This window comes from Micropterus salmoides, unplaced genomic scaffold (genome assembly GCF_014851395.1).
Source record: "Micropterus salmoides isolate LMB-PRFRI ecotype aquatic unplaced genomic scaffold, ASM1485139v1 Ms_hic_scaffold_12, whole genome shotgun sequence".
NCBI classification, from domain to species: Eukaryota; Metazoa; Chordata; class Actinopteri; order Centrarchiformes; family Centrarchidae; genus Micropterus; species Micropterus salmoides.
In genome coordinates, this window is record NW_024040263.1 from 11,364,454 (window position 1) to 11,508,632 (window position 144,179).

Here is a 144,179-nt window from a genome sequence, read left to right on the forward strand (position 1 = left end):
CATCAACCACACATTGTCAGATATTTCCCACACATCACCTGTGTAATATGTGCAGTGTTAACTTCAAGTCCTGCTCTGTAGACATCTACATGCCAAGCTTCTATTACGATGATAACACCACCTACTATTCAACGGCTGTGCTTAACTCCCTTGCGGAAGTGACAGAACGCAATATACACACAAAGGTTAGGAAGGAAGTCATACCACGCGACAGTTGCGCGGGTGCGGCACACCCCGACGAGCGGGAGGTGTTCGGGCCCGCTTATCGCTGCTTGCGGCTTTAATTAATATAGTAATCACTGTAATGTATGTTAATGTAGCAAACAAACAGATTCTATGGGTCATCTGTTAAAGTCTTGCATAATTGACATATTGTTTCATTACAGTAATGAACTCTCTCAGGCTTAAATAAATACACAAACCTTTGGGGGCAAAAGCGCTTGGACCAAAATAATGTTGATAAGACTGAGCACAATTTCACCTCCGTGCCCAGTGTTAATTTAAATTACCACAGAGCTGGCTAATGCATCTGCATAGTGTGTATGCTCGGTGGACAATACATGCAAGCTTTGCCTCAGCTCTAAGCACCACAGTGCACTAAATATAGAACACATGGTGTTGAAATCAGTGCTGAAGTTGCTTTCAAATGCAAAACCACTTCCCTGGCTTGAAAAATGTCACTGCACAAATAAATGTAGGATTTGGAGGGGAACACAGAAAGAAAGAAATGTTTGTCGAGAAAGAAATGAAGAAATGTCACAGTTTATGTATTGTGTTTCACAGCAGAACAAAACAGATTAATTTGTAATAAAGTTAAACGTAATGCATATTATAATTAACTCACATACAGGTCTATATGTTTGTTTTGCAGTGGGTAACTGTTGTGACTATGCATATAGTTAAAGTGTATTTGTTTACTCTGTTGAAGTGAATGTGAATCTGCACTCTATAGTTACAACTATGTGGTGTGTGTGTGTGTGTGTGTGTGGGGGGGTGTTCTTGTGCTTGAAATCCTCACATCAGCATTCACCTACAAAGCGCTTATGTGGCAGAAACAGTGCCGTGAGCGAGCCTCCGGAGTGACAGAAGGTGAATTAGAGAGTGATTAGAGGTGAATTCTAATTCACACTCCCATGTGTCTGCCTGTCATTTGTAGGACAGGGCATTTGCAGTCTAACTAGACGAGTGTCAGACAGGTTGCCGCATATCACACACACACAGCTCGACAACAGCTACCCAGCACATGGATGCACAAACACATGGTTGTGCAAGTGGCTGGTAGGGAGTAGGCATTTTTTTAAGTGAGACTTTCTTTGCTTTATGCGAAAGACTGCTGGTCTGAGCGACATTAGAGACTGAGAGAGAAATACTGAAGTAAATGCCAATGTCTTCAAGACGGTGTTTGACCTTTGTCTCTATGCTACCAGGCATCACACAAACAGATGCATACAAATATAGCTCTGTCACAAATCCAATGGTTCATCTCACATTTTTGTTTAAGATTTTACAATTAATCTCACATTCATTTAAAGTTGATTAAGCTTCATGCCTAATTTAGATGAACACAGATCTAGTAAAACAAATCTGAACAATATTAACTCTATTGAATGGCAGCAATCAAAAAGAAACCACAATCAGTCGGACACAGTTTGTAGAGGCGAATTTTATTAACTTGTGTAACCTAAAGTATATTTTGATAATGAAACCAATGATTTGGAAAAGAAAAGAGCATCTGATACCATTATATTGTCCATCTGAAGGTAAACGGGTTCACACTCAGTAAAAGAAACGTCTTTTGAAGTTTACATTTGCTGCGTCTTTTATCTTTTTTAATGGTAAGTGGTGTCAAGGAGACACCTGAATTAGGGCACAGCAAATACGAACTTCAAAAGGTTTTTCAAAATGTTGCAGGTTTATATGCACCAGGTAAACAAGGGTGGGCATTGTAATTCGTCTCTATATCGAACTGTTGCCCTGTCTATAAAGGGTTAGTCTTTTGATAACATATACAGTATTATTTATACATTACGTCTCTTGACAGAATTTAAATTGATTTATTAAAATAAAAGTCTGTATAAGATTAGACAACATCATAATAATGACATTTGTTTATTTATCATGTTTGAATAAACTGTTTCTGGCCAACTTTCTCTTTAATCTTACCACCTATGCAATTTTCTTCTTGTCATAAAGTTACTAGTCTGACAGGCCTGGTACATCCATCCATCTATCGTCAACCGCTTATCCTGTGTACAGGGTCGCAGGGGGCTGGAGCCAATCCCAGATGACATCGGGCAAAAGGAGGGGTACACCCTGGACAGGTCGCCAATTCATCGCAGGGCCTGACAGGCCTTGTTAGTCATTCAATTGATATGCATGACCACTCGATCTCAATCACTGCTTTGCAAGGACATAATTGATGGACATATTTGTTTACATGTCAATTTTCCGATAATATTAATGACACCAACTGATGCATGTCTTTGGTTAGTAGAGCTTGGCAACACAAGGACAATACTGAATAAGTGGTTGGGAAGATGTAGCCCCATTTAAAAGAAGATGTGTTGTTCTGTGTGATGGATCCTAGTGTGGTAACTGAGTAGCTAATAACACAACTAGAGGTAGCTTCATTCATTATTTACCTTTACAATTTGTAAGTCTCATCTAAATCATTGACTATTCCAGGAGGGGTTGGGTAGAGTGCAAGTAAGTTATATAGTATATGCAGTGACCACATGCACAATTTACATAAATACAAGAGTAAGAAGAAGACAGTGAAAGTAACTGCAATGAGCCAAGCTATTAGAAAGTTAGACAGACAAACCACAGACAGACAAGTTTTCCTCCACTCCAAAGTCCCAACATCATACATTTGACTTACCTTACCTTGCATTCGCTATAAAGTAGTGGGTGGTGGTCACGAGGATGACTCATAAAGTTAGATGTGTTCAAGTGACAAAGCCCTCTATGGTCATAGTAATTACAATGGGAGCAAAGGTAAGGTAAATTGACATTATTATTACAGAGCGTAAATGTTCGTGTAGGCTGGAGGCCTGGGTGGATGGACAGGTCAACAAAACAGCAGATTTTAGTACAGGAGACAGCTGTCTGTTTTGGTTTATTAACCGACAGTTAACATTGGTTGACTTTTTAAGCATGACTTACACCATAAAACAGATGTATTATTCACCATTGAATTGTAGTGGTTTTAGAAGGCACTGATAAATCACATTGTCCTGACCTGCCAATAGAGTGGTCAGATCAGAAAGCATTTTTATGTGTTATTGTAGAAGGCATAAATGTTGTTTAATTTGGAGCACATAGGTGAGAAATTGCACCTCAAAGTTGTGTGAGGTTGTTCAGAAAGCTTGTCCGTTACAAATTTTGTCCACCAGAGAGCACTGACTGGGTCATTTTTCAACTCCTAAATAGGGACGCAACGATTACAGATATTGTTGGTACGATTATTGTCATAGAAATAATCACGGTTTCATGATTATTATAATTATTATGCATTAATTAATTTCACAACATTAGTAATGACTTAAGTTGATTTTTAACATTTAATGACATTAACAATTATATTTCTATAACATGTAAGTATTATTAATGTATGTGGAATATTAACTTTTATCCCCCAGGGGAAATTGTTACAAAGGAGAATAAACTGAACTGTTACTGTCATCAACGCTCATCCATACATACGTTTTAGTGAAAATGAAAGAAAGAAATTGAGTGCAGTGTTAACTGAAATGCAGTTAATTGGTAGTAGTGGTAATTGATAGTCCTGAAAGTCTATAAGCTCCTGATGTATGTTAGTGTTTTACACCTGGCAACATTTTCTCACGTTAAATGTTCAGTGACTGAAGGTCTTGAGAGGACTACGTTCTGTCTTCCATAAAGGCCTTTTCAGAAAATAAGCAATTTGCACTGCGTGGAAGCTGCTCAGCACTCAAGTTCTACTGCTTTGACCGCGGCATGCGCGCAAGCTCGCCATGCCGTGCACGTTGCTTGACACAGCAACAAACCAAACCAATGAAAATAATGGGCTTCATAGCGCAGCGGGGCTGTCGTTGCGGTATGTCTGAAAGTGTACACCAGCTTTGTTTGTTTACGTTGCACTGAAAGCTCGACACTCACCGCTAGGGCATCGATTGTAAGTGACATGTTTATATATAATTCTGTACCAACTTGCTACGTTATTCAATATAATGTATTAGGCCTACCTTTACTTGGGAGTGCAAAGCTGGGTGGTGATCCCGCAGGTGCTGCATCAAGTTTAATGTAGTTATTCGCTCCTTTAGCAGGAGCCTTTTAACGGCAAGTTTTTGAACAGGTGATCCGTCATCTTCAGTAACACCCTGGTCAGTCTTATAGTGATGGCAAGTTCGAGTCTTTTGACAAACTCGTTCATTCAAATCTCGTTCATTAAAATGAACAATCTTTTTTTGAGTCATTTCGTTCATTTTAATTAGGCTGGTTATTGTGGCGCTGCAGCCCTCTAGTGGGCGATTAAAAAACAGCTTGCTTTATTTGAGAAAGTATAATGCACAAATTCACCTCTTGATTACTGTATATTATCATTATATAAACCCCCCTGGGCCCACAACCAAATTCAAACCATGTAAAAACCACAGAAACCACTACTCCGGCTAAATCCTTCCATTTTTACAATCTTTCCCGAGTATACAACCAGACCAGCAACATAAAGGCTTATGTATATAATTACTATCATTATCTCTGAAGTGCTCATTCATACAGCAGCCTAATGTCCCTATCCAAGACTAAAATATTAATATCAGATTTGCAGTAAATATATTGTATATATTGAAGTAATAAGCTTGATAAACTATATGAATAAACGCACTCATTAAAATTCAACCAATCAACCAATTCAACCAATCAACCAGAGAGAGGAACAAAGAAATAAACACATATAAACGCAGCAGTTTGGCAGGTCTGGACGCAGAATGGGCCACATCAGGTTCTGATTCTGCAGACAGAGAAACACACATGAGCACATCGCTCTCAAACACTGCAGGTTGTTCACCAGCCAAGAGCTGTGAAACAACAGCACGGCTCTGTTGGTAAATAAAAAGGAAAAGTTACGTTGCGTTCCCTGGTGGACCCGGATCAGCTGTTAGCTGTTTACAGGGCTAACGCTAACGTTGCTACGTGGCTGTGTTTTAATGTTTTAATGACCGGGTCTGTTTGTTTTGGAGAGGAGACGACCTCTGAGGTAATTCGGCTCCAGGTAGAACTCTGCCAGGGCTCTGAAGTGTAGCAGACCCGCAACAACTCTCATCAGCTGTAATGTTAAACACTAGCAGGACTAAAGTTACGGTGCGGCTGTGTTAAAACAATAATTTAGCACAACATAACTGCGCTTTAATAATGTTATGCTTTATAAAATTTCACAAAATAGGTATCAGATATATGTCAGTCCAGTAACTGTTAACTGACAGCCGACCTGCCTCTCATTCTCCGGCGCTGGCATTCACTTAGCCTGCAGAATGAACGAAAGACTGAGGAGGACCCATGTGAGCGGTGAACGAGTAGTTCATTCCTGCTCCACAGTAGGAGCTGTCACGTGACAAATGAACGACTCAGACCTAGAGACCCACAGTTAAGAGTCGTGAACTAATCAATTCTGTTTCCTGTGCTGACGGAGCCTATGCAGCTGCCGTGAGACGAGTGAACATAAGAGTCCAAGATCCTTCACGCATACGTGAAAATAAACAAATCACTCACTCAGACAACCCGTTCCTCCCAAGTCATACACGATTAGGTCTTATGAACGAAACGTTCTTTGAACGACACAACACTACAGTCTTAGTGTAGCCTACCCGAAATGCTCCCACACTGCCGACTTAGGCCGTTTCTCTGATGGAAATAAAGCTTCACAGTTTGGCCCCTCTGCCATAGTTTAGCCAGTGTGCAGTAGCCTCTGATAAGCACGACACTTACGCTGGTGCACCGCTACTGTAACTTTGTTTTTGTTTTATGCAAGTTGCCACAGTTTTTGTTCCGTGCAACAGAAACACTCGGAGCCTTTACGATTAATTAACCGTGACGTTTTAAAGTGCGGTGAATAGTGAAATCCGGTAATCGCTGCATCACTACTCCTAAATGCCTAGATTGATACACATACTGTATTTGTCACAGTTCCTCGTTAACTAAATGTTTAGGGAAGAAAGTTTTTTCATGTTATGTGTTTAATGAAACCTATATGAGCACTAAAATTTGACAATATAGTTAATCTTTCAGTTCCAAAGAATCTTGGAAATGCACTACCCTGAAGCTGCCTTTTGTAGTTTCAGACTCAAACTCTGCAGTCTTTCTGCAGGTTTGCTGTTACCTTGAATCTCTTATCACTTCTCAGTCACTATTTTATGAGGATCTTTTGCCTCCAAAGGCTTTTTTATAGTTGTATGTATTTTACATTTTAACTTGTGTTTAAGTTGTTCATCCTCCACCTAATTTGAGCTGTTGATACCTTAATTGTTTTACCTCAGTATAATTATTATTACTGTTGTTGGTGGTGGTGTCTTTGCCATTATTATCCCTCATTGTTTCAATGTTTAGCAGAATATCATTGGCCACTTCGCTGTGCACAGTAAAGATAAAGATGAGAAATGTAGTCTTTGGCGATTAGACCACATTGTGACATCATCAGATTTCATAGTGAAAAAATTAAATAAATTGAATAAATTGAGCTACTTGCAGGTTTGTTGGCTGCACCATCTCTCTTCCATCACCTTCAGGTCTCCAGAGACCGATGTGTGGTGAGAGGCAGCAAGGACGTTCAAACTGAGCTGGCTTTCATAAAAAAAAAACTTAAAATATGAGAGCATTAAAACACTGCACTTAATATGTCCATTCAAATTAGCTCCATTAATCACAATTAATTCACTACATTATATTTCCCTACTTAATTACATGTGCTACAAAGGAATAATTGCCTTGAAGGATGCATATTGTGATCCATCATCTCTCCAAAGCGGTGTAGAATTTTCTCTGTTAATTAGCAAAGGTGAGCTTGTCTGGGAGGTGTTGACAAGCATAGGGCACGAGGATGAAATTACAAGATGCTTTTTAAAAAATTTTTTATGAATAATTGGAAGTGTGATATTTAGCAAAACAAATACTTTCTATGGAGGTTGACTAATTTTTCTATATGACGTAGGTAATGGGATGCACTTTTGTTCTAAGCACTAATACAGTTTGATATATTGCGATTTTTGAGTGGGATAAAATAGTAATGAGAATATACAGTATTAGTTACCTATCCTTGGTCCTGCGATGGACTAGCAACCTGTCCAGTGTGTACCCTTCCTTTCGCCTGATATTAGCTGGGATTGGCTTCAGCTCCTCCGAAACCCTATACACAGGATAAGCGGTTGACGATGGATGGATGGATAGACATATCCTTGGTGCATTTTCAACAGCATAAGTCTATTTTCAGAGGATGAGACTGTCAGGTTGGCTCATTTTGCTCACTGATTCTGGTTGGAATGTAAACAGGACAATATGGGAAATGAACTATTCACCAGCATTGTTGACAATATAATCACGTTTTTTTCCAAAGTTTACAGCGAACACATAGAGGAGTTTAGAGAAAATGGAGGGAGGGGAACGCTTGCAAGGATCAAAGTATATCAAAAGAGATGATTTGCAAGCAGGTGACAGTCATTTGCTTTTGGATTAGAATTATTGCTGTGATACCCACAGTGTGTCGGTTAGAGCTGTCACTGTGAAAGTCAGGTTGAAGTGATGAAAACAAATTTAACAAATTAAGTAATCTGAACAAAACCCATGCAGACTAATCATAAACTACGTTGTAGAACTGATGTTTTGTGTCAACTCATTGAATGACAAGATGACAGGTAACTTTGGATTTGTTGTGGTAATGTTACTGTAAGGCAGCAAACAGCCTTACCTTGACCTTTATTTTTTTCCATACTACTAATTTGGATACATAAAAAAGGTTATTGTATTCTAGGGCTGTCCCCGACTAAGGATTTATATAGTGGAATCAGAATTGTCAAGTCTTGCATATAGTCGAATCATGTGTTTGTGCGGCGGAGACACAGCTGATGGTCTCTCTCCCTCGTCTGCCACACACACACCCGCTGAAGCACACCCACACCCTCTACCTTAATCATTAGGTAAAATTTTGGATTTATGGCTCAACCTATCGAAGCATCAAATCTTCGACTGTTCGGGGTCAGTTCTACTGTATTCCCTTAAAGTTACAAAAAAAGATGTTATCAGATTAGGGATACATTTATTTAAAATCGGGGTTATTAACAGGATTACAATCTAAAATTGAATTTTTAAAATAACAAAACAAAAATGCCTTTATTCGGTGGAAATTCAAAACCAATTTTGCTTTTAAATCAGCTTGCCAGCTGTAAACTTTTTGTTACTATCCAAGGTCTCGATGTCTAATTTAAAGAAACATTTACGGGTAAGACCAGCACGGCTACACAGAAATCCAGTAGGGTATTATTAATGTTAGTTAGCTAACGTCACCTAACCTAAAAGCTATCTTATTGATATTTCTTATCTATTTATTTGCATATTTGGCATTGAGGTAAGCCAAAAGTAATTGCAAGTAATCAGGTTACATTCATTTTGTGATACTCAGAACAGGTTACTAAATACATACAGGAAATTAGTAATTGTATCGGAGCACATTTTTTAAATATCCCTCCCAATCCTAGCACTGTCGCCTTACAGCAAGAAGGTTGTGGGTTCAAACCCCGGTTGCCCCGGCCTTTTTGTGTGGAGTTTGCATGTTCTCCCCGTGTCCGCGTGGGTTCTCTCCGGGTGCTCCGGCTTCCTCCCACCCTCCAAGGCATGCAGACTAGGTTAATTGGTGTTTCCAAAATTGTCCTTAGGTGTGAATGTGAGTGTGAGTGGTTGTTTGTCTATGTGTGGCCCTGCGATGGACTGGCGACCTGTCCAGGGTGTACCCCACCTTTCGCCTGATGTCAGCTGGGATTGGCTCCAGCCCCCCGCGATGCTGTATGCAGGATAAGTGGTTGACGATGGATGGACACATGCCTTTTTGCGTTTTTACTGTTAATCCTAAAAATTGCTAATCTGCTTTGCCTTACTTTATCATAAATCTTTATCATAAATAGCTCTTAGCACTAGAACCGCCAGGATTCCTTGTATACCTATAACCGCCATAGCGGTCATAGGTATACGCCATAGCACCTTGGCTGTGCATTTTTTATAAACATCATCCCCACATTTCAGGCATTTACAGAATGTTTATTCTATTTTATTCATCGTCTTCACCGTGGAGGTTGATCGCTTGTGCTGCAGGTTGATCACACGCGGCGGCACTTTTGATGTCAACTGCTCGCCGCTGTTATAGATGTTATAGCCTAGTTATATTCTATACACAGCTTGAATTTAAATGCAGCATACAATTTATAAAAACTACTGACTGTTGTAGTGTTTTATAGGCGGTAATAATAGCCTCATAACGTCGGCTAGTTCTTACTGTTCTGCTTGTTTTTTCGGACTCCATGGGACTCACATTTTTTAACAATGGGGGGTGCTACATAACACACTTTTAGGAAAAGTCAGAGACTGGGGGACTTGAATATTATATTGAAACAAAGATACATACAATCAAAAAACAGCCGCGGGTAAATTTGAACTGTTGGCATTTCAAGTGTTAAAGAGGGAGATGATGTTAAAAACGAAAGTGATATAAAAGGGTTCTTATGGCCATAAACTTTCCTTACATGGTCACGGTCAGCCATGCTGATGTGAAACCATCAATCTTGTCCCACCTTAATAACCCATCAATTTAGCTGCTGCACTTGTTTTGAAATGAAAGGGACAATGTCAGAGTCTTATGCACAGAGTTCTCTATCAAACAGCCAACTCAAAATGATAAATCAATTAACTTATTGGCCTTTATTAACCTGTTGACGTGTAATTGATCTTCACATCAATAACAATAAAATGTGTCCTTGCGGTGCTTGGAACACAGCCTATTCAACCTTTGTATTCAAGGAAACTAAAGTGTCCGTCAACCCATTATCCAAGATATTACACCATAACTGTTCAGCTATTAGAATATAACTTTTTTCTCTTAAGTCTTTGTTACTAACTCTGGCCAGGAAAGTAGCCTGCTGTGGTATTACAGTATTATGAAGCCTTACCTCAGCAACAGGGTAATCAGGCATGCTGATTAAATTAGGACAGTCACAATTTATACGCATTTGTCCTAGGATCCAGACTAGGATGCTCCTTGTCCCAATAATTAGATATAATGTACATTTTAATTTATGCAGACACCAACAGTGTGCCTTAAAGTAACAAGGAGGGATTATGGTGTTTTGTGTTCTTCACACTAAAGACAATGTCCTCCAGTTTGATGGTAGTAAATTGGCAATATTGGGTGATAACTAAGCACATTGTTGTATCTGAGTTTCGCACAGGCACAGAGCAAACACTAATACTAAGAATATGATAAAAAAAAACAACAACATAAATTTGCTGTTTACAACTTTATGTGTAAGAAATGATTAAAGAAAACAATTATGGATAAAGTTTGCAAAAAATATTGGACCCCACACAAGAATCACTAGCAAAAATGATTAATTCTAAATGGCACATAGAAATGATTCAAAAGACTTATGGTCCAAATGTTTTGTATTTAAAATCCTTTTGTTAAGCAAAAATGAAATTCACAGACCACGCCTTTTGCAAAAGTCATGCACAGATATTGAATGAAGAAAGAAAAAAATAAAAATAATAAATAAAGACAGCATTCTGTAGGAGCACACTGGAAAATGTGTGCTATGTCAGTGTTACTTTATTGATTAACATTCATAAGGTTATGTCAAATAAAATAAAATACATGTTTTCAGCATCTTACCATTAGTGTTGGCTTGCAAATTATAATATACTCAAACAGCTCAGACTCATGTTTTATACTATGAGGTGAACATCCTGCAGTTTCAATGCCTGACACGGTGTAATAAAACATATTAAATGTATCCTCTCATGACTACCTTACATTTCAAGGACTGCTTTACTTTATCAAAACATTTTCAAAACATGATGTGAAATCATTCCTTTTTACTTCTGTCATGGTGCAGCCCTGTGATTACACTGTGTTGACAGCTGTAGTAATATTTTCTCATTCCTTCTTGGGTTCGCTATCAACACCACTGAAACTTCTAAATAGTCTGTTTTTGCCTGCTGATTAGAGAAAGAAAGACAAACTCTGTTTTGTGAAGTTCTTTTCACTCTTTGACATTTATCAAGACATTCATTACAAGTTTTTGCAGTGAAGAGGGTTTGCTAAATCGGACTTCCAACCATGGACTGTATATAAAAATGAACATAGAGTCCGTGACTTCACCCGCTGGTTTCTAAAGAGCAGTTTTGAAGCCCAAATTGGGTGGAGGTGATTGGGTGGAGGTGGCCGTCGCCATGTCACTCCCATATAAACAACAATGGGCAAAGAGGCGGGTCGTGGGTGGAGCTGAGGTGACATGTTGCTGAAACCACGCCCGCCTAGCTTGATGTGACCGAGTTAGCTCAGGTAATGGAGCTAATGCTATATGCTACTCTGCTTTAGCAGCGGTAGCGTCTCGGTGAACCCCTGGGGGCTGTATGGTTGTGTTGTTACCAGCTTACTTTCGTGGTATGTTACCTAAAACTATACAACATCATTTAATATAACTATTTATTGACAATATACTACACAAGGTATAAAATGCTTCAACGATTTTTAATATATAAATGCGGTAACATTAATTTGTTGAGACTAACGTTAACAGTCACTATGAATCAGTTATTAATAACATTATATCTCAAACAAACAATTTGAAGCAAATCAATTAACCCTTTTATATAATTATAACATTAGTTACCAGTCGTTTTTGGATGTCACTTGATTATATGTTGTCATAAACCTAATAAGCTTGCGGTACATTCCTTGGTTATATTTGATGGTAGTTATATAGCTTGTAAAACCTTAGCCGTGGCTGTTATTGCTGCTTTAGTTAGAGTATTAACAGATTATGTTGTAATTTCCCACACCGCTGTTTTGAGTAACGTTGCTGCTGTCGGCAGCGCTGTGCGAGATTATTGTCTTGCCAAGAGATGATGCCTCCACATCTGCTACACACAGCTTAAACTGTAAGTACTAACGTTAGTCTTGGCTACTAGATATTTGACAGCTGATATCGCATTGTATGTCTTAAAAACAACACAAAGCATCTATATTTTGAGGCATTGTGCTATTGTTCCATTTTCTCCGATGTATGTGACATAATAGTACTGTCAAGCAAACTGAGGCATCTTTTATAGTTAACTTTATATTCTACATTAACTACCCGCAACATTTATTACTCCTTTATTTTTCTTCCATAGTCACAGTGTGGACCATATGTCCCACCTGGTGCCAGAGAGCTGCAGAGACCTGTGATGCATCCTCAGTGGGCTGGACATCTGTATCTGATGGCATGGACTGACATGGAAATGTCTTCTCTCCTTCTGTTTACTTTTACATTTAGTTTGAAATATTGTCCATATGTGTTTTTTATGCACACAAAATATATAAATTATGTTTCGCATAGAAATAAATTCTCTATATATGTGTACTAATTTTGTATTTGTTACTGACTGAAAATATTAGATTTCAGATTATGTCTGTCAATTCCAAGGACAAGTTAATCTTACAACACAGATATAATATCAAACATTAAAGCTGAACTCTTGCTAAGGGAGATACAGTAAGTCTAGTAGAAGTTGAAAAGTGAAAATGCTCAAAGAAATGTTTCATGGTTCACATGAAATGTTGAAAAGTAACTATGCAGTGTACTTCTGTGTGTGCAGGAGTATTTTCACTTTAAGATAAATAAGGAGTCTTACACTCAGTACCAGAGCTTGAATAGTTTTTTGATGAGTGCCTTGTTTGCTGCTCTGTTTAAAGTCTAGTTTAAACACAGAATGTTGTGCACAAATCCAAACCAACCTGTAGGTAAGTGATGAAACAAAGAATGAACTGCACAGAATAACAATCAATCCCACTAGGTGTTATTATTAATTGTGGCGATGCAAACTCTGAGGTTTCAGAGCTGATCAAATGCACCTGTGATAAATAGGTGCACAGCTACAGTGTAAGCCTCCTAAAACTTGTGCCCACAACACCTTTTACAGGGCTTCAAAACTATTCAATGTGCAGATAATTCTTTAGTTTTCACAATAGAGTAACTTCTCAGTGAATGTCACAAATATATTCTAGTAGTTTTACCCCTCTATTGTTAGTTTTTTACTAAAGAAACAACAGGATTTCTGTTAGTTGCCCAGATTCTCTCACATATACAAGAGCTCACAGATGATTTGGGCACCAGCAGTGTCCTTCTGCAGTTTTTATTCGCATTCTAAAAATGGGAAAGGGATCCTAACATCTCAGTTTCTCCTCTGTGTGACTAATATCTTTGATCAAGCCAATAACTTAATGCTTTGATGAACCTTAGAGCACAGAGCAATTACTATCTGCTGAGGTGGCTTATTTTATAACTGAGGTGAGAACAGCAATTCCAGTCACCCAACTACCTGCCATCAATCAGCAGAGGTGAAATGTTTGAACTTCCCCCGTGAAACTGCATGACGACAGTTAAATGAAGGCCAAGATGATGGCGGCTATGTGTAATTGAATTTCTCCTTCAGACTAGGCCAGCACTGTGTCACGGACCACAAGAAGTGATCTTGTCACATTTTCATATTTAACTGATAGAAATTGAAACAAGCCCAAAGTTTCAAGAAGCACTTAGATGCATGTATATAATCTATTGTTTTTCTTCTCCATTGTCTTTTTTCCATTATTCCTAATAGATGGACATTAAAGAGTAACTTCACCCAGTCTAATAATCTGGCATGCTCTTTCTACAGCATGTGCTGCAGTCATGTAGTGCTCTTAAGAAATAAATTGAAAGGTCACCTAACTCTGCCTCTTCCTGCTAGCTCAAACAAGCTCAACTAGCAAGTCTTCCCTGGCACAAAAAATAGATTTTGAAAATGAATGAAGCCCGTCCATGGCATTGCTTACTTCAATCTAAGAGGTGCCAAGCCTGCCAGCCCTGCGCAACTCGCAATTTGCATATTGAGATCTAATCACATTGCCAGCAGAATCACAATTCATCAGGAGGTACCTAACTTCATAATATGTTATGGGTTTTTGGACCAAACTGTTCTGGAGACTCCCTGAAAGGAACTACTCACTGGGGATGCCATCCTCTCTAAGAACTGCATACCTTTTTTTCCCTGTTCGCATTTGCACCGCCATAGGAACGCTGAAGTTTGGACAAATGTGGAAGCGATGTTGCTGTTCCAACCGCAGCCGGCCGACCATATCACTTCCGCATTTGTCCGCATTTTGTACGATATACATGCTGTTGTTTACATCACTGAACTTTGAAAAGAACTTTGAAAAAGTATATGTTGTGGTGGCAGCCCGGCTGACGGTGAGTGTCCTGTTTATTTCTACCTTTTTTTTGCTTGTGATTCTGTTTTCCCCTGGTGTTTTGGCCTGCCTGTTTTGGCCTGCCTGTGTGTGCTCTCTCTCTCTCTCCCTCCGCTCCTGAGCACCTGGATCTCGTCAGCCACCTCCTCTGCCTGCCACACCTGCCAGCAATCAACCGCATCTCTGACAGCACTTCTACCCCGGTTCTCCAGTCAACCCCTGCTTCATCGTCGTTGCTCCTAACCCGGTGCCACTTGATCACTCAAGCTCTCGTATAACCTGCATGATCTCTTTCTCCCTCTTCTTGGTTTTCCCTGAGTCACCAACCCTGTTTGTCTGTCTGTCTCTCTCCAGGTTCACTCACCCTTGTCCTGTCAAGTCAGCTGGGCTCACTCACCTGCCCTCTCCCCTCGGACTTCCCCCACGGCGTCCTCCCGGCTCTCCCTCGTGCTTCCCCAGTCAGCCTGCTGCCACACTCCTCCACCAACGCCCTGAACAGTTCTTCCGTGCCTCCTCTCTACCTCGGCCCCTAGTGTCCCTCGGCTCTCTGGTCTCAGTCTCCTCGGTTCTCCGTGCCTGCGTTTCCCCGGCATCTACCTCTCCCTCAACTCCAGTCCCTCAACCCCTTCTTTCCCCTAATAAAACCTGTTAATCTTGAGCGTTGCATTTGGGTCCACTCTGTCCACGCCACAACAGTATAGCACAGATTCAGTACTTGTCATGGCCTCTAGATGCTAAAATAAGCACTATTCCTGTATAGAAATACTTGAAGTGAGAAGACTTTAAATGAAACTGTATATTACAAAGAAAATTCTTTGTTCTTGAGTTAAAATATAACCATTATCATCCTCACTATACCCGCAGGGATGTTTGCACATATCTTTTCTTTAAAGTGAAACCATAGACTACCATTCTCTCTTTTAGTGATCATGCCTGACCTCCCTGCACCATCCTGAGCCTTGCTACCACATCTTCTTTCATATATTGTCCCTCAGCTCACATCGCAGTAATAATTTCCTCCCTGCAATTAATTCCTCAACTGACCTCCCACCCCCTCTCCTCCCTTCTCCCCCTCTCATCACTGTGGCCCTGTCTCCTTGGGCTCCAGGACTTGATGAAAATGAAAACTGTTTCCAACAATTATTCTTCGCCCGCCTCTTTGGTTGTATTCTCTGCTCCACTCCCCTGTCCTTCCCTTCCGCAAACCTCAACAATTAATGGAGCTCTTCATCAAGCTTGTGAAAAGCTCCTCACCATGACAAATTATGACACACTTGGGGGTAAGCACATTATCAAAACCCAACGTTTGTTTACATAAAAAACACAGAGTGCATAATTTGAAAGGAGTGAAGGTTTCTCCAGGTTTGCGAAATACAGATTTAATTTGAATTTAGCCAACTCATCTCTATGCTGTTGTGATAAAACATGACATGTTTCCCCTACAGAGCTGTTTAGTGTGGCCATTTGAAACTGGCAATGTGGAAATTAATTTCAGGTGCACTGTTACTGCACAAATGATTGTTGGAAAATTGTAAAATTTTAATGAGAATATCTGTTTTGAAACTGGAATGGTTTTTAATTTGTTTTGGGGAAATCGATGTAGATCACCTTTTCCCATTACTTTTTTTTTTATCCCGCTCTTTTTATGTCACAGGTTATTCATTTTCTTGTGACTGTCAAGTGTGAGGGTTGTAATGATGATACACTTGTTAATGGAAAAAGCAGGAGAATTGTACAAGCATGGCCTCTTGATGCTAAAATAATCACTATTCCTATGTAGAAAGACTTAAAATGATAAAATGTATACTACAAAGAAAATTGTTTGTTCTTGAGTTAATATGTAACCATTATCATCTTCACCAAACTGGAATGGACTTGAATATATGAAGCAAGTTAACATCTGGAGCAGGTTTGTTTACAGATGATATTTGCCATGTAAAACCTGCTAAAATGTTATATACAGTTGTTTACTCCTGTTTATTTATTCTTTATTCCTTGTGTGTCACACAATATTAGAACTACAGTATCTTATATGAGTGTTTATGCTGCTTTCAAGCGATGTGTGGCACTTAATGGCTTCTCAACTTTAAAATGTCATGGAAGTGAGAGAAGGTGTTTTTCTGATCTGCTCTGCTAATGTCTGTAGTTTTTATTTTTTTTCCATAGATAAGCAAATCAGTAAGTGTATAATAGGTCATGTTTAGTAAAAAGTCTGAGTGTATGGCTATGCCAGCAACTTTGAGAGGTGAGCACTAACATCTTCACAATGACAGTGCTAACATATTGATGTTAAGGAGGTAAAATGTTTAGCATGCTAACATTTGCTAACTAGCACTAAACACAAAGTACAGCTGAGGGAATGTCATTAGTTTTGCAGGTATTTGGTGCAAGTATTTGAGCAATTAAAATGTTGACGATGGCTGCAGAGAAAAAGTAAAGTGATCACCAGTCAAGTTAGTAAGATTTATCATCTGGGGATCACAAATAACTGTACTAAATTTCAAGGCTATCCATCTAATAGTTGTAGAGACATTTGATAGAAAATCACATATGTGAACCAAACCATCTAGTAGATGTTGAGGTATTCTAAAAAAGTAATGGCGATCCAACTATACTTTAGTCTGAACCAAAGTGGTTGACCGACTGACATTGCCATCCCTAGGGCCATGCCGTTGGCAAGCCTAAACATGTCTTATACATCTTACAACTAACATTATGGGTATTTGGGGTTATTTTTGGGGCACCATCCTGGGTCTTAAAATAAAGCTAATAATACAGACTTTCATTTGCACTGTTATTCTGTTAGTAAGTTACTTTTGGCCAAACATGGTGTTTTTCATTCTATTCTCAGTAAAGGTACATGAATCTTGTCGTCTAATATAGTTAATAGTGTGTGTGTGTGTGTGTGTGTGTGTGTGTGTGTGTGTGTGTGTGTGTGTGTGAGAAAAGATAAACTTCAGGAGCGTGTTGAAATGAAAATTACTGTTCTCCACTTATAGTGTATGTTCTTCACACACATCCACACATAGACACACACTCACACACACACATTGACATTCACATACACATATACACACCCTCAGTTTTTATACAGCTTAATAACATGGTTGTGGTCACTTAGAAACTGAATCTTTGATTTTCTGTTTCCTTGTTCTAATTGTGAACTGACTTTACATCAAACTACTGAAATAAACCACCTACACACACAAATTATATATATATATACTACTGTACCTGAACAGGAATAAATCACATTCATGTACCATGTCATTTTTCCACCAGTGTGTTTGTGAGAGGCACAAATACAGTTATCCAGTACTCTGCTATTTATACTTGGGGCTGGCATGAGAAATAGACCTTCACCTAGTGTCTTGCCTATTTTGTTACAGTAAGGGAAGGGGGAAAAAATTCATCTGACACGTACAAGCTCATTTTGAACAGAAAAGGTTGACAACAATGGGTATAGAAAATCACTTGTTACATCATATGCCAACAATAATCTACATGATTACATGTAAAAACACACAGAAACAGTGATACGTAACAGTGCGTTAATAAGTTAATAGTGCTTGGGCTACATTTACAGGCATTTAGTGCCTCAGTTTTTGGCTATATTCCAATTAAGGGAATGTTTGGATTAGGGTGTTTATGTGCACCTTTTCTACTCTGTGATTGTATATTTTTATAGATTCCATTAATAAATCAAATAACATTTTCCCCACCAAATGTGTTTAAACTACTCCTATTACAGTATATGTATTTCTGCCCACAAAATATATGAGGTGCAGATTTACGTAGCATATACATAGCACTTTCTTTGTGCATAAGAACATGGATGACTTGTCACCAATTATGTGTAGATTACAAGGTTTCCTGCATGCCTTTAGGGAAGGCGTGTACTGATTGAAAAGCCTACCTGGCTTTGCAGAGAATTCCTCCAAATTGAATGCATGGGTGGCTGGAGAAATGAATAGAGTTTTGAGGCATACTAAGTATGCCTAAGCTCATGAAAATTACAAAATGTATCCTATGGAATCCCAAGCAAATTATTTTCAAAGTGTGATTAATGGTGCCTGTCAAACACACCCTCTCACACTCACACACACACACACACACACACACACACACACACACACACACACACACACACACACACACAAAAAGAAAAATCAATTCTTGGCCACAGGGCAAATGCTTTACACAATAGAAGGTGGAAGGTTAATATCCAGAAATGAGTCATAAACTAGACTCCATATTTAACATTGGCTCAAAACAGGATCTTCTTCAACTATAACAATGACTACTACAATGAATATTTGTTTAGCTTTCATTAAGGATTATATCCAAATGCCTTATGGGTAAGGCTGAATTATTATAGATTTTTTATATCAAAATCACAATTTCATATTGAAAGAGCTGCCATTTTAACTATAACTTACATAACTGAAGCCATTGACTGTTGATTTCACCCCCTATAATAACACATGTCACCTGCAGATTTACTTAGCTATAGCTAAATAATGTTAATCTTGTTAACAGCCATGTTTAATGTGATATGAACGGGCTGTATATTTTTGCTGTTAATGAAAGACCAACAGAGTGGCAAATGGCTTCAAGTCAATTACAGACCTGTTAGCAGGTAGGTCGACAGACTGACAGAGAGTAAAATGCAGCAAGCTTGTAAACTGGGTTGTTCGCTCTCTGTTAAACCTTTACAACAATTGTTTTGAATCACCTTTAAGTTTTGAGTTGAGACATCCAAGATTCAGGATAGTTTGTTCTGTTAGTCTGTGAAGCTAATGCTAATGTTAGCTCAAGAAGAGATATTTTCACATTATGTTATCTGATTATACTGTATTCATGTACAGTAGAAACAAGTTTGCTTTGCACTCAATTTTCCTAAAATTGTCCAGCCCTATGACAACAAGACTATGAAGGGCATATAAAGGCCATTGTAGATAAAAAAAAAATAAAATTACAGAACCAGATGAGAGGGTTAATATTCCAAGAAAAAACTGGGAGTCAGTGCAGACGTAAGAGAAGAGGTGGAGCTTTCAGAAAGTGTGGAGCTTTCAGAAAGTGTGGCAGATATGAAAGACTGCAACAAAGCCATTTGAAAGCATGTGTCACATCTTAGTCATAAATGTCTGCATTACTTACCTACTTGTTTATGCTATGACTTTGAACAGAAAGATTTATGTAAGCAGCTTATTTGTGACGGCTATTAACATCTGCATACCCTGCTTTTAATACAGAGCTTTTAATAACAAAAGCACACATGGACAATAGTATTTTCTGGGTTTTTTGTAATGTATGACTTTATAGTGTCAGAGACTATTTGAGGGGTTTTTTTCTTGTAAATTTGTGATTTTTGCCTTGTAAATGTACCACTTTAAACAATATCCAAGTATTTTTTTTATAAATGTACAACTTAAATCTCAGAAATTCAGACTTTTTCTGAGAATATTACCCTGCTCCCCCAACTCCGTAATTTATTTTTTACCCACAATAACTCTATTATTGCCGTCATAGAAGACAGCTTTTCCAAGTGCAGGTTTTTGCCAAAGCCACATTTCTTAAGGTAAGGCAATGTTAAAGGTCCCTTTGAAAGTATATGCGACTCCAATTGCACTTTTTGGTGAATCAGGAGTTACATAATTCATATTCCAGAACATGAATTGCAAGTTTAAGAGGGAGGATTCTTTGATAACTTTGAGCAAAGTGGATGTATATGGACCTGATTAAGGAAATCACAAGAAGACACCTTGTCCTCAACCTCTGTCATACTCCTTCGATTCCATTGTCCAATTAATGACCGTTTGATGCTCCTCAATTTGATTGTAGCTGATGTGTTGTCACTTCTAACCAGATGCTGTCAAAGCTGGGATTTATATATTTGTCTCCTGCTTGCTCCAGACATGAAGTCCCCAGACTCCACAGTACTGAGATTTGGAGTGAGAGCCTTCTTTTTTTTTTTTCTTCTACCATTGTTATTGGCCCACCAGAGCCATTTTAGCCAAATTGGAAATTCACTTGAGTTACTGCAGTGTATCACTGAAGGCACGTCTTGTGCTTTACTGAAAATGGATGGATGGAGCAGTTAAAGGCAGGAATAGGGAAATGTTAAATTGGCTGTTATTGATTTGTAAAACCAAATTTCATTGACACCGTTCTTCTCGACAGTTCTTCTGCATGTTTCTGATGCTATTTATTCTCCATCACAGAAGAACCCATCTGAATGCTGAAATTCTTGCAAAGGCAATGCAGAGAGGCTTACAGAAGCATTTCTTTACAACCAAGACATTTACTGTAGCCGGTGTTCTTTTACCGAAGGACTTCAATCTTTGTGCAGCCAGGGATTTCAATGTCTTGCTCTAGGACAATTTGACAGCCCAAGTGACTGTGGTTTTGACCTTTTACCTTTCCATTATAGGACTGTCACTCTAAATACTGGGTCAACCTGCTTTCAATTAACTGATACTCTTTACAGCACTACTCACATGTGTGTATCCTTTTGATGCATTTAAGTGGTAGTGATTTGTTATCTTGCTACTCTTTGTTCCCCATTTAACAGTAGGGCATGCCTTAGTCTATCATGCACTCGGCTCCACCTCAGTCATCTTTATCTTGTTTAAATATTCAGAGGAAATAATTCTAACAAATACATGACATAAGTAATATTCAGTATAAATATTTTACTTAAATTTGTGGTCATGGTGTAGTTGCTTATTTAATACTTGAAAATGACTTTAAAGCCCCCCTCTGGTGTGCCAAATATTTTTTCTTTTGAAGAAGTTTTATTTATATAGCGCCTTTCCAGAACTCAAGGTCGCTTTACATGGTACATTTACACACAGCTTATACTGACAAAGCTTAATTTTGTGCTCAAAGTTGCAAAAATTGCTTAGTTGTTAAAATGGGGTTGTGACGTATGACTATAGTAATTCCATAAGTCATATGTCATTCTCCAAGCTTGCGCAGGTGCACTGTCATGCCTCTTTAAAAAACTATCACGCCTCGTTAAGTCAGAGCATCAAACAGATAAACATCATTGTGAGCAATCTAACCAATTTATCATGTAATTTACTTAGAACTTACAGTAGGTATGTCTCTCTGTGTCCGATTGTTGGTTTGTCTTTCTACTTTAGTTAGCTAAGTTAACTAAGTTGTAGTTAGCCAGGTGTAGTTAGTTAGCATAGTTATTGCAGAAAGTTAGCTAACAGAGGGTCTTCATTTTATTTTTTAGTTTCCTCCTCTTGGTTTTGTGTGCTGTTCATTTTCATTATGGTATTTGTGCGTGCGGTGTTGGATGACAGATGACAGAAAATGTGTCGCACTTTCACCTGCCACCGTCTTATAGACAGTCTGCAACATGCATTTTACTGACGGACGTCTTACCAATGCATCGGCGAAGCACCCCCCACACCCCCGTGGTAAAGTAAGCGCACCATAAAACGTAGTGGGAGCACTCCAGCCGGTCACTTTTTGGTTGTCATGGTAATGTATTACGTCTGACTATTAACCACACCCCCATTCTCTGTTTGAGAAAGAACGTTCACCAAAAACGGCAGTTAAAACTGGCTGGAGGGGGCTTTAAATAGATGACTGCTCAGGACTGATGACACCTGATTCCAAATGATGATACAGTTAGTAACAGCTGTCTTGTAGTCTTTTGTATTATTCATTGATTCTATTTTGAAACATGCTGTTATAAAAACTTTGTCGAACACTACCTCTTGCAAATATTAGCTGGTGATTATTCGCTTCTCATGCTGCCAAAGTCACAACCAGCACATTTTCATAAAATATGACCCTTGTGAAACTGCTGAGTTTTGGCAGACACCTAAGCTTCCTCCCATTAAATTACCACTTTGAAGCAGTTTGGCTTTATATGAAGGAGCTGTTCTATGTATTCCCAGTAAATGGCTACAGTAATACTTACTATTAAAGCATCCACATAAGCACATAAGCATAGATAGTGCACAACCACACAACGTCATTAGTTTGTTTCAAACGAAAAATAATGTATTAACTGGAAATGCACAAAAAATACACAAAATATGAACTAATTAAAAGCCATTCAGAAGAAGCTTTAACAATGATAGCTAAGAGGACAGTGAAATTGTTTGATGGATCTCTAATGCAAGGCTACTCCAGAGCTTAGGAGAAATGATGACAAAAGCCCAACTGCCCTCTTATTTCCAGTTTGGCCCTTTTGACAGACTTCCAGCTATGGACACTAGAGCATACAGAGAGAGGTAAATGTAGGAAGAGGCCCGACCCACTTATGCCTCAAATGCCAAAAACAGCGGTATGGAAGTGAGATGAGAGTGACCCAAAACAGTAAAGTTGGTGGCAGAAGAAAGAATTGGCTCAAACTTGCTATAAAGTTCTGTAAAGCGGTTAGCTGGAGATTCAGGTGATAATTCTCTATAGGTTCATCACTACAAACAACCACTCTCAGATTGTCACACCGCTTTCTCATTATCATTTGATACATTATGGAAATGTCGATTATGGCTGCTTTAAAGACCTTTTGGAGTGAAGTTTTCATGTCACGGTGGGTTGAAAATCTTCCCACTGACTTTTTTTTGAAGAGAGCCTATGGAATAAGCAAGTGAGCTACAATGCTCACTGATTGTGCTGTTAATGGAAACAATAATTTGCATTTTCTTTGACAGGTATTGACAAGATCTTTCAGGTTGACAACTATTAAAGGTTCAGAAGGGAAACTGTTGAAATTGTTTGAAAAATTCAGTACAGTTAGACTGCTTGACAAACACACCAACATTGCTGTGCCTACAACAGGCACTGTTATACTGTTCTAGGGCGCAAAAGCATTTATATAAGTAGTTAACGTGTCAAAAACATGGAGCACTAGACATGATGTTGAATTAATACAATTCATTCTTCAAGATCTTGTATTCTTTAAGCTCTGGCTGGAAGATCTGTAGACCTTTCTTAAGTGTTGCTTATGCAAAGTCAACAGTGTTTTTTTAAAGAATTTGTTGAATCCTTGTGGCAAAGATTTAGAGAAACAGCACCAACTTCAACTTTAGCTCTTGTTCAAATCGTAATGACAGTAAATGACTGACTTGTGACTGACAGATGTAAGTTGGCCATTCTAGATATCTTAGAACTTAATTCCCAGTTTCATGTTTCAGTAAAATGCCAGAATCTGCTTCCTAAATGTTCACTCTGATAAATGGCACACACCAGCAGTTGTTCTGTATGTCCATCTCATATATATATATCTTGCCTCAGGGGCCATTGTGTAGTGTGATTTCATTTCAGAGATAATGACATTTGTATCATATCATTCAGGGATGTGGTAAGTGGTACAAGACGGAGGTTGATACTTTTGCATAAAGAGGTCTCAGTGATTGAAAAGGGTCAGTTTTGGCTTGAATGTTTCATCACATCTTTACTATTATGGTGATAATAGTGACAATACCCCACTCATTCAGTTATTTAATGTATGTTTGTAGCATTTATCTTTCCCATTAAAGGCAAAGGTTATAGTAACTTCTAAGAAGTGTTGCTATGCAACGCTATCCTTTGTATGCAACTGTAATTATTTAATGAACTTTTTAAACTTTTTTTAATTATTTATTTTTATTTAGTTTTTACACAAGTATCATGCCTATTTCCCCCCCAGTTTTCCACATGGCAAAAATATACAATTTTAAATTCTAAATTACAATCATTTTGATATTTGCATACACGTACATCGGGAGCAATTTGACATTCACTGCCTTGCTGAGTGATTCTTGGACATGTAGATGTGAGGAAATGGACATTGAACCACCTGAGCTACAGCCATCCTTTTTACAAAACACCCAGGCATCACATGTCAGACCAATAAAGTTGAAAATATTTTTGTAATAAAAGTTCTCTTGATTATCAATGTTTATTCTTGACACTGGAAACTGTTCTGGAGCTTTAAACTTTATTACATTGACCTTCATCAGCAAAGGAAGTTAGGACAGTTGCAATGGAAATGTTGATCAATTTCATTTAAAATGTTTTTAAAGCCCTTTAAGGTCTTTGTATCCATATCGATCTAAAAGTTGAGTTCCAATGTTCATTCTTGAAACCAGTAGTTAAAGTATAACTAAACCCCCTAATTCTGCTAGCTCCCTCCATCCATACATCATATTTAAAAGATGTAGCAGAGGACTGCACAGGACAACCACTGTAGGGAGAGTGGCCTTGTGGGTACATAGTGTGTGATGCAGGAGGTGAGCAGAAACTAACCAGAGCGACCGACAGTGTGACGGACTGACCAATGCTCAGCATAGCAGGAACAGCGAGCTGGTAGTCAGAGCTAACCAGCCATGAGCAGCTGCTGTCAGACTCTCACACTAGAAACCCAGAGAGCCCGCTGGAGCTTTGACAGTCAATAGAAGCACATTTATTGCCTTTTGAAACAGTTTCTGCGTGGCACATGTGTTGAACTAGAGGCTGAGTGTGTGTGTGTGTGTGTGTGTGTGTGTGTGTCTAACAACCTAACAAATAAAATCTAATACAGCTAAATACTGTAAAGACACAACTATAAAATGTACTCTTGAATCAACACTAACAGTACAATCAAACTACTCACTAATTCAAGCAATTCACTCTAGGCCAACTCCTGCTGCGAGAGCTTCAGAAATACTGCTAAATGGACCTTAGGCGAGAATGTTTTGGTTGATCGTTGTCAACCAAAGTACTCCTGATTCTAATAGATTGCTTGTTTAGCCTACTGCTGGTTACTAGTGCTTACACTAATAATGATATTGACTCCCCTTTTAATTGGTGACTTTTCTTGTGCCATGCCTGACATCCTGGTTTCGCTCCCTCTCAAGTTTATTATTTATTATTATTATTATTATTATTATTATATGTTTTTTCAATCTGGGAATTAAATTGCATGTTGTCCAGTGCACTTGTCTTGTTTCTGTACATCAGTGCTGGCCTGGTCACTCTGTCTGTCTTAATTGATTTCTATTGCTTTCGTCTGCAATGAGTCAGAAAAGAATAAATAATTTATTACAGCCGTCTGAAGGGCATCCAGTGTGACCTCCGAATGATGAATATCCATGAGTTTCAAGAATTTAAAAAGGCTTTAAACTTTCAAGTTGTAATCGTGTAATAATTTTTTCCTTAGACCGATTCCGTCAGTACTTATACAGAGAAGATGATGCACCAGGGTACTGAAACAGTGATAAATGACCACTGAAGTTGAATTTATTATCAATTTGCTTGCCATGATCCATTAACTTGGCTGTGGTGTTTAAAGTCCCTTTTTACTGTGACTTTTGTCACTCACCGGAAAGAAGTAGCACCATTTTCAAGCCACACATTTTAGTGTAGGCTTTATATATGGACTTATGTATGGTGGTACATGTATTGTATTTACCATAATGTTTGAATGTAATTTTGCGAATAACTGGATTGCTACTTTATCCATACGGTAAGATTATCAAAGGAGGATGGGTCAGTTTTATCACAAACAAAAGTTCACTCAGAGGTTACATATAGAAAGCCTAGTCTTAAAGTAAAACGTGTATTGTAGGAAAAATGAAAAAAGAAAAAGACAACACTCACTCCTGTGGCAGAGCACTACGTTGGAAAACATTCAGCTTGTGTTTCGACTTACTGAAAACATATTGTCCTTTGACAGATCTGTTCCACTCATTTCAACCCAATTATGAACGCTTTCACCCAGAGTCCCCATTCTCCTCTCATAATTTCAGCTTTGTACTTCTACCATACGTGTTTGCAAAGCAGATATGGATTCTGCAATGACATTTCAAATGTTACAATAAATTGTAATGGTTTTGAATGGGGGATTACATATTGCAGCATTAATATTTGGTTTTGTGGACCAATCTAATCCCATTACATATACATCTCAGTAACTAGTGTTATCTTAACTCTTGCTTTTGCTCTACACAGTATTTGTTTAATTATTTTTGTTCCCTAGGTTTTCCAGATGGAAAAAGCAGAATGAAAGGTTTAAGCCTTTCCTGGCTGATTTTTAATGGTCTCAGAGGGTAAACTATAAAGTGAAGTTTTTACGACAAATGTTTGGGGACAATTGGCGACATGGTGATTTTTTTTGTCTGTGTATAATAATAAACCTGTTGAGCAAGTTGTTTTCTTAGTTTGCTATGAGTAGACAGGCTAATGACTATCCAATGAAAAAACAGCTAGCCTAACAATATTCAATGCAAAGCTAACTTCCCTCTTGTTTTCATGTGTAGTGCAAATAGCTTTAATTTCAATTTTGTGTTATTAATACTGTTGGTGGTTGAGAAAACTGGTGTCTCTTCAACCCTGAATTTCTGACTGCTGAGACCAAATATTGAAAAAAGAGAAATGATACAGCGATGGTCCTTTTCAGTCTAAGCAGCTTTCCAGCAAATTCTCATCTTAACATTACAGAGTGGAGGTCCTTTCACTGACCTGGTAGAGAAGGTTACATGATGACACAAAACAGCTCTACTGCAATGCATCATGCCACGGCAATGCTACAATAAGCCAAATAAATATCCAATGTCGTGCACTAAATAGCTCATTCTGTCTCTCTGCATTTTATTAAGTTACCAGGTGCTGAGTTGGGTCTGTAGTTACAAGGTAGAAAATTCAAGATCCATGATGTTTGAAATTTTCTTCCTTAAGAATGAATAAAAATTTGTGCAAAGTCCAAAATTACTGCCCTCCAATACCAAACTGTACAATTTGTATTTGCTCTATGTACGGGCAATGGAAGCACATTGACAGAAAAAGAGATAGATATAGTAACAATATATATATAATGATATAATAATAATAATATAAAATTCCAATGATAAATGATTTTGAGACGCTTTTTCCTTAGACTTAAAGAGATAGTAAGCGACCAATTCACTTTTGTGTGTGCTATGAAAAAAACTGTTTTTCCTTCACAACCCTGGCTCTGTATATGGAAAGAAAGTGGCGTGGACTTTGACTGGAATAAAGTTGTGTAGAAATCAGCAACAGGTGGCGTTAGTGCTCATGCACACGATGGGAGGGGGGAGGGGGGCAGTGGCAGAGAGAGTTCAATACCAGTACATTGGAATGTGCTGAACTCCAGGCACTGTGAAGAAGGAGAGATGGCTGAGAAACAGCCAAAGAGGAAAAGGTCTGAAGAGTATAAACAGAGATGAAAGTTTTATGACTGGGCAAGGCGAAGGCCAGGAGATATTTGGAGCTTCTGAGGGACCACTGAAGGGAGGGGTGTATTTTTTGGCAGTTGAGTTCAAATATCAGCAATCCTTCTGCAGAATCACTTACTTTCCGTACTGTATGGGAAGCCAAACATTTGTATAACACCTGAAACAAACAATTTGTGTTTCAATATGGGGAAAAAAGTAACTTTCCTTTCCTCCAGAATAAAGGCATGACAACACTTAAGTGGAGACCACATGGCAGCAGTTACAGAGGATCTATTTGATAAGCACACAAGACAAGGTGTTCCGTAGCATCCTGAATCAATCAGATTTCTCTCACATCTGAATTTGAGAGAGATGTGTGGCGCGTGTGAGAGAGAGAGAGAGAGAGAGAGAGAGAGAGAGAGAGAGCTAGGTGATGTGTGCCTCCACTGGAAAGATAAATTTAGTAATATCCTGGAGTCTGAGATGTACCGTTGTTTTCTAATCTTGTAGTTTGAGTGAGGTTCATAATTAAAGAGCAGATAATCTGTTATGTTTCTCTTTGTGTAATGCAGACATATTTCAATATTTGTGAGTGAAAACAATGCCTTAATCAGAGCCTTGCTTTAGTCAACCCATAGCCCTTTGATTTGACTGATTGAGACAATTGAGAGCGATTCACTAAATCAGGGGTTTGTAGAAGGCATAGATGCAATGTGTATCAGCTTTGTCATATGCAATCAAGGCTCCCCATGTGACTGAGGATATCTGACAAGTACTTGTGAGAGAGTACAGTCTATCTTTGCTTTTGTTTACTTGCAGTGTTGTGATGTGGGCAGCTAACAATACATGATAGTCACAATGTTTTGATTAAAACCAGAAGTACTGTCACTATGGAAATTAAAGAATACTGTTGTTCTCTCTGCAGGGAATTTTCCATTTCTGTTCTGGCACAGTGTACAAAGGAATTGTGTTGTTACAATAGTATTAATAGTTCATCAAACCGCTCCACACATAGCATTATCAGTACTGTAATCATGTCTAAAGCTCACAAACCTGTCTCTTAATCGCTGTATGAAGAATGGTTTCACGTTTGATTTGTTTGTGGTTAGTTCAGCAAATAATTTTATTTGTTTGCTAAATGATGGCAGCGATATATTTTAACAGTGTGAAAAAAAATTCAGAAAATCAAAATATGTGGCACTTAAGGCAAAACAAAAGCCAACCTGTCTGTCTTGTGTTCACTAAGGGTGGGTTCACATCAACGTGGTTTACTCCGGTAAACCAAACCCTGGAGCGTTTACCTCCATGGTGCTTTATTAGGGTTGGTGTGAATGCCAGACTCAAACTCCAAGCCTTTCCTCCACAGAAAAACTACCATGCAGGTAATTTTAGCCACACAAAATTTACGACTCATGGTTATGTTTCTTGTGGCAGCGACCTCCAGTGGCTGTACAATGCAAACACATGACAAAGATGGTCACGTATTAGAAACAGCCATAAAGTTGTACTCCGGTGGTGGTGGGTTGGGTGGAAGGTTAGCAACTTAGCCGCCTTTCACCTGGGAAACCAGCATTCGGTTCACTGTGAAAAAAGATTGATTTGATTTGATTGATTAAAATAAAGTTAAATAGGGTTAGCTATGTTAGCTTTGTAGCATTAGCTAGCTGGCTAACTTTAGTAGTTTTAAGGCGTTGGCAGCCCCCCGTAGTCCCTTACCCCTACTCTAACCATCACAGGGGTGTGTGCCTAAACCTAAGTCAGTGTTTGTCTGCGTGTCGACCGTGTTGCTGCTAGCAGATCGATCACGAGTTGTATTTGGAACGCCACCGGTAGGAACACTATTTTAGTATAAGCTGAGACATATTTATCACAGTATGAGATAAAGTTTTGTCCCATTGTTTATTATAAAAGTAATAAATAACTAACGTTACATTGCGATGCAGAGTTGCAGTGAAAAGACAGATGCATGTTGTGTTTAAGCAGTGAGTGGGTAAGGGGAGAGCGACTGATTTAAAAGCCGTCACTATCTAGAGTGTCACTTCGGGCATGTTCACTGGTGTAACTGGGACACTGGGCTGCATGTCATCATAGAAACAGATCATCAGATTGTGATGTTTATTGTGGCTTCAGTAATATTGGCTGCCTTCCCTTCGACACACGCCAGGGATAAAAATAAGTCAGCAGTGGCAGGGATACAGGTGAAACTCGAAAAATTAGCATATCGTGCAAAAGTTAATTTATTTCAGTAATTCAACTTAAAAGGTGAAACTAATATATTATATAGACTCATTACATGCAAAGTGAGATATTTCAAGCCTTTATTTGAGATAATTTCGATGATTACGGCTTACAGCTTATGAAAACCCCAAATTCAAAATCTCAGAAAATTAGAATATTGTGAAAAGGTTCAGTATTGTAGGCTCAAAGTGTTACACTCTAATCAGCGAATTAATCCAAAACACCTGCAAAGGGTTCCTGAGCCTTTAATTGGTCTCTCCATCTGGTTCAGTGGAATTCACAATCATGGGGAAGACTGCTGACCTGACAATTGTGCAGAAAACCATCATTGACACCCTCCACAAGGAGGGAAAGCCTCAAAAGGTAACTGCAAAAGAAGTTGGATGTTCTCAAAGTGCTGTATCAAGGCACATTAATAGAAAGTTAAGTGGAAGGGAAAAGTATGGAAGAAAAAGGTGCACAAGCAGCAGGGATGACCGTAGCCTGGAGAGGACTGTCAGGTAAAGGCCATTCAAATGTGTGGGGGAGCTTCACAAGGAGTGGACTGAGGCTGGAGTTACTGCATCAAGAGCCACCACACACAGACAGGCCCTGGACATGGGCTTCAAATGTCGTATTCCTCTTGTCAAGCCTCTCCTGAACAACAAACAACGTCAGAAGCGTCTTACCTGGGCTAAAGAAAAAAAAGAACTGGTCTGTTTCTCAGTGGTGCAAAGTCCTCTTTTCTGATGAGAGCAAATTTTGCATCTCATTTGGAAACCAAGGTCCCAGAGTCTGGAGGAAGAATGGAGAGGCACACAATCCAAGATGCTTGAAGTCCAGTGTGAATTTTTCACAGTCTGTGTTGGTTTGGAGAGCCATGTCATCTGCTGGTGTTGGTCCACTGTGCTTTATTAAGTCCAGAGTCAGCGCAGCCGTCTACCAGGACATTTTAGAGCACTTTATGCTTCCTTCAGCAGACGAGCTTTATGGAGATGCTGACTTCATTTTCCAGCAGGACTTGGCACCTGCCCACACTGCCAAAAGTACCAAAACCTGGTTCAATGACCATGGGATTACTGTGCTTGATTGGCCAGCAAACTTGCCTGACCTGAACCCCATAGAGAATCGATGGGGCATCGCCAAGAGAAAGATGAAAGACATGAGACCGAACAATGCAGAAGAGCTGAAGGCCGCTATTGAAGCATCCTGGTCTTCCATAACACCTCAGCAGTGCCACAGGCTGATAGCATCCATGCCACGTCGCATTGAGGCAGTAATTCATGCAAAAGGGGCCCAAACCAAGTACTGAGTACATATGCATTGTGGTGTCCGAACAATAATGCTGCGATGATGTGTTGAGAAGAAATCCGCTTGACACTGTTCTTGATCATAAAAGTTTATTACATCAAGGAGTTCAGCATCAATTACAAGCTCTGCAGCAGCTTGGAGAGTGACCCAGCCCGATGACCACTCTGTCTTTCTGTACATCAAACATCGCTTATATAGGGTGTGTTTAGGTCTATGTTAGATACCATAGAAGGGTTCAGTACTATTCTGAGGTAACAAAACAAGAGGTCACGAAAAAAAAGGTTAGAGGTCAAATTCTATAGAAGGGTTCACTCCCTACATAACCACCAATCACTACTTAACCCTTAGGTCACTGACCCTCTGTCCAGCTGCTACAGTGCTATTTTAAACTGTTATGCATCAAATGCACATATATTATACATTACATATTTTCCCCCTGCGAGACTTACAGCATTATTATACTTTTCAGAGGGCTGACATGTCTGTATTTAAAATCCCTTTTTTTATTGATTTCATGTAATATTCTAATTTTATGAGATTTTAAATTTGATGTTTTAATAAGCTGTACGCAATAATCATTGAAATTATATCAAATAAAGGCTTGAAATATCTCACTTTGCATGTAATGAGTCTATATATAAGATATTAGTTTGACCTTTTAAGTTGAATTACTGAAATAAATTAACTTTTGCACAATATGCTAGTTTTTCGAGCACCTGTATATAAACCTTAAAGGGGGAAATCCCACGCATTTGCAAATCGCACCCTGGTTAAAACCTATGTTGTTGTTTAGGTTGGAGGACTTGTTGCAAACTCCGGTGCAAACAACCACACTCTGGTCTGCCTTCAGAGCAGTGTGGTCTCGGACCACTGTCAAGTTAACTCTGGAGCGGTTCATTTCTGGTGTGAACACCATTTAAACCAATCACAGGAAGCTATCATTGAATGTTTCATTTAAAATAGAACTTAAATAAAATAAAATAAAGAAATATTATTACTGCACTATTTAATGTATTATTGGTGTTCTTTATAATATTTCATAGTTCTCAGAATACATTTTATTACCAAGTAGGTTCTCAATGTTTGGCAATTTGCCATGGCGTTTGGTACAAGCTCTTATACATACACATACAATATTAACAGCATAATTCTTCTTTATTCTTGATGAAAGGTCAGCACCTTTTCATATATTGAACTTTTTAAGTATGTAGCATGTGAGGCCATATCTGCATTAATTCATTCATTCAAGGAGATACATAGGGATTCTGTAAACATAAGCTGCTTTTATGATATTTGCATGGACCAACTATTTTTTGCATGTTTGCAAGTGTGGCCCACTTACTGCACTCCATCCATTCAGGAACCACACGTTTAGGTGTGAACCAGCTCTGAGTAAAAATGTAATTTGCGTGATTAGAGTGCACCTCTTTCTCTTTTTGGTTTGGATTTCTGCATAAGCTTTTACTTACACGTTCTCACATAACTAAAAGACAGGCATATTAGAGCACAATAGCAATATCTATGGGCTGGGCTGCACATGGGAATCTGATCAGAAATTTAAATGCTTTTTTGAATTACGTACATAGAGAAGAATAAACCCAGCGCTTTTAAACACGGTATCTTTGCAGCAAAGATCTATTGCACAGTGAAGGCTACTTAAGGGTTGCTAGGCTGTATATGTGCGTGCATGTAGTGAAGCAGTCTTTAGTGGTCTCTCTCTCAAAACACATCAAAGTGAAGCAGAGGTAATGGTAAGGTCTCTGCATCATGCCCGATAAGAGGAAGTTTCCATTAAGTCGCTTTGCCTCACAGGGATTAAAGAAAAATCTCTCCCTTCCTCTTCTTAAAATGGTTTCCAAACGCTTCCCTCTATACCATTCTTCCGCTCGTGCTGGTACTCACTCTTTTACACCGTTTATTGGTGTGGTGACACCTCTTTTTCCGCCTTCCTAACTTTAAACTCCAGGTCTTTATTCATTTGTTGCCATGATTTGCAGCATGGAAGATATGTCTGAATGTCACATTTGTGTGAAAGAGGTTTTAACCATTGCACAACATCTGACTGACCCAGTCCAGATATTTACATGGCTTAAACAAAGATTCAAAAGATTCACTCACATGCACTCCTGGGCCCTTATTTTAGTTTTTGTAGGCAGCAAAGTAACGAAAACAATAACATGGTGCAGGATGAGAAGTGTTCTCGCATGCAAAGTACATGTCATTTAAGATCTAGCGAGGGACTACTTTGTAAGGTACCAAGAATGAGGACAGAAGCAGGAAAGAGGAGTCTCTCTTACTATGGCCCATCGTCCTGGAATGAACTCCAGTCTTGGCATGCCAATTTCTTTAGCTGCTTTTTAAAAAAAGAATATCAGACATTCCAATGGACATATGCACTTATTTTTAATTAACGGTAGTTAGATCTCTACATTTAGTCTTTTTAATTTTCGTTTGTTTACATACAGTATTTAATTGCATTCTTGTCTATGTATATGTTTGTAAATTTTTTGTAAATCTGTATTGTATTTTAACCCCTTGACACCTTGACAATTTTTTTACAAAAAAAAAAAAAAACTATGTGTTTTCATTTGCTTTCAATGCAATGTTAAATTAAGTGAAGATTGTTAATTTGTCTATAGAACATAGAAAAGATATAAATTCAGGTATGATGCAAATTTTTTTCAAAAAATAATAATGTCCTCTCAGATAATGGACTTTGTAGAGACAGAAATGTCTTTATATCTCAGAAATGTCTTTACACGGGAAAAATGGTTGCAAACTTGTACAGTGTAGCGTACCGTCCATGGGAGTTTTGTTGACTTGATTTTTTATCAACTTGGATTACACATCATTTTAGACAAAAGCGTCTGCCAAATGACTAGCTGAGGAGGATACAGCAATGTTATGGCTTGTTTCTACTTTTCATATTTGGCCTGGTCCAGGAAGGAAGGGATGATGGCTATTAACCATTGCTATGCTGACATTGCTTAGGTTGTAGCAGTAGCTACACCTTAAAGGGTGGTGTGAACACAGATTTTAACACATTAGAAGGAAATAAAAAGAAAGGCAAAGTACTCCAACTGTTAAGAACAGAAGGTGGGGAGTAGACTGGGGCAGAGTTATTGTTTGCAGTAATACCATCCAAACAATGAAACCTATCTACTAGTTTGGTTAAGCGTAACACAGTTTTTTAAATATTCTTCACATATACACTATATTTTGATAATTAATGCGTATTAAAAAGCTCATCTCTCTCTCCTATCTCTTATTAAATGAATGCTTATGTACCTGTATACCTCAGCCTTAAAAAAACAAATCATACCAAAATGTAAGCATGTGATTTATTTACATTGTAACAATATTTCTTAACAAATAGGCAGCATATGAAATCCAGAGTAATCGATCGAAAATTATTCCCCACTGTTTGTCATCCAGCCTCTTTGCCACTCGTTGATATGATTCTGTTTTCCATAGCATCGAACGCAATGAGCCAAAACTATATGTGAATCTGGGACGTTGTTGCCAAATGAGGGATTGGCAGTTCTTTCATTACTGGTGGTTGTTTCTCATCCATTGTTTGCAAAACTTTTGAAGCCATGCGCTGAAGATATTGAGCTTGACTGAGTGAGAACGTGCGGCTCTGATTGGATGAACTGTAACAGGAACTGTCTTAGAGTGAAAAAGTAGTGGAAATATGGTCAAACAGTAATTGATTCCACTATGTCTTACATCAGATACTGATTATTGTGAGACATTCACAGCTCAGTCAAATGAAACACAAATAAACTGTTTCATTGTCCCAGTTAATAAACTCTGTGCCTGCAGTACACATATTGTTTTTTTTTTGTTTGTTTCATTTAATATTTATCTGAAGACACTCACAGCTCAATACATGTCAACGTATTTTAGTCTTGTGATCTCTCCCCATCCATTTAACTTCCTGTTGTTATGCACCATGGAAACGCAATTATGTTACCTGTAAATGGAGGAAAATGTTGCTGTAGAACGTTATAATAAAACCCTTTGATTCATAGGGTATCATCGAAACACCATATGTTGGCATAAGTGTGTCTATTAGGTTCCTGTGATAAATTGGATGTGCTGCAGGTCATGGAATTACAGTGTATAAGTCAGTCATGTAACTCCAAACCATAGAGGTGTAACCTGTGTACAAATAAATCTAGCTTAATTTTCCTTTCCTCACAAAAGGTTTGTTAGAGTAGTGTTAAACTCTCCTCAGAATGCTTGACTGTGCGAAAAATGAAACCCTTCTTCTAGCTGTCATTCTTCTCAGCCTTACTACTGCCAATCTCTTTTTTTTTCTGAGCACGCAGCATTTCAGAGCTCCAAGCTATTTGTTTTAGGTGTCCATGCTGATGTAGCTAAAGGTTATACTTGACCCCCTCCCCACACACACACACACATACCCTTTTTTTCTGAGAGGTCCAGGATCGATGATGCAGTGCTGAGTTATAGTTAAAATAGCGGTCCGAGTGCTTTGTCAAATAATCCTTATAATCCATGGCAGTTTCTTTTGGGGGGGTTAAGACACCCATTTATGTATCCGTGGTCACTACAATCTGTGCTATAGCAGAATATCCGGTCTTAGCCCTCTTGTCATGACAAACTAGCAAACGATGCTCGAGAGATAAAAGGGTGGATGGGAGAGGAGGATTTTGATCCCACTGTTTGCATCCGGGGAAGAGAGCAGCTCAGAAGTGATTCTGAAAAATAAACACTTAAAGGATGAGGCTGGCATCAGTCCATATTTTTCTTATTAACAGCAAATCTCAAGAAGAGATCAAAACCATTATTGTGATAGTCTGTCTCTCAATAGGTTGTATCTTCCCTATCCTAACTGTGGGACTCAGTAATGAATGAGGCGGCCCGGCGGCTTCACTCATGGGGTTCACAGCGTGATCTGTCGGAGGATTTCGGGACGGCTGAGGCTTTTTCCCGAACTTCATCCGCTGGCTCCGACGCTTCCTTTCCTCGTTCGGGAGCCCGTTTCTCGGCTTCTCCCGCTTGCGGTTTGGATCCGGAGACGCTGCAGCAATCCGACTCCGAGGAGGCAGACGTGCTCAGCGTAGTGGACGATGACTTCAGGGTGTCGGGGCGGTGTCATCAGGAGGTGGTAAGTCATACATGGCAGTGGGTCATGCCATCTATGGCAGTCCTGCGCACTGCCATAGATGGGTTTCGACTACAGTTCAAAACCCGCCCTCCAAAATTCATTAGGGTGGTTTGGACTGTGGTCCGCCCAGAGCAAGGTCCGGTGTTGGGACAGGAAGTTCTTACTCTGCTGAGGAAAGGGGCCGTGGAACGTGTCTCCCCCCAGACAGAGACGCCGGTTCTACAGCCGGTACTTCATAGTCCCCAAGAACAACGGAGGGCTGCGCCCTATTTTGGATCTGCGGGTTCTAAACCGGTCTTTGAGGAGCTTCAGGTTCAAGATGCTCATCATCCCCGCCATCGTGACGCACATCCAATCCGAGGATTGGTTCGTCACGATAGATCTAAAGGACGCCTGTTTCCACGTCTCCATCCGTCCTTCTCACAGGAAGTTCCTGAGGTTCGCCTTTGGGGGTGTGGCTTACCAGTATCGGGTTCTTCCATTCGGCCTGGCACTTTCCCCTCGCACATTCACCAAGTGTATGGCTGCAGCACTGGCCCCGCTGAGGCCCCAGGGCATCCGGATTTTCAACTACATCGACGACTGGCTCATCCTAGCCCAGTCTCGAGAGTTGGCGGTTCGGCATCGAGACGTCGTTCTCGCTCATCTGCTGCGTTTAGGGCTGAGGCTCAACGCAAAGAAGAGGGTGCTGGCGCCCACCCAAAGGACTACGTTCCTAGGGGTAGTATGGGATTCGACAACGATGCGGGCACAATTGTCTCCGGCACGTGTCGACACCATATTGGCTGCCGTGAAAGGGGTGAAGTTAGGCCACACCATCACTATAAAACACTTTCAACGAGTGTTGGGTCTCCTGGCAGCTGCGTCCAGCGTAATACCATCTGGACTGCTGCACATGAGACCCCTGCAGTGGTGGCTATGGAACAAGGGTTTTTCCCCGAGGGGAAATCCTTTCCGCCCGATTTGGGTTACGCGCAAGTGTCTTCGTTCCCTATCAGTTTGGAAGGAAACTTGGTTCCTGTCCCAGGGGCCCGTGCTGGGAGGGTCTTGTCACCGGCTGGTCATTTCGACAGACTCTTCCCTCACGGGCTGGGGCGCGGTCATGGGCGGCCGCTTTGCAAGGGGATCCTGGCAGGTGCATCAGTCCGAGTGGCATATCAACTGTCTCGAGATGTTGGCGGTGTTCCAGGCTCTAAGGAGTTTCCTGCCCGATCTGCAAGGCCACCACGTCCTGGTTCGTTCCGACAACACAGCGGTGGTGGCCTATCTGAATCACCAAGGTGGTCTGCGCTCGCGCCCTCTGTACAGACTGGCACGTCAGATCCTCCTGTGGTCCCAGCAGAGGTTACTATCGCTCAGGGTGATGTATCTCCCGGGGACGCAGAATCAGGGAGCAGACCTGCTGTCGAGGCAGGGGCTGAGGCCCGGGGAATGGAGACTTCACCCCGAAGTGGTGGAGCTCTTGTGCGAAGAGTTCGGCCCCATAGACGTGGATCTGTTTGCGTCTCAAGAGACTACACACTGCCCGCTATGGTTTTCTCTCGTTCCTGGTCACCATGGTACATTCCCGCCGGCCCGCCGTGGCAGGTCCCTCTGAGGAGAGACCTGCTGTCCCAGGCGCAGGGCCAGATTCTTCACCCTTGCCCCGCCGTATGGCGACTGTGGGTCTGGCCCCTGAGGGGGCACAGTACCTAGAGGCGGGTCTAACAGCTGGAGCAGTCGAGACCCTCCTCAGCTCCAGGGCCCCGTCCACACGGATCCTCCGTGGTGCCCAGAGGATGAGACCTGCGACACGGTCCAAGGTTCCCACTTGGGATCTGGTGGTGGTTCTTGGGGCGTTGGCTGAGGCCCCCTTCGAACCCCTGGAGTCAGCTGAGGCTAAGGACTTGACCCTCAAGATTGCCTTTCTCCTTGCTATCACCTCTCTGAGGAGAGTGGGGGATCTCCAAGCGCTTTCGGTTTCCCCGCAAAGCCTGGAGTTTGCCCCGGGGAATATTAGGGCTGTCCTGCACCCTCGTCCAGGATACATCCCTAAAGTGCCTTCTTGTGCGGCAGGGTCCACAGTGCTGCAGGCATTTCATCCTCCACCTCATGTGACGGCGGAGGACGGGAGACTTCATCTGCTCTGCCCTGTCAGAGCGCGGAGTATTTACACTCTGAGGTCCTCCCGTTGGAGGAAGGCTGACCAGCTGCTAGTGTATTTTGGGTCCCCCAGGGCTGGGCTCCCTGCACCCAAACATACTATTAGCAACTGGATTGTTCAGACTATTTCCCTGGCCTATCAGGTGCGTGGTTTGCCTTCACCTGTGGCTGTGAGGGCTCATTCTACCAGAGGCATGGCGGCCTCTCGAGCCCTCCTTTCCGGGGCCTCTTTGCAGGATGTTTGTGTAGCGGCTGGCTGGGCCACTCCGCATTCGGTTTTACAGTCTTGACCTTCCTTCGGCACCTGGCACTCGTGCGCTCTCCTCTTAGTCGTGCCAATTTATTTCACACTGGGACAGGCGGGGTTTTCGGCACGGTTTAGTGGGTATCTCGTTCCCATAGTGTCGTAACCGACGCAGTTCGAGTTCCCTCGAAGGGGAACGTCTCGGATTACGTATGTAACCCAGGTTCCCCGAGAAGGGAAACGAGACACGGCGTCGGCCCGCCGCACCTCTCTCCCCGCCTGAAGGGCCTGCTTCATAGTTTAAGCTAATGATGAGTGTGTACAAGTGTGCTTTATACTCCTCCGGTTATTCCGTCACACCTTACCGTTCTAGCAACAAGCCAATAGGATTGGAGTGATTTCATTCACGTTCAGACCTGCTACGCCTAGAGGCGTTCCCATAGTGTCGTAACCGACGCAGTGTCTCGTTCCCCTTCTCGGGGAACCATCCTTCTCATCCTCTCTCTCAAAAAAAATATGAGTGGCTGACTTCAACATACCAGTAGCAACTCGAGTTTGCACTTTAAATTTCAGACATTAGGAGGTTAGTCTGTTTCTAAGCTTACAAAAATAGACTATTTTATATACCATAAAAGTAAGAAGAATAATCCTTGATCTCAATAACGATATGATACGGGGTGTCCAAGGAAGGTTAAAAATCAAGGACAACTGGACTTGTTTAAGAAAACAATTTGTGCAGTTCAACCAAGTCCAGCCCTTGATTTTAACCTTCCTTGGATAACTATAACCTAGATGATTGACATACTATACAGAGTTTTACCTGCATAGAGAATTGCAAGGCATTTGATCACATCGGTGAAATGTAAGGAAATAAAGTAGTTTTAACAATTTTTATTTTTTTTTACTTTTTTCCCCACTTTATCAAATACAAAAGTTCAAATAGACTGTAGAACATATAATGAGTTTATTACAATACCTACATCTGAGAACACGACTCATATGCTGATAAAAGCAAATCATTGTAATTAGAGAGCAAAATGAAAAAAAACAACTGTTAAAGTGTGAGAGGAGATTACTTAAAATAATACATTTTTTTTAAATGTTCTCAGTCTCAAACATAGCTTAATAATGTCACGTGACACACTTCAGTAAGAACAAATATTACTGGGACCACTAAAGAAAATTGCAGGTGAACATTTAATAAGCAGAAATTCACATGATTTATACAACTTGCTGTTTGTTAACTGTGTAAATTAACACATTAACTTTTATTTTGTGTTTGATTAAATTTTTCACGGGGCATCTTTATTTGTTTTTATAAAATATGCTTTAACGTGAAAATTGTCATTTCATTCAATTGTATAATTATTAAAACTCTTAAAATACGTCACTTGTAAAAATAAAAAGCGTGTGCTTGAGCCAGTTGAAGGCCTGGTAATGGACAGGGGTGTGAATATTACGATATTTATGTTGCGATTCAATTTTATTGCGATTTATTTTAAATATATTGAGATATATTGCAATTTAGTACCTTTTTCCAACTTCCAATTAGGTCCCTAAAGTCAAACTTTTTCAACATCTGTCTATCTAAAAAGATACATTTCTATGTTTGTTCATATCACTTTTTCAGTCCCCTATATTGTCCTGTTAAGTTTTCTAGTGGACTAAAAAAGCTATGGATTTTATTATTCTAGTACCAAAAAGTTAAAACTCCCATCTGCAATTTATATAATAAAATATCGATACTTGGCGTCCGTGTATCGATACAGTATTGTCATGGCAAATATCACAATACTATGCTGTATCGATTTTTTCCCCCCACCCCTAGTAATGGATCAGATTGGTAGCATCGCTGCATTTTGAGCCAGGAAAAACCCTGCTATATGACACAGAAACAAACTGCAGAGAAATATATTTATTGTAATCAAGATAATCCTTCCATACATCTGGGCTTGTGTGACATTTGTGGTACAAGAAGATGTTAGATACAATTCACTGATTTTTCCTTTCTTAAGTATCAATCACTGGATGCTCATTTGTTTGTTTGAAAAATGTGAATAGTACTTATGAGTCAAATTACTGTTTTTTCAATGGATTCTGTGAATCTGACTTTTGGCATTTCTTCTGGGTTTCTACAGCTCAAAAACACAATTCTGTTGTTTGAAAAGTGTTCATTAGGCAATTAAGATGTTTTGGGGGCATTAATCTGCATCACTCTCAGATCTAGCAAATGGCCTTTCTCTGTGGGGGTGTAGTGGTGCCAGAATACTTGGAAAGATGATTTAATATTTCCATTTGACTGCCAGCCTGCAACAATGTCACTTTAATTGATTGAATTCATGCTGAACTGCTAACTCAACTGAAAACAATGTGTGCAAAGCAGCTGAACATATCTTGAAACCAGATAGAAGGCTTGTGGCATCCCCTCATTTCCTGTGGCATGCTCTGTCACAGTATTTAGCCTGTCAAATGGGTGTCTGTCGATGATGCTTCCCCTTCCTGCCTGCCTCACACATGCTAAAAGGCTGAGATGACCTTTGCGGGTGTTGTCAGTCATGCTTTTACAGCTCAAGCACATTTCTTCATGATATGGTTCAGAAGAAGAAGAAATACAGTATATAGTATGTAAATGCCATGTCAGCTCTTCAGACAACTTTTCAACTCAAACGGCAACACGCGGAATAGTTAAATACAGTGTACACAGCTGATCCCGTTAGCGGGGGGGGCGCCGCCGCCAAGCAAAAGTACTTCTTAAACGACACATCGATGAAATAATCTATAGAAGCTTTGAGTACTAAAATCATCGTTAGCTGCAGCCCTATGGAAAATACTGACTTGTAACATTTGTGATCTCATATCCCAATCATTTGCTGTTATTATGAATGAATATTAGTGACACAGATCATTTCATCGGTTAAAAATAAGGCTGCTTCTGTTGCTTAAGAGAGAGATTATCAGAGGACAGAGTGTAGTGTAACTGCGCATGCAGAATAAAAAGGTTTGAAGAGAAGAATCCTTGACCAAAAAAAATCCATTAATAAATTAGTGGAAACATCATTCTCACTGTGCAGATTCTTCTTTTTTTATTAATAAAAAGGCTACTTGTCATTGGTGCAGTGCAGATGAGCACCAAAAAACTTCTTCAACAAACTTCTCATATTCCCCAGGGCTACAGTGATATCAGTGCACTATAGACTGTACTTAACCAATCCCTTTTGGTAATACTGATAAAAATATATATGTTTATATATGCAATGGCGAATTCCATTCATTATTTATAACAAGACAACTTTTGTTAGAGACCCTCTTTTAAACGCATAGTAAATGATTGTAATCCATTATCACTTTTTGTTAAATTCAATGAATATTTCCTCACGGTTTGTGAGCTCTTCAGGTTTGTGAGAAAATCTGGTTTTCCTAGTAAGGTTCTGTAAATGGAAAACAAAGAAAGTGTGTGGACCTTGCCACACAATATTGTACCAGCCAGTCAGCACCAGGTGGCAATAGTGCTCGTGCACAGGAGTACTGGTTGGAGGAGGGCAGTGGGAGAGAGAGTTCTATACACCGTCACATTGGAACGTGCTGGACTCCAGGCACTGTAAAGAAGGAAAGATGACCAAGAAACAGCCAAAGAGGAAAAGATCTGAACAGTATAAACAGTAGTGTTGTAGTCAAGACCGCCCAAACCGAGACCAAGTCAAGACCAAGACCAGAGTTTATCGAGACCCAGTCAAGACCAAGACTTTTAGGGGCTGAGACCAAGTCGAGACCAAGACCGTGGGTGAGGGAAATCGAGTCAAGACCAAGACCAATTCCCCACATTACATGACACACAATAAAATGTGGAACGAGATCATAGGTACTTCACAAATTGATCTGAAAAATCCACATTCCCATTAAAACACCCACATAAAAACACTAAGAGCTAAAATCAATATAAGCATCTTTATCCAACACTCCTTTTCCATGCTTACCATCGCGGGGAGGGGTGACGGTCGTTAATGGTGACACACAACACATTTTTAATCAGGTTTATTGGTTGCATTTGAAGCAATATGTTTTATATCCAATCAAAGGTAAGATGTTAACAAATATATCAGACAATGCCATAGCAATTTGATATTCCCAAAGTGCTGGTCTTGACTGGTCTTGAAATAAAATCCCGAGTCCTCAGTGTCTGAGACTGAGACAAGACCGAGAACAAATGCAGTCGAGTCCGAGACAAGACCAAGACCATCAAAAAGAGTCTTGAGACCAAGACCGGTCTCGAGTACTACAACACTAATAAACAGAGAAGAAAGTTATATGACCAGTCAAGGGCGAGTGCGTTTCAACATTGGAGAAACCTTAGAGAATTTAAATTTGGGTAGGCTTCTCTTCAGGGAGCAGCAAAGGGAGGGGTGTTTGTTTGGCAGTTGAGTTCAAATATTAAAAATCCATCTGCAGAATCACTTACTCTCACTTTAAAACCAGAGAAGGTAACTAGCCCTATTACTATTCTAGGCATATTTCTCTAATTTTGTCTTTACATAATCTGGTTCCAGACCTCTGAATCACTGCCCCAATCTCAAATTTCTTCAATGATTTAAATAGGTTATGTGTTCAGTGAAATCTATCTCACAAACTGGAAAAAATCAGAGCCAATCAGAAACATTTATGTGTGATTAGAATAAGGATGTGGACTGACACAACTATACAGTTAGTAGTAAGTCAACTTACAGATATGATGCCTAAATGTACATGTTATATTTCTTAGATTGATGTGAAACCTGTTAACTGCTCCTAGCAAACGCAATTGCAGCCTTCTTGTCAACAAAAAATTAAATCTACAAGACAGATACGCCAATCACTACTGATTGGTAAGGGCAAAATCACCCCTGAAATTGAAAACAGAGAAACAATAATGTTACAAAGCCAGATCTGTGCCAGTTTAAAATTCTGTGAAATTATTATTTAAATGATCTGAATATTGATTCTTCCTTCAGTTGTCACAATCCATTTAGCCAGCGAGCCAATTGGTTATGAGGTTTTTTTTTTCTTCTGAACTTAAGATAAATTTGAACTTTATTTAAAACAAATTAGCTGGGGAACAAACTCCAATAGACACACAATTAGCTGTATAACCCACAAATCTTGCTTTGTACAGCATTCCTATGCCCAAAGAAACAAAACAAAAGGAGTAAACATGTTCCATCCATGTTTGGTTCAGATGTATCAAACCAATCGAGGTAGAAAAATAAGATATTGTTGGTATGTTGGTGCTCTAACTCTGACATGAATTACATTTTAACAGGGCATCACTCAGGTAGCAAAATATCTAATTGTATACCATATTATCTTTGGGGTTAGGTCATCTGCAAAATGTTCACAATGCCCTACATCTCGTACTGGCTGCTTGATGTGAACTTAGTTTAATAATAATTGTGTGCATGGCATTCAAAACTTCCTTCTAGTGTGGGTGACAATTTCACACTGGTTTTGTATATAAACAGTCCAAGTCACAGGGAGAGAGAGATTCCTCTATTTGAGAAAAGCCACTCATGGGGTTCTTAACCCTTAAAAGTTTAATTCAGTTTGTTTGGCAAAGCAGTTCAACTAATTCACTTAAAGTAGCTCTCAAATTAATGTTCGACTATTAGGCTCAAATCCAAATCCAGGCATGCTGATAAACCTGTGTTGAAACATTAACAGTGTTCATATTTTGAGCCAAAAACTGACTGAATTGATGAAAAACCCTCAGGTCGCATAGGCACTAGCCTGTCCCATGCATCTTAATTGAGAGCTGTATCTGTTAGTAGAGATGATTAGGCTTTGCTTGTCATATCACAAGAAAAAGGGGCGGATTAAAACAATTAAAAGCCATCTCTCTGAGCAGGGCACTTTTGTATTCACAAGCTTAGAGAACGCGCTTGGGACATTGGTTCATCCATGATCAGTTTGAAATCACGACTCTGACGACACCATAGCATGCATAATAGACAATTATTGGACAGGAGGCCAAGGGCTTTTTTATGGGTCCTTACCTGTGGTTGACAGTTGTATTGTCAGCATACAGAGCCTACAATACTGGCCTGTGTACCTGTACGGCCCACCACCACATGAGACCTAGATATATTTCCTTTATGCTGGCAGGAGCAACAGTGTTGAATGCTAATTATTTTGAAGGGCACAGGATTCATTGGTTGTTATGGTAACAAGAGACTGTGCACACAAGTGCAGTAGAGACGTGGTGAATGGAAGACAGGAGGCAGGCAGAGATACAGACAGAGATAAAGACAGGTAGACAGATACAGACAGACAGGCATGTCTGTAAGACCCACACTGCTGTGAGCTCAATGTGATTCTCTCTCTGCCCAGCAGAGGTGTATTGAGACATCATTATCTGTTTTGTCTGTAGCTGTATTCGGAAGTGGGTGTGATTTATACAGGAAGTCAGGTTAAAATCAGACATACAGTGTGTTGTATTTTATAACCTATTATTATTCTATTTTGCCTTCAAAGCATAAAAATTGATTTAATAAATATTGAGCTTTTTAATGTTTAACTAAATGAACTGTCTGATCCCCACCACTTAAATTCCATTGGGCTACAATTGCATTTAGTTTCAATTCAACAACACTAGTGGAATTAAAATGCACCATCAAGCCCTGATGTCCACAGCAACAATAAATGTATAAATTATAAATATACAATGGCCTTCCTCTGTGTAGCCTTACATTTATCCAGAAAAGAGATTAAACTCAGACCAACAATAAAAAGAAGTACAACAAGTATTATTATAGGCTACAGAAAAAATATAACTGACACCTTAACAGAAGAAAAAACATCCCCAAAGCAGACAACATGGAGATGTGAAAACAATATAAACTCCACAGTGGCTGCAGCCACAAACCTTTACAGCAAAGACAGCGGCACAGTTTTTACACCGTGTAGACCGTGTGCACACACAATGTCACATTGCTAGGCAATGCAGGGGTTGTACTCAACTGTCTGGGTGAATCCCATTCTCCACACTCATGGAGTGAGGCGTGTTCCTGGTTGGTCTGTGAGGGCTTAGGGCTGTCCCACTGTCAAACCATCAGCTGCATGAGGGCTCTCTCTCAGACTTTTTGAGGCTTTTATACACACTTTCAGGTCCGAATCTCTGCAGACTTTGCCTGTTACCTTGTAGTCTCTCACGCTTAAGCACTTACCAGGTGACATCAACTAAATCTGTGAGGTTTAGGGTTTAGGCTTTGTGGTGAAGATTAGTACTGGGCCTCTGAATGTCATTCTGTGAGTCTTGTGCACCACAAAGCCCTCAACAATCTGCTCTTGGTTCAATGTCTTTGCTTAGACCACTCTAAGTTTATTTTATAACCGGTCCTCTCACCTGTCTGTCCCACTATAACCAGTACGCTTAGCCTCTGTGTCCCAATATAACTAGTCCACCTTCTCAGTCCCACTGCGTTCCTCAAGGTTTTCAAACATTTTGCACTGAAGAAGATCCACAGTCACAATGACAGAAAAAGAAACAGCAGAAAGGCCTGACCTCATGGAGGGTAGGAGATCCACCGTGAGCATTTCAGCGTTTTGCCAAACCCAGCAAGCACCTGTTGGTCATGCAACAACTCAGGTGCGTTTGATTTGTGTCCCTTAGCGTACTCGATCATTCCTCCCACTGACACTGTCCAGAGAAGCTCTCTGGAGCTCTGCCCTCCTGCAGCCCCCGACACACCTGCAACTTCAGACAAAATAATGATTAATAATAATGAGCAACTTCGGGCAGAAGAAATATCTGTTGCCATCACATTTGTGTTGTCCCAAATATTTGTTCACATATATCTCTACTACCCAGGATACATTATCCTTGTGTCTGAGGTGGTAGTTAGAGAGCTAAGTTTGGTTTTGTGAAAATTTCATATCACGATTATAGTGACCAAAATTTTCACGGTTATCAGTATTATCATGGTATTGTAAAAATGTGCCACAAAATATTAAAATGTACTGATACACAAGTTCAGTACATTTCAGTACATTGAAATCTACAAATACAATTGCCATTTTGTTTGCATAAAAAATAAAATAATAGCAAATTCCTTTTGTAAAGTGTGCATTATCAAAATTTTATATTATATAGGTAATACAATGGCCCCGTGGACAATTACATGAAAACAAATAAGTCTTTAGAAGACAGTGAGCAATGAGCCCAAAAACTGACATAAATACAGAGGAGTCTGTAGCGTTTCTAGATATGCTGGTTGGTTGACTAAACTGCGTAACTGCGTAACGTGTTATCATGTGCAGTGGACGAATAGACTCTGCCGACACACGACGCACACAGTCACAGAACAACGTGTAACATTTTTACAAGAGCAGCTAACACTGAGAGCTTCAGTTTACACGCTGTTAGCAAGTCAGAGAGACAAACCAAAGCTAAAAGTTAACTCACCCTGCGTTCAATATAAGGCCATTTTCTTCAATCAAGTTTCCCTCAGCACTCTCATAAAAACTAAAATACGACCAGACTTCAGAGTGACTGAAAAATCTCTGCAATGTTTTCTACCGCCGAGTTCACTGACTCAAACAAATCCACGTTGCATTCTGCGCATGCGCGCCTGCTTCTGGGAGACGCTGGACAGTGTCTGCCGTGAGATTATAATAGCGCGGTTACCCATACCCGGTTATCATGGTAATTAAAATGTGTACGGTAATAATAACCGTCGGGAATTTTTCCATGGTTTACTGTTAAACCGGTAATCCTTTCATCCCTAGCGTAGAGAGGTGAATAACCCCTTACAGGTATAATAATACAAATTCCACAAATATTATAAAATTCAGTTTTGATAATACCATTAGAAAAAGCCCACAGACCAATACAAACTATGTTATGGGCACTTTAGGTAAAGGTGAACACATCTTGCACTCAATAGCCAAAAACTCATTATTTCAGCGGCTAAATGTTCAATGCTATCTTAGTAGATAAAGGGATCCTGAACATCTAAGCCTACAACTCTGTGAGAAAGTTGCTATGATATGCTCAAGAGTAAGCACATAAAAAGAATACAATATAATGAGGGGCTTTATAAAGTTAGACTTTAATGGTCTCTAGATTAAAAGGTCAAAGCCAGTATAGAAACTTGAAATTTGTATAACAAGCTAATTGGCAATATGTGGTATTCTGTCATTGGACATTGGAGGGAGAGAGAGAGAGAGGGAGAGAGGAAGAGGTGGTGTGGTGGTGTGATTTCTTCCATCTTTCCATTGGGCAATGCTCAAAATTACACGTTACATCACTTCAGTCTGCTTTTGGATGACCTGGTGCATCAGTTAAAACTGAAAGACCCAACAATGATCACATTTGTAATAGTCAAAAACAGAAATCCACAACCACAGTTAAAAAAAATCCTCTTCAGTAATAATCCCTTTATGAACTTCACTACAACAAGCGCTCAGTCTGGAAGAATCAAAATCTCTGATGTTAACTATAAGATCCATCTCAGTGGGCTGCAGTGTTGATGCCAATGGAGAAGTTTAATCTAACAGAGAAAGTAGCTTGAATACATTCAAATTTTGGGAATATGAACTTCACTATGACTTTTTTTCTCCACTTCACAACACTTTTATCCATATTATCTTCTTCGCTATATACCTTTATTAAAACACTGATTATTAACTCCTTGACGCCTGAATTTTTTTACAATAAAAAACCCCCAAAAACTATGTGTTTTCATTTGCTTTCAAGCTGATGTTAAATTAAGTGAAGATTGTTAATTTGTCTATAGAACATAGAAAAGATATAAATTCATGTATGATGCAAATTAGCGACAACAGGAACAAGAAACCAGGGCTTGCAAAAGGTTCCTAGGTACCTATCGAATATGCACAAACAGGCATCAGGGAATACATGCGCTATCTTGGCTGCAGTCTGAAAGGAAGAGGTGTGATGCGAATTTGCGGCAATCTGCGTTAAGGGGTTAATATTTAGAGCGCAGTCACAACTGTAGCTTTAGAAGGTGGGAACATACTACTCATAAACACCATAGCGTTTCCACTGGACTTTAAAGTAGTTTTGTTTTTCAAAAAACATAATAATGTCCCCTCAGATAATGGACTTTGTAGAGACAGAAATGTCTTTATATCTCAGAAATGTCTTTACACGGGAAAAATGATAGCAAACTTATACAGTGTAGCGTACTGTCCATGGAGTTTTGTTGACTTGATTTTTTATCAACTTGGATTACACATCATTTTAGACAAAAGCATCTGCCAAATGACTAGCTGAGGAGGATACAGCAATGTTATGGCTTGTTTCTACTTTTCATATTTGGCCTGGTCCAGGAAGGAAGCGATGATGGCTATTAACCATTGCTATGCTGACATTGCTTAGGTTGTAGCAGTAGCTACACCTTTTGTTGCAGTTTTCTTTGTGGGCTTTTTTGAGTGTTCAACCCACCAGTGGACTGAGCTGACGGCCAAGGGTTTTTGTCAAGGTCCCGACAATTGCTACAGCCTTTCTCAGGAATTTTTTTAACATTTGCTGTGGGAGAGCCATATGTGCTGTTAATATCAGCCACAGGCACCTACATGGCTAGGCCTCACCATGGTGAAAAATCATGAGCAATAGCCTGCTGTTTTAACACTGCTTGAGGTATTGCAATCAATAGCAACCTAGACTTTTTGGAGGGCTACTCTGGCCATCTCCCCCCACCAACAGACCAAACTGATGGCTGAGGGAAACGGCTCTCTCTCTCCTGTGGCACTTGCTGCTTGCACAGTGTGCTCAATACACAGTGTGAGCTTCTGTGCATAGTTCTATCCCTGTGAGAGTGATGTCAGGTGAGCCCATAGTGCCCCGATCGCTCTGTCTCACTCGATAGCCCACATACTCTCGGAGCGTTATCTCTGCCAGGCTGAAGCTTTGTGGTTTCTGCTTGGCTGGACAGGACACCGAGGAGACGATACACACTTCAATTAAAAAATCAACCTCCTTCATTCTGTGGAAATATTTGCAGTGTCTCCAATCCCACTGATATAGTAGTGTTGAAAGAGGAAATTGCTTCTCTTTTGATTCCTTGGGAGGAGCTACACATGGGTTTTTCTTACTTGTACTTTATGGTACCATACATGACAGGGGGTATGTAGCTGATCTAGATTTGTGGATTCTAAATTGTTGTATTGCAAAACAGGCTTATGTTGAGGATTAAACAGCTGCTAGAAGATCCATATGTTCTCACTGTACTCAGGCACTACTTTTTGTGCTTTGCGGGGCAAAATGCACCGGTATAGCCAGCTTCCCTCCAGGTACAGTCAAGTGTGTGAAGAAATTGAGGGGAGAAGTGTGAGTGAGACACGTCGACTGGTTGATTCTTACCCCTTTACGACAGGAGGTGAAGCCCGCACCACCCTGGCATTTGAACACATCACACGTCTGAAGAGGTGTTCGGAGATTTTGCTGCACCTGCATGAGCATGTGGAGACAGCACATGGGGTCACTAGGAAACTGACCATGTATCTGCCTGGGTTCATGTCAGCAGCTGGGGCTGCTATACATGAGACAGGATGTCCTGATCAAGTTTCTCTACCAATATTGTGTCCAATCCAATACTTAAATTTAGTTGAATGTGGATGAAATATGTATTTGGCCTAATGAAATTGAACACAGTCGCTTTAAACTCCTGTGTTACATTCAGTAACAGTTCCAGCTCGATATTGTTCCATGCAAAAACAACAATCTGATGTGATTCTTCGTCGGCATCAGCCTACTTTATTCTTTCGCCAAATCTTCTGTAACTACAGAATAGACCATCTGCTTTATCTTTACACTGGCACAAACATGCCCAATGTACGTAAACGGCCACTAGATGTGTTTTTTCAGTTGTTTTAATCAACTATGATACGCAGCTAAAATGCTGGTGTGGACAGAGATTGTATTTTTTTTTAAACAAAAACGGAGTAGTGTAGATAGGGTTTCATAAAGTTTCATGTTGGCCTGTAATCCAGTTATTAATGGAACTGAGGTTAGTGGCAGTTTATATAACCTCCCATGTCATTTTAACTGGTGAAAGCCATGGTCAGTGCTAAGAATGCGAGGATGCTACCGAAATATTTTGTTCTCTGCTCTTTGCTCTTTGGAGCTTAGCAAAGCCATGTCATGCATTTTTCCAAAGTGGATGACAAAATTTAGAGTCACTCACACTGGGGGGGCCCAAATTTCGTCGTTTTACACCAAAATTAGCACATATATGCAGGTTTTTTAAAAGGCTGATAAACCCACTTGCCTTTTCTGTTGTTTTGCATTGCGTTCAATGTCACAAACACCCCAGAAAACAGTAAACAGGAGAAAGCAGCATTAAGGCCAACTACAATGTTACAGTGGTTGCTGTACATAGCCTATAGACTGTAAAAATAAGCTGTAGCTGCGGCATTTCTTGTTAATAGCACTGTGCTGGGCAGATGAAAGGTGTGTACGTCGCAGTATGGATCTAAAGCAGTGGTTCTTAACCTATATGTCTTTAGTAGCATTCGCGAGAATGTTCCTATAGACACAAAAATAGAAAAACAATAACTTAAAAATTACTAGACGGACCATAGTTGTGAATGGAATCACTTTGGGTGGACACTGTAAATATTTTGCACTGTTTAATCCAGTAGGTGGCGGTAATGCCAACCACTATAAAACGCCAAAGAAGGATAAGGCCCGATCAGACAGAAAGCGCTTTGCAGGTTCGAAAACGTGAGGCGCACAGCAGTAGCTTTTTCTTTGTTGTTGAATTTGGAAAAGAGCAAAGCACTGCCTTTTTTACTGTTGCTAGATAACCACCGAATCAGCTGTCCTGTCAGTCTAATCAAAGATTTTAGCGCCAGCGATCTGTAATATTTGGTTTGCTGCTAAGTAATAACTGTCATATTTGCAGAAACTTGATCACAGCTCACAGCTTGATCACAACTGAGGGCTCGTCTCTCCATTCATTAGATTGGACAATGGAAAAAATGCGTATGAGGTCAGGCACTTTGTGCGGTCAGAGCGCTCCTTCAAAAACGCACAGAGGGCGCACATGAACAGCGAACGTCACGAAATATTTTCAACCTCAAAAAGGGGTCAGACTGCGAGAAAGGTTAAGAACCCCTGATCTAAAGTTGGGTTGACAGTTGACAGACTAGCCTAGTATGCTAATACTACATAAACATTTGGATGAGACGTTTACAGACATCTGCAGATAGAAACGGATGAAAGAGTTGTGCCAGAAAAGGGGACAGAGAGTTTACATCACTGCCAACTGGGACTGGAGCCGATCAATACCTGTGACTACTGAGTCATTTGACACGGCAGTGAATGCAGATTGCTGCTGATTGTACCCTTTCACTTAGGACAAAAGCCAGATGTTAGTGGGGTTTTTTTACAGTGTAAAAGGGGCTTAATTTTCACTTAGATATAAGTGTGATGGAAACCTAATCTCGTTGCACGTTATAAGAGAAACTATAATGATGAAACATACTGTACACATACAGTCTACTCGTTCAAGTGTCCTTAACTTAAAGATGCAAAATTGGGTCTAAATGTGATTAAGCTCGTTCCATTCATACACAGCCTTTAGTCATGCTCCTATGTATTGATGTGTGACTGGGACCATTTGCTCAACCTGATGTGAATGTGAATAAGAGATTTGTAACTAATGGCCACAAGCAGTTTAAACCAGCAGACAGCATCACTGCAGCTGCAGTATGAGGTATGCAAAAAGAAGAAAAAACATACATTTACTGTACATTGTGCCGTCATGTCAAACAGGAGAGGCATCACTATATTATGTTTCTGTATGACTGGGTGAAGTGAAAATAACTAATAAGTCATCACTGGCTGTCTTGGAAATCTATAAAATATTGAGGAATACAGCATCCAGCCTATCCAGTTCTTTCACCAACCGTCTTCTCACCTAGTAAGAGAAGTAAGCACAATTGTAAAAGCTCTGGAAAACGCAGTGTAGATATCGCTTCTAGCAATGTCCCTGCAGCAATTTGTTTGTTTGTTTTGAATTCGTATGACATGTCCTCTTGCACATACACATTGCAACAATGGGAAGTCAGTCTCAGACATCCTGGGACCAGGAAACTCATTCTGAGTAAGAGTGAAATTTACACTGTACATCAAATTTAAACTGTGATTCTCAAACAGTTCTTACAGGTTTGACATGTAGGGGCATCTAGTAGGGTGACCAGACGTCCCGAAAAATCCGGGACAGTCCCAAATTACAAGCAGTTGTCCCGACTGCAGTCCGGTTTGTCCTAAAAATTAGACCTAACATGAGTTGTGATTATAGCCTAATTAAACATTAAATACTGATTGTTGTAGTTCTCTTGCTCCAGCAGGGGTTGCAGGTTATCTGTACATTGTGTCAACAGCGTTGTTATAGCCACGAAGTAACACTCGTGCTCTTTTCCACTTTTTGTTTTCTTGTGGTTAGTGGAAGTTATAGTCGGTTATAACCCACAGTGGGTTATGTCCAGATTTCAATGTGGCTACAAACAACACAAGTGATTGAGCCATGGCTGTTTACAAGCTACAGTATAACCATATTATGACCATCACATTTCTGTAATGCTAATGCTTGGGCAGCATATCTAAGCAGTTTGTAGCCAAACAATTTACTTGTTTTTGATGAAAAAAAACTGTAAATATGCTCCCACTCTCTCACTGTTTATGAAAGTGTGAATGGTTGTGTGCATCCGTCCTCAGTTTTCCAGGAGGTTCTGCTCACATGCTGTCTGAGTGTGCAATTACCCCAAAGACAACTGCAACTAGGCACATGACTATTAATTCTTTCAAAATAAAACAGCTGTTAGTAGGCTAAATGTTAGAGGTAATGAAGTGCATATAAGCTATTTGTACTGGAGTAATCATTACTAAACACTTGGATAATGCTGCACAAGCTGTTGTTAACTGTATGGACTCCTTTCTATTTAGGTAAATACACAGGCACAGGTCTTCTTTTGTTCATAAAGACCCAAGCTTTACAGGAAGAGAATACTTATTTGTTGTTATTTTACCAATAACATCACTATCACACATATACACACACACACACACACACACATATATATATATATATGCGCCGGTATTCGATATAATGGACAAAAGACGTAGTCTGCGTAGTTCCTCAATTATTTAGCATTTTAGAGAAATAAAATTGCATCAGCAAGAACACACCACACTATAGCGCTTGACCTAGACATAACTGGTCATGACTTAAATTATTTAGACAAATCAAACTTAGCATAGTTGTATGCATTGTTATGAGGATAAATGGGTTTTCTTTTTCAGTCTTTGTTTTAGGATTTGCCCTGCCTGTAAGATAATGAATTGGAATTTGAAGTGGAGCTCTGTAACAGCATGAGTAAACATGGAGGAATTTACACATTTGTCTGGGCAGTAACTGTGTTGTAATAGTAATAGTCTCTTTTTTGCAGTGTGAGACAAAATCACTGTTTCTTCAAGAGTTCAGTTATGAAATACTCAAGAAAGAGAGGATTAAGAGAATAAAAATCCAGGATGGAGACAGTGGTCTCAAACAGAAGGAGAATATTCACCTTTAACCTGCATATTAAGGCTTCACTGTTCCATGAAGCCTTCAACAAGTTGAGCATTTTTCCTGTCCTTCCCTTTTTTGATCCTTTTAAATCTGTCTTTTTTTTTTATTGCTTTCCATTCCTAACTTCTCTTCTCTATTATAACCATTATACCCTCCAGTCGGTTCCTTTTATAGAATGGTGTCCTTTGGCAATGCATTTGTCACATATGAAATTACGTAAATGCTTTCTAAAGCATTTCAGAGACTAAAGGAAGCACCTTCCAATTTCTCCATGCTATATGTTTTTTTTAGTCGCATGTCGCCTCCTTCATTTCCCACTTGTCTGCCGCTATCTCACCAATGACAATGCTTATTAGAAATTAAAGACTTAACACACATAAATCCGAAGTCTTTGTGATATATTACGTGCTGGGTGCACAACAAGTCTGGATAGGTTCATTGCTCAAATATTAGTAGATTAGGAGAAGACAACATCAATTCCAAACACTAAAAAATGTTTTAAAATGTTGCTGGATAACTGCACTTAAGGCTATTTAATGCATAATGTCTATGAAGATTCTCAGTCATCCAGGTCATAGTTATCCAACGAAGGTTAAAATGAAGGGCAACTGGACTTGGTTGAAGCTACTGGAAGACGTTTCGTTCCTTATCCAAAGGACTTCTTCAGTTCTGACTGACTGGCAGGGAAACTCAGCTTTCAGCTTCCTCAGTTTTTTAAACCCAACAACACACTAAGACAGATGCTGGTACACCCCAAAGACCGCACACCCAAACACAAGAAAAGCAATCTAGTGTATGCGGTCCAATGCAGTGAGGAATGCACAGACCTGTATATTGGGGAGACTAAACAACCACTACACAAACGCATGGTTCAACACAGAAGGGCCAACTCCTCAGGTCAAGACTCTGCAGTCTACTTACATCTGAAGGACAGAGGACACTCGTTTGAGGACCACCAGGTGCACATTTTAGACAGAGAAGATGGATGGTTTGAAAGAGGTGTCAAGGAAGCCATCTACACCCGGGTTGAGAAGCCATCATTGAACAGGGGAGGGGGTCTACGCCACCACTTATCCCCCACTTACAATGCGGTCCTTTCATCACTTCCCAGGAAACTCAACAAACGTAACCTATTGGCCTCAGGTGAAGATACCAACGATGGTCGTTCAGTCTTGGCCTCAGGTAGTCTTAACGACTGTAACGACTGTCGTCACAGCAACAAGGAACACTAACGAACCAGCGGTATCGATGATCCGGGATAACGACCCCACTGAGGTTAAATAGCTGAGTTTCCCTGCCAGTCAGTCAGAACTGAAGAAGTCCTTTGGATAAGGGACGAAACGTCTTCCAGTAGCTTCAACCAAGTCCAGTTGCCCTTCATTGTAACCTTCGTTGGATATTTAATGCATAATGATTTACACCATATGTCATAGTGATGTTGTTCATCTACCTTGAACGTGCCCTACATACAGCAGATCTCCCTTCTGTGTTTTGATATGAAACTGACACAGCTCAGGAACAAAACTGTGAATTAATAACTTTATGTTTTCAAATCCATCAGCAAATCTACAAATGCAGGTATGTGCAACAATGTACAAAGAGACTGCTTTACAGAACAGAACATGCTTCCTTTTGCAATACAACTGGCCACTAAATGACTAAACAAAGTAACATGTATGCATTTTACCAAGATTTTCTTCTAATGATGACATTTAATTTAAGCAAGCAATATATAATTATTGGTTTAAATGACTGATAGTATGTGGGAAAGTAAAGGTTGAGTGAGTGGCAAACATAAAATATGAATGCCACCACTTATTTTTTCTCAAAATGACCTGCCTGCTTTGAATATCCATCTAAATTGCAGAATTTTTTTTCATTCTCTGGACAACTAATTATTACCTTGTACTGTTACTGTCGCTGTCATCTTTTTCTTTTTGCTGCAGTTGATGCTGTCAGTAGATGTGACAAAGACATGGCTTTGATTTTCAACAAAGTGCAGTGAAGGCTGAAAAAGTGACACGTAGGATTTGGATTAGCACACTAGCAACTGGTAAGTTCACTTTACAGACGTTTTAATAGGTTGTGTTAGAGCTGATGAGTAGGTAAACATGTCCCTGTCAGACTGTCACATGGAGGAGCTATTTGATGGAAAAAGTGAATTGTTTGGTAATACTAAATGTCTGTTGAAAATGTTTACTAGTTTACAGGTGCTGTCCGTGGAAGTATAACTTATAAATGAATAAGAACGGATTTGTGGAAAATTGTTACGGGGGAGAATGTATTTTTTAGTTTTTTTTGTCTCATCCTCTCGTTGCTAGATTTCGGGTATGTGGTGATTGCTGTCAGAACCCACCTGTGCTCGCTCAGCTGCAGAATAAAAGCGGCGGTGCCTCCACGGATTGCTCTCTCAGTCCTTCGGCGTGCCGGCCGGCAGCAGACTGTGCTCAGAGGGGAGCATGTGTAGCCGTTTGTTTTCCATTAAGTTTTGCCGTTTTGCGGAGTAATGACTCCTGTGATTTTTGTTTGCTTTTGTTCTAACAAATAAACACGCAGTTACCTTTTTCATCTGGTGTCTCCCATCCTTACTTCCGTCACTTAACATCAATGGTTACTCCCTAATCCCCTACGTAACACAAATACTTTAGCTACTTTAGGTAAATATCCCTTCAGAGTTGTTAAACCTCCATTAAACACAACACAAAGACTCCCCCCCACATACCCCTTGCGTTAAATCAATATTATATGTAGAACATCAACAAAAAGGCAATGAAAAGCGCTGGGCATGCAGTCGATATTGACTACCAGCTATATACAGCGTGTTAGCCTCGAAAACGTAGGTGTTAACATTAACTTACCTCTCCTTATTAGCTAGGCTCCTTACATGCTTTCTCATAACTTTTTTAAGCTGTGTCTCCGACATTGACAGCGTTGTGTTGGACAGATTTGTGCAGCTCTGTTCATGAGGGAGAGAGAGCGAGAGTGAGAGAGAGGGTCGGGTGAGTGAGAAAGACAGAGGGATGAGCAAGAGGATGTGATGCGCGAATGCGCTAAGTAGCTCTGCAATCAAATACGATTTTAAATAGGCCTAGTAAAAAAAAAAAGAAAACAAAAATCAATCTGTGGCGGTCAGCGTTGATATTGTGGCGGGCCGCCACAAATACATGAATGCATGGGAAACACTGTACATGGTTGTGTAGATGCTCCATCCCCGCTAAAGAACCCTCAGACCTATGCTGAAATTAACAAAGAGAGCTTCACAAAAAACGGACATCCTTTGGTTTGAAACCAATGATGAGTTCACCAAGATGCAGTGCATATCATGCCATGGATATAACCAATGTCTACATAAGCACAAGGATTTTTTTGGTGAAACCTTAAAAGAGTAAAGAGCACTTGTGAGAGTTGACAGACAGGCAAGCAGTTCCAGCAACCCACTCAACAGGTGGATATTCAAAATATGTTGGACTGCTGCAGAGGAACTAGGTTCTAGAGATGAGTGGTATTCCAGAGAAGAAGGTACATAAATATTGGATAGTACTGGAGGCACGATCAACATGGAATTACAACATTGGATTTTTGTTGCCAAGTCATGCAATTGTGATTTGATTAACATGGAAGACACAGAGATAAGAAAAACAGAACACAAGATGGTTTATACCTTCACTTTGTCTATCCAAGAGGAATGTGTACAGGATACAGACCAATGAAAAAGTTTTGGAAGTTTTATAATATCCGATGGTGTTCATGGAGACTCTGAACTGCTGCCCATTAACATTCAGCTGGCTACAGCTGATAACTGATTTACAGCACATATTTATGTGCACATAGCACAAACTTATGGTAGCTGTCTGGACATCTGACATTGTTACTTGATGAAGAGAACAGATAAACCTAAATACTGATGCAGACATGGATAAAATGGATGTCCTGAGAGCTTCAATTCATGAGTTTGAGACCAGATATGAATCCCTGTCCGTGAGTCCATGTGAGCATTTTTATCATTTTTGAGCCTTAAATATGGCTGCAGGAGAAGCACGACACCCACACATCTAGTAACAGACCAATCAATGACATGTTAAAGAGATACGAAGCCTGCTTATCTGTTGAGCCAGTGTCTTGTGAGGGACTGAATGCAACAGGAAAGCAACCTGAAAAATGTTTGGAAGGCTCTTACTTTATCAGTCACACTATCAGCAGTGGTGTGTGAGTGTGATTATTTTTACATCTTAAAGCTACACTAACCAAATTTATGAACAAATTTAATTAACAATTAAATAAATGTGTAATGCAAAAGGAGTTGTTTGTAGTGATAAATACACAGATAATTATCCCAGACTCTGCAGCTACCTCAGTGTAGCATGTTTCAGCTCATTGTTTTGTTTTGTGGCCTTCAGCTTTCTTAGTACTGTCATGTGAGTGTTCTCAACATATTTTTTGATTTTGATTTGTCAGGTGAACAGAAGCACAACTCTAAATGAATGCTAATGCTACATCGACTAGAACACTGTAAATAGGCAATTGTTTGCCATAACAGCTTCATAAGGTGATACAACGAAATGAACACTTAATGCTGGTTTAACGTTGTGATCATAAAGTGCATATTATGTCTCTTAACTAGCTGTCCTGATGCCCAATCATATGTCCAAGACAACAGTAAGTACGTTTGACCTAAAGCCAGCAGCTGACCTGTGGATGATTAAACAAGAGAGGTAGGGGCACGTCAATATCCCCTGAAAAATATCATGCATTTTTAACATTTACGACCTGACTTCTAAAGTACAAAGTTTTTGAAATAATTGGTACTGGTTATTCTTTTTGTATTTGTCACTTATGAAGATCAGTTCAGATATTTCCTGTCCCTCTAGAAGAAATAAAAACATAAATACATGAAATATAAACAATACAAAACAAGACAACTGAAGACGTTAAAAGTGCTGAAACTATACACACAATACAGAACACAATGTTTTATGCATGCTGCATTCAGATGAATACGTATTGATTTATGTTGGATGGTGCAAATAGCAGTGGTAAAGGTCTTTATATTTTGATGGTTTCAGGAGTCAGCAGGTTTTAATATTGTGTGATGCTTCACTCTAGTCTATTATCTGGTGTAAGTATATTTACAGCATAACTCGGGGACTAGAAATGTGTGAAATATGTTTTGTGTGTAATATTGTGGTCTTTAAAAATTGGTTTAGGATTTTCAAATGATTTCACTGCTTCCAGAGACTATACAGCCACAGGCCCATGTAGTCATCACCTCACATTAAGACTTTTTGAATAAAAGAGGAGCTGCTCTCAGGAAGAACATTATTAACCTAAGACATTTCCATCATGGCTGATTTGTCCAGGTGTATATGCAACATGTGCTGGCTTTCTTCTAAAATGGAAATTATTGCTATAATATAAGGTTATACTGAGAGTTATATAAACATGCATCATCTTATATATATAATAGTCTGTTTAGATTTACAGTAAATCCCTTTTGGCATTTCATAATAGGAGGAAGGTAGCACATACTGTAACCAGGGGCGGACTTGGACAAAAATTCAGCCCTGGCACTGTAGCCACGCCAGCACCACCTTACCACGTATCGCCACGAACACACATTCACTACTTAGGCTACATTTGTTTACAGATGGTGAAATAATATAAGCAGTAGGCCTACTGTATGTAACAGCAAGTGCGTCACTTTGTGTTGAAAAGAGCTGGTGACATAATGTCTGAAAACAGGGGTGTGATGAAAGACTTTGGTGACAAGACGAGAAGATATTTTAACACTATTTTGAATAAGTATTGGATGACAAAATGTATTTGCATTAAACACTTCACTATCAAGGACCACACAATCAACAGGTATGATTAAATGATTTATTGATGATCGAAACAGAAAGATGTACGAGGCTTGCGGTTGCCGAAGAGACATTCGAAAGCGTTGTGGGGAAGCTACGATAGGGAAATCCCCCGTAGCACCCGGGTACGACAGACCCCCTTATAACCCTATGGAGAGGAAGAAGATCAGGAGGCAAGACAGAGAAAGGGGTGGGGGGTGGGGTGGGGATGCAGGATACGAGAGCGAAGGGGAGGAGTTAAGACGTGAGTATTTATGGAAATGCTGGCAATGACGTGGTTGATGTGTGGTCCCGCTCCTGAAACTCTGCTAATTAGCACCACTTAATTTCCTGCATTCTGGAGACATTTTCTGCACCAATTTATGGAGTAAATGTCTTTATTTATATGAATGGCAGCACAAAATTCATGCAGGTGACTATTCAAAATATAACAATAAAATGGAATATAAACAGTAGGTTTTTTTGTAGCTTAAGTAATTTTCTTGGACAATGCACATTTGTTTCTTCTATATTTGAACTGCATTACATGTTTTCTTACTGTGCAAATAAACAAAGCATTTTCACTTGTGATTTAACATTTCTTGTTCCAAGCTATTTTTCAGAACATATTTAAAACAATTTCGCTTTCCAAAAGTGACGGGGACATGTCCCCAGCGACCATAGTGTATATGACACCAATGGTAACAAATTTGTAACATTTTATGTATGTGACTGGCACACAATGCCCAATAGTTTTTTAAGAGCACACAACAAATTTGCACATGCAGTTAAAACAATGGCTGTCCATCTGAGTATGTTGTAGAGTCTGTGCTCTCTGTCTGTCTGCTGTTACTGTCTTTCTCTACTGCAGAGTCAATTACAACCCAAACATTTTTGTGTGACTGTTTTCTTCCTACCTCCACCACGCTCCCTGTCTCTGCTAGGCCTACAGTAGCATCCTTCCTCCCAGCACTAGCCTACAAGAAGACCAGGGCTCTCTGTCTGTACCGATTCCAGCAACATCTATGAACACAGTAGCCTATAGAACATTGCAGAAAAATGTTTTCTCACACACTGCTCTCAACATTGGAATACACATGAATAAAAATATTACTCACTAGCCTACTTAATTCTGCTCTCCTTGCCTTCACTTCTAATATTTCCACACAAGCACGGAACATACACCTCTGCTGCAAACACAGCGGCTTGCCCTACCTCTTTCTTTTTCTCTTTCCCTGTATTTGTCGGCCCTCTTGACTTTCTCCATCAGCAGTGGGCTGTTGAAGTGGCCGAAATGACACAGCACTCACGATTTTAACCCGCGATACCGTTTTCACCCGCGGTGCACGGAGGAGGCTTGTTAATGAGGTAGCCAATCGAAACCGAAACCAACATTGTACCAGTTGCACCTGCACCAAAGTGTTCACTATTGCTTTACCTGGGGTCCATGCTTGTGAAATATCCACCTTCTGAGTCTTATAACGTAATGGATGATCATTTCTCTCAGTGTTTCTCTGCAAAATGCTTAAATGGGTCGCCTAATATTTTGGCCAGCCCTTAACGGACATCAACGGCCGCCCAAGTAAAACTGATGTGTGGGAAACACTGATATTAATATCAATCTGACTGGCCCACCCCGAAACAAATAGTCCGGCTCCTCTGGCATATGCCAGAATTGCCAGGTGGCCAATCCGCCCCCGACTGTAACAACCTCTAGAATACTTGGGAAGATCAAATCATGTTTTAATAAAAATGGAAATTTTTCTTAAAACTGATTTTCTTTCAGATGCTTATAGTATATTGGGTATGGGTTATTATGATACAAGAACTTACATTGATACACTTTGCAAATGTAAGAAATGTACTTTTAAAATGAGGAATATTTCTGCTTGTATTTGCAGCACTTGATGTATTATGTTCAGTGGACCTTAATTGGTCTTATCTTGGAAAAAGCATTCCACTTTATATTATGAACTATGGAGTAACCATCCATTCAATTTGACTAGGGCTGTCACTTTTTCAAAAAGTCAAATTTGAACAAATTCGAAGCCCTTCAGGATGTGAAATTTGTTCTCTAGTGGCAGGTTCACTTACAGAGATAGACGATGAAGAGGCGAACACTTCCCTTGTGGCCTTATACTGTTGACAGAGATCCAGCTTTTGATCGTAAGGGGTGAATGAATACGCAAGTCGTTCAACAGAATTCTCAAGTGGCTGTGTGGTCATTATAGTGGATGAAACTGAGCCTATCCAAGGAACCATTGTCTCCTGGCTGCTGCAGCCAGCCTGGGGTTTTTCTTTGGAGTAGGTCACCAGGGATTCAGGGAGTCTAATCATCCTCACATGCAAGGTTCATGCTATACCCCACCTAGTTCTACCCCCAGTGTACAAATTCCTCAACTAATGGAAGACTCTGTTATATCAACGGTGATGAAACCCCTTGCTGGCTTTCCCACTTGCAAACAGGGCCAATTGTTTTTGTTGGCATGCATGACATGCCAAGCTAGAGGTACTACAACAGAAATTAAACCCTTGAGGTCGGTTGGGGTGGACAGGACTACCCCAAATGTACCTTTTAGTTTTAATGATACTAATGTGGTTGCTGACAAAAAGACGAGCAGCGTCCCATTCATCTTCCCCCGGATTACTTTTCTTCAGTTATTCAGACTCAAATTTACTTTATGTGGAAAAAGTGTAATTATCTTTAATATAATTAACTAGCCAAAAAAGGTCCTGCAGTCCGTGACATCCTCACTTTATGAACTTGTCTCATGCATGCAGAAAATAAAAAAGCGTAATGTACTCAACTTTAATATGACCGATCCTCAATATATACCTTTTAATATAATCACCATGGGTGATATATTTCCCAAATGAGCCATGCAGGTAACATTAATTAAGGACATAAAGAAGATTTTCTCATATGAAGTCACTTCTTTCCGCGCAGACTTCAAAACACTTACATTTTTGTCACAGGACTGAGCAGCCCTTGAAAACAATTAAGTTAGCTGTGAGTTTTATTCTTTTTTGTCTACTTAATTTTAGTGGTGAAGCAATGAGGTGATGGACTTAGGGCCTTTTGTTTTATTTCATAACAATAAAATAAAAAAAATATGATTTTTGCCTGGTTCAGACTAGCACAGACAATGCTCACAATGGTAGGTGAAGTAGCGCAAAGAGAGAAACAAGACAAATACTTGGCATGCCACCGTAGTGCAGTGTTCACCAATCAGTTTTAAACCACAGCAGCCCTCCATTGTGATTTCTTTTTCATGGAGCCTTACCACCCCCACACCGCTCAGGTTTGGTCATCTCAGACTATATTCAGGGCTAAGATGTAACAGCATTTCTTTGAGCATATTAACAGTGACAAATCTTTCCAAGGATTGCGCATAGCTATTTCTGACTGCTGTGTATCTGGAAAACTTATGAGCCAGAAAATGCATTATTAGCTGCATTAATAGCACCTTTATTAAGGTGCTTACTCCTTCAGTTATTATTTGTGTGAAAATTTAGTTGAAGAAAGTTTTCAAACAGTTATCCACAAAAATGTAGTTAAAGTAAATGTTTTGCCCCATTTATATGTGCTAGTTACTCAAACGTACAACAAAAATTAAAATGAACAAATATTACTGCACCCATGGCCCTTCCTTAGATGCACCCTGTGAAAGTTTTGAGCACTAGTAGAGCCAGTCTTGCCAATGGTTTCACACTGTTACATTGATTGACAGTTGCCGGGGTAGCATGCCAATAAATGTAGCCAACAAATGCAGGGAAGAAGACTTCTGGCAAGCAAACTTCAAATCAATTCAACATATTTATTAGGCAGAAATGGTATAAATAACATTCTGGTGAGAAACACTGAATGTCAACAAAACTTTTCTTTGTTCATTACAAGAAAACTCCACATTGTACCTTTAAGGAACCCAAACTTGCTGCGGCATCTACTGTAAAAAACACTGGCCATAGTTGACAAAATGTGGTCCAGATCTAAAATCAAGATTGATTACTTTTTAACCGCAAACTATGCAAGGGCCAGTTGATTTGTAAAGGATTTTTAGAGGAAACAGCAAGGACATTATGGCGCATGTAGTCGCAGCTCTACAGTCTACATATTCAAACAGAAATCACAGAAGAGAGGATTTGTTCATATTTTCAGTTATGTCCACTCAGGGATATACTGTTGGAATTTAAACTCTGTCAGGTACCAGCTCATCTATCAGGTAATGCATTTTTTACCTGGCTGACCTCCTCACAGCTACTGCTACAAAAGCTGGATGAAAAATTGCAGGAATATTTCAAGCCAACAGCACATGTAAGATACAGTATAGCAGAAGGTGTTCTTTACAGTATCTATGCCAACTTGCTTCATTTATCTTACACATTTTTAAAACATTTATTTATCCAGGGAAAGATTGCTGACAGCAATGACCCCCCCTCCAACCCAGCAATAGGAATAGCAATCCACACAGAGATATTTCACACATGCAAGTTACCCAGTACAATGAAAGTCTGATTTGATGGCCAAATGAGCAGAACCTTAGTAGTAGGAGGGCGTTTTTCTTTGTTATTCTTCCCCACCCAAGTTTATTCTGTTAATCTGGGATTGAACAAGCAACCTTCCTATTACAAACAATTACTATCCCGTCTTCAGGCCAACTTTTATTTATTTATTCACTCACACTTATTGTCTATATATTAAGACGAGTGAGTGTGTTAGAGAGGTAAGGGAACAACTGAAGATTGACTGAGCACAAGCGCATTTGATGTTCCCGCTGCACTTGTATGACCATGTTTTTCCCCTGTTGATCAACTGGTATTGTCCCTTTAAATTAACTAACAGTAGGTGGGCAGAGGGCAGATGGCTTGCACTGTCAGACTTCTGGGATCATGTCAGGTAGATACTGGAGATCAAAGGGGGGGGGGGGGGTCACTGCACAACTGGGACCATGATCAGTGTGAAAGTCTGAACCCCCCGGCAAAGATTGTAATAAAACTATTAATCAAGGAGGCTTTTTGAGGGACTTTGCTGCACTGTGTCACCTACCACCAGCGAACACACATGTACAGTTTGATGCTGTGATTGTTCATAAGAATGGTGGTACTCATAGAGTCATCTTCAAGTAAAGGCTGTGTCTAGGTGGCTCAACTGTGAATTTTATAATTGTGTCTGCTGTTGAATCACCAAGGGGCATTTATAAAATGGACTTAAAATACTTTTTTATTGTAAGTATGACTTTGACGTGGAAATCGAAGTCCAGATTTGATGAAACTGATTTTTCTGCTGGTTATGTAGTGGTATTGCAGTTTGGGACACATGCTTCCAAACCTGTGGAGAACTGGGTATTATTATTACCAATGTGACAGGAATAATCACTCCCAAGCTATGTGTTAGGTTTGTTTGTCAACAAACTATTTAGTCTACCAAATAATACGTGTTGCCTGGCTTCAATCTCCTCTACCATAACCATAATCCCATTTTACAGAAGGTTTGCTTTTCTCTTTTGGTCCATGGTTATTCCAGACTTAATCCTCATTTGTGCTAGCATTAAATACCGTTAAACTTCAATTAATAGCCGAGTCCCAAATAGCCGCCTACCCCGTTTACTGGCCTGGTGTGAGAAGACATTTTGACAAACACCTGGTCTGAGTTCTTTGGAAGTACAAAATTTCTTAAACCTCGCTTGGTCGCCTGCTTTAGGTGCTTCTAAGCTGCTTAGATCATTAATACAAATATAAATATTTAAACTTATGATCAAAATGTCAGTATGGACATGCTATACATTGTTAGATCAGTTAGATTTTCCACAATTCAATCTTTCAGTTCATTTAACGGAAACAACAAGCCCCAAAGTCTAATTCTTATAGATTTACTGGTGTTCCTTGATTATTAAATTCCTTTACTCTGTAAGATTCCACCGATCAAAAGAATCAAATCAGCTTTTCATGAATTAATCCAAGTTGTGAATCCCGTCATGTGAAGTCCATTGCTCTCTGTCTACTAACATCTGCCACACTTTATTTACCTTTATTTAAACAGGAAAAGTCCCATTGAGACATGGTCTCTTTTAGGGTTGGGCCAATAGACGATGCCATCGTCCATCGGAGATGGCTGACCAAAATTTGTGACCTATCAGATTCTGTGACCCCAATGGGAAGTTAAGCGCCAGAGGCTTTGTTGACGAGGTGAAGCGGCTGTTGGGTTTAGGTACTAAAAGTACTTGGTTGATTTAGTTGGAGTGTAGCTTGCCAGACAGTAGTTACGACAACTCAACGTATTACAGCTGGCACCTACCTAGGTCTGGGGGCGCTGTTGTCCTTAGAGTATAGTGATGTTCAGGAGGAGCTAGCTGCATTAACCCCGTGCTCAAGCTATTTGTGGTGTTGCTAATGTATCTCAGTATTGTTGTATCAGTTGGTTTGTCTACTTTGTCAGTAGCCCAGTCCGTTTAGTAACTTCAATACAGTTTTCTACTGTATGTCTGTTGCATGCAGCTATAGAGGGACGTGTCTTGTATCCACCCTGGAGTAATAATGAGTGTTGGAGTAAGTGTATTTTGTAAATGGGATCATTTCAGAGAATAAATGGCTTGTACGTTACTTCAAACACTGAGTCATGTATTTTAGATATGAGCACGGTTTGCAACGTAAATGTATTTTATTTTCTTTGCCTTGACGAAAGAAGTGTATTTTAGCATATGAGGACTGTTCAGCATTTGAACTCATATTATTCTACCTGAGGAGAAAACATTTTTGAACATGCAAATTGTCAGCATTTAATACTTTTGTGGGAAATGAAAGACAAAATAGACTTGGCATGATTTTGTATATTTTGCTGTTTATAAAAGCTGTTCTCAGTCTACTGAGAGAAGAAGCCAACGTAACACACTGCATCCGCCTCACTGGTTATTATTAACATCTTTCATCCTTTTAACAGGATATTCAACTGCTGCACCTGACCCCACGCCTGGGGGGGGGTAACAAATGCATCTGTTGACACTGATTTTAGTAGCAGACTAAAAGGTCCATTGGTATCAATTAGGGCTTCGATAGATCACCATACTCAACAGCCCTGTGTCTGCTGTGGAATCCTTCAGGTTTCCGGGATCCACTATATCCCAGGACCTGAAGTGGGAGCCCAACACTGACACAATTATCAAGAAGGCCCAGCAGAGGATGTACTTCCTGCGTTAGCTCAGGAAGCTCAACCTGCCTAAGGAGCTGCTGATCCAGTTCTACACAGCCATCATCCAGTCTGTTCTCTGCACCTCCATCACTGTCTGGTTTGGATCTGCCACCAAAAAGGACAGGGACAGACTACAATGGACAGTCAGGACTGTAGAAAAGATCATCCAACCTGCCCTCCATTCAGGACTTATACATTTCCAGAGTCAGGAAACGGGCAGGAAACATCACTGCAGATCCATCTCACCCCGGACACAACCTGTTCTAGCTCTTCCCCTCTGGTAGGCGCTACAGAGCACTGTACGCCAAAACCAACAGACTCAGGAACAGTTTCTTCCCACAAGCCATCACTCTGATGAACAGCTGATTTCTGACTCATGGTGTCAGGAACAACTCCTGTGCAATAACCCAGTAACTCTCTAATCAGCCACCTGTTTATGGGCTAACACTTAATATTTATTTATTCACCATTCTCTATTCAGTGCTGTTCATACTACATCATATTGTATATACTGTATACCAATACACCTACTTCAGGTCATAAGGTCATAGGTCTTAGTTATTTTTTCCAGCATCCTTTGCACTATGCTCCATCACACTGTGTACATGTATGCGAGTATGTGTACCTGTATATCATAGCCACCATCAACATTTACATAATGAGAATAATAGTTTACTCTTGCATCCTTAGCACTCTGATCACTGCACTATTTGTCAATATGTCTATATTGATTGGTCATAGTGTTTATATTAGTGTTGTCTATACTGTAGTTTGTGTCTGATTTTATTATATTATTATTTTATGGTATTTTTGTATGAGTAAGCACATCATGAGCAATGTACAATCCTCAGTCAAAATTCCTCATATGTGTACACATACCTGGCAATAAAGCTGATTCTGATTCCGATTCTGAAATGATGACCACAGCATGTTGCCTCGTTTTCTGTGTTTTAGGCCATAAAAGAAAAAAAAACCCAACACAAATAGTTGTTACTGATTAAGTGCAGTAAAGTTAACTTTAAAATGACTCCACTACCAAACATAAAACGCGGTTCCCTTAACACGGATACTGTCCGCGTCTGTCATTGGCGAAGCAGTCTGTCAATCTTTTTATCCAGTAAATACGACTTGTGATTGGACTGTACTTCAGCAGCATTGGCCAAGAGCAGAATGACCTGCCTCCAGGCTTTTTTGAATGACGAAGATAACTAGGCTGCAAATAAGACATAAATATCAAAAACCAAATGAAATGAACAACAATAAATACATCCCTTTGCGGCACGATGGGGGACCTTTCCTTCAATTTGCGTTCCGTGTGACTTCGCCGGTTAACATGTGTTAACTACACTTAACATTGTCACGTCACCATTCACAGGTAAATACGTAGCCCATATGATTTATATTAAAATGTTGTATTTGTGAATGTAATATTTTTGCTATAGGCTAAGTTAAAGAGGTTCAAATATATAGGCTTTTCTTTAATGAATAAAGAATATCAATTTTTTCATAAAAGACTATAATATTTATTTTTCGGAAATATATAGTCATGTTCTTAAAGAAATATTCGACACGAACACAAACACAAAATGAATGACAAATGCTTTCAGTTTAATTATTGCAAAAAACACACTTTTCCTTCCTTGAATCTTAATACCACTGTTGTTTATTTGATACACGTATTATAGCAGTCAGTGCAGCAGTAACGTCAGATCCTATTTATGCAGGGGAGAGAGGGTAGTTTGTCCGAAAGTTGTCACTGTGGGAGCTCGATTTGGCCTGGAGGGTGACTTCGACCAGAGCTTGACAACACCGCCACAACTCATGTGAATAGCAAGCTCGCAACTGTGTGGGAGTATCTCCGCAAAGTGGGTGTTGTAAACTCAGCTCAATACAAGTGCTAATGTAATGTAATAAAGTTTTGCCCTTTCGAACCTCAATTTTCAGAGTTTTAAAACTTTATATATAGTATATACAGTATATAGCATTTTCTACATATGCCCCTCGCCAGGGGGGCCGCTGGGGTGGCCAGCAAACTTACTAGGGTGGCCGCGGCAGCGCAAAAAAAATTACAAACTTGATGTCTGTGACACCATCCTGAAAAATGATGGTAAAAGGCCAATTATTGCCTAACTGCTTTATTACAACGACAACCAGTGTTGGGCAGTAGTGTCACTACAATGTTGGGGGTTTTGTCAACATATGGTCAGGTTTGGTTATTAGCTGAATATCAAAGATATTCTAGAAATATTAATAGAATTATTAATATTCAAAATGATTAATTATAATTAATAAATATGGGGCACCACCCTGGAATCAGGGACCAATAACCAAATATGAGCCAAGTATGATCAGTCTAAAATGGGGTTTGTTCACCTACAGATGGCAAACAGAGAATGGTGAATCCGTACACTGGCCGTGGCAACCAACTATTACTACAACATTATACACAAATAATCACAGGCAACGACTTCTTAAAATTATAATAGGATTTATTCAACTAAAGCATAGATCAATGATCAACAACTTTAGCAACCACAACAGGGGAGAGAGGGTAGTTTGTCCGAAAGTTGTCACTGTATTTAAACCCTACGCGGGTTAGGGAGCTCGATTTGGCCTGGAGGGTGACTTCGACCAGAGCTCCGTGTCGGAGTGGAATTGGCAAGGGTCTAGTTTCGGAAAGGCCCTCAGAGTTTCAGGGCAGAGCTGCTTGACAACACCGCCACAACTCATGTGAATAGCAAGCTCGCAACTGTGTGGGAGTATCTCCGCAAAGTGGGTGTTGTAAACTCAGCTCTGAAAAAATAGTCTGCAATACAAGTGCTAATGTAATGTAATAAAGTTTCGCCCTTTCGAACCTCAATTTTCAGAGTTTTAAAACTTTTTTTTTCACACACACAGTTTTCAGATCACCATTTAAAAGGTTTCAAACCTGGAAAAGAAACTAATACAAAGCTATGTATATACAATATACCACAAACTATCTTACAGCCACCAGCAGTGAATGATTCATTCAGCAGCGGTTGCTGGCTTTGGATTAGATAGAATGTGCAATTGCATCTGTTCTCAGACAACAGACACCAAACACCAAAAATCCTAATTACTGTTGAAAACACCCAGCTACAACTTTATCAATGAGAGGGACCATGTTCCCTGGCTTGAATAAAAGTACTGATACTTTTTCACACAGTAATAGGAACAAAGCAGTCACGGCCAGCGGGTGGCAACGGACAAACAATGTACGTAGCACGGAAAACACATAGCAATAAACAAGACATGGCGGCCTAAATATCCCTTGGAGTTTCTTAACAGAAACTCACCACATGAAGCTTATAAGTAAGTTACAATAACAAGGTTATAGAACTATCTCCTGCCCAGACATACTAAAGCCTCTTACGTGTCGCTTTGATAGCGAGTAGATGCGTCAGTCCTTTTGGGGAATCCGGCGGAGTTTCTCTCGGCTCGGTTCTGACGATGCCGGTAAGTTCCACGGCAAAGCTGATTCTTTGGCAGCAGCAACAGTAATCAGTGAAGTCGATGTTGGTTGAGAAGGTATAACGCGGAGGTGATCTTCTCTCAGTTTATCCGTCTTCTTCTGCAGGCATGAAATGTTATTTTGTGTATAACGGTTTCCTTAGGGATCCAATATTGTGTTGGTTACACAAAGAAAAATAAAAGAGGTAAAAGGGAAAGAAGAAAACAGAGTTGTTCGTCCAGCAAGTGAAGTCTGTATTCAGGAACAAAGAAAGTTCAGCGCTGAAAGGAAATACTTCCTGTGGCTGCTGATGCAGTTGCAGAAAGGCAAAGATTGTTTACCTCCTTACAGACCTCTGGAGAACTGGGAATGGCAATGAGGGTACCTCCGTTGACAAACGGGGGGGTGATGGTGCATACATAAGATGCTTGCCTTTGGTGTGGGAGACCTGGGTTCAATTCCCACTGTGAGACATCCACCATTGTGTCCCTGAGCAAGACACTTAACCCCTAGTTGCTCCAGAGGCGTGCGACCTCTGAGACATATAGCAATTGTAAGTCGCTTTGGATAAAAGCGTCAGCTAAATGAAAATACAAACCTTTGGTTTAGTTTTAAAGTTAAGAGTTCACAGGTAGGTGTGATTTAACTGACAGGGCCATTTGGGCTGGAGCTCTGTCTCTTCAGCAAGTTTTCCTCCTGCCACTACACACATACACGCTACGCCTACACATGCGCACTGACGACCCAGGGTTAGGGTTACAATTTTGGATTTATTCACACACTTTAAAACATTTATTAGAATTTTTCTTTTTACATGTTTATTTACAGCATTAAACATTGAAATGTTTATTGTAATAGGCTGTATATTAACTTATTGGGAGAAAACTGGTAATTCTATGTAAAATCAGACGTTGAGTAACCCCATATCGCCAGAATGGCATGATGCTTGTTTCGCTGCGAAGCTTCGACTGTGAGACCGCCAATCGAAGCATCGAATCTCAACCATCGACCCCTAAAATGTATGTATATATATATATATATATATATATATATATATATATATATATATAACCTAACTATAAAACATAAAAAAATTCAAACTAAGCTACTTTTGCCACATTGCTGTAACTTAGCTTGCTACATTTCACTGGGGGGTAGCTTCTGTGTAGTGAAGCTCCATTTAATGTAGCTAGTAGCTTAGCTCACTACATTTTCCAAGTAGCTTGCCCAACACTGACAACAACAGTTTGCTTTGCTGCCCCCCAGAATTATGTGACCTGTATTATTAAATCACACTCGCTCTTAGACCTACCAGTAACTACGGGTGTCACCAGGTGTCACCATGACTGAACTCTTAAAGATCACAACTTTAAACACAGTTTAGAATAAGAAGCATGATAAATAGTAGAGAAAATTATAAATCCACAGACAATACATGTGTGAATTATTACAAGGCATGTCACACAAGAAAGAAATGACTGACATTTGTGCCCTTATGAATAGATTATTGTAATGGATAATAGGCAACACTATTATAAGAGATATAAATGACAGTTTCTGCTGCTGAGACAGGACTAACTGTAAATGGAGACAGCAAATGTCTGGAACAAAAGGGTGTGATTATTGCTTGACAATGTCTTTGTAACAAACATGTAATTTATTAGGAGCTATTTTTCAGTAAGCTTAATAATTTTTTTTTAAATTCAGACGCTGCAGGTTTTATATAATTTTTTTTTTTTTTAGAATCAACACCTTGTGTCCCAGAGCTAAGGAAAAGGAATAATAGAGTGAAGGCTTGCTATTTTGATCCAGTCAAGAATCCTGTCTAGAATTGTAATTTCTGTACAATCTATATTCTATTAAGTACTGATAATTATGGTCAGCTTAGGTCCCTGCTATTTGTTAGAAAACCTATTTTAAAGTGGTGGGTAAGTAAACTGTTCATTACAGTGCCTTTTATTCTACTATGATTACAGTGCTTTTGTCCACATCGGGATTCTATAAAATCTTTCATGACTGCATTTTTCCATTAAGGTCACTGCTTACTTGGCATGTTATTGACTTGATCCAATCTTGGCAAAATATTTGGGTTAACCCTCTCACTTTGAGCTTAGCTCAGATTTTCCAACATCATTAGGCTGGTTCACTTTTAACAAAAGTTAATCACCATGGTAACCCATGCTACATGGATACAAAGGTATGAAAGTGTGTCAACAAACCAGTAGAGTCATGTTGCTTTCCCTGACAATTAAAACACAGATAAATGTTTGCAGCACAACAATTTGAATAAGCTTGCCTTGCATCAGGGCATCTAACAAATTGTTGCTTATGTTATTATTTGTGCTGAAGTTCTTTAATTCCTTAGAGGAGTCATATCAATGATGCATTCAGTGTAGCCAGTTTTGCAGTCTGTTATTCCATTAGAGGAGGTCAGGGGAACAAGAGACAACTTTGTAAATAGAACATAATTTTTACTGACTCAATGAGATGACCATGATGATTGTAAATTAAAGCATAACCTTTAATAAGTCATTATTTCTTTGTCAAACTTTTTTCTGACCTTTCACTACATGTAGTTTCCTAAGTAGCAAAAAATGTTCATTATAATTTTTTATAATTCTCTGATTTGACTACTTGTTGATTATAATGTAAAGTTAGGTCCTGATATATTTGGACAGTGGTATAATTTTCAGAATTTTGACGCTACCACAATAGATGTGAAATTAAACAACCTAGATGCAATTGAAGTGCAGACTTTCAGCTTTAATTTGAGGGGTTGAACAAAAATATCAAATGAAACGTTTAGGAATTGCAACCATTTTTATACACAGTTCCCTTAGGGGCTCAAATGTAATTGGACAAATTAACATAATCATAAATAAAATGTTACTTTTTAATATTTTGTCGAGAATCCTTTGCAGGCAATGATTGCTTGAAGTCTGGAACCTATGGAAATTACCAAACGCTGGGTTTCCTCCTTTGTGATGCTTTGCCAGGCCTTTACCGCAGCCGTCTTTAGTTGTTGTATGTTCGAGGGTCTTTCTGCCTTATGTTTTATCTTCAACAAATGAAATGCATGCTTGATTGGGTTGAGATCAAGTTACTGACTCAGTCATTGCATCTGGCACCTGGCTGGATGTTGTGAAGGAGTTTGTCTCTGCCATGGAAAGGATCCTACGATCTTCCACCACCGTTGTCTTCCATGGTAGTCCAGGCCTTTTGGTGTTGGCGATCTGACCAGTGCATTCTTTTTTTCTCAAAATCTAAAATACTGTTCTTTTTTTGTCTGATTTAACTTTGTTTATTGTTGATATACGATCGGAAGTCTGTACCGGGTATTTTATTTTGAAAATTCACCAAATTCTCTGCTGTTTGGCCACTCCTAATGTTCCTGCTATCTCTCTCTGGATTTTTTTTATTTTTTGCAGCCTAAGGATGGCCTTTTTCATTTGCATTGAGAGCTCCTTTGACCGCATGCTGTGGGTTCGCAGCAACAGCTTCCAAATGTGAATGCTACACCTGGAGACCCTTTACCTGCTTAATTGATGAAGAAATAATGAAGCAATATCCCACACCTGTCCATGAAACAGCTTTTGAGGATTGTGTCCAATTACTTTTGGTCCCTTGAAAAAGAGGGGGTTTCTTAAAGATCTGTAATTGCTAAACCCTTTCTCCAATGTGATTGTGAATATCCTCAAATTAAAGCTGAGAGACTGCACTTTAAGCCCATATTCATTATTTACTTTAATATATTTTGTTAAACAGCCAAATGGTATGATAATGTAACTAAACTATTCCATTGTGGAATTACAATTTTATTTTCAAGTTTCCATTATCATTTTAACATTGTCCCCAATAGGCTTCCATAAAAAGGCTTTTCGAGGGTTACACTGCATTTCCCGAACTGGTGAACATAATGGAAAGCACACATAGGTGTTGTGAATTTGGGATTGCAATCATTGATCTGCACATGCTATTTTAAAATCACCTAACCTCCCCTAGAGAAATAAATCCTATGTGAATGGGTCTTTATTCTAGTCTAGTTGTGTGTGATCATATTATATAGCTCTTACATAGCCTGATATTACATTTTCCTACAGCATTAACCTAACTTCTTCATGGGATTTAACACTAATATCATGCTGAATATTGATGCTGCGTATAATTAGGTGGGTTGTAGATAAGCGTATTCATATAGATACAGAACAATAGATAGAGACAGACAGATCAACTGACTCTGTAACCTCTGGGCTTCGCTATGAGCTTGTGACATGAAAGGATTTGTAAAAAATAAATAATAAATGGGGTTTTTTTTGGGGTGATTCTGTGAGGCCTGGGTGAAGCCCAATGTTAGCTGCTAACATTGGGCTTCACCCAGGCTTCATGATACAGCTGTCACCCCAGTTTTGTATATTTCCTATACATATTAACATCATCAACACCATCATATTAACTGACAGTATTTTGATTTGGGGATTTATCTTGCACTCATACTCCATTTTGAACACAAACGTTTAAACGATGCTCAATTGGTACCAAGGGACCCAAAGTGTGCCAAGAAACTATCCCCCACACCATTAAACCACCACCAGCCTGAAGCCGTTGATACAAGTCAGGATGGATCCATGCTTTCATGTTGTTTACGCCAAATTCTGACCCTACCATCTGAATGTCCAAGCTGAAATCGAGACTTATCAGACAAGGAAACGTTTATCCAATAGTCTTTTGTCCAATTTTGGTGAACCTGTGCAAATTGTAGCTTCAGTTTTCTGTTCTTAGCTGACAGGAGCGGCACACGGTGTGGTCTTCTGCTTCTGTAGCTCATCTGCTTCAAGGTTCGACATGTTTGTGTTCAGAGATGGTATTCTGCATACCTTGGTTGTAATGAGTGGTTATTTTAGTTACTGTTGCCTTTCTGTCATCTTGGACCAGCCTGCCCATTCTCCTCTGACCTCTGACATCAGTAAGGCATTTTTGTCCACACAAGTACCGCTCACTGAAAATTTTCTCTTTTTCGGTACATTCTCTGTAAACCCTAAAGATGATTCTAGTGTGTAAAAATCCCAGTAGCAGTTTCTGAAATACTCAGACAAACCCGTCTGGCACTAACAAATATGCCACATTCAAAGTCACTTAAATCCCCTTTCTTCCCCATTCTCATGATTGGTTTGAACTTCAGCAAGTTGTCTTGACCACGTCTACATGCCTAACTGCATTGAGTTGCTGCCCTGTGATTGGCTGATTAGCTATTTGTGTTAACAAGCAATTGAACAGGTGTACATAGTAAAGTGGCCGGTGAGTGTATTTGTATACATAGGGACAAATGTATGTGTTTTAATATTATCAGATGCAACATGATTGCCATTTATTACATTTAAACATGGATTCACAGTCTGCTATTTGGGCTACTAATTGGTTGTTGTTTATTAATTGGATACTTCTATTATTCATATAATATGTGCTTAATTTCTTTTAGCAACTGATGAGGCCAAGTTTTCTATCTATCTAAACAACAAACATTATACACACTACATACAGTATCTCAAAGGTGACACCCATCACATATCTGTAAATATTTGATTATATCTATTCATGTGACAACAATGTAGAAATGACACTTTGCTACGATGTAAAGGAGTGAGTGTACAGCGTGTAAAACAGTGTAAATTTGCTGCGCCATCATAATAGCACATCACACAGCCATTAATGACTAAACCGCTTTTCCTTCCCTGGTGTCATGTGACTCGTTACAAGGTCTCAGGTGTGAATGGGGGGCAGGTGTGTTAAATTTGGTGTTATCGCTCTCCCATTCCCACATACTGGTCACTGGAGGTTCAACATGGCACCTCATGGCAAAGAACTCTCTGAGGATCTGAAGAATGGTTGCTCTACATAAAGATGGCCTAGACTATAAGAAGATTGCCAAGACCCTGAAACTGAGCAGCAGCACAGTGGCCAAGATCATACAGCGGTTCAACAAGACAGGTTCCACTCGGAACAGGCCTCACCATGGTTGACCAAAGAAGTTAAGTGCACATGCTCAGCGTCATATCCAGAGGTTGTCTTTGGGAAATACACGTATGAGGGTGGGGGTCAGCCTGTCAGTGCTCAGACCATACGGCGTACAATACATCAAACTGGTCTGCATGGCTGTTGCCCCAGAAGGAAGCCTCTTCTAAAGATGATGCACAAGAAAGCCCGCAAACAGTTTGATGAAGACAAGCAGACTAAGGACATGGATTACTGGAACCATATCCTGTGGTCTGATGAGACCAAGATTTAGACTTATTTGGTTCAGAATGTGTTTTGCCTACAGTCAAACATGGTGGTGTGGGAGAGTCATGGTCTGGGGTTGCATGAGTGCTACCAGCACTGGGGAGCTACAGTTTATTGAGGGAGCCACGAATGCCACTTTGTACTATGACATACTGACATACCCCTGCCTTTCGGAGACTGGGCCGGAGGGCAGTATTTTGACATGATAACGACCGCAAAAACACCTACAAGATGACCACTGCATTGCTAAAAAATCTGAGGGTAAAGGTGATGGATTGGCCAAGCATGTCTCCAGACCTAAACCCTATTGAACATAGGGATGCAGCGGTTATCGGATTTCACTATTAACTGCGCTTTAAAACGTTACTGTTAATTAATCGTAAAGGCTCCGAGCGTTTCTGTTGCAGGGAAAGGAACTGTTGCAACTTGCACAAAACTAAAACAAAAATTTACACGAGCGGTGCACCAGCTTATAAAGCCGTGCTTATTAGAGACATGGAGGCTACTGCTGTACACTGGCTAAACTATGGCAGCGGGACCAAAATGTGAAGTTTTATTTCCACCAAATAAACTGCAGAAGTCGGCAGTGCGGGAGCATTTTGGGTACGCCAAGACTTACCAGGGCGTTACTGAAGATGATGGATCACCTGTCCAAACACTTGCCGTTAAAAGGTTGCTGCTAAATGAGCAAATACCTACAAATTTGATGCAGCATCTGTGGGATCACCACCCAGCCTTGCACGCCCCAAGTTGGTAGGGAATTCAATATAAACGTGTCACTACCAATCGATGCCGTAGCAGTGAGAGTCCAGCGTTGAGTGCAATGTAAACAAACAAAGCAGCACATAACCTTTCAGAACCACAGCAACGACAGCACCGCTTCGCTATGAAACCCATTATTTTCAATTGCTTGTCACACGGCATGGCGGTTTGTTGCTGTGTCGAGCAACACGCACCGCATCGTTTGGTGAGTTCGCGCGCAAGTCACTGTCAAAGTAGTTTTGCGCTGAACCCAGCCCAGCTTGTTATGAACCTCAGGGGGAAGATGTAAGTACAATTAATAATTTGTTCCAGGGCAGAAGCAAACGAGGAAACAGGAGAAAGTTAAAAAGAAAAAGGGATTTATTTACAATATTTAACAAAAAGTGTGTCTAAATGCACAATGAACAGAAAACAACTCCCAAAAGGGAAGCAAGCAACAAGGGTCCTTTTTAAAGGGATCTAAGGTATTGGTTAAACACTAACACAAAAGTAGGGATAGCAAACTAGCACACAAAACAGTAAATCATTACACTTAACCGCAGGACTCCCACTGTTGCCACTGCCGGTTACTGTCTCTGTCAACTGCCACACGCTCGTCGCAGACTTCAAACACTCTCACCCAGAGCAGCTTCCTTCTCCACTGATCAGGAGAGTGGAATCAGCTGCGATCCTCAGGTTGCTGTCTGAAGCATTGGGGGTGGGGCAAGGTCCTGCTTAGGGCAGATAGGAAAACACACATACAAAACATATTACCCCATATACAGGTGCTGGTCATATAATTAGAATATCATCAAAAAGTTGATTTATTTCAGTAATTCCAATCAAAAAGTGAAACGTAGAGCGGGTTGGCTGTTAATCGGAAGGTCGGCGGTTCAATCCCTGGCTCCCCCTGGGCAAGATACTGAACCCCGAATTGCCCCTGGCGGTATGAGTGAGTGTGAATGTTAGTTTCCGTGAGATTCATAAAGAGTGGACTGCAGCTGGAGTCAGTGCTTCAAGAACCACCACGCACAGACGTATGTAAGACATGGGTTTCAGCTGTCGCATTCCTTGTGTCAAGCCACTCTTGAACAAGAGCGTCAGAAGCGTCTCGCCTGGGCTAAAGACAAAAAGGACTGGACTGCTGCTGAGTGGTCCAAAGTTATGTTCTCTGATGAAAGTAAATTTTGCATTTCCTTTGGAAATCAAGGTCCCAGAGTCTGGAGGAAGAGAGGAGAGGCACATAATCCACGTTGCTTGAAGTCCAGTGTAAAGTTTCCACAGTCAGTGATGATTTGGGGTGCCATGTCATCTGCTGGTGTTGGTCCACTGTGTTTTCTGAGGTCCAAGGTCAACGCAGCCGTCTACCAGGAAGTTTTAGACTTCATGCTTCCTACTGCTGACCAACTTTATGGAGATGCAGATTTCATTTTCCAACAGGACTTGGCACCTGCACACAGTGCCAAAGCTACCAGTACCTGGTTTAATGACCATGGTATCCCTGTTCTTAATTAGCCAGCAAATTCGCCTGATCTTAACCCTATAGAAAATCTATGGGGTATTGCGAAGAGGAAGATGCGATACGCCAGACCCAACAATGTAGAAGAGCTGAAGGCCACTATCAGAGCAACCTGGGCTCTCATAACACCTGAGCAGTGCTACAGACTGATCGACTCTATGCCACGCCGCATTGCTGCAGTAATTCAGGCAAAAGGAGCCCCAACTAAGTATTGAGTGCTGTACATACTCATACTTTTCATGTTCATACTTTTCAGTTGGCCAACATTTCTAAAAATCTTTTTTTTGTATTGGTCTAAGTAATATTCTAATTTTCGGAGATACTGAATTTGGGATTTTCATTAGTTGTCAGTTTTAATCAGCACAATTAAATGAAATAAACATTTGAAATATATCAGTCTATGTGTAATGAGTGAATATAATATCCAAGTTTCACTTTTTGAATGGAATTACTGAAATAAATCAACTTTTTGATGATATACTAATTATATGACCAGCACCTGTACACCTAAATGGCCCATGGGTAGTAACATCAGCACAGCGCAAATCGCTTCTTTTCTGAAAGGGCCTTTATGGAAGACATAATGTAGTCCTCTCAAGACCTTCAGTCACTTAACATTTAACTTTGGATCCTGTTGCCTTCTCCTGTCTGTGTAGAGAAAATGTTAGGCTTTCTATGTTAATATGCCACGTGTAAAACACTAATATAACATCAGGAGCTTATAAACTTCCAGAACTACCAATTACCTGCATTTCAGTTATTAATGATACTGCATGAGAGATGCTTTTCTTTTTATCATTTTCACTAAAACCTATACGTATGGATAAGTTAATATTCGTCTTGTATTAATAATAATACTTAATAAATATTATAGACGTATAATTGTTAATGTAATTAAATATTAAAAATCAACTTAAGTAATTACTTAGTATTGTTAAATTAATTAATGAATAATAACTGTAAAAATGTGATTATTCCTCTGACTATATCATATCAACAAAATCTATAATCGTTGCATCCCTAATTTAGCATCTGTAGGGCATCTTCAAACGGAAAGTGGAGGAGCGCAAGGTCTCTAACATCCACCAGCTCCGTGATGTCTTCATGGAGGAGTGGAAGAGGACATTTGTTATTTATTTTTTTACAAATCCTTTCATGTCGCAAGCTTATATCTGTCTGTCTCTATCTATTGTTCTGTATCTATATGAATACGCTTATCTTCAACCCACCTAATTATACGCAGCATCAAGCTCTGGTGAACTCCATGCCCAAGAGGGTTAAGGCAGTGCTGGAAAATAATGGTGGCCACACAAAATATTGACACTTTGGGCCCAATTTGGACATTTTTACTCAGGGGTGTATACACTTTTGCTGCCAGCGGTTTAGACATCATCATCTTTATTATAAGTTGACTCATTTAAATAGCTAAATTAATTAAAACAAGTCAAAAGAAGCTTAAAAATATTTATTGGGCACCACAGGACAGAGCAGGCTAAGTGGATTGGCCATATTGTTGATTTAGATTCAAGAAGCCAAGACGCTGGGCCACTGGGGCACATTGTCAATGGGTTTGTAGAGCAAAAGGCCCATGAAATGGTCTTTAAAAACACACTTGGCGATAGTTACATTTATGAAGTGGTGTTCAGTTTGCATCTCTAAGCGGGTCCGCAGTGCATTTTGGCAATATTAATGGACAACACTGCCAATTGTGCTGGTTTAATTGGCCACCATAAGCCAAAAGGAAAAAAAGTAAAAATACCCACACACAAAGAATCACCTCTTCTCTCAATTTCATTTACAAAAAAATTGTAGTGCAAAACTTACACTAAGCTAAAGCAGTAGTGACTCTGTTTGTGTTTGTGGGATTCCTCTCATTTTCATCAATGGCCCTGATACTCCGATCACTCCCTTACAGTAGCACAAAGACAGCACACAGTTGTGTGTGTGTGTGTGTGTGTGTGTGTGTGTGTGTGTGTGAGATAGCCTACTAGCCTGTTTTTTTTTGTTAAAGGATTTTTATATGCTCCGAGTGATAATGATCACTCTCAAACCATAAATCTACAGTATATAATCGTTATTTAGTGTATGGATGCCCTTAAGTTGTTGTGTATACAGTATTTGGTCCTAGTGTATTCTTTCAGTAGTGTTCTAGTCCGACCCCATTGTTTGCTAGACTTTTTAAAAAGAATTTCACTTTCAGCACCATGTTTCATTTTATTTAAAGAGGGAAAAAACATACAACCAAACAAAATGCAAATACTGTTATAATACAGCACATGGATGATTGTGGCAAAGTTGATAGGCAGAATTTGTGTGGATTTTGAACCCCTACTGAGAGGCAGTGGAGAGAGATAGTTCAGAAAACTTAGATTTTTGTTAAAAGGGTCGTAAAGTTTGCATACTCTTTAGCGTGTTGAAGCAGCATTGGGAAACTTGGGAAAGTGTTTTCAAGGCTGCTTCCACGATTTCAAATTCACTACTGGATTACATGAAAGGGAATGATTGCGTGTTTCAAAATGATTTAAAGGAACTTTTAAATTGCAGTGTACACACAAAGACAGACAGAGAGAGTGCTTTGCTCTCAAATTACTGGGTTGAAGACTTGTAATATGCTAGCTTTATCTATGTTACCTTGCCAAGATGTTTGGGCACGAACTGTAGTTGGGTGCAAACTGGTTTCTTCGACTAATTTAGCCTGGCTCATCGCTGGTAACTTAGCTATTTCCACACTTAATTTTAGCACTGAAGAGAGAAAGAAAGTACGTAGCAGGTAACTTGGTGTCCGGATGTCTCTCACTTCTGGCTATCAGAAATAGTAGGTAAATAACAGAATTCAACTTCCATTAAACTGACCTCTGGAGGGGGCACCATCCTGTGCAGGGAAATTAAATTATTTTATTTTATTAAAGATTTCATGAATTTAATTTTGATCTGAAGGTTACTATACTATTAGACACAACAAGTGCTTTATAAATGAAAGGTTTATTAAACTACAGACTAGATACACCACAATTACCAAGTACACACACAACTAACAAGTACTTGGCATAAAAATGAAAATACAAACATGAATAAATATGGATAAAGGCAATGACTATGTACATAACTATAGACAACTGAACATAGAAATAGCCTAATTGAGCGCGCAAAAGCGACCAATGATAGTCTAAATACAACCCTTAATAAATGCTCTGAATACAGCATGAACCATCAATTGATAGATGATTGAATAAAAGAAGCCGTCAATATGGAAGTTTAGCCTAAAGAGTGAGGTTGAAGGCTGAGAAGTTATTGGGAAGCACAAGTAAAATATTTTATGGCTCCTTATTATGATTAGGCCTCTAGTGAAGAGAGATCCTACTCTAGACCTGATGCAGAGTTACTTTTAGTAATTTGTAGCATCAATCCCAATATCACAGAGAAAGTATTTTGTTTCCCCTGAGATTTTGAGAAGTTGATCTGGAGGGGTAAGGAGGGGCAGTGCCATTTCTCTGCGGGATGCTCTGAGGCGTTTGGTTAGCTTAGGTGTTTTTGGTATTCCAACCTGCGTTTTGTTTTATTGCAAGCTTTGATCAATTTTCTAGTTAGACATTTACATATTTAACTGTTTTACTTCTTTATCTACTCAAAAAGTCTAAACACACCCTTTAGGCTACAACAAGTGTTTTGGAAACAGAATGAAGCTATTACAATACATTACAATAGGCAAATGCATAATATCAAGTAACCGTGGACACCGTGTTTAAGCTTAAGGAAACAGTTAAGATAAAGAAATCAGTTTAAAATATTCTTTGAAATATTGTCCATAGTAGGTACCCACAAGTTATGCAAGCTGAATAATAGTTTTAGGTCATTATACCAAATTGTGAGCCATTGTTAAAATATCACACACCCTTCATTTCTTTATATAAGGAAACAGTTCCTGTTGGTCCAAGGTTTCTTACCCTGCATGCAAATCAGCATGTTAACTTGAAACTGCACCTTCTTTCATATGTGGTTAGGGATACATACTATACAGTATCAATTAATGTACTACTGAGTCGTATGAGGCCTTAGTTTCACTTGATGGAAACCAGAGCTCATGATATTCTTCACAAGAAGGTGGTATTAGGTTATCCTAGCCACGGTCTGGCCAAGCTAGTTATAAATTACTAAACTGCCTTAGGTTGTCAGAGTTGGCTCTCACCCTTCGGTATTCATGCTCTAGGAGTTCTTGCAGGCCTGTTGCAAATCGAGAAATTGTCATTAGTGACCTTCTGAGTCCTGCTAAGAACATGGGACAGTCTAGGTTCCTGAGGAAAAGTGCTCTGGACAGATTTAAAGTTCTTCATCATCACATCATCGCCATCTTTATTACGCCACATGTTCATACAGTAAACACAAACTTTATTTCCTCTGCAGCAGTGAACACAACCTTAACACTATTAGGATGAGCATAGGCTGAAGCTAACCTAAGCATCTAGCCGATCTCACAGCACTGTAGCAAACAAAATGAGCCACACACACTTTTTAAAAAACAAGGAAAATTCTAATTCTTAATTCAGTGTTCCACTTCACATTAATTTATCTCTCTTGTATCTGTGTTAATTAGCATGGGTTCTTTAGAGGAAGAGACGGTTTTACACAGACGGACCCTCATTTATCGCACAAATGCTATTAAATCCACCCTAACCCTCTGATAATGACCATGTCAATGTGGTTAAATTTGCATGCACCTTTGACCTGGAAAGCTGCGTTGTAAGTGCAATAGGTCATGATGAGGTCTCCCAAGGCAAATTGGTCTCATCTTCGTCAGCATCTTTAAGAAAGTGTCATCATGTCCTGATAGATGAAACTAGCACCCACTGCTGCAGACAGGCTTGGGAGGGGTGCTTGCATTTGAGCATCTGGTGGTCAGGCGTGCATCCACTGAGGCCACTGGTGCCCACATGGAGGCAGCTTAGTTGCAGTACTAGGTTGTTACACGTTACTGGGTAGAACAACCCCTGAGTTACCACGGTTAGCAAACATAGATGGATAGCTTTTCAATCCATTGCAATCAATCACAGTCTATTAAGCAACAGTAAATTACACATAGCTGGATTCCAGTGAATCCTTTATGTGACTGTGGCTGCGTTCACACCTGTATTTAAAGCAGCCAGTTTATGAGCAGTTTACGCTCTTTTATGCTTGTGTGCGTGTGAATAAGATCTGAGAACTCAACCTTCTACAGAATGACTCGTACTGACGTTGTTCTGTGTTCCTTTTTTAACTTTAAACAATATCATGATATTCTTCTGTCCTGTGTTTTCCTTTTGTAACATTTAAAATAACTGCGTGTCCTTCGCTCTAGACATGTAAGCTGTGACTTTATTAAAAATGCTGTACCTTTTTTGATTAGGACAGCTAGAATTTGGTTGTGATTCATTTTCTTCTTTACAAAAGGAAAGGCCAGCTAATTTCTTCCTTTGCTGTGGCTGAAGATCAATCAAAAGCAATTTAGTTACTAATTGACTGAGCATGAGAGAACAGTCTAATGCATCTCCTTTTATTTTTCCTGATAGTCACTGTGCTGGTCTCATTAATCACACAATTAATAAGGCCAGATTAGTTTCCCAACCAGAGACAGGGATCATTTTTCAATTTACCAATTAGTCTATGTCTTCCAAAATGTCATGTATTTTAGAGCACAGTGTCGTCTTATGGCTGTATTAACAGCTTCAGCTCCCAGGGGGGTATGACAGGGGGTCTATGTTAGACACATGGGAGCTGTAGTTCTCAAATGCTAAAGAAGGTTCTTGTATCTTTTTTTAAAATCATGACATGTTCCTATTTTCTCAGTACAGTTTTAGATCCCCGTTTAGCGTAAAATATGAGCTGAATAGTACAGCATCATCTTTCAGCTTTTCTCAAAGATTTATGAAGGAAGCACCCCCGGATGAAAAAAAATAGTATCGAAGGAAAGCTTGTAGAGAACAAGCTAGCCTGGAAGTTGAGCTTTGGGACTCTTTTAGGCAGAAAAGGCTGCTGCACTCTTCTCAATGCTGTTTTATCAGGTTTAGCCGTTGTTAGTATTGGACAAACTGTTAATTTGTATTTTCCTGCCAGAGGAACGGTAATATCACAAATTATTATATTTATCAAGAGGTGAGTTTCTCACCCCAAAAGACAGAGACCCTGCCTGACCCAAAGCTGTACCTCACCCAGCCAGAGGGGGGGAGGAATGTATGGACGCTGTTGTGCAGAGTGCCTTTTTGAAAAATTTTGAAGTAAAATTGCAAATTACAAACATTGCTTTTATGACCCAGGACCATTTAAGTGACAACTGGGACACTTTCCAGAGGGAGAACTGTCTTCAAAATCCTTGATGAATTATGAAGTTGCCATGGTAACCAAACCCAGGACATTTTTATTACCTTATTACATTTAAAGTTTTTGTGCACTTTTTTGCTTTTTGCGTGTCCATTAATCAATAATTAGAAACTCAATGTAGTTATCTCGGAACAAAAAACAATATAATGGGCCCAAGGGCAGATGGAACACTTGCATGCCTTACTAGCGTTTGAGCCTCTCTCTACTTTTGCAGCCTGATATCTATTTTACAGGATATTCTAGGTGGAATATATGTTGGTCCCATACACAATTTTGTCTGTACTACAAAGGTCTGTAAAAGTTTATAAAATGCTGTTTAAGCAAGGCTATTATCTTTTTGCTTCCCTAAATGCGACAACATTATTTCCTATTGCTATTTAAAGGATAGTGATGCTCTGTTATTAGCCTTTTCCCGCCATTTCCTGAGCTGCCTCATCTCTTGGAAAAGTTCATCCTGCAGCTATTGTTGTGGAGACTAACCAACTTCTGAAGCTTCTAGTACTTTCTCTTTCCTGGTAAACCTTTCCACCCCATAAGTACACTTTCTTAGCATCTGTTAAATTGTTCCTTTTAAATCTATCAAGAATCCCATTATGGTTCTGTAATAACGTCCAGTTATCCATTTTCTACAATATGCGATTCTTGTTTTCCAAAGAGCTTGGAAAACCAGAATTTCAAAGTATGAGTTTGTAAAATACAAACTATAGCTGTGTAACCAAACATTTGTTTGTGGACTTTAGATTACGGCTGCTCCCCAAATAGTTGACTAAACCATTAGTCAATGAGGAGAGTCTTAGTCTTAGTTTTCTGGATAGAAAAATTACATGCATACATACTGTGTGTGTGTGTGTGTGTGTGTGTATAAACGATAAAACTTAAATTAAAAGCCTAGTCCCAAGTAGACACCTGTCCGTTTTACTGGCCTGGTGTCAGAATCAGAAGGAGCTTTATTGCCAAGTAGTGTTTTACACATACAAGGAATTTGCTTTGGTGATAAGGTGCTACACGCAGACAGACATACAGCTGACATAATAGATGTAGAAATATATAAATATGTAATAAACATAATAATAACAACAAATTAAGCAATGGCTGCCACAATGGTTCAGTCAATCGGTAATCAGTAGACATGGCTACTTACCAATCCCAATGTGCTGTAGAAGTAGTCAGTTATTATTTAGTTGTCTTTTTGTGTACAAAGACAAAGACAGTTTCATAGTAGGGAACAACATCAATAAACATTTGCCAGAGCCTGCACACCTACTGTTTCCTGCTTGTTTGAGTGACAGCAAGGCACATTTTCATCTTAGACACTTGATTAGAGACAGAAATCCAACAGAAATATCTAATTTGCACACAAGAAACGTGTACTTATGTGCAAATTAGTAACTCTGAAATTCTTTCAATGGCACCAGCCGACAACATTTGTTCTTTATTATCACCCTGTCTTTTCCCTTTTCCCACTTCTCTCCTTCCTGTAATAAACATAAATGCCTTACTAATAACTTAAAAAACTGAAACATGTCTGTATATGAAGCATGTAAGGTTTAGCCCCATGGTGGAAGGAGGAGACATGGACATGAGTTCTTCACCTGGTGCTTTCATTTATTTTTAAACCAGATGCGTGGAAAGTGCAGTTGTGCAAGTGAGGTATTGTAAAAATATATCAAAAATTAACAAAAACAAACAAGGAGAAAACTAAGTATATACTATTCAAATTATCATTAAAAACTGAGATTACACAAAACAAAACCTATATCAGCCCTGACTATTGGGCTCCAGCACATGTGCACTTCCAGGCCCAAGCTGTTCTCTCTAGGGGGGCCTCTGCCTCCTTCCCTTATACCAGAAGCCCCTCCTACAAGACAAACCAAAGTTAACTGACAATCAATTAAACACCATTATGTTATCTCAACCATCAAACACATCTCTGGCTACATCACCACACAACAAATCAACTAGAAAACCAGAAATGAAATGTTACCGGCTAAACAAAAGCTTCTCAAAAGAGCAACTTTAAGATACTCCCGTACACCCCTCTGTACTGGCTCACACTTGGACCATTCCAGGTCTTCTCCCTATAAATGACTTCACACTCCATCACTTCCTGTTTGCCCCTTCGGCCCAGATCCCTGCTTGATGAGGAGAACAGGTGAATAAAACACAAACACTTGAATGACCTTGGGTAAATCCCATAAGCTAAAATGAAATGAACTGTGTATGTGTTGTATTTATCCAACCATGATTTCAACTCTTCTGACCAGTACTTATATGAACTGACATGAAATGACAGGCCATGTGTCCATTGATGCTAGCCCATATGCTAAGGGTAACCGTCCTATGCTAATGCTCAGCTAAGGTTAGCATTGAGATGAGAATGCGTTGGATGAACATAGTGGAGCAATTAGCATTTACTGTTAATTTTATATAATGTTGCTGTGTATGTGCTGAATGTAAATAAGCAAATGTTTACTAAAATGTTCATTGTATCAACTTAAACGGTAACAATAGGGTAGTGCACACGCTGACCTAAAACACAATCGCTCTCTGTGGCAGAATACATTTTAAACAAAACATGTGAAAGTGTAGCTCTAACTAAAAAATTTCACCCACAAACTAAAAGTATCAGTATAGATTAGCCATCATCATATCAATAAGCACAAATTTTGATCCAAACACTGTCTGTAGTAAAACCTAATAAATTCAGGACATCACTTGTCACATACAGTAGATTAGTCATAGCAGTTGCAAACCTTTAGCCTGGTTGACTGAGTTTGGCTCCTCATAAACATGTCTTCTGCCATGGAGAAAAATGAGTCCCTTGCAGTATCCAGTTTGTTTCATGTCACCAGTTCTGTGAACATATTTATTTGCTCTCTGTAGTTTGTAATAAGGCTGATTTGTGCATGTGTGACTGACTGGCAGCATGCAGGCCTTCTTAAACACAGCTTGTTTTCATAACACAGAGATGAAAATAGACTGTGGTAGAGTCCCTGGTTTTAGAGTGCTGAATTTGATTTGTAATCACACCGAATAGTGCTGGATGTGTCTCACAGAAGCTGTTTTTATGATTGTTATTAATTAAGCATAACTCCAGTATCTTTCTAATAAGAAGTACAAAAACAAAACAAACAAAAAAAAAACAAGATTTAAGTTACACTGACTGAAGTCCTGCCTTGTTAATTAGGATTTGTGGTTTTTTGTATGAGTTTATGAGATCATTTTTAAATTGTGTGACAAGCACCATAATGATAACATGATAATATTTTTTTTTATGCAAAAGGGATTTAGGTGGTATATATCATTTGAATGGATTAAAAGGAACCAATTTATATAGTATTTTGTAATGGTATTAAAAAGATGTGTAGCATATCAGGAACTGTCAACACAATTTTAGTCGATAATCAAGGAATTGACCATTTATTGCAAAAATTTTGTAATGACATAGTTATCTGACAGACTTTAGTGATATACTTTGTTTATAAACATCAGAACTGAGGGGAAGACTATAGGTGTTTGATTAAGTGTGATGATTTGGCACCAGCTCTATAAACCCAACTGGTCCCAAGAGAACATTAAAAAGACTTACATAAAAAGAGGTCACTGGCATAATCTGAAGAATTGACAGCTTTATTAAAACCAGGATGTAATAAGGCCAGGACTTGCCCATGATAGATTTACAGGGCAGTTTTAATAAGCAGCTTCCTGGCCATGGACACTCGCTTTCTGACACAAATATGAATTACTTGGTCCTCAGTAAGGAGTTTCTTGTCTTCAATAAGGTCAGCAAATATGGAAACATTCATTTTGTTGCATTGTTTTGCTTGGGATAGCATTTTCCCACCATAAGTAGGGCGTACTTTTACACTTGCAAATTTGTAAATTGCACATGTGTTTGTAAGTAAGTGTTTTGTGAGCCTGTTTCATTTTTGCACTTACACAATCTGTGACGGTCATATTGAGCAGCATTCCTACATACTTCAGATCTTTAGAGACAAAAGGCTTATATTCAGTGTTTCTCATCAGAATGCACATCTGATAAATGCATTTCCTTTTTCCTTAAACATCTGGAAAGCCAATTTGTTTAAATATTTTTAATGGCGCGTTGTTTACATCCATATTTTCTTCGTCTTCACTGCCTCTGTTGGCACATTGTCTCGTTTGCTGCGTGTCATCGCCACCAACTGATCAGCGGAACAGTGCGAAACCAACGGCAGGTTATGAATTATGTCGCCACTTTGTCGCATTCTTGTGTGTTTGCGTGATACAAACTAAATGGGAACCCACACATAAAAACATTGCTTCATGGTGCTATTAGTGATCAGAAACTGCACTGGGTGCCAGGTAACACAGTTTGAGAGAGTACAGATAAAGATAATATTGCTTGTAAACTCAACAGTATTGACACCATTTTTAAACCCTCCAAACATGTTGTTTACATAGAAGCTAATTAAGTCATTAAGTTACAACATTTTTGATAGACCTGATTGATCGTCGTCACCATTTGCCTCTCAGAGACGCTGTCGTCTGAACCCTCCAATATAAAACAAAGTGCTATAAACACATCAGCCCTGTGCCATCATCAGTTCAGTACACTGAATACAAAGACCTCTTCATCTGTCTTTATGTGTTAATTCACAGTATCAGTGAAGATCCTGTAACTGTTTTATGTAAAAACATTAGGAAAATGTTTTGACAATTATATATGAAAAATTGTGTGTGGCATAAATGGAAGAAAATTAATTTCATGGGCTGTAATATGACCCCCGGGCTCTGAAGACTAGAGTTATGCATTTAAGGGTTTAGGCTGATAGGTGACACTAAGAGGCGCTTGAAAGTGAAGCAGTCTTCAAAATGTAATTGAAAAGTCAGACATAACATTTAATCACACATTCCGTTATATCTAATTAATTCTCCACCTCTCCTGCACCACCGTCAGAAGTACAAGCAGAGTGATTCTCCCTGGCATGTGAATCACGGACTTGATGCTGCAGAGTGTAAATCTGAGATGGAGACATTCTCAGATTTACACTGTCAACATGTTTATTGTAGTCTGAAAGCTATCGTTTTTTGAGTCACTCAAAGTGGGGATTCTTGTTGAGGATCTGAACCCTTTTTGTACTCGATAAATTGAACTGGGAAGAAGTTGAAAGGATGTGCCGTGTGATATGATAGCCTTCATATCCTTAGGGAAATCGCAACATTCTGGTGTATCGGCCATTGTGGGAGCATCGTGCCCTAGTCCACCACAAACACAGGAAAACTGAGCTTTTACTTTGTGCTAGCTCTTTTTTTTCATGTGCCTCAAGCAGAACTAAAGATTAAAAAAAACTTGAATCATGTGTGAGAGAAATGCACCATGTATTATGTATGATGGTTGTTTTCGGAACCATTTTGTTTCAAGGACTAAGGCAAACTTCAAAGATACCTTTTCCCCCTTGTTTAACACAAATAAAATGTACATTACTTGTAAAAATGCTGCAGTTTATAAATTACACACACATTCAATAATACTATCAGCAAAAGTGAGGTTGTGAATGAGTCGCAGCTAAAACATTTTCTCATTTACAGATTTCCTCTGCTGTAATTCTCATGTACAGAATTATAGCAGCAGAGAAGATGGTGATTAATCATCCAATGTTATCAGCCACTCCCTAATGAAAACAAGTTACATCTTCTCTTGATCATTTCACTCATTTCAGTCCGCCTCTGTCTCTCTGTGAGTATTGATATTTTTTCTGTCAATTGTAGCAGTAAAATAAACCCCCTGTCAGATTCAGCAATTTCCCCCTATAAATATCAGTAATCAATGACCATCAGAGCAGCAGGGCTGTTGCTGTTGGACATGAACGCCGTCACAGAGAAATATCAGCCCTCACCAAAATGATGACTTGTGTAATCCTGAAATGGACAGCATGGATGGAGCGTTGTATTGGTATCATTTCCCATGCACAAATTCCTGGATCAAAATATTTGTTAACTTTTTTCATAGTTTTTTTCCCCTTCTTATATTATATATTTATATAAAATGCATTTATGTGTTTTCCATTTTAGTTTTTTGTACCTCACATTGTAATTGATGGCCTCTACAAAGAAGAGATTAAAACTTAATGGATTTGTTTCAGGAAACAGATGGGTGTGCTGGAATATAAATTGGCCTCCTTCCAGTTAGTTGTTTTTGTCATTTGTCCGTAAACTACTTACTGGTTTCCGGAACACGGGAATAATGCATTTTACTCTGTATCTCAGTATTTTCAAGATTAAGCTCAGTGTGGCTTGTTTGCTGATCTTACCCACACTCTCTATATCACAGCTCCCTTTAATTCTATTAACGGCATTTCAACCAACTACAGGTTTTCCTCAGGAAAATACCCATGGGAGGGAAATGACAGATGTGCTGTATACTGTCCAGCAAAATCACCAGTGACATCACAATATATAACATGACAACATAATCACATTTCTTGATACAAGGAAGATGACAGGAATATAAATGTGAATAGACAAGTATAATTCAAAGAGTCTTGCTCAAACAAACAAGAGTCATTAAAAAACATACATATTCATAACTTTAAAAAAGTGGAATATCACAACTGTCTTTATATACAGATTGTTTTTATTGTTGGTCGAAATATCACTAATAAAATTAAAACATTACAGAGTGCACATACCCCCTGGTAAACTCCCTGTGTTGCAATTTTATTTATTTTTGTATACATCACCTATACCACTGTGGTTTTGTGGATTTGCACATGACTACTCTAACTTGTTTGTTTCATCCCGTCGATTATCAGATTTTCCACTAACTGCACTCAGTGAACACTACCTGACAGACTAAAATTTGTAAGTGATCACACAAATCCGGCTTCACGTGTCAGGTGTTAGGACTTATGCATAACTTATATACCAGTGTTTGTCTAATTTATCAAACTTCATAATAACATCTGCTCTCATCACCTCAGCTCTGCTATAAACTGCTACACTCATTACATAGGTGTTAATATTTGATACTTTTCTCCAAATCCTGAGGCATGCTGTGGTTTAGCCTGATGAATATTCAGTGGCTAATTACATGTGATTGTTAAGGTTCCTCATTGCTCTGTGTGGCAAAAATTCAGAACAGCAGTGTTGTCGCAACACAGAAATCCAATGATGCAGAGGTGAGAAAATTGCTTTAGGAAGCAATAAATGAAAGTCCGCTGACGCTTTACATTTGACCCTGACTGTCTCTTTTTGTAAGTATCAATTTGAGTCTAAAACCTGTAATAAATCTTGATTAGAATTTACCTAATATCTCTCCCTGTTTCCAATTTGATCTGAGTAATGTCTGATGAGGGGGCTGAAATTAGTCAATTTAAGTTACAAATGTAATGATAATTAATTAAATCCCACTAGATTAAAAACGGTGAATATTATTTTGAGAATGATCTTCTTTGGACATACTGTGCTTTACTTGCTTTGCAGCCCTTCCAAAGCTGTAAGTGACTAATCTGAGGTAGCTAGTATAATCTTTGAAGTAATTACAAAGTCTTGTTCCCATAAGAGAGGAGAATAAGTTTGCCAACCTGTAAACATTTTAGTGCAATTATGATGTGTTGAAAATGGTAATGGAGTTGAGTATTGGTTAAAAAGATATTGTTGCAGGGCTGTTGTCATAGCCACATCAAGTCCACAAATCATGCACAGTCCAGTTTGAGTCACAACCAAAGAAAAACCCAGTGAATTCAAAATGTGCAGCATGTACAGGAAATCAAAAAGCCTGTCTTCCATTCTATTAGTTGGCAATCGTAAATTAGGTTTTGGTAAAATAATAAAGCTTTCTCCTCCAAAGTTTGGGGTGCACATACGTCACCTGACAATAGCACTGAAAATGACTCCTGCAGCCTTCCACACATTTCTTCAATGTTTGCTCAATTTACAGGTTTTTAAAATTCTAGCCAATTTTAAATTTGGGCTGCATCTGTCTCACGTGTAAGGGTGAATTTCACAGATGATCTACTCTTGAATCATGTGCATACTCGCAGATTAGAGCATAATGATGCATCTCATCCTGCACGAAAAAATCTTTTTAAAATTTATCTTGACAGAGCAAGCTATACGCTCTTCCTTGAGCTTTCTCTCACTAACACATGCTCATATCCTTCCATCTCTGGTACACACACACACATCCCCCAACCCTCGTGATTATACACAATCAAAAACATGCTCATTCACTCTCTCTCTTTCTCTCTCTCCTACAAAATCTAACTCAAGTCTTTTACAGATGATTTATTTTGGAAGATATGTTGTTCAGATATTGCAGAGGTTTGTCTTTTTTGCTGTAAAACCATCTTTAGCTCAGAATCCTCCTCTTTCCAGCAGCAGGGCTGAGACAAGTCTTCAACACTAAGGCACTCAATGTCTGGTGTTCGTCACTGATGTCCATCCTAGTCTGAAGTCAATGTGGTATTCTCTTCATTATCATGGATAACCATTTGGCTCAGAATGTCCCTCAGAGAATTAGTCTGTGTGAAAGGGTTTTCTGTATAAATTAGTGTTTTGCTCCCATCAGAAATGATAACTTACCATCCTCGGCCTGTTGATTTGCTTTTTTTTTAGTAATTTTACTTCTTTTTAATTCCATCCATCCGTCCATCATCAACCGCTTATCCCGCATACGGGGGGAGGGGGGGCTGGAGCCAATCCCAGCTGACATCGGGGTGAAAGGCGGGTACATCCTGGACAGGTCGCCAGTCCATCGAAGGGCCACACATAGACAAAAAAACAGCCACACCCACACCTGAGGACAATTTAGGGTCACCAAAAAACTCCTTCTTGCTGTGAGGCGACAGTGCTAACCAGTGCACCACCGTGCCGCCCACTTCTTTTTAGTACCTTAACTGAATTTTTGGTTTCCACTACCCTTGGACAACTCAATGATTAAGGTTTGGTAGGTTTAGGCACTAAACCAACTTGGTTTGGTTTAGGGAAATCGTGGTTTGGCTTTACATTACTACTTTGTTAAGGTTAGGAGACCTTTGTTGTCATGATTACAATAATTTAAGGTTAAGGTTAGGGGGACATCAACAGCACGCTCCTCAATCAAAGTCTCCCTATGCAGACTTTGTCGCTCTAACAACATCCCCTTAAGTCCTCCTTCGCTCCAGTCATAATTCGTACAGCCTCTACATATGTTGCTTTAATGCACTTGCTGAAATGGCTGATGCTGTCATTTTTCTCGGGAGGACGGTCACACAGGCACCATTCCCATATTGGACTTACTGAATCTTATTAATTAAAACATTGACTTGTAGATTAAAATTTGAAATAATCTCTTTGAAATAATGTCTCTTCTGTGTGTATCAGAATCTGTGCCAAGTTACCATTGATGCACAGCACTGTATATTTATTCTCAGGCAAATATGTAGTCAATAATAATTGTTCAAGGGCAGATTGTCCTCTGTGTTATTCCAAAAGCCTATATTAAAATGGCATAAGTTATAGATTTTGATCTAAGAATCTGTGAGCGACAATGTTTCATTGAAATTGAGATAGATTTTTAGTACAATTTTGTTTCAAAATCAATTTCAGTCGTGTCTGCAGACCATTTGTTTTTTTTGTCCCTCTTCTTGGGCCACCTTTTCGCTTTGATGAATTGCTCTGTATGGTTTGAGCAAGTCCTTTGCGAGCTCACATTTTGTGCTTGTGCCCTGAATTAGGCTGACATTTCATGCTTGAATGCCTTCATGACATTTAGTTTAAGGAAATATCATGGTCTGCTGAACTGTCCAGGACTAGCCACAAACACAGATGAATATGGAATTCATGGAAGTCCTGCACCAGGATACTACTAAACAGCATATTACCGATCACATCAAAGAGACAGAGATATCTGTGAAGTCAGTTTGATTAGTCTTTTAATTAGGTGTGGTCAAAAAACTGTCTGATTTCCTCTGTAAAAAAATGACAAGAACATCAGTTCAATATTTCCCTGAAGGATTTCTATATGATTGCTTTTCTGGTTTATTTATTTTCTGGTCATAAAGATAAATTGAATATGTTGAAATGATGAACAGGTCTCTTGATTGCTTTGAGATTGAAGAGGTAATTGTCTTTTAAAATTGAGAGTTTTTTTTTCAACTCATTGATTCAATCCACATAACTGATTAAAAATAGAGCAACACTTAGAATTCATATGACAACACAGACTGCAGTCGAGCCACCATGACAAGATACATAAAACATAAAAAACAGGAACAATCATCTCTACAGATGTTTTGCAGATGTGTTTACAGTCCTTGTTTTGTATGTATATATATTTAGCTAAATGTAAAGCCCCATTCGGCAGACTATTATTTTTATAATTTTTAATTCTATTATTATAATAGTAACATAAGTAATCTGCATCTATTTACCTGTGATTTAATTATTAATGGAGACAGTTGCAAACGTCTCTCTGAGTGTTAGTTAGACTATGTGTAACAAACAGGCCGGTATCAACAAACATGTTAAATAATTGTAGCTCACTACACATATCCAAAGGTAGACCAGCATAGACGGAATCCCCTGTAACATGACATTACACCCCATTTGATGAGATTGCAGTGTATTGGTCTCTAATAGGTTATTTGCTTTTTCATTCACTGTATAATTTGTTTGATGATAAAAGAGCACTGCCCATATTTAACATTGCACTCCAGACTCATGATGGAAAATCCAAATTGATGCAGCAGATCCAGAGATCTTTTTTTATTCCATGCATTCGATCTATATTACCCGCAATACAGCTCCCACCCTAACTTTAACCAACCTAACCTGGGGAGGCAACAAGTACCAGCCAATTAGTGACAGAGTTGTCGAAAATGTGTGTGTGTGTGTGTGTGTGTGTGTTTGGGGGGGGGGGGGGGGGGGGTTTAATGCAATAGGTCCTCACAGCAGACTGTGGAGAGTAGTGTTAGTGAAGAGTGGATTGGGTTGAGTGTATTGATTGAGTAGTTAGATTGTACTGTTAGCATAGAGGATTTTAGTGTACATTTTATAGTTAGTTGTGTATTTATAATATTTAGTATGATGATGACTTTAGAGAGATTGTTCCCATGTTTGTACTTGTAAGTTAGCTTTAGCTCATAGTTCAACTTTGTTTGTTTTAGATAGTTGTTTGATTTAACATTAGTTAGCTAGTGGCCAGAATGGGTTGGCACTGTTGCTTTCCCTGCTGCAAAAGAACCTACAGATTGCTTTCCAGCGGACCTAAAAATTAAGTGCCTGTGATACACCCTCCCCCACAGACGTAACGAATAATTAAATTAACATTAGAATAGGGTAACGTAAAAACAAACAAACAACATAACAACAAAATAAAACTATATTATTACTATACAAATATACAGTACATACGTATACGTATACAACCAGGAAATAATTGTACAAACAGTGTCCATCCACTTTGACTGTGTTTGAGAACCAAGCACCATTGATGTAAAGATAACAAAATATGCCTTCATGTCTGGCCAGAGTCTTGTATTCTGTTGGGTCCGACCATGGTCCGCCCAGTGAGTGCTTGATCCAGGATGTTGATAAGCAGGTCTCTGTAAAGATGTGGGCACAGCAGTCTAATTTCCCGTTGCTTGGCAGCCTGAGTCCCATTTCATCCCGACTGGACATTAGCTAGGAGCAGCCTTAAATCCAAGCTGGACCAGCATGGCTCCTATCCTGACTCTCTTTCCTCTCCTCCTGGGGCAATCACAACACCCACCATGGTGCCTGGTTCAGTTTGATCGGGCTAGGAGGATTGTCTCAATGTCCGCTGCTCTTTAATCCAAACCTCAGCTTTCTTATCCGATGACTATTTCTCTCATAGGTAATAAGTGTTTCAGCAATAAAGCCAGGTTTGCACGTGCAGCTGTTGGCATATGATCCAGTTGATTTGAACTATTTTAGTTTAGCCTTTATCAACCCCCTTTCAAATCCAAACAAGACATTGATCTGTTTTAGCAATAAAGACGGAAAATATAACAGATTAAAACATGTAACTAAGTTTGAAGGAGCTGCTACATGTACGTGCTCTGCTGTTGCCATAACAAGTATGCTGGGAGGGATGGAGCTAGCAGAATTTGGGTGTGTAGCAACTCTTTACATTACAGGAGAATTAAGACACATGACAGGTAATATTGAAATCACTTCACCACCTGGAATTAAATTCAGTCAAAATGGGGCTGAAAGCATCTTTTCATGTGGAGTACACAGTATTTTGTGGACAGTATTATGTGTTTGGCCATTTCAGTTTAGGTAATATTCTGTTTCCTGTTATCATCATCTTGAATGGAAAAGGGGAAGAATGAAAAGGATCTTACTTGAAGGATCAGTTTATCTTTCATCTTCCAACTCCTGCATTTTCCCTACGCTGTACTTCTTCTTCAACTGTAATCCACAGAGCAAAGGGCCTTTTATTGTGCATTATGAGTGGGATTATGTTATATAATGTACTTTCCTGAGCCAGTGATGTCTGTGGTTACAGGTCTACAGTTCACCCAGATGACAGAAGATAGCAATTAAGAGCCACAGTTACCAGCAGCGAGCGAGAGGGGTCATAACTGCAGCGTGGGCTTGTCATGTGTACCACAGCCTTGGGGGAGTTTTAGTGGTTTATCGGCAAAGCACTACAGTGTCAGAGGTTAAGGAGGATAAGTGAGGTTGATGCAGTGCACAGCTTGGATTTTTATCCTCTTCCTCCCTTTTGCATGTGATGTATTTTTGGGTGACTAAATAGCTCCGACACCAGAGGTTAAGGTGGCAATTAAAAAGTGTCAAGGAAGTTCCTTCTGTGTTGATACACGCATTCCCTTTCACCTCCCTCTGTCACTTAATATTGAGTCTTTTAAGACTTGGCCCCTTTGTCACCATACATAGTCGTAAAACTCACTTCATTAATGTTAATTTGGATGTATGGTCTCTCTGGTGCTCCCTCTCCCTCCCACTGTTGCTCTCTTCCTCAAAACACATTAGACCTGTATAGCGGCAGCCCTTATGGCTTGATTGGGTTTCAAGTGGTGAAAGATAAATAACTAATTAAGTAACGGAGCAATTAAGTCAGGGCACGGTTGAAAACAAACATAACTGAACTGCTTGCTTTGGTTTTCTGTGGTGAAGTGAAAGATACTGTGAAGCAAAATGCACACAACTCTTTACCACAATGTCTTATTTTTCATTAAGATATCTTTCTGTGAAGTGAAGCATTATGTCTTCAAGCATTTTTGGCTTTTTAAACATACAGTCTTAAAAAATTGGAAGGCTGGTCCTTTTACAACCTTAGCATTCTCAAAGCAGTCCCACCGAATGTATTATTCATGAAAGACTTTGTCATTGTTTATAATGTGTGTGTCCCACTGGGTGAATACATCCCTTTGAATGCAAATTTTTAGAGCTGCTGGGACAATCGAAAGTTTTACTGCATTTGGAATGAAGTTTAAAAGGTGGTATAATCAAGGCAGTGAGCTCTCCAGATATCAAAATGCTTGCAAATGTGTTTAACACTTGAACAGTCGAGCACTCAACAACCCATGATGAATCCAAACATTTGTTTTCCTCTTTAGTGTGTGTCTTTGATAATTTGGTCATACAGTATGGCATTATGTGACTGGCCTGTTACCCACAATGCAGCCAACCTGAGCCTGTGATATTGCTAAACAACATCATCCATTTATGTGACAGTGCATCACATAAATGGTTGTACATAAATTTTGTTGCTTATATTAGATTTACACCTACTGTATATTCTTTGACAATTGTTTGAGTATTTCAAAATTTCCATTTTGAACTAAAAGAGAGATAATCGGTGATTAAAAAGCCTGATTATTGTTGGAAACCTTGATTATGAGGAGTGGGCTTGAAGGCTCTTGACGAAAATGTTTTATTAAATTGTTTATTTTGTGAAATAATTTCTCATGCAGGCCCACATGCCGCACAACACTAATGGAACACTAGAATAATCCACTACAAATGAGTCATTTAATTATAATGTGTTATGAACAAGGAAATTAAATGTATTATATAAACCACTTTAAAGTTATCATTCCCCTTTAGAAGCAGTGTCCAAAGGCTCTTTAGATCAGGTTTAAGACTACAGCTTTTTATTGTAATATAATCAACATAGCAGGACATGAGAACCTGAAATAAAAAAAGTGCTTAAAATCCAATTTCTGTTAAAATAGGAATGAACATGAATGAATGAATGGTATACATGATACAAGGAAATAAGAAGTTAATTCTAAAATAGAAAAAAATGAACACATAAAACTAACATGATAAAATAAAAATATATTTAATAACTAAAAATCAGAAGCAAAAAAATGGGGAAGCCTCAGACTGAACAAAAAGTAAGAGAAAAAAGGTGGGGGTTACAGTCACGATGCCCGCTCAAAATTGTGATGTCTGTCAGCCATCGCCGATGGACAATGGCATCGTCTATCAGCCCAGCCCTACTACAGTAAAGGTAAAGGTAAAGGCACTTTATTGTCACATACACACACAGATGCTGCTGCAAAGCTAACATGTAGAGAGGACAGAGAACGACATCATAGGGCTGGAAATGCAAGGCTTTAAAAACAAATAGTAAGATTCAAGTCTGTATTTGACTGGTAATCAATGCAGATGGGCCAGAACAGGAGTGGTGTTTTGTCTTTTCTTTATTCCAGTTAAAGCTATTGCAGCTGCATTTTGAACCATTTGGAGCTGAGAACGGGTCGAATGGGTCAACCCCATGTACAGGGAATTACAATAATCGAGCCGAGAGGTTATTCTATATGGTCAATTATGCAACATTTTTGGAAATAGCCAGTGGAAAGCAGGCATTCTTCTGGTGCCAAACCTCTGTTGCTGAGCCTTAAGGCTCATGCAGACTACACGACTTTCAGCGTCGGCCGACTGCCGTGCTGTTCAGACTACACAACTTGCCGTCTTGTGACAGAAGTCTTGAAGTTGTTATGGCACTCACACTACGTGACTGATAGTAGACAGGGGTTCACACACTACATGAGCTGACAACTGCTCGCATCCGTGATGTGTCAGCAATGTGTTAGGGAGCCGTTTTGATGCGTCTTTGAGTAGTTCACACATAACGACTGGCGACCTCCGAACGATCGCTGATTTACCCCTGATCACAGGCGGTCACCGAACTCACCGAACAGCAAATCGGGCTTAAAATCGTGTAGTGTGAACTAGGCTTAAAATACCAACACAAGATCACAGTGTAAAAGAATATTTTCTCCTGCAAGGACACAGAGGCCTTTTTTGTTTCGTAGTTTTTAGTAGTGTCTCATGCAGGGCTGAATTACTGAAAAAATCAAAAGTTAGAGAAAAGCAAATATACCATTGGCTTGTTGTAAATTTGCTGTGTGGCATTGTTTTGTGTTTGCTGCTTATATTGATATAATCTATGTATATTTTGAACTAACAGCAAACATGTTATGAATCAATTCAAACCATTATGCACACAGTTATAACTTTATCAGTACGACAAGAAGTGCACTCTTGAATATGGCCGTCAGTCAAATGTTGTATATGAAAACATTCAAATTTACTGGCATGATAAATGTAGTTGGACGTATTAAAAATATATATTGACATATATATATCAATATATATTGATATTTGACTATTTAAATCTCTTTGGGCAGCAGAGGAGTTTTATAATTGACTTTCATGCCGACATATTCTATCAATTGTATTTGTCCAAATAGTTTTGGATTCATTTTTAAGGCTGACTTCATTGTTAGTAATTTTTATTTTTATTTCATTACCATTGCTGCTTTGAACAGGTATCTTTCATAGAGTTGTGGCACTCTTGATATTCAAATGTCCCAGGGCATTATTTAATTGGAATTCACCAGTTTTTGTGGTCTTGGAACAATGGTTTATGCTATGAGTTTTCTCACAGCATATTTCTTCAAAGGAGGCTTTGATTGTGGTCATTTGAAAAATGAGAAAAATGTTCTCCCTCCCTTTCCTCCCTGTTCAACGGTACAAAATTCTTAGACTGTTACACATTTCTAACACTCACTGTATCACTTTCTTAATAGACTGCAGGTTGTTTATTTTTGTCAAACTAACAGTGAATTATTTTTTGCATCCAACTCTGACACAGACAGAGTGACAGGGAGGAGGCACTAACTGTCACAAAAACTCAAATTTAATAGACACATAATGTGCTTTTTGTGCTGTGTGCCCAATACTGGAAGACATAGGCACATGTAAAAGTGTACGGCAGCACAGTTGGAAATAACACCAATCCATCCTTAAATATTTCTTTAAGAGATACATTGTTCAATGGACTGAAGATATTCACCTCGAACACCAAAATGTCACCAGTGTCCTGTTTTCTGATTTGAAGCTGTGCCACTTTACTAAAATTAATTACCTCAAGACTGATGTGATGTTCCACAAAACAGCTGTTGCGTGGTGACCTTTGCCTGTTGGTGATGTAACATGGTCATAAAATGAAGCCATCTCTTGCTTTAAGTGCAGCTTTGTCACCCAGGTAGTGATACAGTAGCATATAAGGACATCTTTTTTATTACTTCCATCTTAACAGACTATTGTGATTCTGAGCACTGTATACAGTAGATGTCACTCCTTGTTATGCAGCTTGTTATATTTTGCCCATGAGCAGGCTTCTTAATTGTTTTCTATTATGCAGCACCTCATCATATCTCTCTTCTCTCTTCTGTTAAATATATATATATATATATATATATATATATATTTACGTAACTGGTAATTGTTTGTCGCCTTCCAGCAAGGATCAAGGGCAAAATTTGTGATAATTGGTGCTCAATAGTTGAATAATTGCTTAATTAGTTTCCTTGAATTAATAATTTGTGATCTTGAATCACAAATTGTGTCCTCAAGTTACTTAGTCCAGTCATTAAAAGAAGGCTACTGGCTTTAAGTTACAGTACTGTAGCAATAGGAGGTGAAGTTAATTGTTGTTGTGGCCAGTTAGTGAAGAGCACCCCAACTGTGAGCAGACTAGCAGCTGGATTTTTTAGTGCAACACTAAACACGCCTCCTGGGTTGAATAGTTTCATTTTTGACTGAGATATTATATTTAGCATTTTGTCTATTAAAAACAACATTGTTTTATTTGCAATCCCTTAAAGCTGTACTAAAATCAAATAAACAAATAAAAATTTATAAAATGATTGTGTGTAATGTGTAAGAAGTCACTTGCAGTGGACAACCAAGCAGCATGCTCTGGGGCTGAAAAATGAAGCCAACGCAGAAGTGCCAGTGGCTAGCCGCTATCTGTTTGCTAGTTCCACCTGTGCTCCACATTTTTGCCCATTTTTAGATTAGCCGGGAGTTAGACAGAGTCTGGCACTGCCAAGGTGGCAACGACCGGTAATAGACCAATAGCGTTTATTCATATTAGAACAGCAAATTTATATATAAAAACTCATCTATGATTCCCATCCCGCCCACTTCCGTTGAGTTTTTTCAGGGCTGGACTGGGACAAAAAGTTGGCCCTGGAATTTTTGGCCCATACGGCCCAGCAAAATCAGTCGGGCACCCCTCACCAATACACCATCCTTCCATATAACACGTGTACCTACTGTAATATAAACCAGCTGAGTGGTATGTGCTGTGGATAAGTGTACCAGTGCAATTGAATCAGTGTACTCATTCACACTCATACTTACTCCATGGTGATCAGAGGTGGTCATGAAGTACACAACTCATAGTCAAGTACAAGTAGCTCACAAGTCATTTTCATAGCAGCGTGGGATTAGCCATTGCGATATTGACAAAATAACCTTACTTCAGCCATGAGGACAGTTAGCCAAAGTTAAGAATGCATTAGGAAATTATGCTAGCTACAAAATAGTTGTCAAATAGCTTATGCAACGCTGTATGACAGTGAGTGATCACCAGCAGTAGATGACAGTCTTATTTTACGATAGCTTGGTGATTTTGTTATAATTGACCTTAATTGAAGTAATCATCATCATTGTCACTACAGCATGGCACACACCACACCCAAGGGCATCACTTTGTGTTGAAAAGTGTTGGGGATATTTAAGGGCTCAGATTAGGGGTGTGACGAAACACTTAGCCCACGAGAAGTGACATTGCACAAGATTGGGGTCATGAAAACAAGTCAATATATTTTAATAGGCCTATTATTTAGAAAAAATATTTATTGATGAAATATAGGATTGGGAAGATTTTGAGCATTAAACACTTAATTTCCTGCATTCTGGAGACATTTTCTGCACTAATTTATGGTGGAAATGTCTTTATTTATATTAAAGTAAACACGAAATTCAGGTGGCAGGTGACAAATCAGAATATAAAAATATAATAGAATATAATGCAGTAATCAGTAGCTGATTACCACACAGGAATCTAATGAGCCCGAAAAAATTTATTTGTCCACTGACAAAGTTAGCAACTAACTGGTGAACATAGTGGATAGCTAAGAAGCCAGATATTTCAGTCAACAGTTGGTGCAGACTGCGGTATCAAAATAAAGTATGCTTTATTTGGCACATGAAAAGGACTTGGATAGGTGAGGCCCCTGGATGGTTAGCATACTAGCTCAGCATCAGCTATCTAGTGTTAGAGATTTGTAGCTAAAAGGAGGTAAATTTGATATGATAGGAATTGAATATTTTGAAAAGATGAGCGAGTGTTTGTTTGTTGACACACTTGTTCCCATGGTTACATAACCAACCACGTTTGGCTGCAACCGTCTGCTGGCTAAGGTTAATCCGAGAGAAAGTGTTCTAAGCAGAATGGGTGGCATGCTACAGATGATAGAACACTCGTTACAACCATAAGACGTGACTTAGATATGTCAGTGTTGTTGTAGGAATTCTTAATTCATGGGAACAATAAAGTAATGTGAGGGCACAGATGATTAATTTAAGTCTACAATTGACTCAGCTGTGCCCTGCAAATTATTTTAAATTGTACCTCTGATGTCTGCCAGGCTCTGTAGTTTTATAACACATAATTATTGTTTAGTAGGTCCATCAATCCTACACTGGTTTCTTAGCTATATACAGTACATACTGTACACTAAAGAAAAAGTCAAACTCCATATCTACAGACCTACAATATTCAGTATATGTACATTTTAATTGCCAGGATAAAAACTGCAATATGAAATAAATACTGTCTCTCTTTTTCCCCACAGCTTGAGTGGCATTATGGCACAAGTCCCTAGTTAATTTCCACAGCTGGTAATGTAGCAGTTTCAATGTAATGAACAGATGTTCATGCAGAGCAGCGATATTTACCATTCTGCCGCAGCGTCTCCATCAGCTCTCGGGCTCTGGAATCCATGGATGTGCTTAAGCACAGCGTGAGTGTGCTGATATTGGTAATATCTCATCACTTCTCCTCTAACATAGATATTCGGCTAAATCTCTGCTTCCCCTGATGACTTCAACTGTTGCTTACATAAGCTACTTCCTCCTGCCCAATCTCCAAAACAACATCCAGACACAACGTGCGGCGGATCAATGAACATTGCCAGAAGCTATTCACGTAGTAGGACAAAAATAAAAAATAAAAAAACTCTGCAGAAAGGAAAAATATGTCTGCGGAGAGTTTAAATGCAAAGCAGCAAGATTTTAAAATCAAACCTGTAGATAATAAAATGTGTTATCTTTGGTTAAAGAACGTACCTGAAACATAATCTGTGACTATGTGCTCACACACATTGTACTGCTGTTTTGCAGATTGTGTGATTCGACGAATGCTTCTGTTCTGTTGTCTTTGTATTAAGCATTGCATTGTCTAACTGTTTGGCTGGAGGACAACTAAAACACTAAAAAGCACATTGAAATCTTGCAGTTTATTTTTGTAGTATTTGTGTGTTTGCTGTAGTCAATTTACAGAAATTCTCAAAGCAGTATACTTGTTGATAGAGAGGAGGAGCTATAAAAAGCTGAGGTTAAAAAACCTGTGCATTACGAGCGATGTTCTAATTTTTTTCTCATTGATTACTTGTATAAGAACATTAAATCAGAAGATGCTTTGCCTCCCATCCGAGGGGCTTCTTCAGTTCTGACTGACTGGTAGGGAATACCAGCCTTTTAATCTCTGTGGGATTGTTATCAAAGTGATGGATACCGCTTGGTCTGTTAGTGCTCCTGGCTGTTGTAACCACGGTCGTTGGAGTCAAGTGAGGCCTGAACGGCCATCGTTGATATTGTCACATGTAGTCAAATGTGAGCGTTTGTTCAGTTTCCTGGTAAGAGATGCAAGGACATCATTGTAAATGGGGGATAAGTGGTGTGCTAGTCCTCCTCCTCCTCTGTTTAACAATGGTCTCTCTATTTTTGTGTAAATGGCCTCTTTCATACCACTCTAAACCTTTTGTCCTCCCTATCCAAAATATGTACATTGTTGTCATTGAAACATAGACGAAGACATAGAGAAGTGGACGTATTCTCCGTGAAGCCACCAATTGGTTTGTGGCCTGCTGTTTTGAAGCCTCATGTTTGGCATTTTGGCCATCTTAGTTTTTTGCAACCAGGTATCGGATGTGACAATATTTGGCGAGACGGTGGCGCTAGCAGGCTTGGTTAATCTGTAATTCACATTAACTGTGATTTTAACTGGGATGCTAATTTTGGCTAGTGAAAAACTGCTTTAAAACAAAACGTACTTACAGGAAAACAGCCGACTAAAAATAACTGTGTTCAATGGCGCTAGTTAAATTTACACATTGCAGTGGATACGAGTCACTCTAGCCTGATTGACAGGTCACCATGGTAGCAACTTGTTAATCATAAGGTAGTCCGACCCTAAAGCATACCCTGCTTTACTATCTATTTTCCTCTAAATGGGTGTATAATTTACTAAATGGACATCATGTTGTAGAAGACGACTTGAAACTAACAATTGAGATCATGAACTCATTTGGAAAGTGTTTACTGAGATAATAAATCAGGTGAGGAGTAGGCTCATTTTACCATTATTTCTAATGGCACCAGACTTATTTTTGCAGCCACGGCTGTGTTGGTATGTGTGTAGTGGCTGAGGAGATGAAGCCCCCGCTTGTCTTGTGCCCGGTTGTCCGTACCTGCAGGACGTACCTGCAGGACATTCGGATCATTTATCACCATTGATGAACCACACAAAGAATATTATATTGTTTTTAAATAATACTTGAATTAGACCCGCGAGGAACCGCAACGTGTATGCAGTTGGTGGCCGCACGGCACGCACCTAAAACTCTGCACAAGCCCGGTGAACGGCAGGCGAGGAGACAGAAATGGGTCAACAATAAGCACAAGGTGAGATTTGACAATTCTGATTCGACTATGTTAATCCGTAATCGGGGACAGCCCTACAACAGAGTAATCGTAATCAATTATTATTATTACTTCTGAGTGGATTTGGCCCATATTCCAACCCATGGCCAGAGTATGATGTGTCCTCTGACTAATCCTCGATATTGTATTAATCTGTATGCTTCAGAGTTTGAATACAGCGTGACCCCAGACTTACTGTGCACAGCTCCAGTGGGAGAGAGACCCACCTTTTGACCCAAGTGCGCTTCCCTCAAGTCATCTTATTATATAGTCATCTGCCCTGCTGTTTGATGGGCAGTTACCTTGCTGGCTGTGAGTCCACATAGGTTGCTAATTAACTGGAATGACAAGATAATTATGTGCTGCGGAATGGACCCATATCACAATTTTTAATTGATTTAGCAATGCTGAGGGAAGAAAAAAAACAAAATATTCAATCAAGCATCATTAGTCTGCTGAAACAGTTCAGGCACAAGCAATTCAAAACTGAATTGGCTTATTGTGCTCTCCCTTGGTTTTTATAATTTAATTGGTAAACATGGTGGATTTAAGACAGCTATGGCAGGTCCCCTAATAAATGATTCATACACAGTATGTGCCCCATGTCACTTCAGATTAAGGATTAAATAATGATGAAGTAAAACAAGGACATATCGGGGGAAAAATATGCAGAAATGACTCAGTGACAAAATCCAATAATATTAGCTTAATAATATATGGCAGCCATAGAAAGCGATCATATTGGCATGCATGTCATGTTTTAAAATGGAGAATAAATGAAATAATGAACTCTATGTATAAAAATTGTTGGACTACATAGACGGAACTTTGGTTGAAAGTACAAAAAAAATGGATTAAACAAGTAGTTTTGTTATGGAAGAAAATTGTTTCCTCTTGCATTTAATAATTTATGCTTGTTCTTTTATCATTACTATTATTGTTATGTCTTATAGGTATATATTGTTTCTATCCCTAACCTTTCCTACTTCTACTGTATACTCCTTATGTTAGTCTGTCCACATTTACTAGGGTTTAGGGCAGAGCTGTGATATTGTTTTAGTGTTTTCCTTACTTGCCTTTCCTCTCTTCTCATTCAATGTTCATTCAAGGCAGGGAGAGGATCTCTGTTCCCCAAAACATAGAAACCTAGACTGTGTAAATGATTATGCATCCTTTTGCTCTGGGTCAGACGCCCGAAGTTGCCCTAGGCGGCAGGTCTCTGGACCAGCTGATTTTCTGTTGCAGTACTTCTCTGTTATTCTCTTTTTATTAATAAATTCTTCAAAGACAACAGTTGGTTTTTACTCAAGTTAATCCCACATCAGCAATATATAATTTCCACGACAAGTTGATTGAAAAGTAATTGGCAGCAATTTTGATGATCAATTTATTGTTCGTCATTTTTCAAACGAACATGTCAAAAATTCATTAGTTTTAGCTCCTCCGCCCATAGGAAACCGAATAATTTTGGGTCTTGGACAAAACAAGCAAACTGAAGACATCTGCCTAGGTTCTGGAAAACTGAGCATTTTTCAGTATTCTGACCAAAAAATTTATTTGCAATTATCAATAATAAAAGAAGTTTTAAAAAATTCTAAATGCATGCAGCATAAAATTCATAGAAGCATTTTGTGTTTTCATCCCCAGTTAGTGTTTTTTCTGTTCCATTTAAAATATCCTTCGATCAAGGTATGACTAAGGCTTATATTTATGAGTCATCTCTATGTCAACATTTGGCTGTCCACCATTAGTTAATTTCCCTGGTTGCTGTTTCTACGGTAAGCAGGCAGTGCAGCATGAAATGCAAGGGGCATTTCTATCTCACACCTCTTCATCTGACATCAAGGATAATGGCCTCTGTCAGCCTGTTAAAGGTTGGTCCCGCAACCCCTCTGTCACGTCCGGCATCAACCTGTATTTCCATAACCTTGTCACTTTTACTGCAGCATAAATCTGTGTAAGGTCAGCCAAGTCCCGGCAGTGTGGATAGTAACAGGGCATGAGGTTAATTAAAAGACTGTGCAGATGAACCCCTTACACCCCCATACCCAAAAGCGCCACCATCATCATACACATGCACACGGCCTTTCTCAACCAAAGAATAAATTGCATGTGAAAGCTTTGATGCACACCAACGCCCAGTATTGAACACTTACACCCAGTGCAGCGTGTAGTAGATCCATGAGCAATGTGCGTTCCCTCTTTCTAGGCAGTTTTGTCTGCCACTACGAGTTATGCTCACCTCCTAGTAATGGTTCCTCCAGGCTTGAAATTAGCACAATTTACCCTACTCTGTGTCTTGGTGCTGAAAACCAACCAGTTGCGCAACTCCATGCTCCTGATAAGCCCACACGACAGAGCAAGCCAAGGACATAAGGGAATATAAAAGTTGTCAGCTTACATGACCAAGTAGTGTTGTGTGAAATGACTTTAGCCCGACATTGTTAACGCTGAGCGGGCTGCCTCCGCCATGCTCGATAAAGGCAAATAAAAGGCCAGATAAAGCCCTGATGGAATGCAGTGTATGTGTGTGTGTGGGTGCATGGGTATAAAGTTTGCCATCTAATCCTTGGCCTCTATTATAGCCAGTGTTTAGCAACACAGACACCCTTGAAGACTTTCTCCTTCTCTGTGTCACTCTCACTCTCCCATTCTATCACTCTACCAACTCTATCGCACAGACTGATAATACCCAAACACAAAAGATGCAAATATTGGTACAAGAAATGCAGTTTTTGAACAGCCGTTTGTCTATTTATATTGTTATCTTTCAATTTTTCATGCTGTATTTTGTTTTTCTAAATTCTCTATCATCCACACAGCCTGCCTCAAAGTAAAAGTGCTCCAGCAGTATAACATTATGTACCATGTAATTGCAACATCCCTGTTTCTCTGCTAATGTTTAATGCTGCTCTATACTGTCCAATAAAACAGTTACCTTGAGTGGGATGTGTTGGGGAGGGGTGAGCAGCAGAAGTTTGAGCCAAGGCCCAACGAGCCAGCCCCAGAGAGAAAAGAGAAACCATAGACATGACAAAACCATAAGTCTGTTTGATTATGACATTCTCACTGCTACTGCTGTCCATGTGCGTGCTAATTAGCATGAGTACAATTCATTACCCAAGCAGACATGGGATTATGTCTCTGGATCACTCAGCAGCTAAAAGTTTTGACACTCTCTAATTTAACAGATGGAGAGCTCACTTAACTTTGCCAGCTCCCTATAGACAAGTGGTATTAATAAAGGGGGGTGGGGAGGGGGTTCATGCAATTGTGCGAATGTGTGCGAAGAGTGACAGAGAGAGAGATGAAGAAAAAGCAGAGTGTTTATATTGGAGATACTAATTGTGTTTGATTGGATCAGCATAAAAGCAGCTTGTTTCACAGCAGCAGGAACTACAGCGGATAGTGTTGCATATCACATCACAAATCATCTGACACGTACACATGCAAGAACAGTGTTACGTGACAAGAGAACATACTGGAATGAGACAAATGGCCCGTTATTTTTATTTGACTGCATTGTTGCAGTATGTGTAGTAGCGAGCATTAGCTTCAAGTGAATTCTCTGGATATGCATATGTAGGCACGTGTTAGGCTTGTGTGCAGAGCACACACAACCTCACTGCAAAGTGTAGGAGTAACCCTTTAAAAGCAGCTCTCAAGTGATCAATCATATGTATGATCAGACAGGCAATTACCAATCAAAGACCTACATCAGCCCCATTGTTTTTTCTTTTTTGGATCCTTGCATTTTACTCTGTGATTTTAAACATGTCTTTTAAACATGTGAAGTTAACAACAATGTACAATGTCATATAAGTAACTAATGTTAGTAAATTGAGAGCGACTTAATAGGGACCTATTATTCTGCATTTCCAGCCTTATACTGAAGTTTTGTGACTCCTCTATTATAGCTTTGCATGATTCAATGTTCAAAAAATAATTCTATATCTATATATATATATTATTCTGGCACTTCATGCAGGCTCTAATTTCAGCCTCCTCCTGAAATAAGCTGTAGGCCAAGGCCCACTGTCTTCTGATGGGCCAAGACCCTGAGGTGTGTTTACCAGGTTAGGAGGATGGGGCTGCGCACTCCTTGTGGGCATTCTGTGCCTGGAGCAAATGACCATATATAGGAGTGCAGAGAATGAAGATGAATGGAAAGTGACTGCAAACGTAATCAATGGCAGCGGCATACTTGTTGTTTGCGCCCTTGATAAATACAAAGGACAGCAAAAGTGGTATAACATCCTGTAAGTGTTCTAGTCAAATAGAAATAGTTGGCCATTGTGAATTATAAAATATTTTTACTTTTATCTATTACTGTAGTCCAAAATTTCATTCACCAGTTTGATAAATATGGGCCCAGATTTTATAAGTGAAAACAGAACTGAGTTTTTTTGTCTCTAAAACAGTAATTGATTACAGGCAGGATGACATATATGGCTATCATCTGGGTCTGCCCTTGGGGCCCATATTGATAATACACTCATTTAGAGAGCTCATGTTGAAGGTCTGCTCCGTCCTGCGACTGCTTTTTTACAAGATGTAGGTGTTCAGTCGAAGTTTATGTTCTCTTTTATATTTCAGTCCTAGAGAGCATTATAAGATACAAAATGACAGAATACTATGGTAATTTGTCTGAATAACTGAAATCTGAAATTATACGTCTGGTACAGACTGCTGTGAAGATAATAGTGTATCCACCTCTTCGGTCCATTTACTGCATGAGTTGTCGGATATCAGACAGACAAAGAAAATCGTGTCTGACCCCACATTCATATTCTTTACTCTAAATTCCAATTTCTATGTTCTGGTAAAAGTTTCAGGCTCCCCCAGTGCAAAACCACTTCAAAACCACAAGAAACATTAATTCTTATCAATTCAATTCCGTTCAATTCAACTATATTAATCCACAAAGGCATTGTTAAAAACAGACAGGGGACAGATACATATAATAAGTAAATAAATAATTCATAAAAGGAAATAAAGATTAATAAAAATAAGGAAATAGTCCATGGCAAGTGAAACTTCAGAAGTAATGTGAAATGGTTGTCTAAGGCTTTGTGCAGTTTGTCTTGTCTAATGTTTAAATAAGTGCAGGACTCTATTTCTGTGTTAATGATCATATGCAATCTGGATGGATTAATTTGTCCAAGACTTCAGTTTGTGACCAAACATCTGCAAAACGACATTCCCATCAGCCTCAGCCCCAAACTTTCTGTTGAGTGCTGATTAGCAAAAGTTAGCATGCTAGCTGAAAATGCTGAACATGTTAAATTGTACTTGCTAAAGATCATCATGTTTGCATGTCGATGTTAGCATTTAGTAAATCTCCGCAGAGGCTGTAACATGGATGTAGACTCTCCTACAAGGACAATAAAGTATATTGTCTCATATGGTGCACTGTATCAAATTATATTGTAATGTGTGCTGAGACAGCTAGAGAGAGAAAAAGGGAGAGAGAAATTAAAAGGAGCTTTATGTAATGTGCCAACATCCCATAAATCTGAAAGCTTATCATATGGCCAGCTGTATGTTTGCGCTAATGAGCAGTTACACAAACTGTTGTGTTAATGTGCTGTGTGGCATGTGTGGTCATGTGTTAACTATGTACACATATGTTCATAGCCTCACAACTATGAGTTTAGTCAGTTGATCACAGTGGGCTGGGGATGACCTCTTTCTCCCTCAGAACACTTTTCATGCAAAGAGACTTTTTCTTTTCTGCATTATGAAAGATAACAACACACTTTCTGTTGTTTTAAATGACCAAACCTTTCAGAACGTTTTATGTACTATAGCTTTGTCTAAGTCCATCCACCTATGTTTCATATCTTAACACACAAGCAAAATATTCCCATTTGTATAAAATGTGAACCTCTTTCCTTCTGATTCTGATTTTCTTGATAAAATGGAGATGAACTGAGCAAAGAAAGAGGGGAGGAAAACAAACACAGACATCCAGAGATTATATCTGAGGTGGCAGTGACAGTTTCTACATTGTGCATCTTCCATGACTGATGAAAGCACAACAGTGATTATTACTGGGCTATTCTTCTTCTGTGCCTTTTTTCTTCTTTTCTCTCCATTAGGGAAAACAGCAGCAGCATCTTCTCCTCTGATAAAAATATATACTTTTGCAGTATTAAAAAAACAGTTATTAGCGAATCAAAATCCTGGTTGGATATCAGTTTGTTGCTCAGCACTATCTAAAGTAAGTTTTTACGCACCGTCATTCATTTCTTTGAACAGCAGTTCTTGCCTTCACATTTAATTACACAGCTTCAAATCACCATCTGCTCAGAACAAAACCTCTGCATGTCCTTTTTTAATAACAATGTCACTCTGTGCACACAACAGAGCTGTAAGTTTGTTAGAGCATGTCCACTAAAATGTTTATTCCACCTAATGTGTAATCATATTTGAAATTGTAAAAATCAGTATGAAGCTTAAGACACGTAGGGTCAATTAATATCTATTTCACTCAAGATGTAATTCGTCGTACTGTTGGAACATAATTCCTATAATATTGGATCATAATATTTCTGAGTAAGCAGGATCATATTGCAACACAGAATGTGTTTAGAGTGAGTTTTAAATAGGCGGCATAGTCTGACTGTGTTTTACAAGCATTTCAGTAATGTTATTTAAATTTACTACATTTGTTGAATTAGCTGAAATGAAGCCACTGAATGCTGTAGAGCCAAGATCCAAATACATGCCATACATTTTAAATCTCTTGTATTTTAACCTGGATGCCTTTTGCAACAAAGTGCACCAAACACATTATTACAGGATCAGACTGTGAGCTTATATCCCTGATCTGTATATTTTTTAAATCTTCAACTAAAACTGACACTTTTGTCTGTTCTGACTCAGGCTCTTTTTCTTAAAGTTAAATATGCACAGTCCGCATATACATGTATCAATATATCTATATCCACTGTGTTAAAATGGAGGCCCTGCCTTTTATTTACCTGTTGCCATGGTGAAACAGTATCGGAGCTCCATTAATGATGGCTTTTTCATTCACCACACACAAGTACCCCTTTTCCAGAGCATGGTACCAGCTCGACTCATCTCGACTCTATTTGCTATTTTTTTTGGTTTTCCATTGGGGAAATATTGTTTCTGTACCTGCTACCTGGTACTTTTTTGAGCTGAGTTGAGCTGAGGCTATACTAAAAATGTGATGTGACAACACTGCAGACTACTGATTGTTCAGAGAAAATCGTCACTTATTACTACATTTTACAATTTTCGTACGCTATTTCATCACTAAATCCAATCAACTATGTAGATATTGTTAATTTTATGAAAATTGATGGCAGATTGAAAAAGTACTTAAACGCTGAGGAGCTCCACAAGTGCTGTGTTGAACATTACGTCACAGCAGTTGTTTGCGGCGTTGCTATGATGGCCAGTTACATTGAGAGGGTACTATCTGCAGTGGAAAACGAAGGACGGCGGGCCAAAACCGAGTCAAGTCGAGTCGAGCTGAGGTGGTACCAGTGGTGGAAAAGGGCTAAGCTTAACTCGGAGTGAACATACTCAGAGATGACTGAACTGACTCCGTTCTATAATGGAAAACGTAGCAAATTTTGCACAGAGCCTTGGCACGGGAGACTACTGGCCCAAATTTCTTGTTAATAAAACGTACCTATGTCAAGGTATGACATCACTTCCTGATTTAAATGTAACCTACAAGAAGAAAAAAATTTTAATATAAAAATCTGAGCCTATTACAATAAGGTTCCCAGCTGGTAGTGAGAGCCATGCCTTGCGTGCTTGGCCCCCAGCCCCCTCGGGCTTGGACCTCTAAAAGTAATAAAGGAAGAGAAGAGAAATGCCTGACATGATTCACAGTCTGACCAACTTGCCAATTTGCTCTGGCAGACAAGGCTAATATGGTCGTGTACAGTATGGGTTTCAGACAAATGCAACTATGACTGGAAGCTGTGGAGTCCATTTACAGTACTAATACTTGGGTAAAGGTTTTCCTGTGGAAACAGTTCAAAGTGTATCAAAATGAGATGCTGAGACTAGGTAATCTTTCTTTTCTTAGTAATCTATCCTCTTTATACATATTCAATGAAGTGCTTAATCTGTGCTTAATCAATGCATGGTCATTAAGACCTATCACAGTGAGCACCGGATCTCTCACGAGTTGTGTGTGCACACCTGCCTGCTTTACTGAACGTCTTCCTGAGTCACGCATGATCACTAATTGAAATGACCACCACTCAAAGAACAATAAAGAGGAGACATGTTCAAGGAGAGGCCACTTTTATCAGACATGTCTTTAGAATAAAGTTTCACGTTGAGATTTCCTCTCAGATTTAATTAGTGCCTTCCCACCCTCATTAGAGGCACTGCTTTCTTGCTTCTTGTTTCTCTTTTAGTCTGTCAAATGCGTTTGTGCTCTTTCCCACACCATCCTTCTTCCCCTTGGACCCTTGTCTCTCAGTCAGACGCCTCCTAAGTTAGCTGTGCTTGTGCTCAATGATTACTTAGCTCTGACATCAGCGCAACTGTCACTGATTATGAAAAATTAGCTCTGCTTCTGGCCTACTCTAGTGAGCCCCAAAGCTCGCTGTGGAGGGGCTTTTTGTCTGCTGCAGTTGCTTTGTTCGGAAACTGTGTCTTTGCCCTGTTCCATGAATACTGATTGGGTTGTAGCTAGGTGCAACACCATCTTGATCAAGTAGTGTGCTGGCCAGAGATTTTTATTTGTAGTTGGACACAGAAGAATTGTAGTGTAGGAGGCTTATAAATTGAAGAACTGGCAATAGTGCAGGCAATTGTAGCTGGAATACCAATGCAGTTCTGATTTGTACTCCACCTGTGGTGGGACCTGCAATAGTGGCAGACAGTACTTTGGATTATTTTATTTATCTGCTTATAAGTGGAAAACATGATGCCGTTTTCAAACTTTACCATCCTTTACACTTGTACACTAAGTAAGTAAAACTTCAATTATTATATATAAAATCAAACGTTAAAAAGTATATACACAGCAGTGTGTGTGTGTGTGTGTGTGTGTGGGGGGGGGGGGGTTCTATGATAAACTGTCTGCTGTTGCCATTAGTCCATTGCTCATATGTGGTATTCAGGTGATCAGGTGATATTCTACTGTTTTTTTTACACAACAAACAAATTTTGTTTTTGTGAACAATATTTGAGAGAAATAGGCCTTTTGTGTACATAGAGACAGTATAAGGTCTTTGAGTTCAGCTCATGATGAATGGGGGCCAAAACAAAAATGTTACGCTTATAATTTTGTTCAGTGTAAATAATGTATAAGTATTACCTGTGTGAACATTGCACTGGCAACATGTTTTGCATTTACCATGAAAGAGGGTGCTGTAGTTTAATTTGAGTCATTTCTACACCGTCCTGCTGCCCTAAACACTCACTATGCACCAACTATTTATTAATTCACAGCTGTATACTACATACTCTTCAACAAACTGTTTACTGTTAGTATTTACTCCTGTTTGAGTAACATTCCAGCTGCTGGAAATTACTTTATTTTTTCTATTAAACTATACTGTTTTTATCTATTTGTAACTTGTTTATTTTGGTTTTAGACTCAAAAATATTAAAGTAATGAGAGACGGACTGTTGCATAAAAAATTTACACCAGCTTTGTCCTTTTGTAGGAGAAAGACTACTTTAATAAACACATTTTAGTAACCATATGTTAATAAACCACCACAGTTTATAGAAAACAGGGAAAACAAACCGCAGTAATTAAAACTTGATTATTAATTGAATCCCTCTCTTCAAAAGGAATTGAATTCTTTCAATAGAGTGACCTTATCTTCTGCTTCAAAGTAAACACACACAACTTCTTACTGGGTAAATTAAGGTATTTATTTACGAAAAAAGAAAAAAAAAACAGATGAATAGCAGATATTGTGATGAAAAAAACATGTCCTTATTGGCAATAGCTAACATATCACTAGGACACTTAACGTCTCTAAATGGAATTAATTTATTGTATTCGACATCAACTCTTTATCACTGAAAAACGTTGTTCAGCTTACTATTTTGAAGCGCTGAAGAGATGTTCTAGCTGCCTCTCCGGCATTGTGTGCAGTATTTAGGCGAGGAGGCGAGCGGGGAGGTGTATCCCAATGGTGATGTTATAATGACTTCTGTCCATTAGTCATTAGATGGCAATATGGTTACATGGTAAGAGGTTCATTTTGTGTAATAATAACTTGCTCTTCTTTTTTTTTTATCCTGTCACGCTCAGCAGCCTGGTATGCAGTATAAGACCTGAGCTTTGATTCTGTGTGTATTTTTAATTTCTCTTGGCTATTTGGGATAAGTAGGACCCAATAAGTATAAAAAAATAAACATTGACTTTGAATGGGGACATTGGGTCTATTTTACTACAAAACACAATAAAGTCACCAATGTGTAATAAAGTAGAAAACTGTTTCTCATCACAAAAGAACATGGCTGTGCAAAATTGCAAACAGTGTGAGTGTTTTCTGATTTGCGGGTAAGGCACACAAGACATTAAAATTGATGCAAAAAAAATATACATTTTATCAACTGTAGTGTTGAGAGACCTCCCACTGTTTGCTAGGGACACAGCGTTTGTACAGTTCGAAAGTACTTTCTTGAGCTTGGTGTCCATGTGCTGTTCTACATAGGCCAGTGGTTGCCAATTTTGGCACTCATGCAGCCTTTTATCTTCAGCCTCAAATGGAACCACGTCTGGAGCAAATTGAGCAGACTTACAGCGCTGTCCACGCTTACGTTTGCGCACAGGTCTGCTGGATCTCTGGAGCTCTGCACTTTCATCATTGCTTTGTTCCTCACTGCTTTGTTCCTCACTGCTTTGCTATTCACTGCTTTGCCCTTCTCTGCTTTGCTCTCTTTGCTCTTCTCTGCTTTGCTCTTCACTCTTCACAAACTACACACAGAACATGATGGAAAAAACAAATACATGACTAATACACCAATGTTACAGGGTTTTAGTATATACATGTCATACTAAATTAAAATGGACAAAAATGTTTAGAGACAGTGATCACAGCATTATGAGGCGAAATACATGCACAGGTTCAAAAAGGTTCAGTGCCATCTTTAGCAAATAATTTTACACAAGCATTTGGGGGCTGGTTCAATTTCACTAGAAAGATCCAACCCTTACATGTTACACGGGCTCCCCCCCACTTCACTGTTAAGCGCTTTGAGTTTCCATGATAAAACGCTATATAAATGTAATTCATTATTATAATTATTATTATTACACTTGGTAAGGGCAGTCAAACAAACTAACAGACAGTGAATTGCAAGCACAGACAGTATTACAATGCAAATACACACACAAATGTGTGAAAATGCAACCCATGTGGGCTAACTAACGTATATAGCACTTAGAGAACAATATAGTCCTGATTTCCTCATACGAGTCCTTCCTAATTAACAGCATCTTAGCTTGTTACTTTTGGAAAAAAAAGTCAAATCTGTATGTCATGTCAAACAACACGTTAGTAAGCACAAGTTAAGAAGTTTCAACCATGAAATTCTTTTTGGATTTTTACCTTTTCCACTTTGCTGTCTGCTCCAGCTGTAGAAGGTATTTGTTGATATTGACGCCATCTTGTTTTTCCACGAATGCGTGTATTTTGGTTTTGCTACCACTAGATGGCACAGGCAACTGTCCACTAAGGAGGAGTATAGGTCTCAGTAAAGCAGAATTAAGTATACAGTGCAGGGAGCTGAAAATCTAATGTCCCCATATGAGGACACAGGGTCTCAGGAGGATACCATGTTGTGACATTTTTCTTTAACAAGGGAGTTTTAATTTACTCCTCTGTCTTCTTTAATGTTATATAAAAAATAAATTGTATTACAAACTGTTAAGAAAGGTTAGCTGGATTTGGTATTGGTAAGATTGATTATCCTTATGTCAGACTTGGCTCAAAAGTAAGGATATAGCAGTTAATTTCCTTTAAAAGAGCATCTCCCCACCTTTTATGATGGGTATCTGGCACCTTATCTCAGACCACATCAGGGCTGAGAGGAAAGTGTTTGTGTGTGTATTTTCAGTCTGTTCTCCTTGCTAAAGCAATCCAAGAGAAAACATGGTTATTCACATCTGTTGACATCATTGTTGTATCCTGACCATCTTCTCAGAGGTGAGAAGTTATTGTCTCGTCTGACAAGTCTCCACAGTGACATTTATTACTATCAGGGGAAAGAGAAGTTAGTTTGGCAATATCTGAAGAGTCTCAGAGAGGCATATTCAGCTCCCCTCACCCTTTGGAATTTCAAAGAGTTGTAAACGCTGCAGTGGGCCTGTGAATGTCAGAGTAGTGATGCTACACTTTAAAGGGATAGTTCAGGAATTTTGAAGTGGGGCTATATAAGGTAATTGTTCATAGTCAGTGTGTGGTTTGAATCCTAAGGACAAGGACTATTATGTGTCTATAGGTAATTACACATCTGTGCTAACAAAAATTGCCTGAGGAGTTCCCCAAGGATCCATTCTGGGGCCTCTTCTGTTTAACACTTCCACTGGCTCAGATCAGGGACAACAACAAAATAAATTACCATAATTATGCAGACAGACGAGGGCATGATAATCCCATACAAGTGCTGAGTAAGTGCATTAAAAAAAATCAATAACTGGATGTGCCAGAACTTTCCACGACTAAACAAAGAAATAAAACTGAAGTCATTGGTTTTTGAGCCAAGGAAGATTAAAAGCGTTAAATTTCAATTGGCAAAAAACCACGGACCAAGGCAGAAATCTTGGTGTAATCATGGAGACCTGAATTTCAGCAGCCACATTAAGACAATTTAAAAAATCAGTCTACTATAATATTTTCAGCACTTTACCTTGCAGTCAGACAGCCATTTCCTTTGGAATGACATTTTCTCAACAGTAGAACTTCCGTATTCTACGCATAACCACAACTTCTTTGTGCAGTGTATAACGCCGCCAGAGATAAGCAGGATATCTCACTTTAATTTAAAAGTATGTGATTAAGTTTCTTACTAATTTTTTAATTACTTTGTTTGATAATTGATAAAGCCTCAAAATGTGCTTTCTGAGATTGTATGTATATATGTGAAGTAACATTGACAATTAAACCACTCCACAAACCACACAGTGCATCATTCAGTACTATTTTCCAGGTCAGACCGACACATCTCAAAACAAAACAAACTGTGAGGACTGTCGAGACATATTGCAGCACTAAGGAGACAGAGATATGATTTCCCATCATTAGTCATTTACTTAGGTCCACTGCTTATCGTGGTTGTTTCTCTTTACCAAAGGCAATCCAATTCTAAAATCTGACAAATTAAACAGCACAAAAAGGACAAAAGACAAGCTTAAAAAGACATGGTATTTGGTACTATTATGTAAGTTAGAAATCAGTAATTATTTTAAGAACATTTCTTAACTTAATTATGTTTCCGATTGGAATTAATGCTTAACGTGTTACAGCCAAATGGGTCAACGTCATTGACAAATAGGTGATATTTAAAACATACAGCTAGACAGAATTACACATACAGACATTGTTCTTTAGTTTAGCAGTTGCTTGGTAATTTCCCCGTAATAAGCAATCTTCAAAAATTACTCAAAAAACATTAAGAATGCATGTATGCATGTTCTGTATCTGTACTGTAAGAACACAGATTTGTGGTTAATCACAGGGAGAGTCCTAGGAGTGTCAATGATGAGCAATGCCGTAGGGTGGTTCATGCATGAGGCTCACGAGTGCTTCAAAAGGACTCTATCGATGTCAGCTTAAACAGATGGTAGAGGGATTGTGTTACATTAATGAAAGGTCCCTGCTTCACTTCAGGTATCTGTCTTCCTGACAGTTCATGTCCCTGTTGAGGACTTATCAAAGTTTCCCCATCATTTTTAAAGAAGTTTCATGTCACCTCCATTGCTAAGAGCACTCATTTTTAACATCCTCAAGGCCAGTCGAACGAGCGTGGGGTGATTATCACACTTTAACCCCTCAAGGAGACAGCAGCGTGTCACTCGATGGCCGCTACATTAACACAGAAAAACACATACACGCTCAAAATCTTCACACATATCCGCACAGATGAAAACCTCACAAATTACCAAAATGATGCAACATATCTTGCAGAACAGCCTATGTTCTATTCAATATCCGTTTTCTGGATCATTTTACTTTGTGTTTCACATTTTCCTGGCAGCTACAGGACAGAAATAATTGCATAAATCTAAATTATGTAACTTTTTCATGAAAAATATAACCTTTAATTTAAATGAGTTTGGATTGCACAAAACCGACCAGAAGCAGGAAATGTAATCTTTGCACAGGAGGTGATGCATGCATTAGTGACTCAGAGAACTATGGTACATTTCCAACAGTGCGATACTTTACTGCCAGATGACACGCTGCTTCACGGTGTGGCAAAAAAGTAGGATGTATATGACTGACATGTTCCTTTCTTTGCTTAAATATGAACCCTTTCTGTAAAGGCACTAGGGGAAGGACTGCACCCCACTTTGCAGCCTCATAGCACCAAGAAATGTTTTCACTATTTTGTCAGTATGACAGCACTGCTGCTGCCGTTCTAAAATGAAAGAGTACCTGGGGAAAAAATCAGACTTATAATGTTTTTGCTTCTTTGTTTCTGTGCTGCTTTTGTGGTCTTTTTGTCAGTTGATGATTCAAAGACTAAAGTTAGATAAGGATACACTTATCTGATGGTCAGCTGAGTGGGATTTCTTTTTTCACACTGTCACATTTGGAGCAGGCTGAAACGTTTTTCCCACAGCAGACTGCCAACTGCAGAGCGTTGGTTTCAACTGCCACTGTGTATGTAGATCAGCATGTATTACTAGGCTGCTGACAAAATGCACTTGTGAAACCAGCCAAGTGCCGGCAGTTGTTTTGCTGGATTTGGAATGTTAAAAAAATACTTCAGATTGTGTGTGAATGCAGAATACAAATGGACATCTATCATTATCTAAAATACATTTGTATTTTCCAAAAACAGCACATTTCCTGGAAAGGATCAGATCAGCAGTTCACAACCCTCTACCTATTTATTTGATCTATTCTTCCACATCATCTGAAGCACACAGCTTGCACAAGCTTAAAAAAAACACTCAGACACAATATCCAGACTTTTCACCAGACAGTAAACGGAGCTTCTGAGAGGATAAAAAGATGTAATCATGATGCCATATATACATGCACATGCAGATCATTTTTTCTTCCGCTCTGATGTGCACAAGCCTTGGAGTTGGGGGTTGCTACAGAAACCTTAACAAAGTGTTTCACCATGAAACATTAACCATATTATAGTGCCATGGGGAGATATTGTAAAAATAATTTAAGTTAATAAAACAAAACAAAATTGTTTTGTAGAATTGACATTCAATTTCTCCACTTTGTAAAGTGGAATTCCTAGTAGTATCAAAGTAAGGTAAACTCTCTGCTCAAGAAACAGAGCAAGTGAAAGGAAATAACAGACTAGTGCTGGAAAAATCATTTTAACTTTTATACAGTCACATTTGCAAAGCAGACTTGTTTTATGAACCTTCAGAATGGTTTTGCTTAAATGTGTGGTTAAAACCCTGTTCTATTGGTTTCCTGTAGAAACAAAGAGATTAATATCCAGATAAAGGCTGCACTGAAAATTCACTGGCTATCTGTTGCTATCTGGATTTGTCTTTCACTTGTTGTTGGTCCCCTTGTGTGATAGCAGGATATCTCCAAAAATACTGAGATGTTGTAGAAAGTTAGATGGGTCATGGAAAAGCGATTTGGTACAGATAGACACCCCATATGGCTATTTATAAAGCACTTTGTAATTTGGCTCAAATCTCCTAAACCACGAGGGATTTAAGTCAGTGCTTGAAGTGAGCCAGTATTTGCCAGTACGTAATACTGGCACTACCATTCTCGCCTGCTTGCTAATCTCTGCCGGCAGAGACAGAGGAGGGAGAAGTTCGGTGCCTTTAATGCAGCTGTGTGCATACAGTAGCTTGTCAACGTCACTTTTCGTGAACTGACCAATCACAGCCTGGATGGGGCGGAACATTAAAAAAAGGCTGGTGTCTTTTACACTGATTCACTTGATTTTTTTTTTATTTGTTCAAAATGTTCTGAAAAATAGCTTGCAACAAGAAATGTTAAATGACAAATGAAAATGCTTTGACGTTTATTTGAACAATAAGAAAACATGCAATGCAATCTAAATATAGAACAAATAAATGTGCATTTCACAAAAAAGTAACTTAACTTAAGCTTAAAAAAAAACAAGCTTACTGCACGATTACTGCATTCCATTCCATTATATTTTTGTATTTCGAATTGTCACCTGCAACCTGAATTTTGTTTCCCTTCATATAAATAAAGACATTTCAATCATAAATTAGTGCATAAAATGTCTCCAGAGTGCAGTAATTAAAAAGTTTAAAGCTCAAAATCTTCTGGGGGAAGACCCAGAGACCCCCCCCCCCACTCCTTTATTTCATCATTGAATATTTTTTCAAAATAGTGTTAAAATATCATCTCATCTTGCCACTGTGACTCAACCTTGTTGACCTCATTGTTTCTTGTATAAATGGTTGTGATTATTGACAAGTAGGCAGACTATACAAATAAAGTGTGACCTGTAAATATATTATACTAACATTATACTTTGAATTTAATGTTATAACATTTACTAATACACTCACTTATGCTCATTTTTGTCAAATTTCTTTGGGTCACCTCATAATACTTGGACACTGGAGGCTCTTACAATTTAAGGAATAAGGAATAATAATAGCATAGTAACATTAAATAATATGGTATAATGAATGAAATAAATAGTCAGAAGTTTAACAATTTCCCCTTTTTGTTTTCTCTGTTGCTTGCAACAGCCACTATTCTGCTTCTTATGAAGATACCAGGTCAGCTTCTCTCCATGCGCGGCCCCGTGTCTCTTGCCAACTACAGTGACAACACCGCAGCTAACGAAATGCAGTCCACTAATACTACAAAATGACCCAGCACAACACAGACTCCAACACAATGACGGAGATTATGCTCTCTCATGAGTTCGAGCACATGTATGAGCATTTACGGTTGCAATCTAAAAATCTCAGCTAATGGCCACTGAAAACTACATATTGCCTCTTTAACTAGAGCATGACTCTTGATAATTTAACACACAGTGTGGCTTGAATTCCTGTTGCTCACGGCAAAAACAAATGATCAATTCACAATTGTAAAAATAGTATCATATTTCTATGAGAATAGACCCAGTGGTATTTGACACATATTTACATTGTGGGTGGATCATGAGTTGTTGTTTTTTCAATTGTGTTTGCGTTGAAAGAGCATATTAGAGACAACTGCAGTAAAACTAATATTATCTGTTTAAGCCACAGACACAATTAAAAAACAAACAAATAAATAAATAAGTAAATAAAAATGAATGCTGTTTCCAATGTGGAATTGGGGAGAATGTGTCTGTACATTTCGGTAACTTTCCTAAAACAACAATCAGACATTCTACCTTCATGCCATGATTGGTCAGCTGAGCAGAAGTGAGAAAAGGAGCCAGGGTTTGAAAATCTCTCTCTAGCTCTCATTTTCTTATGTTACAAAATTATTGAATCTCCCTTCTCTTTATAATGGTTGACTTTTCACCCCGCCTTCCAGTATGGCCACTTTTCCCCCTTACATCCCCCAACACTAACACGTACCACTGATATGTGTCATACTTTGGTCACCTGGGAGGGCAAGGGAGAGGATAACACGGAGAAACATGGTCCTGGTGATAAACTGGGTTAGTTTTACATGGGAATGCTTGCTTTACAGGATGGTCATCACAGACTGAAGCCCTAGAGAACCTTAGCGAGATCATGCTGTCAGGCTGCAAAGCCATGACAGGCCTATAGAGAGGAAAAAGACCTACAACCACTCAAAATAAAAGATATGAAGTGACTTCTATCTGGGTTGACCAGTGATTAAGAAATGAAACCCCACCTCGAAAAGGTTATCATTAAAAGGTCATCTTTTTTTTATCCCCTCAGTTGCTTTCTAGTGTCTTGGTGAGACACATACAAGAACACACAAATGCACATAGAAACAGCTTGGTACAGCTAAAAGGGATTCCGTAACAAACAATACTAAGGAAGTCGAATTCAGCGGGAAAAAAGCTGAGACCTCTGCCCAGTAACTTTCTGCCCATAATGTACTCACAAATAGGACATGAAATGAACACCAACCAACCTGCCAAATGGATCCAGAAGAACGCATCACTGCATCTGTCTGAAGTGGTTTTAAGCCCCAACTCTCCCAGTCCTAATCCTTCAATTCCCATGAACACCATGTTGTGATGTGTATTACAACCTGCCTGCTGTGTCGCTGCCTCTTGGTGGCTGTGTGGACTGTGGTAGAATCACAACTACTGCGCAAGATTTCAGTAACAGTGTTTCAGATGTTATTGACCAGCCAGGTAACACAAACACCAATATATTATGCATTTAAGTGAAGAAGGATGGTATTGGACAAATGACAGGTGTAAATAACAACAGTACCACAATAATCCTTAAAGTCCAATAAAACTAAATTGTATGTTTTGCTGCTACACATACTATCTGCTATGTAAATCATATGTCCTGTGTTATTCTTTGAGAAAAAAAAACAGAAATCACAAGGGAAAAATTTATATTGTTGATTTCATGATAATGCCCCTATTGTTACATTAATCTGTCATAATAAAACAGTAACATAATCTTTGTATCATAGGCAGATGGTCACACTTGCATATAGCCAAACAGTAGCCTGCTACACAATACAAGAGCTGCTAATGCCAGTTTGCAGGCCAGATAGCTAATTAGCTAGTAAACTGGAGCACATTAAACAACATGTAAACAAACATGCAAATATCTCTGGTGGCAGCATGTATGGCATTGGAAATGTAAAAGTAAAACTTTGTAAGTATAATCAAGATACATGTACATGTAGCAAAAGTTCTCAATGCTGAAACATTTGCATTCAAAAGCTACACAGACGCTCAGCCACAATGTGTCAGTGAATTTTATTTGTGTCTTAAATTAGTTGTTTGAACTGCTTCTCAAGTTATATGTATAGTTTTGTATAAACTATATACCAATGTTATACTATGCATAAAAATGCTGTTTTTTTTTAAATCAACCTGGACAATATGAACATAGTCTCTGTAGTCACCCAGAGACTGCTTTCTAAAGAGCAACTGTAAAGATGACGGCTAATCCAAAAATGGGCAAACAGGTGGAGCTTCAACGGGCCTAATGAAGCCTGGTTGCTGGGGTCTATGGAGATTGACTGCAGTTGTCGGCACTTCCGCATTGGCTTCATTACTCAGCCCCCGAGGTTGCTGCTTGGCTGTCCACCACAAGCAACCTCTGTCACATTATACACAGTCTTCAATCAAAAATATATTTTTAGTGCAGCTTTAAGGGATGGCAAATAAAACAATGTTGTGTTCAATAGATACAAATGCTATATATATCCGCATATCTCAGGTCAAAAATAAAACTCAAGGGGCCTTTTTGGATTGTCCATGACCTGAAAACATTCAATGTTTCACTTCTGTTGTGTACTGTGGCAGCTAAACCAGCAGTATAAACAAGGAGCAGTGAAACAATATCCCAACGAGGTCAAATGGAATGCATAAGAAAATGTTTAGCAATGAAGGACATGAGTCTTAGCCCCACTTCCTTAGTTTCTGTTGCTACTGTCAAGCTTACCAATCTAGCACTGCACATATGCAGTGTATAGTGATAATGGTGGCAGATGTACCACAAAACAGTTGTTGTAATGTTTGCACAATAGATCCTTGACTGCAGTAACAGACCATCTATTTTGTTGGCTGATTTTTTAGATGCTTTTTGATAGCATTACTTTTGCATTTATGCTACTTTTCATTTGTAATTATGCATATAGACTAGATGTAAGCTTTTTATGAATTTTACCAATAACATGCCTGATAGTCCTAAAAGAATGTAGAATGTGAGCCAGAGCCTTCAGCTATCAAGCTCCTCCTGTGGAACCATGTTCCAGTTTAGGTTCAGGAGGCAGGTGAGTCCTGAACCATCCCTTAGTTATGCTGCTATAGGCCTAGACTGCTGGGGGACTTCCCATGATGCACTGAGCTCCTCTCTCCTCTTTTCTCTCTCCCTCTGTATTCAACCTCATCCCTTTAATGCAAGTTACTAACTTGACTTTTTCCCTTTACCATAGTCTTGAGCTTTCTTGTCCCTCTCCTCTCATAGCTTTATGCAGGTGTTTCTGGCTCTGGAGCTGTAGAGTCTGGATCTGTGGTTGGGAGTAACCTGCTGCCCCCTGTTCCTCTGCTACAATTATAATTACCAGTCCTATTATTATTATTAATTATTATTATAAACACCATTAACACTTACCAGCAAAAAAAAAACTCTTTTGGTTAGGTGATGCTCATATGTGAGAGCTGGATTCCATACTGTCACAGCATGCACCACAATAATGTCCAGCAATTTTGTGTTTCCTGGCAGGACATCGCTTGAGAACGAATACACCATTCTAAGATGGTGAAACATCATCTTAGAGGATTCTAAGGAATGTAGCATGCTGAGTCACTTGATAGCCAACCATTTGGGAACCTGATATGTAATCTTGACACACACACACACACACACACACACACACACACACACAGAAAACAAATGAGAAATTTAAGTGCATGCCATCTGATTCTAAAAGGCATGAATGTTTTCCTCATACTGGAGTTTCAGCATTGCATTTACCCCTCTTTTCATACGTCTGGTCGAAGAAAAGCTGTCCTACAGAGAGTGAAACTGAGATCTCAACCCAATAAAATGTCCTTTCTCTTGCCTCATGTTTTTCCAAATATGCCTCAACAAATTTTTGTTCTTCCCTCCAGTGTAGTAAGCCAGTTAAGAGGTCATGGCTTGTTTCAGTTGCTTTTCTTAGTTGTGGTTAAATGTGTGGAACTCAGCATCCCATGTGTTTGTTGTACAAATGAAACATAATTGGGTTGTTAATACATGGAGGCAGAGGTAAAAGGGACTAATGACTTCACTTTAGTTGTGTATGATTTTGGGCCCTCAGAGAGGAAGTGGTAAATGAGTCTCACTACCATAACTGTAATTACCGCTACTGTGTTAAAGAATATTGTGATGGTGGGCAGCCTAAACTGAGATTGTAGAGCTGTTGCATGGAATCTGTCATTTTAAATTCTATGACGGTATTCAGTCATGGCAACTTGTGTGTTATTACTAGAACACCATGGTTATCAAGTGACATATTCGGGCCAGTCAGGCTGTACCTCTGTACCTGTGAGCTATCAGACTTCTTCATGGTTCAATGCACTGGAGAAAATTTCCTCCAAATTGCATCTTCTCTTTATCCAGCTGTGTCTATGTAATAAAAACGAAATGACACCATTAGTGTTAACATTTCATTTTAGCACTGTGAATCTTAACATCTTACCTTAACTAGGAGATTTCATGTACTGTACTGTGTATTATTTCAACTGAAATACACCATAGGCCATCAAGTTTAAGATTAGTGTACACAAAAGGTAATTTTGCTAACAGCAGAGTCCAGTGTTTCCTATTCATTGATTTATTTGTGGCGGCTCACCATAATATCAATGCTGACCGCCACATATTAATTTTCCACTTTATTTACTTTTTAAAATGGGTAAATTCATATTTCATTGCAGAGCTCAGCCCCTCCACTTGCGCAGTCCCTCTCTCAAACAAACACAATAGCCGCTTTCATTCAGAGATCCCGCAATAAACATGGAAAGAACAACCTCTTTGACTGTTTAAGCCTTGCAGATCATATTTCCATATAGTGTACAGTGCAATACAGTTGTAGATTGTTGACTATGTTTTTCCTACTATCCAGGTGGCTGTTGGTTTCCACTAATTTCTGTAAAGCATTAAAGTCTCTTTTAAACTTGTAGCTTTAGGTTATCTATAAATAAATTCTATATGTATGGTAACACATTTGAAAATGCAGACTCACCAGTACATTAGTGCACCATTAGTCAGCATTATAATATTAGTGTCATTTTGAGCGAAACATTATTCAACTTATTTCTCCCAAGTGTTTAACTGTATCTGTTAAGCGTGTGGGTTTGTGTTTAGGCTCATGGGCTAACCTCACCAAGAATCTAGCAGCCCAATGACAAATGTCTTTCAGTGGGTGACTGAGCCCGTGATTGAATACATGGACTTGTGCTCCAGAGCTATCAGTAGCACACTTGATTAATGAACATGTATGGGATATAGAGGGAGAGGTGAAGAGAGAGAGTGAGTTGGCACTGTAGCCACTCTAGTTTAGGTACAGGGGTCTATGTCGCAATTCTTAATGAGTATGGCGTTGATCTGTGAAGGAAAGAGAAAACGGGCCATTTAGGGAGAGAAACAGTCAACCTGCTATGTCTTGTCCATTGTCTGGGATTTAAGTGAGAAAATCAATTTGTCATGACACTTTGCCGATAAAAGTAATTCCCCTGTTCTCTCTCCCCAGCCCTCATCTGATATGCACACTAGGCTTAACACCAAGAAGGGGGTTATTGGAATGATTGGTTGCACACTTAAACACTTACACACTTAAATACACACCCTGCGTTTCCATATTTGGACAAACTTATGCCCATATTCACAATAACACATGGCCACATAGATTGCCCGATTTTGCTTTCATATCACATCCTGTTTAAACACACACAACAATGTGTTGACAAGTTTAGGGTCAGGGGTAACAACGGGAAAGAGAGTGAGATTGTCTATATAAGAGAAAGTAGAATCTTGCAATGTGGACCAACCGTAGCGGCCCACGGCATCATGTGTCATGAAAATGCGCCACATGACACTTGTGTCTCCTCACAGTACTTGAGGGAGGAGAGAATTTATTATCAGGCAAGAGATCCAGTCATGATGGCCAGCCTGACAAAGTTTTCCCCAGGTTCAATCAATCACACGTGTCCTCTGTGAAGAGGCACCACCACAAGGGGCCCTCAGAGGCTTTGCCAGCAGATTAGTCACAGCCAAGTCTCATTTCTGCAGCTGCACCAGTACAAAGATGGAATTATGAAGTAAGGGGGAGTGATAGGTGAGAGGTAGGCAAAAGTACATGATGGAAGAGTTGAGACAAGAGAATGAGAGAGGAAGAAGGGAAGAAAAAGAAGGGAAGTGCTGAGAGTGAGTGGAAAGAAGGGTAACAAGGGGTAAAAGAGGAAGAAAGGCAAACAAATCATCAGCAGAACATCAACAGAAATAATGATGAAATGGTGGAATGAGGATAGAAGACAAATTACAACAGAGAGAGAGAGTAACATAAAGGCAGTGAAATATATGGGAACATAGGATAGGAGTATAGCATGTGAATTTTCAAGCATTACTGGCACAACATTTCTTGCCCCTAAGAAACAAATATTTTGCTAGCATTTTTCAGTGTCCTCATTTCAGTTCATGTATAGGCATGTAATACAGTCTATTAACATAATCCTCATTTTGTTGAGTTATGACTTTATTGCTGCAGCAGATCATTCACTGAAAGAGAATGAATATAGTGCTAATGCTCATTCATTCATTTAGTGGCTTTCAACCACCTGACATAAATGTTGCTGACTGATACTCATACTTCCTAGTTGATTTTGCAACCTCTTAATATTCCAACAGCCCGCCCAAGGGCCGTCAGCTCCTGGCGGCAGCTCTCGGTATGTGCACACAGCTGATATGTTAACTTTATACTCATATGATACACCATTTGATATCATGATACAATCACCACAGTGGGTACAATCAGCGCTTCTGTCAGACAAACAAGTACAAGCAAAATTGACGCGACTCACCTATGAAGCCTCATAGTAATCCACCGATCGACTATATTCCAACAAAAATGGTCTTGTTATGTTGTCAAAGGTCCAGACGATCCAATCCTGTTAAATATTTAGTCCAAAACACATTATTCCATCAATAAATCCCCAGGGACGGCTATGGTATCGTTTCATATTTGCATTTGAATGTAAACAACTACGATAGCTTGCATTCATATTAGCCGCTGATATCTGACCTTTCGAGTGACACCAAATCCGACCCAGTAGGAGCTCACATGTCCCTTTCACAGCCAACGAGAGCCCACGCTGTAAGGAAGGGCCAGCCCTTATTATTTCGTGGGTAGGCCAAGCCGATTGCAAGCAATTGTGCCGATGACTGGCACTTCGTGAGGCCAATAAAATTCTGAAAATAACGATTTCCAGCTTTAAGTAGGAAGTTCATGATCTACCAGCAAAAAAACACATCTGCGTCGAGTTACCGTCTAATATGGAGTGATGCAGCAGCAGCCGCCTGCCGCCAAGGGAAGGTGCTGTTTTAGAAAAAATACGCTAAGACGTACACTCAGAAAAACCTGCGTAAAATAGTCATTTTTCATGGTATTGGTATGAAATTTAAACTAGGACTAGGTAATGCTTTATCCTGTGGTCCTACAGTGTTTCCAGCTAATAAGTCCCAGCTGTAGTTGTCTGCATGCATTTGTTAGCAAGCATTTTCAAGCATTACATTCAATTTACTTTGGATATGCATTGAATAGGCATTTTGCATGATTTTTATAGGAAAGCTAAGAGGTTAATTTCTCTTGTGCCAAATAGAGTATTAATGTGAGGTTATTGTATCTGCCGTTATGACTAAATGTCAATACATGTCATCACTGTCATCATCACCTGGTAATAAGGTAAGTACTTACACATTTAGGTTAAACATTAATATTTCCACACAAACTGAGTAGAGAAATTGTGTTTAAGTATTTACAGGACTATTATTGCTTATTTATTTTGCATTTCAAAACCATCTTTATTTAAAGGTTCAGTGTGTAAGGTTTAGTGGCATGTAGTGGTGAGGGTCACAAATTGCAACCATGCATGCTATGCATTCATATGCTCCTCGGATGGTCCCATTTCCCGAGCTGTGAAGTGAACATGGACGCTACTACAAACATGTGTTGGATTAGATTTTTATCAGAGCATATAAACAACACGCAGACATTTAGTTCACTCTTCATGGACAGCAAACTAACCATTATAACCATGTTACAAATCACATGTTAGCAAAATATGTATACGCAATGTGTGATTTTCTTCAGCTTAACTTCAGCAGATTCATCATTGGCCATATTTATAAAGATTTTGCATTAATCTGGGAGAATGTGATATATTGCTTTTATAAGAGTCAAAGAAAAGAAAAGAAGTACTTTATAATAAATGTAAATTCAGCGGTAAAAAAAACTAACTTTATACCTTTTCTCGATGAGGTTGTACATTCAATTAATTGAATAAGTTTAAAATCCAACAACAAAGAGGCTATGAAAACTATCAACATATGGTCTTCTTAATACCTTCATATAATATAGACTACCCCTGGCAAAGTTTTGATTATTTGTGTCTTCTTATATATTTGTATACTGTTCTGTATGCTTCTTTATGTTCCATGTACACTGTATTATGTAAGGTCTTTATACACCACTGAAAACACAGTTATGTATATTATATTGCATTTCTGTCAATAGATCCTCCTAAATATTACACACTGAACTTTTAAAATATACTGTAAATTCTAAGTAATATAACTATTATAATAATCTGTCTGCAGATTAGCATACAAAAACTCAAATTTCATGCCAGCCTTTTAAATATGAACACTTTTTATTTCATTTATTGAATATCAAAGTGTTCAAGACTGGATTTCACCGCTGAGTCTCTGCCTTCTAAGCATTCTTAATGATGTTCCTGTATTGATGTAGTGGTTCTGTCCTGTTTTTATCACAGAGATGATAACAGTTTTATCTGTTCATTACCAAAGTTGTACTTCTTTGTACCAGACTTTAATGCAGTATGTATGAACATAGAAAAGTGTGTCTGTGTTCTCTCATAGCTACATGTGTCCGTCTCTACTTCTCAAGAAGATAAGAAGAAACTGGTACCAATTACAGTTCCTGCAACGACAGTTTCCTGTTGTCCAATAAAGGCGCTCTGTATGCCGGGACTACAAACGACTTTAAAAACAGCCAACAACAGTGTCTCCCGAGAGAACCCTTCTTTGTTAATCCCTATTAACCTCTTCAGTGAGCAGGGCACGGGTTCACAGTCTTGGCCACTTAAGTTTGAGCATGACCTTACTTTGTGCTTACAACTGTCTAATGTGTCTGCCACGGCTTGGCTGCTCTCCAGCTCAGATTCTCATCCACCCACCACCACTGAGCGTGTGCAAATAGGAGAGGGAGGGCATGACCAGGTACTTTAGGAACTTTGGCTACTTTCAGGAGGTGATATATGTTGGAATGAATATATATCAAAACCAGAGTTGGATAAGGGGGTAAATTTAAAAAAATGTCCCAGTGACTAATCGGAAAATAAGTAATTTAGGACATTTTGCACAATTTTAATGTAAAAATCTTATCTTTTAATAGTGAACTTATTTAGGGGAAAAAATTGTTTATTTGATTTCCATCACATGTGAAGATTTGCCAGCATCCCATTAAACAGGAATTCAGTAAAATTATAATCCTCTGTGTGTACAGTGCATTCTCCCATCACAAGTACACTACTGCCAACACTAGTGCACTGTCTGAGCCAAAGGACTACATGCTTTCAGGTAAATTTGAATTATATTACTGGAGTGAACATATTTCTCTTTTTTGTAAAGATATTGTTTTATTGGCAGATACTCACTTTACAATTCAGATAAACTTCACTTAATAGTAATAACAATGATTATTATTGTATATTATATTATTGTGTGTGTATATACACACACACACACACACACACACACACACACACACACACACCACTGATATTGCTTTCTATCATCCGCTTGTAACTTGGGGGGAGGTATTCCATCCAGAAATCTTTTAGTTCCGATATTTTCATCATCATGCCGTTTTATACAGATCTTCAGAAAATCGCTTAAATTCTGTATTTGTAGCTGTTAAGCTGTCTAGCTGCCTGCCATCCTCAGTTAACATTGTGTGCATACTGTATATTTGTTGTTGTTATTGAGTTGGCCGTTATGTGTTGAACCATGCGTTTGTGGAGTGGTTGTTAAGTTTCCCCAAAATGCAGGTCTGTGCATTCGTCACTGCATTGGACAGCATACACTAGATTGCTTTTCTTGTTTGTGGTCTTTACAGTGGACCAGTATCTGCCTTAAGGACAGTAAGAATTGTGATTGGGTCGGCTGGGTAGACTCACAATGACTCCGAGCCAAGAGGAAGTGCTCCATGCTTTGAAGTAAATTTTACTAGCGGCCAAATCAGCAGCTGTAACATGGGCACAACCCGAGTGACATCACTCGTGAAGTCATCAGAATGTGATCCATTCGGTCAATAACTTTTGAAAAGTCTATAAACAGCCACACGTATACAATTTTATCCCCTTTCACGTTAGCCGAGGGCTAAACCGGTAGTTTGCCTCATTCATTTAGTCTCCTATCTAAATTAATGAGGAGAGAGCCAGATCTGCAATTCCACTGGTCACCGGGAAATGAAATCTATATGAATAGAATCAGCATTAAAATCTGATCAAAATCGCTAAAAAAGTTTGAAAACTTTGCCCCAAAATAAGGTTTAAAAAGCGTTTTTCCCGACCGGTTCTACTTCTACTACACATGCATCACCACTTCCGCGTATGCACAGTAGAAGTAAAACAGACCCTTACGACAGTGGAACCACACGATTGGCTAAAATATGATTTCCACTTGGCTGTTAAAAGCAGACAATTGGTTTTCTAACGGGAGGGGCGGGATACGGTTACACTGGAGCACAACCACCTGAAGGAGGCACTTACACTTACTGTGGATATCTTAAATGGACCTTTGTGAAAACAGCCACAAGATCCAGGAAGAACAACACTACACAATAGTCTCACTTCACTTCCAGTCTATTAGTTAATGATGTGAGCTACTGATAAGGTATTAAGATCAAATATAGTACAACATAGTTCAACAAAACTGACTAATCCTAAGCACTGCCTCTTACCCTCCAGTCACAGCTACGCACAAACTTGTACAACCACGGTCATCTATCTGCTCTAAAGATGCAGCCTGCACAACAGCAGTCGACAAAATTATAAATTATATGACTTCTTATTAAAAATATTTTGTCTTTAACCTCTTTCAATTACTTCAAATTCTCTACAGGCAAACAACATCCCCCCTTCTCTGCTGCTGTTTATTGTTTCTCCATGCAGTTCTATCATCAAGAACTTAAAACAGGGTTTTAGTGTTTAATCAATGAGATGTCAATCCTACCTCCTCCGTCAAACTTGCTGGACATTTAACACCCTTGAAGATTTTTATGTATGCCTACAGTTATGTGATTTGAGTATAATTTAGCTATATATATTCTGATTTATCTTATCAATCTTTGTCAGATTTAAGGGATCATGTGTTTTCTAATAGTAAAAGCCACCTGTGAGCTTTGTCTTTTTGTTTTTTGCACCCCAGAATTCCTCACATTTAAATACGCATTTGATTCAACAGGGTCTATTTGCACCACTACCAGCTTCCAAGAGACTGTGGAAGCACCCAAGGGAGTTAGGTAAATAGGACTCTAGGAACTGGTAGTGTTCATTTCCCAGGAAATGTTGATGAAAAAGAGCATGAGTAATGTCCTCGGGAAGAAGATGAGGAGATTAAAAGAAAATAAAGTTGCTTTGCTGTAGAGCAGTGACTCATGGCAAAGTCATACTCTGAAATCTGAAGTTACAAATCTCAAGGTGTGACACATTGCCAAGAAGGTGTTCCTAAAGTAGTTAGAGAAATTACTAAAGTAGTTAGAGAAATTACCCCACTGTTCCAGATGTCATCTAATGCATGCATTACAGCCAATTATGTTCTCGGTTACAGTGGCAGTGGGGCCACACAGGACAACCCAGTAGTCCCATCCACATCCTCCAGCTCTTCCTGGGACATTCCCAGGGCCAGACAGAATATGTAATTCATATTCTGAGTGGTCTCCAGGGTCACCTCCACATGCAATTAAAAATTAGGCATCCCAATAATAATTTGTCTCTTATTCCGTGAATCGGATATGTGAGACTAATGATGTTCATACCATGTATATCATCTTAGTTTAGCATGTTATAATTCGCTAATCAGTAATAGCTGACGTACAGATGAGGCTGTAATGTCATTAGTTTTGCAGAGATTTTGTCATAAACCAAAGTATTGGACAAATTGGAAGTTTAACCTGATGGTAGCATGACAGAAAAGTCAGGGGATCACCAAAGTTATTAACATTCATCCTGAACGGGGCTATAATGTGTGAGGCAAATTTCATAGCACTGATGATGGCGCTACTAGAAAAAAGTCAGAGATCAACAAGTCCTCTGGGGACTACGAATGTCTGTACAAAATATCATGGCAATCCATTCAATAGTGGTTGACATATTTCAGTCTGGATCAAAGTGGACAGACCGACATTACCATTGAGCCATGCCTCTAGCATAGCTAAAAATGTGGGTTAAGGCCTTTCCGTAGTGAGTTTGTGTATCCTTCCTCTCTGGGTGGGTTTTCTCTGAGTCATCTGGTTTCCTCATACATTCCAAGACAGACAGGTGAGGTGGATTAGAAAATTAAAATTGCCTGTAGTTGTAAATGTGGTTGAGAGTGTGTTTGTACGTGTTAGGCCTGTGATAGACTGGCAGTCTGTCCAGCTTGTACCTGAACTCTTGCCCAATGCATGCTGGGATAGATTCCAGCTCCCCGCCATCCTGAACAAGATAGGATAGATGATGGATGTGTAGAGGATGACAGTGGGAAAAAAAGTTAAGCTCAAATTTGTAGCTTCTTGCATTAAAAGGTTTGTGTATTAGCAGCTGGCTCACAAGTCTTAAGTTTATGGAATTTGCCACAAACAGTTGAAGTGGATTAGCCTAAACAATATAGACTGCATAAAATAAAAGATATAGTTAGCAGAAATGTGTTAGAGTCTGGGTCCAGCACCTACAATTGGAGAAATTCCTACTTCTCTGTGTTATATCAATATAAACTGAATATGGATATTTAGACATGTCATTGAGACATTGAGCCCTGGGTATTATTTTATTTGTCTGAAAATCATCAAATAGAATAAAGATAGGCTTTGAAGTGAATTGTTTATCTGATTAAACTAACAACAAAAACATCCCATAACCTATAAAAGCTGTCATGTTTTATTTGTTTTGCCTCCCTATGTGTAAAACATCCTTGGGTCCACTGCAAGCTATTATTGTTATTATTATCATTATTATTATCATCATCATTCAGTCCAGTTATCCAGTTGTTGTTTAAAACTTTTATTTCTACAGTTCATGAAGCTTTCCTTTCTCATTCAGGCTGCACCACCACAAAATGCAGATAAGTGTGTGGTGTTGGGTGAGGCACTGCCGATTGAACACTTTCCTTTTTACACAAGGCCTGGTTGTGAGGAAACCCTCAAGCTTTCAACCACCATCTGTGTACTCTCTGCTGCACTCAGATGTCCTAGAGGTCCATGTGCTACATCATTTCCATAATGGGATTTTAGAACCTAAATACAGTCCATATTTTCTACATAAATCTGCAAAAAAAGACAAAAAAATCTCTATCAGATAGGAATAAAACAAAAGCACAGCTTATAGAAGATAATCAGTTTGCCATTTTACCATGCATGCTGTAGGGTAAACTCCTCAGTGCTTCCTCTGAAATGAAACTAAACCAATTCTGAGGAAAGTCATGGTGGTAAAAAAAAATAGTCACACCATAAATTGCTTCCATGTACAGTAGAAAATACTGTTTTGGCTGAAGAGAATGTTGATAATTACTTGTAATAACTGTGAAGTGGGTACCCTAACATGTCAAGTTTGTAGCTGACCAGTTGACTTAGACAAAAGCTTGCCTCCAACTTACGATACAACAAAATGTGACATTCCCACCACCTTTAAATGAACAAAGATGAAAAAGAATTCATTAATTAGAATGTGCATAAATTGCTAGTTGCTGTAAATTAAAATTAATGTATGTTTAAAATGCCATTAATAATTTAAACTGTTCAAATCAGTTTCTGATTCGCAGTTATCCTTTATCTCTCTGATGTTGTGTGTTCAACAGGATACTAATGGAATATTGATGACTTTGACCTATTTAAGACAACACAGGAGGAGGTTAAAACAAGTAAAGAGCACTTTTATGTTTACTCTGCTCCCTTGCTGTGCCAGGCACCAAACCGGTAATGTCTCTTTAACATCTTTACACAGCCACAACAGCCTTTTCTTCCAAGAATAATCATCTGTGCTAACAGTAAAGAGGTCATTGTCCCTTAATTTTTACGTTGTAAATTGCCATTTAGTTTAGTAACACTTCCATTTGTTCTGATTTACACTGAGCAGCGACATGAAGGCAGGATATGCAGTAAATAAAAATAATTTCTCATGAGGTCAATTGAAAGAGCACACAAAAGATTCTACGTAAGTAGGTTTCTGTCAAGATATATGTTGATTTGTTTAACATGTTGATTCATTTTCATTAAAGGAGACCTATTATACCGCTTTTCCAGTCCTATATTTTAGTTCTGTGACTCCTGTATGGCAGCTTTGCATGATTCAAAGTTTTTTCATGTAGGCCTTCATTTCAGTCTCTGTCTGAACAAGCTGTAGATGCTCCTGTCTCTTTAAGCCCCCCCTCAAAGCCCACTGTCTTCTAATTGGCCAAGACCTGAAGCATGTTACCAGGCGGTGCCGTTAGTGTGGGAGCACATGACCATATATGGAACACCGGCTCCGTTTGGCTCGGTATTACGTAGAACGGAGCCCTTGGTAGAAAAAGCAGTTCAAAACAGAGAACAAGAGGAAACCCGAGGTTTTTGCTGACAGTGATTTCTTATAAATGCTTTAACCTCATTTTTTGAAACTTTGGCCATGTTTAACATGAACATCCAACATTATAACATTGTATCTCATAAAATGTGGAAAGGCATAATAGGTCTCCTTTAAATCCTCTTAGGGAGCATTCAAACCGAGCCCGGGACAGCAGTAGCACATACCGTAAAACTTCCCACATAGCCGCCTACTCCGTTTACTGGCCTGGTGTGGGAACACATTTTGACAAATAAACGCAGGTCTCGATTAGACGCCTGGTCTGGTTTTTATAGAAGTTCTTTGGATGTATAAAACCTCTTAAACCCCTGCTTTAGCTGCTTCTAAGCTGCCTAGATCGTGCATACAAATATAAATGTTTAAACTTATGATCAACATGTTTTCATTTAGCTGACGCTTTTATCCAAAGCAACTTACAATTGTTATATGTGTCAGAGGTCGCACGCCTCTGGAGTAACTAGGAGTTAAGTGTCTTGCTCAGGGTCACATTGGTGGATGTGTCACAGTGGGGATTTAAACACAGGTCTCTCACAACAAAGGCATGTGTGTTAGACACTGCTCCATCACCACCGCACTCAGATTCTCCAAAATTCAATAGTTCAGTTCATTTAGGGGGAACAACAAGCCCCGATTCTTTTAGATTTACCGGTGTAACCGTCATGGTCAAAGAGATGAAATTAAAAATTACAAAACAGTAGAGCCAATTCCTGTTACCTTTGAAGCGCTTGTTAAGTCAGAATGTGTCCATTCCTTGATTACTGAATTCCTTTACTCTGTAAGGGTCCACCGATTAAAAGAATCACAACAGCTTTTCATAAAAATGAAGTTGTGAATACTGTTATTTAGTGTTGTAGTACTCCAGACCGGTCTTAAGACCACTTTTTGATGGTCTTTGTCTCGTCTCAGACTCGACTGAATTTGTACTTGGTCTTGTCTCCGTCATTGAGGACTCGGATTTTATGAGCAGTCAAGACCATAACTTTGGGAATATCAATAAATTGCTTTTGCATTGTCTTTTATATTTGTTAACATTGTTAGGTCCTGTGTTGGGGATTGTTTGTTTTTCGGGTGTTTTCTCTCTCTTTCTTTCTTTCCAGGTATGTGCTGTGACACCATTCTCGCAGCTATCAGCTGCAAGTATAAGGAGCCCTTAAGGTTGGAGAAGGGAGTGGGGTGTCGGTGACGTGTCGCCACATGTGCTGTGAGAGGAGTGTCGGATTGTGTCACTGTGTCTGCTGTGCTGTGTTGTGTGAAGCAGATGGTGAGGTGTGGCGGAAGAGAGGACCAGCTCCTGCAGCGGCGGCCGCTGTGTGTGTGCTGCCGCCAGTGTCCTCCTTCTGCGTCAAGGTGCAGGTCATACGGTCTTGGTCCCAGTTGGACTCCGGTGAGCCAGACCAACCAGTAATAGTCTTGTTTATTGGAGGGTGGGGTATTATACAGGTGGGCTTTCGCCACAGACAGCTGAGTATTGTGTATACTAATCCTGGCTCTTTTTGTTATTTCACAGATGCCCCTCATAACTTTTGCTGTGATTATTAAAGTCTCTTATTTTTGCCAGGGGTTGTTTTAGCTGTCCCCTAACCGTCTCCAGTGGAGATCGCTTTCCATTTACTGATTATTAATAAATTTCTGCTAAAACTTAAACCTGTGTCACCTGCTTGACTTTCCATACCGGGAATTTCAATTAGCTGTTAGTCCCACATCCCCTGGATGTCACCGGAACGTAACAACTTCCTAACTTTGTGTTAGTGTTGAAAAAAGATACTTAAGTTGACTACACAATAAAAGTGCATAAGCCTGTCTGTTGGAGCTAGATCGAATGAATGACGTGTATTTGATATTATTTGATGATTTTATACAAGTTCACACTGTTTGAGATAAATAAACTGTTTGTAGCCTATTTCAGTTTTGCGCCAAAGGAATGCCCCATACGGACGCCTGTCCCTAATATAGGCAGGGTCAATTGAGTGATTTTTAGCAAATAAAATCCCAGGCTATTAATTGAAGTTTTACAGTATTTCAGTTTTCTGACAGCCTTACCCTTACTTAATGAATGGAGATGTGTATACAGATTGTGTTGATGCAGAATAAAATGGTTGTTTTCTGCCAAGAAACATCCCCTGAGGAGAAGGGCATTTAATAAATATTACTGGAAACAACACTTTTGGGGCTTAAGTGTATATATTGAAAGAACAGTGAAAAATGACCATTTCCCTTGGCCGTTATAGTTTATTTGCTCCATTTTTCAAGCCCTTATTTGATTTCTCTTGCTGCTTTCAGTAAGGATTTAAATGATTTTACAGGATAGCCCTTATGGATGTGTTGTGTTGTATACAGCAAATGTGGGGAGGACAGAATATTTATACCAGAACTACAGAGAAAAATTGTGCAAATTACAGACAACTCAGAGGGTCATAACCTATTAATTCCACAAACGTAAGACATCAATACTAGAAACATGCAGTGTTAGTGTATTTTCATCTATGTGAGATCTCCATGTAGTTAAAGGTCCTTTGTCCTAATAATGAGCACCTAAAATTCATATAATGAGCTCTATAACACCTATACCTGTGCCATCTTATTTTGCTCTGTAAGAAGTCACACACTCCACTTTATCTTGAGAACTCTTGTAAGTAATCTGTTAATCTTGCTCAAGCAAGGTCTCAAGTGATTACTGAGCTATAACAGGTAAAGAAAGGTACTGCCACGCTCAGCGTCTCTCAAAACAATGGCACAGTAAGAATTGCTTTTCATTCCATTTGTGCTCTTTCTGTTCAAATAATTTTATCTTAATATCCAGGTAATTTTACCCAAATTAAGGGTCTCTTTTTTTAACATAGGGTTTACTTGAATGGTAATCAACAGCTTTATATTAGTGTGTGTTCTGGTCCATTATAATTAACATTTAGACTAATGTGAGGTTTTTAGTGTGGCATAGTTTGAAAAGCCTTGGAAAGTTCTTTATTCTTTTTTGTACTTGCTACTGCTTCTATTTACAGCACCGCCAAGTAGCAACTTTCGTCTGTGCATCTTGGTATTATCAAAGATTTCAGTTTCGAATCACACATTTTCTGGGTTTTGGAGTACAGATAGTGGTAAAGTATTCATGAAGGCAAACATGATATTCCTGTGCCTGTTGAGTGTAAAGTTTTTTCTTACACTCAACCATAACACCATTTTCTACAAGACCCTACAGGTGTTTACGTGTATCTTCAGAGATGCATAATTCCAGTCTTCTATTTTGTTCCTTTCGGATGTGTCTAAAAATGTGTGAAACCATGTATTGTTATATATGATTCATAATTTCCTAAGCGGGAAAAAGTTCTCACATATTAAACTATTTGAGGATAATTGAGACCATAAGGGTATGTTGTAGGTTGATGTTTTTTAACTGTGACAAGAAAAAAAGTTTTAGCTTGTCCGTGTGAAAGTACCACTGGACTCACTAATCACTCTCTCGTATGGCCTGAGATGATTGTCTGCTTAAATTAAACTGTGCAATTGTAATTTCCTCACCTGTGAGCTCCTGGGTCCCTTGTCCTGGAAAGGTAAAATTACATTTGGCTACGTCTCTGGAGAAGATGGTGAGGACAGGCGCTTGGCTCTATTCATGGGACAATGCAACTCTTCCCTTACAGAGCCTACTGTACCCAAGGCCACAGATGCCTCCTTTAGGAAATATGACAACGGTGAACAATTTAAAGTATTCAGAGCAGAACCGATGCCCTCTCTTAAAACCGCCATATGGCCTGTGATTCATAAAAAGCAGTGTATATATACTAAACAAAATTTTAAATGCAACAATTTTGTTTTTCCCCCATTCATCATGAGCTGAACTCAAAGATCTTAGACTTTGTCTATGTACGGGGATGCTCTGCCATGCGAATTCCCTCCTGTTGTCCTATTTAGTAAAGAGTAGGCTAATAGATTGTGGAAACTCACCAACAGCGAGGATCAGTCTCTCTTCCAATGATTTGGCTCAGAGGGCCCCACAGGGAAACAGCACTGCCACTCCTCCCTTCCAGTGCAACTTCACTGGTGATCTGAACCACCAGACTTAGTGTATAACTGAACAAAATTTTAGCTACATGTTAATGGTGGAGAAAATGGTTAAATTTCTGCTGCTTCAGTACATATTCACTACATATTGGCATAGAAGGCAGCCAGATGTAGGCTATTTGGTACACTCCAGTAATTTCTTCAACTCAGCCTTTTGAATATGAATAACAGTATTAATTTTAATAGCACATACTACCAAATTATATTAAGATTATCAATATGACCTCTGAATTGACAATTGGCAAACTATTTTTTTCCACAATGGTGAAACAATCCCTTTTATGAAACTATGGAGGGAAATGCAGTCTACTGCTGAAGGCACATTTTCACTTAATGCACCATTTTTAAGATTGGAAGTGAGACAAAACCCCCAAAGGAAATCATCCTGTCACCCCTTGAACAGTGGCACAAGGTGACAGACCTACCATTTTCTCTCCTCTAAATGAAAATGTCAACATATATAGATATCATAGTGGCTGACTTCAATATGCCACGTTAGGCAATGTCCAATCTGCATAATGTATACCTCCTCTGACTGACAGCATTTTGCTAAGTAGATAGATTTAATTATTAATCAGGTTTCATGTATGCTGCAGCGTGTTAACTCTGCTCTAGGGATAATGCAATGAAGTAGTTGCTTATTTTCTGCACTATGCCTGCGTGCCTCAACTACCTATATCTTGTGAAACTGACTAGTATGGGATGCATATCATGTAATATAAGCTTCAAAAGGTGCTTGAAAGCACAGTGATTGAAAGCTAGAAATCTAATGAAAATTTTTACAGTAAGAAAAAGAACCATGAATCCTGTTAACGTTTCCTGTGCACGTTAGTCATTTGCGAAGCAGTCTGTCAAGCCACCTAACCTGTTAAATACAGTCCCCTCCAAAAGTTTTGGAACGGTAAGGCAAATTCCTTTGCTTTTCTTGTTCACTGAAGACATTTGGGTTTAAGATCAGACAAAAGTTCAGAATTTCAGCTCTCATTTCCTGGTAAACAACTCAGGACATACCACCCTTTGTTTGAACCCGCCCATTTTTCAAGTGAGCAAAACTATTGGAACATGTGACTGACAGATGTTTCTTGTTGCCCAGGTGTTGCCTTTTAGGTTGATTGTCCAAACATTAAATAGCTCTGCATGACTCGTTTAAGTTTTCATCCTTGGTTCAAACCTATAAAGACTGCATTTCCTGTTAAAGAGGGTAAACCAACATGAAGACCAGAGAGCTGTCT